Below are 144,179 nucleotides of genomic sequence, written 5' to 3' on the forward strand. Positions count from 1 at the left end.
AACTTAACCTCAGGTTAAGATTTGATGTTGACGCCGCCGCCGCCGCCGCCGTCGGAAAAGCGGCGCCTATAGTCTCACTTTGCTTCGCAGGTGAGACAAAAAGGAAAAGGAAAGGAAAGTAAATAAATGAAAGACAAAGAGAGGGATTTCAATTTTGAAGATATAGGGGAAAGAAGATTCATTTTCACCCACCTCTTTATACTTTCCCAATTTTGGTATTTCTTCTTATGCCGACATTTATATACCCCCGAATTCTCACCCTACTGTTACTCCTCTTTCATTTTTTTATGTGCACCCCCTGTGCGCGATTTACCTCTGGCGGATCCACTGAGGGGGGGAGCACATCCTACCGTGCCCCCCCATTCGAGAGGCATAATAAAAATTATAAAGTAGTGTAAATATGCCGCCGCTATAACACAAGTGCCCCCTCCCCCCCTTTGAAAGCGAGGACTATTTTTTCTTATCATTTTTTTATGTGGACGAAATGACCTTAATTTTGGGTCAAACCGGCCTTTTCTTTTTGCTTGTCAAATTTTTCCTCGGGAGAATGTGCCCCCCCCCCTTTGAAAATCCTGGATCCGCCCCTCGGACTGTTACCACATAATAATCAAGATGGAAAGTGCGCTTTATAAATCTCATGTTAAGCAATGGCAGAGGAACAGGGAGGGAGTAAATGGTTCCCTTACCAGACTGTGTACATAAACGTGTAAAAAAAAAATCCATCTGATTGTGATTTTTTTTGCCTTTGCATGGTCAGCCTCCCCCCCCCCTCAAAACCGTTCTCTGGCCCCTGTATATTTTAATGAAGAATTGCTAGACGACACCAGCATTCAACCAGTTCGTAGTTCCTTTCTGCGCATGATCAAAAGATTCTATGCATGATCAGAAGAAGGTCATTTGTACTAAAGTGACATGGTGCTTTAAAATCTAATAAGATAAGCACCAACTTTGATGTCTTGATTATTCATATATTCTTTTGAATTGTCGTTTTCATTTACATCCACAAAAAAAAATGCTTCCACGAACGACTGGTATTTCACAGTTGTCAAGTACATTGTGCAACATGCTATGATATGCACTCAAAGTAGGAATGCAACAAATACCTTCATAAAGTGTAAATCGGTGTGCCTAGTCACCTAGTCTATTCTCTTCATCCTGCTATGTAAGGCAAGCTTACGTAATATCTTGCTTTGAAATCTGCCTATCATGATGAAAGAAATGAAAGGTCATTTGACCAAAATTGCCCATGAAGTTGAGAACATTGATCTGAATACTATATAGTATTCAGATCTAGATAAAACTCCAGTGTAATCAGAATGATTAGGGCCCACTCCGCCCCCCCACCCCCCAAAAAAAATCGGAAAGTGAAAGAAAGAAAGAACGAACGAAAGAAAGAAATAGAAAGAAAGAAAATGAAAAAAAAAGGAGAAAAGGGAGGAACACCCAAAATGATCGTTCTTTGTCTGTCGAGAGATGGCAGTGTTGTCAAAATCGAGCTGACGTGCCCAAAACTAAAGAAAAGTCAGAGAACAGGAAAAATTAACCAGATTTTTATTTTTAGAATGACTAGTCCATCTGGAACCAAAATAATGGACAATCGTGATGCCATGGCCGCTGGTATAGCAGAGCTGTTGAGACCTGCAGTTCAAGAAGTTGACGAAAGGGTGAGAGTAGTGAGGTGAGTTAAGCCGAATAGCAAAGTAATTCGGGCCAAAGATTCAGCGATCAGTGTCGGGGAGCTCTCCGCTGTCTTGACGGGGTCTGTCACTCTCGGGGCGGCGGAACTATTATGCCTAAATTTTAGTTAGAATCACTCATTCAATGAACAAGGTTATAATATAACCTTGTTCTCAGTTATATCTCCATGTGTGGCAAAATAAGGGTGGCAATTTTTTGGCTTATTTTCTCTTTTTGTTTGGGGCAAATGCCTGATTTTTTTTACACTGACAGTTTCCATTATACCTATACCCAGTTGTTGTGTATCCGGACGGGTTGTGTGTCCGGACGATCAATTTTAGAAAGTCATTTGGAAAAATTTACCAGCGAAGTTTCATCAATTTTTAGTACAAAGTGTTAGGAAATATTACAAAGAACAAAATAGAAAATGATTACAAGAAATGAATTTATATTTTTAGTGTAATCCACAGACAAAAAAGAAGGCTTCAAAAAGATAAAGTGTCCGGACACCCGACCCCCCATCCTACAACTTGGCTCTTATTTAAATTTGACACTTTAAATATTTTTTTTTCTTAATTAAAAATAGAGATCAAAAAATGAAAAATTTCTTGCCATACTTTCCACCAATAGAGGTCGTACGCAAAAATATGCCCAAAATTCAAGTTTTTGGGCGCTCTAGTGAATACAAAAATTATTCCCAAGTTACTAATGTAAAATAAATTGCAACTGTATGGAAATTAGTAATTTTGGTCACAAAAGTGATATTTTAATAATTTTTTTAAAGTGTGTGCTCTGTACAACATTGGCATACCATAGTCCTACCTGAACTTTCCCCACAGGCAGGATGGTAGCAGTGAACAAGTGGTTAGAATAAGAATTGTCAGTGTCACATACACGCGCACAGCCATTGTTGTTTTTTGCAGTCAAACAGTTACAAACAATGGTAGATATTAAGTTTGGTGTTTGATAGATAGGACATGAATGCCTAACCTACTTCTATGGATTTACCATCCCTATTTCCCAATCCCTATCCCTGCGGCGCGTGGCGTTGGCCGTCAACTGTAAATTTAAAAAGAAAATAGATGTCTAACATTAGATACCTACAAAAAATATGCATTATTGCATTTAAAGGGATGGTCCAGGCTGAAAATATATCTAAATACAATATAAATAACTTATTCATCAATATCTCATGAAAACAATTATATGCACATTGTAGTGAATATTCATAAGTTGGGCTGATGTCTCGTCCCCACTTTCTTGGGTAATCCTCTGTTTTAGGGGTCCAAATTATTTTAGGTTGCTAACTTCAGGCAAAAGTCACAAATGCACTTACAATGAGAATAAGTCGTCCGCAAGCTACAAGGCCGTGAACGTACGAGCGCGCTCGATCGCCTATCGGCCTGGCTGGTCAATTGACTGCACTCCCGGGGAGTCAAGGCGAAAGGTGGGGGGTCCAATAGATACATATATATTGCTATATAACACCTCCTCTGTTTGAGGGGATTTTATTTAAGGGGTGCTGTACAAAGCAATACATATCTGCCAACCCAACCCCTTGTGCCCCCCTTGCACCCCCCTTTAATAATTCATCCCCTCTTGCCACCACCCCTTCTCCTTGCTACCAATGTCATCATTATGCCCTAAAAATAAATGTACCCCCCAATGCCACAATTAATAAAATCCCCTCAAACAGAGGAGGTGATATATAGCAATATATATGTATCTATTGGACCCCCCCACACCTTTCGCCTTGACTCCCCGGGAGAGCAGTCAATTGTCCAGCCAGGCCGATAGGCGATCGAGCGCGCTCGTACGTTCACGGCCTTGTAGCTTGCGGACGACTTATTCTCATTGTAAGTGCATTTGTGACTTTTGCCTGAAGTTAGCAACCTAAAATTATTTGGACCCCTAAAACAGAGGATTACCCTTTCTTTTTTCTTATGTTATTACATGAAATCATAAATGTTTTATTTTTTCATACATGTGTAAATGATGTGTCTTCATTATGATGAAATAAGTTGTTGCAATAAATAACTAATGCACTTCATCAGTTGTCAATCCAATTGTTTTAGTTCTTGATTTTTTAGGAAAATTCAATATTCTGAATGTACCTTCATGTACATGTAATCAAATACAAAAGAATTAGTGGAGATATGACATTATTAGCCCACCTAATAAATATTCATAAAGACATGCTTAGAACTGTTTCAGCGGAATAATGCAAATCTTTAGAAATTCAATAACTTGAATTTGTTATCTGATTTTTATTAAGTTTTCAGCATTTTGCTCTGTGAATTTTACTCTGTGAATTTTACTCTATTTATTGAGATATAAATATCTCCAGCCTGGACCATCCCTTTAAGATAGATCAAATGTTAGATCTAACTTACACATATCACAAGCAGTATTTTTGTTTAATTTTCTTTAAAAAGTTAGTACTTTGATCTAGGTCTAGAAAAAATAAATTATATAGAGAAAATATAATTTATTATAATGAGTTTGATATTTAATGTCTGATGTTTAAATTCAATTGAAACAATAAGTTTAATTACATCTAAATCATCTGAAAATAATTTGACTTAGAACAGTAAATAAATACTGTACATGTAGTAAAATATTTACCAATGTTCATGCCTCATAGGCTTCATGGTCCAGTTTGTTAATTGGCTTAGCTTAGGCTAATTTGTGTTTGTCATCCAAATTTAATGGCAGCTGTATGAAAATATTCAAAACTTGCCTGGTCAAGACCCCCCCTTGTCCATCGCGTCCGAGAGGTAGCATAGTCTATACAATGGAATAGTGCACTATTCTATTGAGTGACGTCACAGGAAAGCAAAATTTTCTTTTTGAAGTTTTCAACAACATAGCTAGACTATGATCACAATATATCCCCTATAATAAGATGTAATGCGCACTCTTAGATTGCTTTTCATGCCATGATTAAAAAAAACCAAATAATTAAAGTTCTAACTTAGCATCAAAGACCAATGCTATTTGACAGACGATATTCTTTAGAATTAAAAATAGGATTGTATATGAATGTAACATTTCTATTGCATCTAAGATTTACATTTTCTATTCTATAATAGGGAGAGTCAAGTTGAACTAAGACACAGGATTGAAGAGTTAGATGATGGTAAGTGTGATGGGAACCCGGACAGATATGGGAAAGATTATGTTTGAAAATATGCATGTAATGGGCAAGCGTGTTAGATCGCCGTCAGCAGTTTTTCAACTCACCTGTCAGTCACTCCCTGAAATCATTTGTAATGTTGAATGGTGTCTTGAGGTGCTGATTAAATCCATAGTAATTACCTGACATGTTGCAGCAATATGTCAAAAGATCCAGCAGAAGAAAAAGGAGTTACCGTAAATGTAAGTGCTGCCACATTTCAGAAATTTCAGGAGAAAAGTTTATGGAGGAAGTTTGTGATACTTTGATGTTGTTTAGCAAAATTGATGGTGGGAGACTGTTGACTATTGCCTATGGGTAACCAATTCACTTACATGTTTGAATTATGTTTTTTTTTGCAAGTTCATCTTGCCCTTTAAATCCTTTGGAGACTTGCTTAAAGAGAAATGCCAGTAGTTGCAGTAAACACTGATTTCATGAGAAAGTCTGTAAAACCAGGCTTAATTGTCAGTATATCATCGAGGATCTAGATCTGGTACAGTTACATAAACTGAACTTTGTGAAATCTTGAAATCTATGCTGAAAAACGTTCACATTGAAGATCACCAACACAGATAGGCACACGTGGGACTGTGTATTATTATTGCAGGAATAAAGACCCGACGGAAGTGACCGAATCCGCGCTTATTTTGCTTATTTCTCAGCAATTACACCATTTCTCCCAGAATCCTTTGGCACATATTTTTTATTCATACAAACAGACACTTGGGTGGTCATTATATTAGATTCTGTAAAAAGTCATTTTAAGATCGTTACCAAAACTGGAATTTATCTTTAATATGTATTTTGTATACACCAAAACATGCTGCATACATGACAGCTCAGTCTCCAACAGTTTTTTTTTTTATAGATGTCTTAGACCATCTGAGGTTTTGCCCCTGTATGTGTATGTCATAATAAATATGTTCATAAAGTAGATTTTTTCATAAATTTTAAATGTTTTTTTCAAAAGTTCTTAAATGGGCAATTATGGAGTAACCTTGAAAAAGAAATTGCAGAAGGGCTAACATGTATGTATTGCATGTAGGTGTGTATGTACGACAAGCCTACATGTGGAAGAATCGTATGGAACGACATGCAAGCACCAGTGGCCACTGACACTCTTTATGTTCTAATAAAATGGATACAGTGGGAAGACCAAAGGGTGTTCATTTTCTACCCTGATTGCTTGTACAAGTAGTTAGTTGTTTGTTACCATAATTAACAAGTACAGTACAAGTCCTGTAGCATAAACCTACATGCCAGATCAAATGGCTGATTCATGCTATTGCTTTGCATTTGTATTAGGTGCAATCAGTCTTTTAATGTATGATCATTGTCTTACGCTTTTTGTTACAGGCCCAGTCATTGTTTAGATTGCTGTGACACCTGTGATTTTGTTTTCTTGGGGGGGGGAGCAGGATGGGATGGGGGTTGCCTTATTTTCTCTTTTCGATTGGGGGAAAATATGAGCTTTCAATCAACCAAATATGAAGTGGTTTAATTATGTTCTTTCTTTGCTTTACATGTATCTGCATTATCACATAATACAGCTCTAAGAGAACTATGCAAAGAGAAGAGCGCCCCCATTGATTTGGATTTATATGTGAAGAAACTAGCCAACTGTAAACGGAGGATTGCTACAGTTAATAACATTGTGCAGAATGCTCAGGTAAATTCATTTCTCCAGTCAATTTACTACACTTTCTACTGTTTGACTTTAAGGATATTATTATGAAGGTTAGTTATTTCATTCAAAACAGATTTTTTCAGTCTAAAATGAAAAAGGGTTCGGTAATTAATATAGAAATTTCTTTTATTATTCTGAAGGGCTGTAAATCAAGGAAAGAAGTTGGTGTGTTCTGGTTCACTGATTCAACAATAAGTTAAGGTTCATTGTTCTGAAGGCTAGTTTTTCTGAAAATGAATTACATGTTAGATCTGTTAACTAATAACGAATGATTTGTTTGAACCTCACTTCATGTATGGGCTATCCAACCTTGTAATAACAATTCTTATTTTTTTTTAGTTTTTGTCTCACCCACCAGAGGTGAAGGCGAGACTTAGGAATCCAAATGTCGTCCGTCGTCTGTCCGTCACAAATCTAATGACACATAACTCCACAACCGTAAGTCGCTTTTCAACCAAACTTGGATGGTAGATGAACTTGGGGGACTGGCATATTATGCTGCAGTGGGAGGTCACATGGTAAGGTCAAAGGTCATTTTCAGGTCAACGTTAAAGTTTACATGCAAGACTCTCTTATGACACCTAACTCCACAACTGTAAGTCACTTTTCAACAAAACTTGGATGGTAGATGTACTTAGGCAACCTGCATGTTTTGCTGCAGTGGGAGGTCACATGGTAAGGTCAAAGGTCATTTTCAGGTCAGTATCATAGTTTACATGCAAGGCTCTTATGACAAGTGTTATTCCATCCCAGTCTTTTCTAAATGAAGTTTCGATACAATTCTGTTGCGTGCCCTCGCAAATCACAATATTTTTGTTTATTTTCATAAGTGGGCAAGACACAAAATCGCTTTTGCCTTGTCATATTGATTAATCCAACCTTTAGAATATTGAACCTTAATTTATTTGGGGATTAATGGACCTTCTGACTAATGAATCTTTTGAATATTCTACCCGTTGGAAAAAGGAACCTTTGTAATAGCAAGCAGTAACCCCAATATCGCTCTTTTTAGTTAGTATGTGTACTGGTCTTTTTTGTGCACAAGATAACTCACTTCTAGTTGATTATTTTAGGCCTTCTTATCAACTCTTTCTGACTTGCTTTATAATTACATGAGATCCAGTTTGGCTATTAAAGACTAGAGCACAATAAATCAGACCTAGATTTCATTATGAAGTGATCAAGAGTTACTTTCAAAGATATTGATGAAATAATAGATGTTATGCTGCAGAGTGAAAAAAAAGAAAGAAATTTGAAGAAAGCAAAACAGTGTTCTTAAGAGCTCTATACGTGTAATTTAAATATTTCAATCATAAATTCGTATGTAAAACTATATAATTTTAAGCACGTTTCTACATGTACATGTACACACTATTTTCTACTGTATCATGAAAGCCAAAATACAATGGATTATTTTTTTCACTTTCTATTATTTAAAGCTTCATTTCTTTGCATGCTTTTTTATTGATCTAATATATTCATGCACCATGCTTCTCACATGTTTCTGTAATAATTATTTTTAAGATTGCTTTTAATTTTCATTGTTCAATCTCTTTATTTATAAAGACTTGTTGAGACATGGAACGACAAACTTCAGCATCAATTTCATTGGGATATAAGGCATAAAAAATGGATTGCAGATGCAAGGAAGGCATCAAGAAATCTGCCCACCTAATTCTTTGAAAAAAAAGTTAGCACAAAATAATTTTCAAGAGTTGCATGGACAAACTTATGACATTTTAAACATGACTTGTGACACAATAACAAATCATGACATCAAACATGAGTCTTGACATCGTAATGATTTTGGCAATTTTAAAACTCTTTTTATAGACTTAAAGCAAGTGACGCACATAAGTGGTGCGAATGTTCACTTCATGTATATATGAACACTAGGGTAAATGTTGCTGAATTTCGTTGCATCATATCTCATCAAGGATTATGGGGATTATAATGTGTCAGTCAAGTACCATATCACTGCAATAAAAATAAGAACACAGATTTTTATTTTTCATTCATAAAGAAAATGATATCTGGTAATAAAAATATTAATCTTGGTTGTGATTATAAAAGGTAAGAAAACTTTTGTATTATATAGGTTTTCTGCATCTCACAATTTAATTATCACTTGTATTAAGTGCGTACATAATCATGTCAATCATGCTTCCGTGCATTGCATCCATCTTTCTTTCTCCCTTTCCTCTCTCTGCTCTTCCCCTTGTATCTTCACTCTCATGCATACATACATTGATCAACCAGGAGCGTCTTGGAAGACTTCATTTTCACATCTCCCGTGAGACTGCTAAACGGAAGGCTCTGATTGATCCACCCACTGCCGGTCCTCTTCCTTGAGGGATATCAAAGACACAGATTGTGGGCATGTTTGCCATCCTTTGGTAACTACATTAGTAGCCTAGATGTTTTAGTACCTGCATGAATTCTATGGTATTAGTCCTTTAAAAAATGCTTGGAGCAATTTGCCGTATCTTACGAAGTGTGAAAACCATAAAATCAAAGGATAAGACCAACAAACTTTTAAGTAAAATTGGACTAGTATTAAAAAAAGTTATAAGCATTTGAATTATGAAATTGGTATCGAGCTTGTGTGAAAACTGTAAAATCAGAGGAGCAACAAAATTTTTGGTAAAATTTGACTAGTATTAAAAAAGTTATGAGCATTTGAATTTTGAGATCATTAATGCTATTGAGATCCTCCTATTGGCAATGTGAACAAGATCTGTGATGTCACTCATTTACAAATCTCCCTTGGACGCTGAAAATATATCCCCAAACAAGCCTTATTTTTCCATGATATAATGTTTTGAATTCTTTATTACATGTCCTTTCATAAATGGACTAGATTAAAAAGAAAATTTAAGTGAAATGTTTACTAAAGTAGTAATGGGGAAGTGTACAGTATGACATCACAGATCTTGGGTGCATTGTCAGTGGGAGGATTTACATTTTACATAGCACTATTGATCTCAATATTCAAATGCTCATAATAGCGTTATGTTTTATTCAATCTTCCTCACACTTTCATTGGTCTGGTTCTTTGATTTTCTCTGTTTCCAAGGGTTTAATTCTTTAGATAAGGAAAGCTATCCTCAGTGTGTTCAGTTTATCATGTGGTCTAAAGCATTTGCATCTTTTCCATTGACTTTGCATGTTGTAAATGCATAGAATTGCTTGTTTCTCTAGCCTGATTATGCAAGTAAACAAGTGGAACTAGAATATGTACAATGAGAATGAGGAAGAACTCTAAGCTAAACTTGATTGATATTTGGTTCCATGACATTTGCTCCGGCGACAATCGCTCCGCTCTAGATTCAACACAGTAATGGAATGACCAACTTCAACCCTGGCTTTAACATTATACATGTACCCTATCCTAAACCTAACATAAAACCCTATTGCAACCCTAACCCTTTATCTTTGACTTGGACGAAATTAAGCCTGGAGCAATTGTCAGAGGAGCAATTGTCAGAGGAGCAAATGTCTTGTCACCTGATAATCATACATTTAATTGATGATAGATGATAGTAGATGATACATGGAAGCTTTAAATTTGTTTTTTTTTAGCAGCTTCATTAAATAAGTTACTGGTCTTGTCATGCCTTGTCTACTTTCTGCTTGGTCTCATCTCACATGGTGTTATCCTAGTTGGTTAACTACCAGCTCATGTACTAACAATTGAGTCTACATGTAATTGCCATGAAGCCCATTATACATATTGTCTATTTTACATGTAGAATGGGTATCATGCGTATGTAATTACTGTCGCAGGGCCACCCATGCATCCAGGATATTTGCCAGGTGCGGTATGCATAGCAAATTTACCGGATGCATGGCTAGCCATACATCGGTAAATTTACTTATGCATGATTGTAAAAAAAATTGTGTGTTTTTTGCAAAAAATGCCACCATTTTATAAAGCAAATAATACACAGGTTTGTTCCTGCATTAGTAGGACTACTGAGCATACGGTAACTATGGGAACTACTCCAAACCCACTCAACTTTGTCTCGTGGGGTTTAACAGTTCCATACATGTTACAGTCAGTCAGCAAGCCCCTGTGTTAATGAGCAAATGGGCAAGATTTATCCAAGTCCTCTCGTGGCTGAATTCATGTCCCTGCAAAATCTCGTGAATTGTGAATTTAACCACTTTCTCCTGGAGTAAAATTGATTATTTTTGTACCATTGGGAAGAGTAAATGTTACTCTTTCATATTGGTTATTTCTTTTGAATAAAAGATTTTTATAAATAAGTGAATTTTTTACCAGAAAAGATGCATCAAACAGAATTTTCTTCCTCTGTTTTCACTTGCAAATTGTGCAACATTTTGTGTTTTAGGTACCAACATTATTTATATCATCAGAAAGCTCAAACTCTATACTTTCTTACAATGTCACTCTTGATATGTGGCATCTTTTAGATGGGTCAGCAGCCAGCTTTTTCCATCAAGATGCAAGACGAGATTTCTAAAATTTCTGAGTAACATAAAATCCAGAGTTCTGATTGGCTGAATAATGTTTTCACAACAACAGGCGCGGGTTATTTGAAGAGATTACCACATGGTGAGTGTGACCTTGCAGAGGCCCAGTGTGGGGAACATTGGAATTTGCATGGGTGTGTGGTCTCTGTGACCAATCAGAGTGCAGTATTCTTGTTTTTGAACTGCTAAATGTACTTGGCCTATGAAAAGCTGGCTGCTGACCCATCTAAGATACATCTTATACAAATTATATCATATTAAAGCGTAGATCTTCAGTTTTATTATGATCTAAAAATCATTTGTGCTCAAACAGAAATCAAGTGTGAAAACAACAACATTTGTTGCATGAAAAAAATCATTTTGTTTCATGTTTTATATCAAAAGTCTTCCCTATATTACAACATTTTTTAAAAATTCCAAACACATGACCTGAAAGAATGATTCTTCTTTACAAAGATACCAAAAACATGAAATTTGGTTAATATTTAGAGCAGCAATGGCAGAATAAAAAGAGGTGTTTTGGTTCGCACCAAACTCATTAATAATGCAAAAACCCTATAGTCATGAATATCACTTGGATAAAAGAAGCTACTTTTTCAGGGCTTGCCGACTGACTGGTTATGCTCACAAAACCTACCGATGCACTCACATCTGTGCATCATTTGTATAATGTCCAGTCAGGCTATATTCATTTGGTGTATTATGCACTGGGTTTGACACCACTAAAACCCAGTCTATGAATGTACTGCATTATGAGCTTGATTTCATTTGACACAGTGCCCCCTCCCCCCATTATTGGGGATTAGATAGCGTGCAGGGTAGACAAAGCAGCAGCTAACCAAATTGATTATAGATCGAAATTAGATTGAGCCCATATGGTATTAGACTATCTGAGAAATAATCAAGTTGCTTGGGAACAAAGTGATAGTACAGGATGTACTCACAGACATACATGTACAGTACATGTATACGAAGGCATTGATTGGAATCACTTTTAACTGCAATCAGTTTACATTTCCATTAAAAAGTGCAACTTGGAGCTTTATTCGCTATTATTTTGTTACACATGCTCGTTGCTATGATTTGATCATACCTATTTGATCTCAGTTTATTTTGAATTACCAGTAATGATTATTTATTCTCTATGCAAAAAAAAGTTATTACTTGTAGTTATTTCGGTTTATTTCCATTTTGTCCACTCACCATTTTGTCTAACAACCAGTTGGTCCAATAGGCATTTAGTCCATATACCGTTTGGTCTAATTAGACTAAGTGTTAATTGGGCAAAATGAATTTTCAAAAAATGGATAATAGACCAACTGGTTATCAGACAAAATGGTCATAGACAAACATTAGTGATTAGAGGAATTGATGATCGGACCAAATGGTTATTTGACTAAATGGTTGTTAGACGAAATGTTGATGGATGGAATGGCATTAGACAAAACGAAGAGTGGACGAGTTGGCAGTGGACAAATCAGCAATTTACTATTAATTTTTGTTTGTCTCACAATATTTGAAAATCCTAGTGTACCATTATTGCATACATACATTTAGGAGAATTTTGTTTTCTTTTGATTCATCAAAGCTATATTTTAACCACAATTACTCATTATTCAAATGCACATCACCTTGCTAATTCAGGGTCATCTTTTTCTACTGTTCACTCAACTTCTTTTTATCAGCGATTAAAAAAATCCCTCTATTTTGTTGTTGTTAAGATCACTCCATATGTGTATAAACTATTAAGTGCAGTTTTGAAAATATCTGAAGTATAATCCCCCTTTTTGTCTCACCTGCGAAGCAGAGTGAGACTTTAGGCGCCGGTTTTCCGACGGCGGCGGCAGCGTCAACATCAAATCTTAACCTGAGGTTAAGTTTTTGAAATGACGTCATAACTTAGAAAGTATATGGACCTAGTTAATAAAACTTGGCCATAAGGTTAATCAAGTATTACTGATCATCCTATTAGAGTTTCATGTCACATGACCAAGGTCAAAGGTCATTTAGGGTCAGTGAACTTAGACCATATTGGAGGGATCAACATCGAAATCTTAACCTGAGGTTAAGTTTTTGAAATGACGTCATAACTTAGAAAGTATATGGACCTAGTTAATAAAACTTGGCCATAAGGTTAATCAAGTATTACTGATCATCCTATTAGAGTTTCATGTCACATGACCAAGGTCAAAGGTCATTTAGGGTCAGTGAACTTAGACCATATTGGAGGGATCAACATCGAAATCTTAACCTGAGGTTAAGTTTTTGAAATGTCATAATAACTTAGAAAATATATAGACCTAGTTCATGAAACTTGGACATAAGGTTAATCAAGTATCACTGAACATCCTGCACGAGTTTCACGTCACATGACCAAGGTCAAAGGTCATTTAGGGTCAATGAACTTTGGCCGAATTGGGGATATCTGTTGAATTCCCATCATAACTTTGAAAGTTATTGGATCTGATTCATGAAACTTGGACATAATAGTAATCAAGCATCACTGAACATTTTGTGCAAGTTTCAGGTCTCATGATTAAGGTCAAAGGTCATTTAGGATAAATGAACTTTGGCCGAATCGGGGGTATCTGTTGAATTACCATCATAACTTTGAATGTTTATTGGTCTAGTACATTAAACTTGGACATTAGAGTAATCAAGTATCTCTGAACATCCTGTGCATGTTTCAGGTCACATGACCAAGGTCAAAGGTCAATGAACTTTGGTCGAATTGGGTGTATCTGTTGAATTACCATCATAACTTTAAAAGTTTATGGATCTGATTCATGAAACTTGTACATAAGACTAAGAGTAATCAAGTATCACTGAACATCCTGTGCGAGTTTCAGGTCACATGATCAAGGTCAAAGGTCATGTAAGGTCATTGAACTTTGGCCATGTTGGGGTTTTTTGTTGAATAACCATCATATCTCTGTAAGTTTATTGGTCTAGTTCATAAAAAGTGGACATAAGAGTAACCATGTATCACTGAACATCTTGTGCGAGTTAGAGTAGTATTCAAAGTCAGCACTGCTGCTATATTGAACCGCGTGATGCAGGTGAGACGGCCAGAGGCATTCCACTTGTTTACTTTGACAAATCGCTTGTGCTAGAATTGCAGTGTACTTGCACATAGCTTTTTAAGGATAGGCTGACACAATTAGACATTACGATTAGCAACAAAATGTTTGGTTTGTGCTGTATGATTCAATTCTATTCTTCAAATATCAGTGAAAATATCAGTTCTTTTCATAGATTCTTTCATATGTTTTACATTAAGGTATAATGCATTTGTTAATTTTTTTTCTTTGACATATTTGAACTTCTTGTGCGATTCTTGGTTTTTAAACATCTTGAGGTAATGATTTACATATGTATATAGGGGAAAAATGTGTGCATTTAAGGACGTTCCACAGTTAAAGTGAAATCCATGTCATTTTCATCATACTTTGCACATTGTTACTTTAGGACCTAACTATTCCAAATATGCAAAAATTGATATGGGTTCATGTGCCTCTGAGCTTCAAAGTTCAACCAATTGCAAGTTTTTAAGAAATGCGTCATCGAAAGAATATGGCATTTTTAGACTTTACGAGATCACTATGTTTAACCTCTACTTCTTCTCAGTCAGAATCCAACAAAATTTCATCAAATTTGAATGCAATAGTTCACAATTGTATACTTCAGTAGGGGTATCCATTTATATTGCTATTTGTTTGCTCTTTGAAGTCGAGCAGCACTGTTAGTTCTTAGAAATGGTGGGAAAGATGACAAAAACAATCTAAAAAGATTGAAATTTCTCTAACGAACTTGAGAAGCAGGGGAGACCGAGGTTAGTTGGAACATGGGGTAAGTTGAAACATTGCACCTGTGAAATAAATTTATACTGCCCTCAATTTATAGCAATAATAATTCAACACTGAATAGCAATAAATTGAGGGCAGTATTGCATAAATTTATTTTACAGGCTTTAAAGAAAATTACAATGTTTCAACTTACCACATGTTACAAATAACCCCGGTCTCCCCTACAATAAATGCTGCCCTTTATTAAACCCATGTCATTTTCACCAAAATTTGCAAAGTTGTTGATGAAGGTACACTTAAGAAGAGTAAACATTAAAATATATGGGTTCATGTGCTTATTTTCAAACTATCAGTATCAGCACTTCTGTTATGTGCTATTTAAAACTCGAAAAATATGCTAAATGTTCTATGTGAGGAAAAATTCCAAACCACTCTTCCATTTATTCAAGTTCGAGGTCTAATTTGTCATATTTTCCAGCACTGTAGAGTAAAGTAATTTGAAATAGTTGGTATTTAAAAAAATTGGTACCGGGTAATTGGTTGATTTTGGGCTAATTATGGTTACATATGTAGGTTCATAAAGTAACAAATCGGATCTGCATTTGGAATGCAGATAATGGGAATGTCAGATGATACCCACAGCTGATTAATAACCTGTTCATCCATTGCGACATCAATGCGCATGGTGTAAAAATATGCGAAAATCATGATGCGCATAAACATAATTGTGGAACGTCCTTAAACTCTTTAAAACTCTTATCTAGAAAAAAAAGTTGGATCACGAAAAAAAAATCTTCAATAGGTTGAAATTTCCAAATGAGACAAAATGCATTATCCACTTTTTATCTATTGATCTGTATGAAAATACACAAATGGAACAGTTTTTAACAAAAAAAATACTCATAATGACAAGAGCATTTTATTATCTCGAATATATCCTGCATGTGCCTTAAGACTGCAAACAAGCTTGTTAATGGTGACCTATTATTAATAATTTGTTCTGGATGTTACTTAGTTTCCATGTTAATGTGAGCTGCTTTCAATATGATAGATTAAAGTAGTTGGTTTATGTTTCAACTCTTCTTTTAGTCACCTTGGTACAATTTACAGTCAATCCCTTTTATAAAAATCACCCCCTCCCAAGGATGAAAAGAAAAGGGGTCTTCAGGAGTACATATATCTTTATTGACGAGTTCCCTGTAATATAATCAAGAAAGTTATCTAAATGAATCCAAAATTGTTATACAGGGAGGTCTTTCTTTATAAGTGGTTACTAAAGCAGATAAATGACACATGCTCACCTAATATATATCTCATGATCTCTCTTATTTTTTGCATAGGACCGTGTGATGAAGCTGGACAATAGAGCGAGCACCGTGACAAGAAAACGCTATCGGCTGATGACAAGACTTCGGGATAAACTCTCTTTCGAGCCCAACCCAGAGCCCGGGGTCCCTGTCAATGAAGCCCATGACGAGCCTCTCAATGAAGGTCAAGATAATGACGATGGAGACCAAGAAGATAAAACCCAAGATGATTCCATTCTAGATGAAGAAAGGGCTGATACAGATCATATAAACAAGGAGGAAGTTAATTCCTTGTCTGAGAAGTGATGAGATTGGAAGGATTTATTTGTCCATCAGTTTCCATGGTGATTGTGCAACCATTTCAATGCCAATCATGCAGAGCGTGGAAGAGATTTATGACCAGCAGACAAATCGTCATGCCACTAGAGAACGCCTTGTTGTCCAGTCAATATCTCGCTTTCCTTACGCTGACAGTTTCCCAAGGCTAAGTCGAGCTTGGTCAAAGAACTTCTCATTGGGGTGTTTCTTTCCCCAAAGAAGTCTCAATTGGCAGTATTTTCAATGCTTCTAACTAAGTCTTAGGCAGCAAATAACAATCCACTCCCCATGGAAGCTAACGCCCATAGAGTACTGAAGTGTGACGTTAGTTGCCATGGTGTCATGGCGGGCGCGTTCTAAACAGAGTCATAGCTGACGATCATCTGTACACATTTGTATTTGAAAATTGGCTCGTCTGAAAAATAGGTTGCAAGTGATCAAATTCCGATTGCAGCCATTTTCTCTTATGAGAAACACACACTTTCATTCGGATGGTTCATTTGTTTAGAACCAGGCCGCCATGATACCATGACAACTGATGTCATTGCTTCGGTACTCTGTATTATATTGGTGTATATGATACAGTTTAAACTATAAACACCGTGTGTGGTTTCCCATTGACTGTGTGTTTAAAAAACTAGTCCTTTCGAGATGATAATACAGTGTATAAAATATACTATTAAATTGCCTATAATTTTATTCGTACATGTACATGGCAATTAAAATGTTTTCAGGCGGAGAGTACTTGCTTTGCTCCCTGGTAACATAATAATTGGAATATAGTATGAATGTGTATGTACAGTGAATAAGTGTGTTATTCAAGTGGTCCTTAATCATAAGACTACACTGTTATTACATGTACTATTGCATAATGGGTTAGGAACCGGGCTAGATTTGAGCAGTTAAGGACTTAAGATGATGCTTTATGCAGGATTGCTGGTTCATATTGGCTTTAAAAAAATCTTTGTTTTTATCCTATCCTAATGGAAGTGTTGAATGGTGTTGAGTATGAAGTTTTACTGTTGAGTTATGTACAGCTTTGTTTAAAGAAACTTCTGAAGACCTCTGAATTTCTTACTTCCAATGGAGTTTCCTTGATAGTGTGTCCCATGAAAAAAAATCTCTTATTTTTATAGAAAGGCCAAATCATCTCAGTTTTGTTCTCATGAAATTCTCTTTTTTCTTGATGGGAAGGGAAAAGTTTATGTATTGATAAGCAGTAGTATTGTATTGTTTGTTGTTTCTTTTACCAAATCTTGACACGCACTGGCGTAAATCCAAGGAGTGAACCTATTGTTTGGGTGGGGGGGGGGGGTGGCGTGAACAATTGTTTCACCCCCCCCCCCACTTGGAATAGTTTGACATGCATGGATTTATGCCCATGTTGAAACAAGAGTACAGATTCATTTGGGAGTTTGGTCAAATTTTTACTGACAGGCCTCATTATTTGACCTTAATTGTATTGTCTATATTCTGCCATGTGTGAATGATTCACTAAATGTCTCAAATCAATAGAATTAATATTACTCTTGCTGTATTGTCAAAATTGTTCACAGAACATTTTCATGACACATTTTCTTGGTCACACTGTAAATCAGAGCTAGTTCACAGAAGTCCCTTTATTTGTCGAGGTGGGGGGGGGGGGGTGGTTATGCATCCCTAAAAGCAATGTTTGGGTCATGTACATTACACCCCTTACTCCTCTATTTTTGATACACCTTTGGAAATAAGCGCATTGTTAGGGTAGATTGCATCATCACTGTTTTAATCAATGGAAATGACACCATGAAATGGTATGTAATAGAAAATATATGGGGGCGGGGGGCATAGTGGTCTAGTGGTTGTGCCTCTTTATTTTGAAATCAGAGGGTCATGGATTTGATTCCTAGCCATGGCATGTTTCTCCTTCAGCAAGAAATTTACCCACATCGTGCTGCATTCAACCCTTGTGAGGTGAATGGTTATCCGGCAGGTTTAATTCTTTGAATGGCACCTTGAGCTAAATCTGGGGTAATAATATAATAAGAGTGCACCTCAGAGATTATTATATCTCTTGCACTATAAAAATATCAATTATTATTTTGTATATAGAAATTATATGTAATAACTAATAAAGTATACTATACCATTCCATTTTCAATGATTGATGTTGTAATGCTTTGTTTTACTCTCAATACCAAGGGCATTTCCATATTTTTACAAATTCTTTGAAATATTGAAATAAAGCTATTTTCATTGCATCAACACCATAATGGTTTGTCATCCTCTCTCTTATGAATGACACAAATATTTGTTATATACAGATCAAAATTAAATAAGAAATGGTAACAAGAAACATAGACTGGTATACCCTACTTTACCATGAATATTGCAATATCATAAAACTTGCTCCCAAAATGCATACTATTTGATTTTATTCATGTTTGTATGAGAAGTTTAATGAATTATAACATTAGTTTTAAAGGGGAAGTTCACCCTGACAAAAAGTTAATTGTAAGAATAAAAAAAATAATAAGAAATATTGCCGAAGGTTTGAGAAAAATTCATCAAATAATTAAAAAGTTATTAGAAATTCCATTATTTCATTTGTGACGTTATATGCGAGCAGCATTACATAGCGAATGGTAAAAAATCAATGAAATGTCATTTTCTCAGAAAATTGAAAAATGTTTTCACTGTACATTTTGTATATCAATAAACAAATCATTTCACACCCGATCATGAATAGAAAACAAAAGTAAGTCATCAGGAACCATTCAAAATTTGAAATTCATGCATTTTTATATTACATAACACATGGGGCAGCTGCTCGTTTATGACGTCAATCCATAACTTTGAATTCTAATAACTTTCTTACTCTTTAACGGATTTTTCTCAAACCTTCACCAATATTGTTTTACTATTTTTGCAACAAAGTTTTCTTCAGGGTGAACTTCCCCTTTAAGAGATGTAGATATTGTCCAAATTACATTTTTAAAGGCTTTGTTAAGGCAAAAGCACATTCATAAAACAATTATTAAAACGGCTGATTTACAAAGTGATGAAGTTATATCCTTAAGGGGGAGGAAGTCCTCATAATCAGAGGTCATTTGATGTAGAACTTTGGGGATGAAACCCAAAGTCTTTACTAAGGACCAATCAATAATCAGACTGGCTTTCTTCTTTAACCCACACCCTTTTAATGATCTCTGTTGTACAAGTACCTACCAACTGAATCGTGTTTTTAATGGAGGCATGTTCTGTGGATGCCTTTTAAACGCTTTGGGTTGATTTTTTTTTTTACAGAAGTTCATTTAAGAAAGGTTTCCTTAACTTGGGTTTGTTCTACTCATGGCATATCTGAAAGGTGGCAATTATATTACATGTATTTGGTAACATACATAGACCATAATACTTCAAGAGTGCGGTCTTCCAGGATGTTGGAGATTGTTAAGTCTGTCTGAAGACTGATTAGTCCTTAAGGGTATAACTTTTGTTTCGTCTCCCATAGTCAATAACATCTGAGCCGAGACTTTTAATTGCCCTTGCTCTTCTGTATAATGGTTATAAGCACAAGTGTCCTCCCTGAAAATATAGAAAAGCCCTTGTTGTAAACTATTTAATAAACAGGGCACTTAACCCTAAATAGACTGGGCTATTTCGACGCCTAAGAAGACTGGGGGGGGGGCTGATTCAGCGCCCCCTTATGATCTCGGCCGTCGATCACGACGAAAATTGGCACACGCGTTACCCAGGGCATTATCTACAAAACTAACATCAAATTCTGCAAAAAATCTCATGTCTCATTAATTATGCTAATTTATGCGTAAAATCATAAGTTTGCTCTAATTAATAAAATAATGCCCCTGAAATGCTAATTTTTGTTTCACATACTCTAGATAGGCATCTGATCAAATTTATTTTTAAAAATTTCAACATCACATTAATTTTCCTATGCTATTGTTTTCTAAATTTCTTATGTATTTCTTTGTTTTTCGACTTTTTGTTTTTTCAATGGAAATTGTTGGGGACTTTATTTTGACCATAAAAAAAGATAAAATTAGTTGATTTTAAGCAGTAAAAGGAAAAATAATGATACATTTATGAATTTTGGCTAAAAACACTATTTGCATTGGATTTGTACACAAATTCACGTTTTTGAGTAATTTTGGGTCTGCATGCACTTACGAAATATTGCATAATTTAGGAACCGCGTACCCGGGGGTCACGATTTTGGTCTCAAAAGTTGCGCAAGACTTGAAAGTAAATAGTGACGCGGTAAAAAAAATTCGCGTGGTGGATTTATCGCGAAAAATGTTGAGGGGGGCTGAATCAGCCCCCCCAGTCTTTAGGGTTAACTGAGGGTCCAGTTAGTCAAATCTGCAAAAAGAAAATACTGAATAATTTCATACAATAAAATGGAAAAGAAATAAGGACATTGACTTCTCATTTGCATAACCCTGTTGTGTATATAAATCTATTGTGTGAAATATATGAAAGCAGAATTTTAAAACTTTATTACTTTCCTATCTTGGATCTGATTGTCATGGAGGGGGTGGAACTTATCCCTTGGGTACATGCTTACCAAGTAATAAACATTTAAGAAAAGAGACATTTTTTAATGCTTTCTATTTTTATCAAATAACAGTATAATGTGGTTGCATAATAGAAATGATAAATGCTTCGATTTGTTCATTATATGGCCTATCCCTTCTCCTTGAGGCTGTGTTCTATCCATTGCACTCAGCCTAATAGCTTTGTACAATTATTTGATCAGAGCCTCAATTTGAGAACAAATAGATTTGCATGCACCATTTGTATATTTTACCTTAGCCTATGATATTTTTACATTGAAAGAAAATATTCAGAAATTACAACCTGTACAAAAGGATGAAGGGATACAAAAATGTTTATTCGAATCATAATTGTTTTACATGATTAGACAGTAATGAATGTTGAGTAATTCTCAATATAAATTATACTGTATATATGTCAATTCCTTGATTTATAGAGGCGACCGCACACTTCACGATTGGTCTGCGACCCAATTTCAGAATAAAATGTAGTAGAATTTGATGCTATTATTGAGACTTGGAGTAACTTATTGTGTAATGTTCAAAATCATCGTACGAATACCTATGTTCAATTCTGTGACTATACTATGATCCTTCTTAGAATAAAAGCGAATTTAACATCTAGATGTAACAACGTTATAGCAGTCGTACAATTGGCTACAATTTGAACCTAATTTGGCCATTACTCCAAAATAAAGGCTTGCAATCTTTCAAAATGGTTATATTGGTATTCTTTCAATTAATTTAAACTTTAACCCTATCTAGGCCGGGGTATTTTGGGAGTTCCTATGGCCGGGGGGGGGGCCTCCCAGGCCCCCCCTAAGATCTCGGCCGTCGACTGCGCGATCGCGCCGAAAATTGGCACGCGGGTTGTCTGGGACATAATCTACAAGATTGTATAGTAATTTATTTCATGCGAATCGCTATTAAGTGATTATGCTAATTTATGCGTCATTAGTATACGAAATCATACTTTTTCCTCTAACTCCCTAAATAAAGCTCCAAATTTACTAATTTTTGGTATAGAAACTCTTTGTGGTGTCCTTAGCAAGAATACATGAAAAAAATTGTGATATCAAATCATTTTCTTATGTATTTTATTGTTTTTTGCAATTTCTTATGTATTTCTTTGTTTTTTGACCTTTTGTTTTTCATTGTTTTTTCAATGAAATTTGTTGGGGACTCTTCTGTGATCATAAAAATCATAACATGAATAAATTTAGACTATAATCATACATTTATGAAGTTTGGTTGAAAACACAATTTGCATTGACTTTGTACACGAAATCACATTTTTGAGCAATTTTCGGTCTGACATGCACTTACATAATGTTGCGTAATTTCGGAACCACGTACCCGGGTGATGCAAAATTGGTCTCAAAAGTTGCGCAAGACTTGAAAGTAAAAACTCAGCGAGCGGCGCGGTCAAAAAATTTCGCACAGCGAAAATATCGCGCAATTTGTTGAGGGGGGGCCTCCGAGGCCCCCCCCCGGCCTAGATAGGGTTAAATAAAATGATATGTTCCATTCACATTTTCAGAAAATGAGCAAAATGCGATTTGTTCCAAAATTGGACCACAGACAGTCGTAAGGTGTGTGGTGGCCTTAAAATGTACATGTACTAGTGCTAAAGGTGGAAAATTGATCGTTCTATCATACACCTAGAAATACCTTTATGTTAAAATAAAACCAAATATCTGTCATTTAAGAAATATCTCAACTGTATTTCATCTCTCGTTTAACCACATCTTCAACAGCGATTCCAGAAAGTTTGGTGTTCAATTTCAACTCCACATATAAAGGATGAATGGAATACAATACACAAGATTCCTGTATGACACACACTTGCAAATCTTGCAGACCTGCCCACCAGTACGTTTTTGGCGTATTTAGTACGTTTTTGCAACCAAAATATGGCAGTACATTTTTTCTTTGAAAAAAGTATTTTTTTCATCTGCAAGAGCAGTGCGCATTCTAGCTTGCATGCAGCTTGAGCGCCGCGATGAGTGAGTGCGCCATGCATTTTATTATGAAATGCACTTTTTTGGGGAAAAATACACTTTTTTTATCACAGAATACAATATTTCATTCCCAGAGGTTGGCAGGTCTGATCTTGTCTTACCATTCATCTATATACTATAGTGTTGCTGAATATTTGATTTTCTCCCATGCAGGGGATCTAAAATAAACATCTTTCAACATCTATACACTTTTGTGAAACTGAAAAAAAAATGTAAAAAGCCAGGAATATGTGCCAATTTCGTCACACAATATGACTCCATGGAAGTATGTATGTAACCTTACGAAAGGTTAAGACTATATTGGCATCGATTCCACAGATGCAGACCCAGTATATTCTCATTAGGCTTTATTTAGTCAGACTATGCCTCATGAATATTCATGGCCAAACTATAAGGCGTAATATCCAACCTTCCGATCAGCTTGTCGAGTGTGGCATATTGGTAAAATGAAGTACCATATAAGTTTACTCCGTTCCGCTGACGGAGGTTCAAATCTCGCCTCGAGCGATCTTACCAAGATCAGTTTTTTTTTTCAATTTAAAATGTAGGCAAGATTTGGAAAAAATACAAGTCCAAGATTTGTAGTCTGATTTAAAGCCTCCAAAACAGAGTAAACCCTTATTGTATGGCTAGAGTCTGCCGAATCGACACCAATATAGTCATTACCCTTACAAAATCTACAATTTATAATAAGTACATATAAAATAATCTACAGTGCTGGATGAAACTTTTCACAGCATAAGTAAATCATTTTACATCTAAATCAGGAATTGAATACATTTCAATGACCACTATCCCTTCAGTTAGCGTAATAAATGACAATGAATGTGCCTTTTGAAGGCAAGACATTTCACAAATTGTATCAATATATAGATTATCAGATTATATTCTACACTGAAAGAATTTGATTCTCTTCTTTATAAAAAGTGAAGCCCAACCAGACCAAATATATTAAAAGAAGACAAATATTAGAGGGTGGTAATCAGTTAAGTATGAGGAAAAAATAGGAAATAAATTTAAAATCTTTTAGAACCGATTGATGTTAGGTTGGATATAATTGGACACAAGGACAGTGGTATTTCTTTACTGGTTAATCCAAAAAAAATCTGATATGGTTCTTTACTTATCGTGTGAAAATTTATTGAATTTACCTTCACAAAATAGCATTTCCATTTTAGATTAGGTTTTAAATGGAATTAAAGGATTTCAAAAAAAGGAAACGGCCATTTTTTAAACGGAAGATCACTGTTTCTACAGATAAACATCTCCAAATACAAAATAATTTCATTTTGTTTACTGCAAGAATGTTTGACATCTACACTCTTTATATCCAACAATTGACAAGATAAAGATTTCATGCGACTACATGATTAGATGAACTGATGAGGACCAACATGGAACAGTTCTGGGAATTACTACATTCAGATTCAACCTCTTTAACTGAATTCTATGGCCCGAATTTACAAAGGTGGTTTTAAATCCATCGGCTAAACCCATATTTTATGCATATTTCCTGTATAGATTACGCTCGCCATGATTAAGTATGCTTTTTTACTCACGAGTCAACTGTTTTGAATCGATAAGTCCGTTGTTAAACAGCCGACTCATGAATAAAGAAGTGTCCTTAACCATGGCAACAGGCATAAATTTAGCTCACTGTGACAAAGGTGAGCATCAGCATTGGACATTTTCTAATATACACGGAAAGTAAGCGTAATTTATACAGGAAATCTGCATAAACCGTGGGTTCAACTGATAGTTAAAAAAAAAAAACATTGTGAATTTGGTCCAATAATTTTCACTGATATGAACAGGGTCCCCCAGTTCCCATAAACAGATACCCAATATGTAAACCTCTTGTTCTTTGGTAGAAACATGGTAAAAATATTCGTCTTATTCACACATATTTACAATTTGTATAATTTTTGCAAATAGCCTATATTTTGCAAGGCATTTTATATCACATTTTCCACTTGCCATCCAGCATGTACCCGGTGAGAAAAAAACTCCTTGAATGCTCCGTGCCTAGGAAGAGTAGCTGTACTAAAGTGCTATGTTTCTATTATTATACATTTGTACTTGGAAACCTATAAAATCCAAACATTACAAGCCGAAGTTAAACACAGCATGAATCTCAATACAAGAAATCTAAAGTGTTTATTTATAATTATCTTTCATATATAATGTCACAAACAGTGGTGTTTTCTTCTTTCTTTTTTTTTGCTATGTGCAATTTGATTTGCAATTGCTGTAGATTGGAGTGTTTGTTTATTCATTTTTTTAATCCAACTGTTGGAGGTGGCAATAATGCTTCTTGTGTGCAATTTAAGAAATTTAAGTAAACAGAATATACTTTACTCATTCAATGACATCACCCCGCATGCTTATAAAATATTACTATAGTACTTTAATATCACTTTACAGGGATAATTCTGGGTGACTTAACATTGTATTTTCCTTACAAAGCAGGTCAACTCATACAATATTACATTAATTGTAGGAATTTATCGTACATTGATTCTTGCTTTCATATTACCGAATATATGTTCAATTTGGCGCTGGAACGGTCAAAATTAAAGTTAATCAAAGTTATCCCAAATTCAATTCAAGGTACATGTATTTACATTTTCTAAGGCAAAATTTTCATTTCATTTGCCATTAATTCCATGGGAACCTTGATTGTGACTCACTACTGACCCTATGGTAGTTTGCCATAATGGCAAAGTTAAAACAGTCGTAACTATTGTTAAACATGCCCAGAGTCCGAGAGATTTAATTACTGGAACCACCATGAAAATAATCAGACTGCAGTCAGATCAATAAGCTTATAAAAGCTTGAGGTAGCCTTCCCTATTCCAAGAAACTCGAGTTTTATCAGGCTGATTTTGGTTTGGTTTCTTCACAGCTTTGATGTTGATGAACGTTTTACAGAAGCTCTTATTAATCCATACGGTTTATCCACAGGCATTAGAACCTAGATGAAATAAAGAAACATTCACAAACACACTGTAAATAATGTCAAGTTCAATTCAATTTATTAATTAATTTCATAAAATATAAAGCAATGATAGAATACTTTTGATTAGCAGTGAATCCCCTTGATATCCAAGAGTTCATAAACACATTATCCAAGTATAAATTCTATAGGGCAAGGTCAATGAAAACAGGCTCACAAAAACAATAACATCAAAGAAAAAGAAATTGAAGTTTTGAGGTCATATGCAAATAAAGAGAGATATTCACATAAATTAGGATTTAAAAAGATGGTTTGATTATCTAACCTTCACCCTAACTTACCTGGGCTATTTCACAAGCTCAATTAAGTCCTGGGGATAGGGCCTACAGCCCCCCCCCCCAAGATCTCTGTCGTGGATCTCGCAATAGCCATAATTTGCAAGGTAGATGACATAATGCATGCCATTGCATAGGTAAATTGCACAAAATTCCTATGTTTTTCAATATGAATTAATTATGCTAATTTATTCTCCAAGAAAGCTTATTTTTGGTAAAAATATTCTACATGTATGTGGCATTCCTAACAACTACAATTGCCAAACTTCAATTTGTTATGTATTTTATTGTTTTTAAAATTTCTAATGTATTTCTCTAGATTTTAATATTTTCATTTTGTTTTTTCAACAAAATTCATCTCAATCAAATGACTGTTCTCAATAAAAATGAGAATCATTCACTTACAAATTTTAGATGAAACAGATTTTGTATTGACTTGTACATGATAATGATATACAGTATACATATTTGAGCAATTTTGGTTAGACATGCACTTTCATAATGTTGCGTAATTTCATATCCACATGCCGGGCATCACAAATTTGGTCTCAAAATTTGAAGGTAAGTCAGCGAGCAGCATGGTAAAAAAATATCTTGTTTAAATGTGACACTAACATTTGAAGTCTACAATCGCTGATTTATTAAGCAGATTAAATCTTGCTTTTCTCATAATCCCTGATTTGACTAAGGCCTTCTGTTTGTCAAGGCTCACTATCTTTATAGAACATCTGCTAGATATGAAATCAAAGTCCAATACTTATAATATTATATTAGCTCAATTATTGAACAAATAAGAACAAAGAAAAATGTACATAAATGCAAATATAAAGGATTTTTACAAGGAAATGCATAAATCTCGAAGTCCATGATAATGATAATATAGGATTTGTCTGGCGCACGTATCCACCTTGCTAGGTACTCAAGGTGCTCCTATATTACCCCAGCTAAGCTAGTATACCGATTCCGGTGCACACGGCTTTTTGAGGAATTACTTCCTGCCGGTTGGAATCAAATCCACGTCCTTTAGATTGTAAGACGAGAGTCTTAACCACTGGACCATGACACTGATACTGTATATTAGATGACCTTCTAATTCAAATTCACTAAAATATATACGTACAATGTACCCCTACATTACAGTAGAGTTATGAAAAGTTTAGCACGTAGTATCCAATTTTAATCTATTGAAGTAAAGCAAAATTACCTCGTTATTGTTTTCCATGTTGATCTTCTTGAGGTCCGCTAAAAAGTAGTGAGAATTGGGCATCTCCATGGTAACCTCACTGATCTGTAAAATAAACAAATCTAAATGAGAACCTAAGTCAAATGCCCTCTCACACAATAGGCTAGTCTGTAGTAAGATTTTAGTAGTTCTGATGACTTTGATATTCATAATATTGAGCTGAAAAAAGATACATTTTCAAATTACTAAGGGAAAAGAGGAATATTTTGAAAAATAAACATGAAAAAAGGTGACTTGCACATCTTCACTACAAGGCCAATGTGGACGTCAAGTATCATGAGCATTGGCTGGAAACTGAGGAAGTGGTTTGATCCACAAGATTTGCAATGGACCAACCTTCTACCTGACTGTACGACCTTCAAACCTTGTTTGGTTTGGTATAAGAACACCATCAATCTCTAAAAAAAATTTCTCTTCTTACCTGTGGAATGAGTTGAAGCATTTTTTCCTGAGTCTGATAGAGAGTGTGTTGAACCGAGGCAGAGTAAACACCAGTTGCTGGCGGGCCAGCAAACACATCTAGGATTGCCTCCTTCGCCATTTGCCTGGTACACAAAAAAATGACTAAATAGGTTATCTCAAATAACACACTCCCTACTATGACAAACATTTGTTTTATTTACTTTTGATTTCTCATGTTTTGATATAAGAGATAAGGAATGCAATATGATTTTACCATCAAGAAAAGAAAATCCTGTGGGGGCTTTTCATGATTGAGTTCATTCCCAGAGCTGCCAACTTTTGGAAATCAGAATTAGGGAGGATTTGCAACCGCCACCAAATTATGTGCGCGTAGCGCACATCTCGAGCGCGGAGCGCTCGACCCTTGCGGCCGGGGTCCAGCTCTGGGTTTCTAGATGCTCTCTGGTGCAATCTGACCCTTATTTTGGGGCATTTCACATGTTTTGAAATAAACATTGTTCCCACTTTTTTAACATAAAAAATATCAAATATGCATTTTTACATGTAAAAAAAATGAGGGGACAAAAGTCAAAAGAAGTACCTGTTCAACAATAATAATGAGGAATTATCACTATCGGCTATAGGCAGGTTATGTTCCACTATAAATCCAGTAAAGAAAAGCTCAGCGCTGGTCCCTTGCTTGGTGAAATAAAGACAACAGGGTACTAGTGTAGCTCGAAGATCTTGTCTTTGCAATGTCTGTAGGCCTATGCCGTTTGCTCCCTAACGTTTCGTGCTTCCGAATTATCATCACGACCTCCCTGCTCAACTGAAATGTCCACACTGCAAATTGCGCAAAATGCATGGTAAATTCCTCTTTCCGACTTCCGAACATACAGGTACTGGAGACTGCATTCAGTCTTATACTTCTGAGGCCATTTCTTGGTCTTCTTTTGTTGATTTTCCACCATTTCGTGTCAATATCAACCCATCAATACGCCGAAATCACACACCGATATTCCACCGCACGACTCGACAAATCCAGTGGCCGCGAGCGCACACGCCTCGCAAAGCTAGCCGGGCCTACCGGCCTGGTGCACAGTGGATTCCCGTTGGGCATATCACATGCACCAGCTTTTCGCTGCTCCTTATTTGTCTACCCTTCACACATAATTTAGTAGCAGCGAACGTAATGGAGTTAATACATGCTAAAGTTAGCAGACGATACATGTACTTCCAATCCAATTTGATCAATGCAAAAAAATTGTAATTTCGGGAGGATAAGGATGGTAATCGTAAGGGCGGGAGTTGGGATGAATTTTCGGGAGCCTCCCGATGAAATCCGGAGGGTTGGCATCTCTGAGTTCATTCCCAATGCCCTTGTGAAGTGAACATAATGGCAATTCCATGAGGGGGGGGGTGCAAATTTCAAAGGCAATATCAATATTTTGGAGGCTAAGTTCTTCTCAGCCTTTATAAAGTAATGACACGATACAGCATGTTCTAAGTGAGCTGTGTTTAAGCCCAATTACTAACAGATTCAATGTAATATCAATACAAAACCACTCAGTACAATCTACCCACCATCTCTGTTTTCTTTTCTATAATTTTGATCAAATACCCTAACATAGATAATTTCACATGTCGTTTTCACATCATCTTCTGATGCTATATTCATTGGTACTGGAGATTGCTTTATTGCTAATAACAACACACTTACATCAAAATACATGTACACTATGACTGATTTACATTTTAGTTTACATATATGCAATAACCACTCTGTAGAGCCTCTTGACAGATTTACAAATTCTTTTAGCAAATAAGGTGATCCCCATGCAGGATATAAACATAATATCAATAGGTAAGATATTACTTTTATTCAGTTCATTTATGTATCAATTGTGTACTTTCTTTTTTACCTTGCATGGGCATACAATATTGAGATGTATATTCAAACTTTAACTAGCACAGAAAAAATGATGAAGACTATGGTCAACACACACTTAACTCTTTACCCGCTCTGTTCAACTAGAGTCACATACAGCAGACTGCCAAGTTCGACTCAAATCACATTCTATTCACAATAGACCCACAGTGCATTAAGCCTATTGCTCATACAAACATTGTGCATTCATTGCACTATATACACAAAAAGCTTTCTTCACAAATAACCAATCGAAAGCTATTGTTAGCGGAATTAGCATAGTCCATGCAAAACTCTCCTAAGGTTGCATCTTAAATTAATGTGGCGCAGGAGTGATTCTGTCCGTGGCGGGCAAAGTGTTAACAAGTCTTGAAGAAATATTGAAGAAAAATTCAATCTAAAAGAAGCATATAACTGGATAGAATATTGAACCTACCATGCCTTATCTTCATCTAACCCATACAGCGTCGCATACCGCCATCTAGCATAGACACTGGTTGAGAAGAGACGATCGGTAACCTCAGGAAGTGAAGTGTATTTGTCCTTGATGAAACCAACAAATCCAGACTGGGTTGTTTTTAGAACCTTGAGGTCTTTCAAACCAGACCAAACCTGCACAAGACCTAAAAAGGAAGAAAGTTTTACCACAAATTAGTATAATAGAGATGCTAACTGATAGCTCAAAAAAATCCTGAAAACCCAGGCCGGGGTCCAGGGGCCCGACCAGGGCCCCTGGCGGGGTCAAGGGCGAAGCCCCCTGAAGCTGGAACGTTTTCTTATTCTTTAGAGGGCTGAAATCATTAATCTACAGTAGTACATAACAAATAATTAATGACATAATAAACTTCATATCATAGGCAAGAAAGGTGCTCAAAAACAAAAAAAATCATGTAACCCGTACTCATTACGGTACGGGTTAACCTGCTGCGGGTTAATATGCTGCGGCCAATGGGTGCGACTCGGGACGGGTGTATGTAGCAGCTGGGGTGCCCTTTTTCACTCACTGTACTCATCAACAAGACAATCCTATACTATTGAAAATCCATAAATCACAATTTCTATCAAAATGATGGATAGTTCACACATATGAATTGATGAATACGCACCAGAGAACACATATTTCATGGTAGCAAATAGGTTTTCAGCTGAAATCCCGCGGCAGACAACCAATCACTCACGCAGCAGCAGGCAATTGCAGCCACACCGGGCCGTGCTTCGAGCGGTTCTACCGGGCGATCGCCCGACTGGGATAGCGCTGACACCCGTATCCCTGCAGGGTATAGAGCGGCGTTTGCAACTGCTACAAAGTATTGCTCGCGCGTACCGTCCAAGTACAGTATACAAATGATGCATGGGTTAGAGTGGGTCAGTAGGAACTGTGTGCACAAGGTAACTTTGGCATGGTTTAACCCACGAGGCGCAGCCGAGTGGGTTTAGACCATAATGCCAAAGTTACCGCGTGCACACAGTTCCACTGACCCACGAAAGAAACCCATGCATCATCTGTTTTATAGAATGGAAAAAATTTATTGAATAAAATACAAAAATTAATGATTTACCGGATGCATGATAATTTCATGCGTCCGGTAAATTCAATTTACCGGACGCATGAAAAAATTTACCGGACGCATGATTTATTTACCAGATGCATGAAGATTCCAAAATGTAATGCAGACACATTGATAACCCTGGACAACATAAATTTGGGCTTAACTGCATAATATGTTGGCACAAAGGCATTATTATACCCAAAATGCCAAATACAGCTTTGCATTGACAAGATCTTGAGGCAGCCTCCGACCTCCAATAGCTGTGTGTGTATGCCCGGGCCGCGCCGGGGGCCAGTGCTTGCAGCTGCCTGGGGCTGGGCCTGCAGTGCAGTGGAGAATTTGGCTGTTCACAGCTCAGGGCAGTAGATCTAACATTAGATCGTATGTCTGTACTTCTCAACTAACGAGTATGCGGGCAGTTTTAATCCCTAAGACAATTACGGTACCGTATTTGTACTTACAGATCATTTTGCATCCTTTATTTGATTCATTCTGCCTTGATCGAAAATTCAAAATTTTGACGTAAACAAGCGTAACAGTACATGCGCGATGACATCACAATGACCTTTTCGGGCGATAGCTTGTTTACAGTGGATATCGTTTTGATTATCGGGATATCGTTCGTGCAGCCCAGTAAAAATTCTTGCATAGCTCTCAACCAATCAGATTGCAGGGATTTTCTCATCCATTCTATAATACCAACTAAACTTCATGCTGCGCACAACGCTAATAATTTTCCGTCTGCGCAAATTGGCCATCCAAAATTGAAATTGCGCTCTCCGTAGCGAACTCCGTGACAAGATTTGGAGGGGAAATTTTTACGGATTTCACTTTGACAATCGATTTTTTTTTCCCGGAATATTTTTCAGCAAAGGAAAAAATCCGGAATTCCGGAAAAATCCGGAAAATTAGCAACTCTGGTATAATTATTTACGCATTTTAAAGAGGAATCTAACCTTGGTATTTACATGTATGTGTAAAAAATAAATAGCAAAGCAGAGGTGAATATTTGATGGGGTTTAGACAATGAATAAGACAGAACTGTAAAAAAAAACCCATGAGATCACCTACATACGCAACACCATAAATCTAAAACCTAAAAATTTATTATCAAAATTACAATCAGCAAGTCAACAAAAAATTCAGTATCTTTTCTCAGCACTCAAGAACAGGTTCCAGTTGTTTATGAATAGCTATATTAAACGCAACCCTAGGGACAGTGATTTTCCGCGATCGCGGAAAACGGACGGAATTCACGGAATCGGCTGTTTGAAACGGAAAGTGGCTTTTCAAACGGAAAATCACTGAAAACATGTTTTTTCTCAAAATGCACAAAAAAAGCAACAGAAATTAATCCCAAATCCTCAACAAAATACGAATATCAACCGAAAAAACACGATCTCACTTTGCAACAACAATCATGACAATCAACACATCGTAACTACACTTGAGCCTCTCCATCACTCGATCGTATCCAAATTTGTTTACACTTACGTCCGCATAGAAGGCAGAATCCGGCCGTGTGTTGCTGCCCTCTACGTTCGGTCATAATATAATGATCATGGTGATTCATCAAATCCAAAATGGCGGATATTCGGAAGTCGTCGACTGCTCAAAACGATGTCCGAAAAGTCCCCAAATCCGCGATAAAATCCCACTTAACAATAAAATAATGCTAATATTATGAAAGGTGAGAATATATTCATGTTGATTGTGTTTCCCTAATTATTTTATGAGCTCGAATCTCTTTGATTAATATGGATTTTAAAGCGATGTTAGTACATTGGTAGATGCATATTTTGAGCAGCGCTAGCATTTTGACATCGCTACTCGTTGCGTATTGGTTTTCTATGTAAACGGAATTGTCAATTTTTCTTGTACACAAAGTCTATGGGGAAACGGAATTTCCGTTTTCAGACATGCTGAAACGGAATTTGAGATTTTCTGAAACGGAAAAGGCAATTTTTAGAAACGGAAAATCACTGTCCCTACAACCCTGTGGCCCGTTTCATAAAGCTGTATGTAAGTTATGAATGACTTTACACACGACTGGTGACCCTTCCTTGTTCTAAATGATATCCCTATGTACCACCTAAGAAGAGGTTCCAGTCGTTTATGAATAGCTATATGAAACACAATCCTGGACTGAAACAAGAGTTGCTGATGAATCTATTACAATTTATAGGGAAGAAATTACATGGGGGCTAGGGGTTAGAGCCCTGGAAACTAAAAAAAGTAGCCCTGGAAATCCCCATTCATTGCAATATTTAAAATTATCCAAAATGCAGATTAAGGCAGCAAGTTATGAAAAGTGGCCCATGAGAAATTTATTTTAAAAAAGAGAGAATTTTTTGCCTGATCTATTTACCTCCTCGTTGTTGAAGTAGATCGCAAAACCTTATGCACTGTTTCTCCAGGACAAAGGCATGGACATGCTCCTGTCCTCCTTGTGTGATGCATTTCCATGGAGCCTCCTCTATGTGGACACGTACAGCCATGACATGATGAAATGACGATAGGAAATGACGACACAACGCCTGTCCAAACTGCTCAGGAGATCGCACCTAAGAGGTCATGGCAACAAGCAAGTTTATATCATCAATTAATCTGGGTTAATGAGAACTAATGGAGTTGTAGGCTGCAGCAAAGAATGATTTCATGAGAAAGTATAAAATCAAGGTCAATTGTCATAATATCATCGCAGACCTAGATCTGGTTATTCTGATACATTCACATTTGTAAACTAAGTCTCTAAAATCATAAAGCTGAAGACAAAATAAAATCAAACTTGTCACCAACAAAGATAGGCACATGTGGGGGTATATCATCAGCGCTTGAAACAAGACCCTCTAACTGACTTGAGCAGCTCTGTTATTTTACTATTTCACAGAATTAACAAAACCATTTGGCACATATCAACACAAACACTTGGGTGGCCAATTTATCGGATTCTATTTGATTTCATTTTGAGATTATCACCACAACTGGTATAGATTTAAAGATAAGACAAGAACTTTTACACCAAATAAGTGTGATAGTAACCCCAAATGTCACTAACATAATATTACAATATTCATGAATCAAAATACACATCTTAGAGATCACAATCCCCCCCCCTCCACTTTAAAATTCACCAAATAAAGGATTTCAAAACGAAAATAAGGACAATTAAACCAGCAATAAATCAAAGAGACTCAAGTGCAATATCGAATTTGACCATGCATCTCCTAATTACCACTTAGAGAATGAAAATTCTGCCTGTACAAACATGAATGTGAAAATAGGGGCTTCACAAAGTGCGATAAGGCATATCAGGTTTCTGGAAACACCCAATGACTAAACAATGTGAAATGAATGAATAAACTCACCCCAACTAATTTGGCAAGGGCATAAACAGTATTCTTCTGTGTATCAGTGGGAATGATATCTGAATTGTCGCCTCTTTCAAAATCTTTCTTGGAGCGGAGGGTAAGATGGACGTCAACCTCTATTTCCTTGATGTGATGAATTTTTCCTTCTGTCCGTAAACGAAGCAACTTCACTCCACTCTTACCATAGTATGTTTCCTCGGGGATAAACTCCATCTTCTGACAATGAAATAATAGGAAACTTTGAAAAACTCTGAAAAAATTGATTAAAGGGAATGATTAAACTTGCTGTGAAAGAGTCATATCATTCTTTCACAGCAAACTTTACTTATATTGGTCGTTCCGCTGAAATCCATTGGCTCCACTCACCAATTTATACAGAGACCAACAGAGTTCCAAATCGATTTGTACAGGGACTCAATTGCCATATATTTATGCATTAAGTTGGATAAAGCAGGGAAGTAGAAGTTGCCCGACAGTGACAGCCACTGTTTTTATTCCTTTTAAGTTCAATTTTTCCCCGTTTTGGTGCATTTCAGGCTAAAACAAAATAATAATCTCTATTTGGTAAAGTTCTTCTTATATATTTTTATGAAATCAAGACAAAAATCGATGAGCACCATCGAGGGGATTTTGCATTGTTAACCCCCTAATGGCGGCTGCAAGATCGCGAGCCATCTGTGTATGAGGAGAAATTAAAAAAAAATTACAAATGTTAAAAAACTTCTCGAAACAGACGGCTGCCAGCTGTCCAACTACCCTAAGCTCAACCTTGCAATGGAAAAATAAAAATTGCACTTTCGCCGTGCAATGGAAAAATTAAATTTGCACGCAGCACAAAATGGATAAAAACAATCATGGCTTTCATTTTCAACCAATCAAATTACAAAGAATCTTTGTAGTATTGTACGACTATGAGTTGCAAGTTAATATGATAGGCCTAGTTGATACCCTTCATGACTTCAGTTCAGATTATCCAAAAGAAAATTTTACAAAATATGAAATAGTTTTCTACTTACTTTTCCGTTATATTGAAAATAAGAAAAATATATATGCATATATGTAGGCTTAGATCTAGACTAGACCCATGTTATAGAATTTTTGTATGGTTTGGTCTTTGGATTCTCCTAGATCTAGGCTAGGCCTAGGCTAGTAATTATAAAAAAAGATCCCCAAAAAATGATTGTGTGGCCTGTGGCTGTGGCTAATTGTTTTGTATGAAATTCCATTATGATCAGTTTTGATAGAAAAAAATGATCCAATATGAAAAAGAGCCAATATAATACAATTTTGGACAATGTCCGCTTTTGCTTGGAGTTGGACTCTTGCCTTGCTTGGTCCTGGACCTGGGCTGGAGTTGGAAATCCCCCCGGCTGCAGCTTCCAGCAGTTTTCTTCGGCGCATCCTTCACTGACCATGCCCCCGACGTTGCGGGGACCGAGACGAATCTACTGACGGTAAAGTCTAATACCGATACCCGGTACAGTACGGTACCGTAGGCCTAATTGAATTTGATGAAACTGAAGTGAAAGCGAGCCGAAGCAAACTCGCGCCGAAATCTCAAAACCCCTGAACACTCACCATACATATATACGCAAATCTTGACCTGACACGCTTTTCAGATGCAATATGATATTTACCTTGTCTAAAAACGAAATCAGCAGAACGATTCACAACAAATTAATACTATTTCGACGTGATGCCTAAAGTCGATGTCCACAACATCTACATGCATCATGTGGATGTTGCGAAACAAACGCGCATGCGTAATGGATAGCTAGTAGCTGGATTTCGCACGTAGAAAACGAACAAGTAGTATAGTAGGATGAAGGGGGGGGGGGGGGGGGCGGAGGGGACTCTATAATATTTCCTAAGATTTGTACTAAAAATTGATGAAACTTTGCATGATAAATTTTTCAAATGACCTAATTTGATTGTCCGGATACACAACAACTTGGTGTAGGTTTGTGGCAAAAATTATATCAGAAAATTTAATTCAATTAGTGAGGGGGGGGGGGGGGGGTCATATGTCACAAAGGGATAGAGAGCGATAGGGTGGCACATTTTTCAAATACATATAACGCATGTAATTAGCGACTAGGATATAATGAAGGCACTTTTTCTCTTTTTTTTAAAGGTGAAATTGAAACTGATTTCGTGCACAATTTTAAAAATTCAAGAGTTAACATTCTCTCTTAATGGGGGGGGGGGGGGGGGGTAGGGTTAGACGACTAAAAGTATATAGGCCTATGACGAAATGGATGTTTTTCTCTTTTTCTTGCAATCTGACTTTACAGTCGTACTAAACTTCATTGTCGGGATTTTATTGTTTGAATTATACAATATTTTAATTTTTACGAATTTGACGATTAGGACCTCCTTGCCTGAAGCACAAAATGTTGAAATAATGGAATTCCACGTGTTCAGAGAGGAATGAAACTTCATTTCACATGACAATGACGAGAAAATAAAAATATTTCATATTTCGTATAATAAAATACAAAAGAAATAGTGAGTGATGTCATCAGTTCCTCATTTGCATACCGACCGAGACTGTTTTGTGAAATGAAGCGAAACTTTAAAATGCCATAACTTTCTTATTTTACATCCGATTTTGATGAAATTTTCAGTGTTATGCTTGTTGAAGTTCAGGGGCCGCGGAACGGTTTTCAAAGTGGGGGGGGCTGAGCCAAAAGTGGGGGGGCTGACCATGCTAAAAATCACAATCATATGGTCAATTTTACGTTTTTGTACACGATTTTGGAAAAAGTGGGGGGGGGGGCTGAAGCCCCCCAGCCCCCCCGGTTCCGCGGCCCCTGAAGTTTTCTCTATTTATTCAAATCAAGTTTTTGCTGGGGTGGACTTGTCCTTCAATAATTTGAAATAACAATTCGAGTATTATCTAACCTTTCAGTGTTGCTAAAGTGTAGCGTGGTCATTTGAAACTTTTTGCAATACCGCTGATTGTTTGTAAAAATTTGAAATTGGGTTTATTTACGGACTAGCCCTAGTTCTTAGTATTAAAGGCATGGTCCAAGCTGAGCAAAATGCCGAAAATTTCATCAAAATCGGATAACAAATGACAAAGTTATTGAATTTTAAAGTTTGGCAATATTTTGTGAAAACAGTCGTCATGAATGTTCATTAGGTAGGCTGATGATGTCACATCTCCACTTGTTGTTTTGTATTTTATGAAATGAAATTAGGTTTATTCAAATTTTTTCCTCCAAGAACTAGAAAAATTGGATTGGCAACTAATTTAATGCATTAGATATTTATTGCTGCAACTTATTTCATTATAAGGAGACATATTATTCACACAAGTATGTAATAATGAATAAAAAATTATGATTTTATGTAATTACATAAGAAAACGGAAAGTGGAGATATGACATCATCAGCCCACCTACTGAATATTCATGGCGACTGTCATTCGCAAAATATTGCTCAACTTTAAACTTCAACTATTTGTTATCCGATTTTGATGAAATTTTCAGCATTTTGCTCAGTGACTTCTAAATATTTTCAGCCCGGACCATCCATTTAAATGATTAAGTTTACACTTTAAACGCTTATCTTACATATTTAGTGATAAGATCAGAAAGCTACAGATAGTGATTTACCCAGAAAGAGCTATGTCAATGGGAAGCAGTTTAATTTCAAAAGAGGACAAATTTTATTTCAAAATTGTATGCAAATTCTGAGAATTTATATTCGTTTCATCTTCTTAAGGCCTACATCATAGCTGTTTTTTAATAGTAACATTCACATTTCATGGATTTTCAACTTTACCTGATTGTTTTGTTATAAGTATGATATTTCGATCATCTTTTAGATATCTAGCAATTATTTTCAAATTTAAGATAAAAATCATTACATCAGATTTTAATTCCCATAGAATTGGCTCCTTTTGAAATAAAAACTTAAAACAAATGTCTATGTTTGCAAGTCCACCTCAACATAAATTTGATTTGAGTAAATATATAGAGCAAAATCAAACAATGCTGAAAATGTCATCAAAAAGCAGATGTCAAAATAAGTCACTTTCACTCATTTTCTACAAAGATTTATATGCACAACGCAGTAATATGCAAATAAGAGAGCTATAATGATGCTCTATCTTTATGTTTTAATTACAATATTTCACTTTTTGCAGATTAGACAATAACACCCTTAAAAAGGTTACAGCAATGGCAATTCCGTTCAAGAAGAAATAAAAATCCCATATCAAACTTTGTTTCACATAGTAATGAGGAACAAATCAAATTCTTCCATACTTCTTAATACATTTATCTAATTGTTAAAGAAATAGCGAGTGGGTAACGTCATTGGTTACAGATTTGCAAAACCGTTTTGTAAAATAAGCAGAATTTCAAAGTGATATATTTTTTTTTATAGAAATATATCCGATCTTATTGAAATTCTCAGTGTTATGGTGGGCCTTTTCTCCTCTCTTTATTTAAACCAACTTTTTGCAGGAGTGGACTTGTTAGTATTCTAAAAAAAAATAATTTAGCACTAGAACATGTTCTAGTTGGAGTCATGAGTATAACTGTTCCCTACAAATTTTTATGCCCCCGATTGTTTTGATTTCTGAAAATAATATTCAGCATTGTAAGAGTTGTCCTTTTAACAAATTATTATACATGTGACACACAGGTGACAGTAATTTGTTTAAGCAACACTGATTGAGGAATGGTAAAAATAATTTAAGACACAAATCATTGAAACACTTAGGCATATATTATTATTTTGACAAAATTTTATTAATTAAAATATTCACATTTTAAAGGCATGATTTTGTACATTAGATTAACATTGTATTTCATTCTCATTCCTTTTAAATTTCATACAAGGCCTGACACAACATCTTATTGAAAATAATTTTCTTTCATCCATTGGATCTCTACACAAAACAATATTAACATCAGATTCATAATATAGCTTTCATGTTGGATCTCAATGAATATAACAATTGTTATAGTAGAAAATGAAACTCTTGAAACCAAATAAGTTGAAGGAAAATTGAATGAACAATAAGTTGAGAGCATTTGAATGTTGAGATCACTAATGTTATAGAAATCCTCAAATTGGCAATGTGACCAAGATGTGTGCATGTCACACTTCCCATCACTTGTACATATTTTATTTAAATTGCTGCTTTGTTCATGTCTACCTGTAGATCAGGTGTCCTGATCAGGTAGATCAGGACATGTAAAAAAAAAGGCAAATGCAATTTTGTGTCTTGCCCACTTATGAAAATAACCAGAAATATCGTGATTTGCGAGGGCACGCAAGAGAATTATATCGAAACTATATTGTGAAATGACTGGGATGGAATAACACTTGTCATAAGAGCCTTGCATGTAAACTTTAACGTTGACCTGAAAATTACCTTTGACCTTATCATGTGACCTCCTACTGCAGCATTACATGCAGGTCCCCCAAGTCCATCTACCATCCAAGTTTGGTTGAAAGGCGACTTACGGTTGTGGAGTTAGGTGTCATAAGAGAGTCTTGCATGTAAACTTTAACGTTGACCTGAAAACGACCTTTGACCTTACCATGTGACCTCCGACTGCAGCATAACATGCAGGTCCCCCAAGTCCATCTACCATCCAAGTTTGGTTGAAAAGCGACATACGGTTGCGGAGTTAGGTGCCATAAGAGAGTCTTGCATGTAAACTTTAACGTTGACCTGAAAATGACCTTTGACCTTACCATATGACCTCAGACTGCAGCATAACATGCAGGTCCCCCAAGTCCATCTACCATCCAAGTTTGGTTGAAAAGCGACTTACGGTTTGGGAGTTATGTGTCATTACAGGTTTGTAACGGACGGACGGACGACATTTGGATCCCTAAGTCTCGCCTTCACCTCTGGTGGGCGAGACAATGATATAAATAATAATAAAGGATTTGTATAGGGCACGTATCCACCTTGCTAGGTGCTCAAGGTGCTCCTACATGTACATTACCCCGGCTAAGCTAGCCTAGCGATTCTGGTGCGCACAGCTATTTGAAGAATTACTTCCTGCCAGTACCCATTTACCTAACTTGGGTCGCGTGCAGCAGTGTGGATAAAATTGCTGAAGGAAAACACGCCATGGCTGGGATTCAAACCAACGACCCTCTGTTTGAAAGGCGAGAGTCAGAACCACTAGATCACAATGCACCAACATGAGGTTCCACAAAATACATCATAAACATGAGTTATCTTATTAGAATGAGCCCAAAATAAATGTTTGGGGGGTATATCTTCAGTGTTAGAACTGAAGAGTTTTTTTTTGTGACATCACAAATCTTAATCCCATTGTCAATATGAGGACCTTGATAGCATAAATGATCTCAACAATCAAATCCCATTAACTATCTCATTGGTTTACCAACTGTTCTCAAACTTTAACTGATCTTTATTATTATCTGATTTTTCTGTTTTTATCCAAGCTATTTTTCCAAGGGTTTCAAGTTCCTTTAATACCAATCGGGGGGGGGGGGGGGGGGCACTTTAGTTCGAAAAAATTGACAAACAAAAACACCCTCCTTAAAAAAGGTCCTAGGTCATCAATAAAGGTGAGCAAGTGCCCCCCCCCCAATCTGCTTTTGAGCACAGACCAAGAGGATGGATAGTGTTGGAAATGGGAAGGATATAAAAAAGGCAACTTTTTCTGAGTGAAGACCCTCCCACTTCAACTTTATTTCCAGTTTTTCTCAGAAGGGAATTTAAAGTAAATGAGTGTTGAGTATTTATTTGATGAGTATAATTGTTCAAATGGTTTTTTGCTTGTTGAAAAATCTTTGAAAAACAGAATTACTCATTTTTCTGCCCCCCCCCCCCCCCCCCGACTCATGTAATCCTAAGTCTGCCCCTGTCCATCTAAGATCCTTGGTACATCATTTATATTACAGAGCTAGAGCACTTCAGCTCAGCTTACAGTGAACAATGATCATTCATACATTAGTGGCCCTGTTGCAGAAATAATTGCAATTGATTACACCTAAAAACACAATGCAACTTGATTTTTAACAAACTATAAGCACCCATGTGGATTTTTTTTTAAAAGCTGCATTTTAATGCAATTGTTTCTGCAACAGGCCCAACTCTCAGGTTGAAATCAATGACTATGACCTAAGGTCAACTGAACAAGTCAGTAGTAACCATTACAAACCTACTTTTAATGACAAAAAAATAATATCAATAACATCAGGGAATGATTTCAACAGCAAACCCAGAAATGCAGTAAACTTTTTTGTCATATAAATATATATCAAACACAAAATCTGTAACAATTTATTGCTGTGAAGAATTGAATGCAATATTGCAAGAAATCTGAAGTTGTAATCACATTTATCTTTTAAGTTTTACTACATTCTTCTACTCTAAATACATAAGTAATCATTAACCTTCATACCACGCCCTTGGATAGGCAAGAAAGGGCAGGGCACAAGTATGGAAAATTTCTTTTTTTTTAATTGACTATATGAAAAAGATGCTAAATGTATTTTATCATTTTTACCATCGACTTTAAATACTACAATAATTTTGGTGTTATCATCCAGTATTAGACTTAGTTGTACATCAACTGATATTTGGATATCATCGATGCGAAATTGCCTTTAAAGTACCCGTGAGATATTTAGTTCAAACAATTTAAATAGCTACCTTAGTAAGTAAGAAGAAGAAACTAACAATAAACAATAATCTACATCTGCTATATAACTGTATGCGAGCCTATGACTTCTTTGCTTTCTTGAAGAATGATACAAATGCAATGAAGTTACCTGAAAAGAAAAAGTAAAATAGCTTGTTAGAATCAGATAATTTAATAGTATGGTTTCCCCATCCAATCACTCTCTTTATAAATGAACTCGATTGGCACATTTGTAGGTACATATACGTACTAGGTGGTGACATTTGCTCCTGTGAAAATTGCTCCAAACGTAATTTTGTCTGAGATGTAGGGTTAGGGTTGCAATAGGGTTTTATATTAGGTTTAGGGTAGGTTATAGTGTTAAACCCAAGGCTGAAGTTGGTCATTCAATCAGTGTGCGGACTTTAGAGCAGAGCAATTGTCGCTGGAGCAAATGTCATGGAACCATACTAGGTACATTATAGAAGGCAAAGCAAAGCAAGATTTAAAAACTAGATATACTTTTCATATACACAAAGGGTGCTACATAAGCACTTGCCCGATTGCCCGGGGCAAGTAAAAGTTAGAGTCGGGCAAGTGTTTTGAAGTAAAGACCAAAACTACTTGCCCATTCTCATAGTAGAATGAACAAAATTAGGGTCGATATGATATTGACCCTAATTTTGGTCATGGCAGGAAAGATAAAATCACTTCGGAAAAAGAAATGCATTAAGAAGGTAGATTAGTTCATGTCAAAAGAGAGAAAAGGGTCAATGGTTTAATTATAAAACCGCAAAACTTTCTATTCAAGAGGTTAAACTTTTTTTTCAAGGATTTTTGGGGCAAGTACCGGTATATTCCAACTATTTGAAAATTTACTTGCCTGACTGGGCAAGTGCTTTTAAAAAGTTATGTAGCACCCTGACACATATCTAACTTTCATTGGAAAACCATAAAGATTAATTTTGTTAAAACAAATTATTTGAATAGTAAACATATAAAAGTATAAACACCACAGCCATATTGACTTATATTTATGTACCGGGATTCAATATAATCTCTGTTGACTGGTGTAAAGTTGTGGTTTAACTATGGATAGCCAATTGTGACACTTATCTCTGACATTGCAGGTTCAATAAGATATGGTAAACCACAATGTTGAGTTGTTGACATTTCCAGTTTCCCATAATGTCAGCACTTGAGTTTATATATCATGACTTAAAAGTTAAGGGAGCATTTCATAAACATTTTTTGGCCGACAAGTCGTCGGATCAGACAACTTTCCTTGATGTTGATTGGCTAAGAAGCACTCTTACTATGGCAACTGTCCGATAAAACTGGACTTCTCGGAAGTTTTGTCTGACAAGTCCTTTCATGAAATGCACCCCATAATACAGGCATTGTGTCCAGAAATTTTATCATGGCAGTTTTAACTATCCCCATAATAACTGTACAGTATTTGACCCACTTCTGCATGATCATTCTGCAAGAAAATCCAGATAATCACAAACCTGGAGGAATCAAAACATGGCTTCCGAGGGAGTGGGTTGGACTTTAATGTGTGAAGTTCCTTGGTTATTATTACTATTATTCTGAATAGGGAAAGCCTTTCTACTCACCAATACATAAAAGAGCAAAACCACCAACAGCAAATGGAATAATTACGGCATACTTTCTAGCAGGAAATAACTGATGAATTACTTGGTCCTCTTCAACAAATGGCTGTTTCAAGGAAAAATAAATGATAAGAATCATGATCACCATTACATCTTCCTTTGACTATAAACTAATCACATTTCACTCAGATGTCACCAAGAAGGTTGATGCTGTATCGGTATGTAAGAGATATAACAGAAGGCCTAATATCACACATATGGTGCTTTATATGGGCATTGATTTTAAATCATGCAGGTGGGCTGACTACTTAACCATGGTGTTATAATTTGAAACAAATAATACACAAACAAATTGAAATAAATAGAATACTGATGAAATAATGCTTACTAAAGCAATGATCCAAAATGTATAGTAGACAAACACCATTCCAGCAAAGGACAACAGTCCCATTCCAATCGCTTGATCAAGCCACGTTGCCTAATAAAGAAAAATAAAAGATAGGAAATGCTTAATTCAACTGTGACACAGTTTTGTAATAAATTTAATAATCTAATAGACCCAAAAAGTGGTAGGTATGTGCTGCAGGCGAGACAAAAATCAGGGGCTTTGGAGCAGGCTTATTGTAAAAAGGATCCCCCCGTCTTCACTACCGCTATGCTAGCCTATTTGCCCTTGTGGTCAGTTCCTTAGACCCTCATTTCAGATTCAGGGGCCTGTTGCATGAAATGGTCTTTCGTAGAACCATTCTACGTAAGAACGAGATATCGCTCAACTGTTTCACAAAGCCGATTTGGGCGATACGAAGAATGGTCCTTGGAAAGACACCTCCAGACATGTCCTATGTAGGCATGATCTTCTTTGCACACCGCCCGCCACCGTCGGCAGTGAGAGAAAATGCGTTTACGGCAAGCCACACTGACATATCACCTTTAAACATATTTTTTAGGGGGTTGATGATGCATTTTATCTAGGATGGCGCCAAGTTATTTTTTATATGAGGGCTAGTTGTCATCAATTTCAGGTCGACAAGACGACCAAAAACGGATGTCATTTTAACTTTTCCGGGGTTGATGAAGGCCCAAATATTTTTTTAAAATATGTTTTCTTTTATTCTCCCTCCGCCCTATCCCCACCACTTTTCTATTTAAAACAAAACAAACTTGATTTATCAAAATGGGCGGCACTCTCTCTGACCCATCATGCTTTCTCATTATAGATAGATAATTAAACAACATGAAAACGAATTTCTTTAAAGAAATTATGAAAGGAAAAAACGTGTTAATATAACGCTCAGCAAAAAAACACTTGATACAAAACTAAGAGGTTAAACATGCTAAATCATTTCATATTTTTATTTCATTTTCATTATTTTTTATGAGATTAATTTTAATCAATGAAAACCAATACTTGGATTTGGGATAACTTGAGATGTGAAGCAGTGAAACAAAACAAACTCCTGCAGTAACAAAATAGCTAATTGAATTTAAGATACAGACTAGGCCTAGCTTATATACGAATCCATCACAATCATTACAAATGAAGATAAGTTCATCAAAGAAAAGATTATGGAAGAGGCGCATTTTAAATGGTAGGGTAGGCCCCTTTCGGCTCCTATGTCATGTTAAAGAAATCGCGGTAGTCTCTACTCGTTACCGTTGAAATTTTGAACATATATATTCTTAAACCTTATATTCTTATATAAACTTCCATAAATTAAGTGATCAACTTTAAATATGACCAACGTTTTATATGATCGTTGTAATTTTTAGCATGATTTCTGACAGTATTTTTCCATTTCAGATTGCACAACCTTTTCTGTGTTTTAATTATTATTGCAAAGCACTACTTTATTCACTTGGCCATGTTTGCAGTAATGTTCATATTTTTCTTGTCATCGTTTACTCATCATGCAAATGGGGTATGTTTATACTCTAAACAGTCAAATTAGTATTTCTTGCGTTATATCTGGCAAATACAATAAATAAATTAGAAGTTTCACACGCAGCCTCTCATATTTTCCTTTTTAGTCTCACACAATCAGACACTGTTGATTTTGTTTACCCCTTTCAAACCATATTTTTACCTCAACAAATAACATATTAACGCATAATTTACAAAATTATCATTATATGAAAATAAGCATTCTATAAAAATGCAGAATATTGAACTAACAAAATGTCGAAATTACTTAGTTAAATCAATTTTTATATCGGACAAGGGTCTCTTTCGTTGAAATATCAATGAAAGGTGTCTCTAAAAGGACACCGTATTCTAAGTAAGGTAAACAATGAAAATTTCAATTTTATTCATTTATGTTTGTGAATCTTTAAAGTTTCTTCTCTTTTTACCTCATAAAGTAAGCTCCATACATCAATTCTACAATCAGTAATAAATAAAACATCATTTGATCTCCTTTTATTGAAATAAATGATTTTATAAAAAGTTGTCATTCCGAAATAAAAGGTTCAGGTGACGATGGAGACTAAATATTTTTCCGATACTATCGATATCAAAAGATGTCGCGGACTTGGAAGACAAAATTGCCTTCGTGAAACGGAAAGCGCTGATTTGTCGCCAATCTTCCTATCTCGGAAGAATGGTCCTAGGACGTTCCTACGTATCGCTCATCTCGTCATGCAACAGGCCCCAGGGCTTCCTGGGGCCCGTTTCTCAACACCTGGACAAGTTAGTCATATCTTTATCCACCAACCACGGAGTTAGTTCCAATCTTACTAAACCCGTTTCTCGAAAGGCTTCCTAACTAAAATACATTGATATCGATATTATCGGTAAAAAGAGCAGACGAGACGTAGCCTTAGTCACAAAATAGCAAAATTTTCACAAAGAAAAATTATAACAAAATTGCAAATATTGTGATGAATTGGGAATTTCATCTTTTAAGTATATTAATAGCACAGGTATATTATGCACCATACATACTTAGACCATGAAGTCTTGAGCATTCAATTGCTGAGAAAATGGAATTATGAATAATTGATCTCGTGAGTGACTAAAAATCACATGTGGACGTTGAGATGGGTACCCCCGGGATATCCAGTTTAATAGTTTACGAAAGCAAAACCATAACGGTTTTCGTTGTAAAATGATAATTATACAGTATTTTACGATTCCAAACATCATCAAAATATAGTTTAACAATTTTCTTTTAAATCTTAGATACTGAAACTTACTATTTGACAAATTCTATGTATAAATTAGAGATAGAATTTATCAAAATGTTAATAGGGGTCTGAAAACGACAAATACGAGTCCATTTATGGATGGCCTGATGTGGTAGAATCTTTATCAAATAAATTATTTTACTATTGCAAAATGAATGGTTTGGTGGGGTATTAGTATTACCAACAGTCTTCGTATTACAATGATCATAGAATGCATTATCCAACTTGTTTTTTGATGTAATTTCAACATCTTTGATTGATTACGTAAGATTATTTTGCATGTCATAGTCTACCCACTCATTCAATGAACAAGGTTATGATATAAAGGTTATGATATAAACCTTGTTCTCACTTATATCTCCATGTGTGGCAAAATAAGGGTGGCAATGTTTGGCTTATTTTCTTTTTCTTTGGGGAAAATGCTTGAATTTTTTACACTGGCAGTTTCTATTACACATATTATTCATACAACTTGACTCTTATTTAAATTTGATTCTTTAAATTATTTTTTTCTTAATTAAAAATAGAGATAAAAAAATGAAAATTTTCTTGCCATATTACTTATCACCTATAGAGGGCGTACTAAAAAATGTGCCCAAAATTCAAGTTTTTGAGCGCTCTGGTGAATACAAAAATTATTCCCAAGTTACTAATGAAAAATAAATTGCAACTGTATGGAAATTAGTAATTTTGGTCACAAAAGTGATATTTTAATGATTTTTTTAAAGTGTGTGCTCTGTACAACCTTGGCATACCATAATCCTACCTGTAGATTCTCCACAGGCCAGAGGGTAGCGGTGAACAAGTGAGTCTACCCACGTGATGCCACTACGTCATTAAAGGGGAAGTTCAACCTGACAAAAACTTTATTGTAAAAATAGCAGAAAAAATAATAAAAAATATCGCCGAAGCTTTGAGCAAAATTCATCAAATAATTAAAAAGTTATTAGAATTTCAATTATTTGATTTGTGACGTCATATGCGAGCAGCATTCCTACATAGCAAATGGTAAAAAATCAATGAAATGTCATTTTCTCAGAAAATTGATAATGGTTTTCGCTGTACCTTTTGTATATCAATAGAGAAATCATTTCACACCCGACCGTGAATAGAAAAGAAAATTAAGTCATCAGGAACCATGCAAAATTTGAAATTAATGCATTTTATATTACACAACACATGGGACAGCTGCTCGTTTATGACGTCACAAATGCAAAACTTTGAACTCTAATAACTTTCTTACTCTTTACCGGATTTTCCTCAAACCTTCACTAATATTTTTTATCATTTTTTCTGCTATTTTTGCAACAAAGTTTTCTTCAGGGTGAACTTCCCCTTTAAGAATGAAGTTGTGACAGGTTCCGAGATGTCATAAATATTTAGTGAGGTTGTTGTACCCGATCTTGGTAAAAAGGGCTTCGTGAAACGGTTAGCGGACAAGTAGCTCACTATCTCCGATTTAGTCAAGAAGTTAGACTTATGACGGTGTTGAGAAACGGGCCCCAGAGGCACTCCCCCGTTTTCGCTGGGTTCACGCAGCCCCGAGCGATGGCAGGCCTGGCCGGAGCTCCGCGCCTCCAGCGGTCTCGTACCGGTAGTTGAATGCCTAAGCGACCTGCGAGACGGGAGCTCAGTAGGCCGTCGAATCTCGAAGTCTCACCTTTAACGATACACACACATTCTCTCTTGATCTAAGATTGTAAAGACGTTAAGTAGAATTCAAATATAAAGGCAAATTTAAGTTACGTTCCAAACGTCTATGAACATAATAATAACTACATAATAATTACCATCCTTTTTTTGAGGCTCGAGGTCGAATTGATCGTTATATCATGGTAAACCTAACAAGACAAATCAAAAGGAAAATGAGCGGATCGCAGATGCAGAATACTAGTATAGAAATATAATTGTGATTCTTGATGATAAGAAAACAAATATGAATATGATTTTAAAAATCAACATGACACAGTCACAGGCCTATTGTAGATACATAAAAAGTTAATTGAATATGTGATCTGCTTCTCCGTAGGAAAACATTAGCCACATGCACCTGAAATGAGAAACACAGCCTCAATCTAGTAATTTCCGGGGTAATTTCTGATATTCTGTCTGATGTGGTCAAAGTTTCTTTTGTTTGCTAAAATGGATTACATATGTCTAAGTTTGGGGATCGTAGTTTCCCTCTATAATAAGTAAAAAAAAATGGCCATCAATTTTGTCTGGCATTCTCATGATCGGATGGAGGGAGGGGGGGGGGAGGAGGCCGGGGGAGGGAGGCAACCGCTTAGCCAGGATTTCATTTTGGAGGGGGCGGTAAATGCACGCAAAGCGTGCCAACACTTCAAACACAAAAAAAAACACTTACAGAGCGCGCTTCTCCATAATGGGGGTGGGTACAGACTGAGGGCTAGGGGGAGTTTCCCCTCCCGCGCGAAGCTTTTGGTGTTTCGTAAATTGAAATGAAGGAGCCGTCTCTCTTGTCTCTAGTACCTATATCAGCTTCAATTCAGTTGACTACATTGTGATTTTGAATCTTGTTTTCATGAACTTTTTTTTCAAAAGTGATTGGGAACGCACAAAAAAGGAATACAATGGAGGAAATTAAAATAATAATAACCCCGCGTGAAGCGCGGAAGCTAAAGCGTTTTATCAATTTTGCCATGAAAAGGGTCCCGAGAAAAGGGTATTCTAATTAGATATATTGAATACTTCCCTTTGAAAGATCAGATTTGATTACAAACAATTTAGCAACAGTGCATATCTTTAACTTGCAAAACACAGGAGAAGAAGTGTATGTCCTGGGAGGAAGATATTCTTCCCCGCGCAGAGCAATGAAACTCTGAAATTTCATAAGGGCGGGGTTTCATCAAATTCAGATACCTCATATGGAAAACTAGCGGACAGAAGGTCCTCGCTGCACGCTCGCACCCTTATAACACGCAGAATTCCCTTGCATCATACCCCTTTTTCACAAACTAATGTGTATCGAGTCAAGTACAAGCGTTGATTCAGATAGAATTTCCGCCCCCCTGAAATGAATGTTAATAACTTCTTCTATCAGATGACCGTAATTTTTTTTACATTCAATTGGTGGGAAATATGGCACTTTATTACATTAAAATCACTAAAAACCATCCATAGTCAGGAATATGTATTGGGATAATGGGTTAGGGGGACATTTTTATAGTAAGGGTGGTTAACATCCGTCGTCACATCGCGTTGGGTGATGGTATCAAGAATTTCCGCCTAGATTATAATAAAGGGCACATTGTAAGGCGAATACTCATGAAAGAACCATGGAGATTGGTTAATAAGAAAATAGTGCACTTTTATCATCAAATCAGAGGAGATTTTCTTTGTGATACTGATGTCCGAAGAGCAAAACTACACTCGACGTGCATTTAACACATAGGGCTAGACAGAGCTTTTGTGTACGTCGGTGTGTTGTTTGAGTCACAGCGGTTTTCTACCTCTTTCCATTGCAGTGCTGAACATTTTATTAGGAATATATAAATATATATACCTTGTCAGTCCGAACTATGGATGTAAATATATCAGATACCATAATTTTTGCCAACAAAAATCCATTTTATTCTCTGAAAGTTGGATATGTCTCTGAATGTTGTGACGGGTCCATTATGTATACGGGGTGCATCCTAGCTTATCACTGCATTGGTAAGTCTGAAATTTAAGTTTACTTATTCATTTCACTTTAAATGGTGTTAAATGTAAGGATAATTTATGAAATCGACATAACATATTGCGAATCAACGCTGAAACATTATTTGTGAAGACCTTTTATCCCTCTGTAATGCTATTTCCCCCATAAAGCCGCAATGGAACATTCTGCACCACTAGTCATACGATGATCGCGAGGTCTGCAAACGTCGTCTGCTATGTTTCTACATGTCCGGTACACTGTATGCAAGTTTTCGATATGCCCGGGGATACCTCTAATACCCCCATCGATCAAAACCCCATCGGCTCTAATTCGAATGATTTTCTAAGAATATTTAACTTCATTACAAGGTAAATAGTGCGCAAAAAGTTGAAACTTGTGATTTATTGAAATTATATAAAAAAGGATGCCTAATTTCGTTTACTTATTCTGAAGCGCTTCACTATGAATTATAAAGAAACTTAAGTTTCATTCAAAATTTCAAACTGCATGAGGGCGCAAAACAGGACAGGAGATAAATGTGCACGGAAATGATGAGTTTGATAGAATTTGATAAAAAAATATTGTACTTTTTTATGTAATACGACACAAATTTTTTATATACCTTCCTCTTTTTAAATCAGGAACCCGTTTTTTTTTTTTTTTTTTTTTTTTTGGGGGGGGCGACCGCCCCCACCACCCCCTGGCTACGCGCCTGGAGGGAGGAGGAGATCGAGAGCAATACCTGGTACTATTGATGATGACGCTGAGGATGACGATGATGATGATAATATATAACAAAAATATAATAATCATATAGATCATATTACTGCTTTGATCCCTTGATCTTTGCAAACAATTAGTCATGATCAATTAGAATTATAATTCGATGTGAACTTATTTCATATAGGAGATGAACGAAAGATGACAAACAAATAATTTCGAGGTGGGAAACGTAAGGTCCTAGGCCACATTTGTATTTTGCCATTTACAAATTACAATTACAAAAAAATTGTTTTGATAAAAAATAATCTCGATCTAGAGATGGATACCGGTATTTATGCACCAAGAGCGCCACTTCCGTCTTACCGTCGATATCCGGATATCCCGATTGCTGTGCACTGTCCACTGACAGAATTTCGCAATTTCGTCCTTTAAAGAAGATTTTATTTGAGTTCCTGAAAGGCTGAAACTGTATCACAGCATTGTGGGCATAAAAGCAGATTGTTGAAATTTGTCGACACATTTACCTCAGCCATAACTTTGTAAGTAGTAGAAAAATTACTGCCGCGGTGCACTGCACTGGCAGTTTTTCACGAGCAGCGCAAGCAGTGCATTTAACCCGGTACCGCCGGCGGCACTAAACCTGTGATTCGGTGGCCACGGCGTGGGCAGCCGTTTGTTGTTTTTTGCGCGGCTGCTTGTTGTCAGCCAAAGCAAAAGGGCCAAAATTAAAGAGAAATGCCAGTAGTTGCAGTAAACACTGATTTCATGAGAAAGTCTGTAAAACCAGGCTTAATTGTCAGAATATCATCAAGGATCTAGATCTGGTACAGTTACATAAACTGAAATCTTGAAATCTACGCTGAAAAATGTTCACACTGAAGATCACCAACACAGATAGGCACACGTGGGACAGTGTATTGATATTGCTGGAATAAAGACCCAGCGACGGAAGTGACCAAATCCGCGCTTATTTTGCTTATTTCTCGGCAATTACACAATTTCTTCCAGAATCCTTTGGCACATATTTTTAATTCATACAAACAGACACTTAGGTGGTCATTATATTAGTAGGCATAGCACACCATTTTTGAAACTTTGTTTTGTTTATTTTACTTTAAATTATTTCCAGAGGATCATAGGGGGGCAGAAAAGAAACACAGCACAGTTTTTTTTTTTTACGGATTTTTCGTTCAACTTCAAAAGTTATGCGAAAAACAAGATTCGTGAAAAGACCCTATTTTCAGCCATTTTGGGGAAAAAGGCATTTTGGGGACTTTTTGACCCATTTTTTCAATAAAATGTTCACGTTTAGAGGGCGCTGCTCAGTAGCGACCGGTTTACATGCAAATTTGTCTGTCATTTTTCATCAAAAATTTCACTTTTTGTGTCACTGTTAGTAGCTGTTTACATTTGGAGTGTTTCATCATGTTTCTTGGACATGTATCTTTCGCTTGGTTATTTGTCATCGTGTTGTATTTTTCGTCGTTTCGAGTAAGTCGATGTAATTATGAACCGAGTACACCTACAATTCGATATGATCACCAGTTTATGCTTCACCTTGCCAACAAGCCGCTATCCAGGGTTCGACCAGCGAATATACCCGACTGGGTCCCGACAAGAGATCAACCCAATCAGGCGTCTTCACATCGTAGAGGTAAACGGGGAGGCGTCAGACAAAGGGTACGGATGAGGGGCCATCGTCCACCTTTACCAACGATCACCCTCAGTAATGTGAGATCGATTGTAAATAAGATGGACGAACTTCGTGCTAACGTCAGATATGATCACGAATATAGAAACTCTAGCTTGATTTGTATAACAGAAACGTGGCTTAATAATGACATTCATTCCAACAATATTGATATAGCTGGTTTTGATGTAGAAAGGCTTGATCGTTCTTTTGAATTAACAAACAAAAAGAGAGGAGGTGGGATATGTGTATTTGTAAACAAACAGTGGTGCAACAACTATACTGTAAGATCGTCTACATGCTGTACTGATATTGAACTTTTGTCTCTCTCTTTTCGACCATTCTATCTCCCTCGAGAATTTCCACAAGTTCACGTTGTGTTGGTATATATTCCCCCTGATGCAAATAAAGTAACAGCTATTCAGATCATCGAAGATAAAGTGAGTGAACTTGAAACGCGATCCCCTGATTCCCCGGTTATTATTTTGGGAGACTTCAATCATTGTGAATTAGAGGATACCATGCCCCAATATCATCAGTTAGTTGATTTTGCTACACGGGGAAGAAATATTTTAGACAGATGTTACAGTTCGATACCAAATGCATACAAATCTCTTGTGAGACCGGGACTGGGAGCGTCCGATCATCACACCGTTCACATGTTACCAAAATACAAACAACGGATCAAGTCCAATCAGTGCGAAAAAAAGAAAGTTCAAGTTTGGAACAATACGTCAGTTGACTTACTGCAGACGGGATTTGATATTACGGATTGGGAACTGTTTTATGGTGCCTGCGACGACATACATGAACTCACAGATACAATTAACAATTATGTCATCTTCTGTGAGAATCTTCACATTCAGTCTAAATTGGTTACTATTTATCCGAACAATAAGCCTTGGTTCACGAAAGAAATGAAATTGATTTTGAAAGAAAGGAAAAGGGCATTTCATCTGAGGGACAGTGAACTTGTTAAAGACTTGACAAATAGGCTGAAACGGAAAATCAGTGAAGCAAAAAAAGATTATGGTGAAAAGCTCGAAGAGAACTTCCATACAAATAATCCCCGAGATGCGTGGAAATGTCTAGAGCACATGACAGATTATTCGAGTAGTCGGAAAGAAAACATGTTTGCAAATGAACCTAATCCACAACAAAGAGCTGACGAATTAAACGCATTCTTCGCCCGTTTCGAGAATGAATACTTCCGTCATATCGCTGATGAACAAGTTGAACGGTTGCGCGCGTCGGATGACAACCCAATTGTCATTGAAGAGCACGAAGTTCGGAGACGTTTAAAGTTGATCAACCCTGGAAAAGCGACTGGGCCCGATGGTGTTAGTGGGCGTGTCCTACGGACATGCGCATCTGAACTCACTGCTCCGTACTGTATGTTATTTCAAAGGTCAATAAATGAGCATATCGTACCAAAATGCTGGAAAGCATCAGTCATTACACCAGTGCCTAAAAATAATCGTCCTAGGTTGAATAATGATTTTAGACCAGTAGCATTAAGTCCTGTTGTCATGAAATGTTTTGAAAGAATTATTTTGGAAAAAGTACTTGTATCAATCCGTCACAAAATTGATCTAAACCAATTTGCATATCAGTCTAAGAGGTCTGTCATAGATGCAGTACTCATGTTAACCCATTCACTCTACCAGCATTTAGATTCTGTTAGTTCTTATGCAAGAGCTACATTTGTGGATTTTTCCTCCGCATTTAATACCATCCAGCCATATAAGTTAGTAGAAAAATTAAGCTTCTTGGATGTGAAACCGTCACTGGTTCTCTGGATCTATGACTTCTTACACGGTAGAACCCAGAGGGTTAAGGTTAATGATGTACTCTCCAACGTACTCACAACGAACACAGGGTCTCCTCAGGGGTGTGTTCTCTCACCTGTTCTCTATATATTATATACTAATGACTGTATTTCCAATATTCCGTCGGTTCGTATTTTGAAATATGCCGATGATACTGTCATTGTAGGCCTGATAAAAGAGAGTGAGTTAGAATATAGGGAGAGTATATCCTCTTTTGGTAGGTGGTGCACTGAAAACCATCTTGTGTTGAATTCTAACAAAACTAAAGAAATCATCTTTGACTTCAGGAAGAAGAAATCTTTTGATCCTGTAGAATTCCCTATTCACATCGATGGTCATCCAATTGAAATTGTCCATAGTTATAGGTATCTAGGCACTATTGTTGATGACAAACTTGATTGGTCCGAGCAGACTAAAGCTACCACACTCAAGTGCAACCACAGATTGTTTTTTCTTCGGAAGATGAAACAATTTCATGTAAACGAGAAAATATTGTATTTGTTTTATACATCAGTTATTCAGAGTATCATCACCCATGACTGTGTTGCCTGGTATCACAGTGCCAGACAGAAGGATAAGGATAAATTGTATAGAGTCGTGAAACGGGCTAGTAGGATTACGAAGTGTGTTGTAGATTTGGATAGGATATGTCAAGGAAAGGTAGTTGACAAAGCCCAAGCAATAGTCAGTGATCACTCCCATCCATTAAATAAGAAATACAAACTACTTCGTAGTGGAAGAAGGTGGGAATCAGTTAAGGCCAGAACGAGCCGTTACGGAAATTCTTTTATTCCTTTCTCAATTCGTCTTCTCAACCATTAAATAGAAAACAAGTCACCTTATTGCAGAATTACTCTTACCCTTCAATACTGCCATCTATGTCTCCTCTTTAATACAATACAAAACTGCCACAAATGTAAAGAGTAATGATAGTAGTACTAATAGTAATAATAGTAATGATAATAATGATAATAATAATAATAATAATAATAACTGCAACTATAATGATTACAATAATAGTACCGACATCATGGTCAATGTAGAGTTGTGGATTTTTTATATGTGAATTATGCTTCAAGTAATAAATAAATAAATAAAATAAAATGACCCGATACTTTTACTTATTTAACAGTTTTAGAATGATGGTAATGATAAGTACACAGAATATGCCTTCTTGTTGTTCGTATTTCAGCAATGATCTTGTTATACTCTTTTAATCGTCTTATGTATAAGAACGAATGTATTACGTGCATGCCAGTATTTTGTATTAATTTTGTCTCCTTGATTATGTATATTTGTAATTTGTATGTTTGCATGTAAACAAAATGAATTTCCATTAAGTTGGACAATAAAACATTATATATATCATGTTGTAATTATCCAAACACTGTTAAGTTGGTAGAAAGCTGAACATACTACATAGAAATGAAAAAAATTGGTGTTCAAATTATTTATTTTTCTCGTAATAAAGCACGAAAATAGCTCCATTTTACCATGAAATCATTGACGGTCCTGTCAAAATTGTTGAAAAATAAACTAAGTCCATCTAATTAATATGCGTAAATGCTGTAACTCTAGAAGGAATTATCATTTTGAAGTGTAAATTGCCTGATCTGTGATCCATCCAAAGTCTTTGACTTCTGTATATTTTTTAATTGAAATAGATATGGAATATTTGAAAAAAATCCATTAAATATGCATTTTTTATGCAAATTAGCCTCATTAAATATGCGTAAATGCTCTAATTTTCTATTGGATTACAATTTTGTGACAAAACTTGCCAAAATTCAACTTCTTATCATATGCTATCTTTTTTTTTCTTTACACCCCAGATTTTATAATTCTACTTGCATATTTTATGCAAATTAACCTAATTAATTATGCATAATTGATCTAATTTTGGAATGGATAAAAATTTTGTAATGAAAAGTACCAAAATTTAACTTATTGTCTACTACTATTATGATTTTTCAATAAACTAATTTTTATGCTTTTTTGCACTTGTGCTATGCAAATTAATATAATTATAACCTAATTAATATGCAAATATGTATTAAGTTAGGACAAATGCTACTAACAAGTGCTATGACAAAGAGAAAGTTTCCTAATCTTTTTCAGCTATTAAAAAAGACCCTACAGGTACATGTATCTGGCTGGAAGTGATCATTTCAAAAACATTTAGAGAAATGGTTGGATATCTCCCATTGACACATTCTTATGCAAATTAAACTTGAAATATTCATATCCAAGTAACACATTTTAGATGCACAGCAAGATGTCATGTAGTGTTTTGTTTGTAACAAATATGGTGAGTTATATTACCTGTATTTGTCGTCATTGTGAATACTGCTAATTAAAACTTATTGAAATCATAACAAGATTCCGAGTGTCGTCTGATTATTCTTAGTCAAATTAAATTTTGTTTATAAGCAGAAGAGAAACTACATAATTGACAAGTCCAATAAGACAGGTACGTTCCGGAATGACAGAAATATTACACACATATCTGAAAATAGTGTTTTGGCAAATGAAAATAAAGCTCATATAATGTCAAACTATGATGTATAGTTCACTCAAGGAAAAGTCAAACAAGCTTTCAAGTATTGATGACACTACTTTCATCTGAACCATGAAGATATCAAATTCAGAATGTGACAGTGATATTGAACTTGTCAATTACATAAAACAAGAACAGAAAAAAAACCGAATTGATTTGGTGCCTACCTTACATTAATTCCAGCGTACCCTCTTCCCATTCTTTTTGTAAGGGGTAACAATTTGTTTCCTCATATGGTGGGTCATACAGGATTGTATAGAAGTTATATGTGTCTTTAAGTTTTCTGTCATAAGATTCTAGCAGGCTTTCCATGTCCTCATCTGTTGCTTGGCGCAAAACAGTTCCCTTGCATTCCAGAACACTACCGTCTCCAGCATCAACAAAAATGTGTCTAATTCTCTTGTGTATAATGCGATCTGGAAATGGTCCCCTGCGTTTCTTCTTGGTGGGGGATATCTTACTCAGGAACTTTTCTTTGAGGGCATGTCTTCGTTCTTTGTTCTCAGGAGAAGATGAGTCTGACTTTGCTGGGGACCCTGGATCACATTCCATAATATGAGAAATGATCGCCCTAAGATTTTTCTCAAGTTCCTCAACTGCTAATTTTTTCCCTTTGTTAGGTGAAACAGCTCCATCTTTACACCACCTGTGCTGGTTGATTTCAGGTACTTAATTTGAGCAATAAGAAACTTTTCCAGTTGTCGAAAGTCTTTCGCTCTTTGCTTCAGTTCATCAACATCATCGTTTGAGGTGCACAGCATCCCACACAACTGCAAGGCTTCTGAGGTCATCTGAACACGCTGCTTTGCGATTTCCTTCAGTTTGTCCTCTTTTCTGCGCTTATTCAGAAGCAACTTCTCAGCAATCTTTTCTTTAATTGCTTTACTTCTTCCTTGGTAAAGCTGGAGAAATGACTTCCTTTGCCTCACAGCTTCAGATAAGTACTGATCTTTCTTCTCATCTGACATTTCATCCAAATAGTCTCTGGTCTTGTTAAGGCTCCAAAGTAGTATGCCTTCCAGGGCAACTGTATTTGCGTTCGGCATTTTACGTTTGAGATAGTCCAAACCAGCGAACATTCTCTCTGCGCACAGGTTGTCTTTAGGACATGATGCAGTTTGTTTCCGTATGTTCTCTGGAGCACTGTGAAATCGTCCTCCTGGCAAATGATCTGACAGCTGGCGTGTGATACAAACAAGACAATTGTGAAGTATTATCATTAGTGCTTGCTTGGTAAGATGTTCAATGTTTGCGCTGCAAGGGTCATAGAGAGATTTGTGGATTGAATCTTTGACTGGGGGAAATGCTGGAAAGAGAATGCTACTATCCGTTAACAGTGGTGATGGATCTACCATCCACTCCTGAACTTTATCATGCAGTCTTGTATAGTGTTGATCGGTGTCCATGACATGCGAATGACTTTCCAACATCCTCATTAATGGGGCAGAAATGTGCTGATTTATGATGCCCATTGCTCTGATTCCTGATACAACTATGTCATCATCAAAGTCAGCTTTCAATGATTTGACATACATATTTCCTTCACGTTTTGAATCTAATGATGCACAGAGGGTGTGAAAGTCTGAAATGTGGTGATATACTGCCGCAGAGTTGTGGAACGGTACATTAAATCTGTTTCCCCTGTATGCAACTAAGGATGATTTTTGCACAATTGTCTTAAACTCTTCAGTCAAACCAGACTGTTCGTCGCAGTCAGGACCAAGTAAGTTGCAAAAAGAACGAACGGCAAGTAGACTAGCTGACTCTGTCTTGCTTCTGTTCCAAAGGACTTGCTTCTCTCTCCCCAATTTTCCTTCATTCGCTTCTACTTTTTCCCACTCACAAAGGGCACTTGCAGAATATTCTTGCAGATTCAATACCAGATGCTTTCCACAATATAAATCATTAATGGTAGCTATCTCCTGCTTGACCCCATCATCCAAGCTCTCCCAGTTTTCTATTACCTGCGGAAGTATGTTGGATCTCCACAGCTCTAGTTTATTTATGTAGAGCTTATTGACAATAGAACGATCAGTCATTGTTGTCTTGAATTTAGCCAAGAGGCGGTGGACTTCATTTACATCATCACACAGATTAAGACGAACTAATTCTTCTAGAGTTTCCCTGGTATCTGTTAAGAGTGATTCTCCTGTTTCAACCTCAATGTCATGAAGACTCATTCCAACAGTTTGGTCTTTTGTTGAAGCCAAGAATGTGACATAGCCTTTCCTTTTTTTGGTTGTGCCATCTGTGTGAAGAGTGACAGGAGTCTCAGATTGATGTATCTTTGCACGTGCACATTCCTTATTGAGCAAGGCTTGCTCAACAGCAAGATACCTTATTAGAGTTGGTTTAGGCAGTCTGCCAATCTTCATCTTGCAAATGTCCTTGAGAACAATCCGGATGATGTCCGAGACATGCTTGCTGCCTACGCCTCGTGCAATGAGCTCATAGCAGACGAGTCTAATATCATTTGAATACCTCCCATTTTCAAAGGCCCTCACTTCCTTATCTGCCATTATTCCATCAAGTTCAGATTTCAAATGATCATTTTCCTGTTCAAGTACAAGGATCTTTTTACTCAATTCTTTTTTCACTGCTGAGAAATTTTTCGTATTGAGCCTGAAATGTCTCCTTGAATCAAGCATGTTTTTCTTTGATTTCTGCAGGTTCTTCAATCGCACTTCCAACTGTTCAATCTTTCTGTGTAGCTTTTGGATGGTCTCATTTTTTTCTTCCAGTTCTTCTCTTCGATGAAGTCTGCGGACTATATTTTTTCTTTTCAGGATGCTGAGACATTGTTTAAGATCATCGTTAGCTGCAATCAGATCATCATATGCACTCTGTAACATTTTTTCCCTCTTTTTGCATTCAGCCAATTCTCGCTTAGTACATTCATGATCTTCACCACTATCTTCGTAGAAGTTGGCCAGGAGTTGCATACAGTTTACAATACTGTCAATGGTATGGTCTGAAACTCTATCAGGAAAGCAATCAAGATCTACCTCACTGCAATCATCCAGAATATCATCTTGGTGGTCTTCTTTTCCATCACACTGAACTCCATCAGCCTGAGCAGTGCATCTTGCTGGTTTAGGTGGTGGAATTGTGTATGTCTTGGCTTCAAAATCTGTTTGTTCTTCTTTGGGCAATTGCCGATGCTTTTTAAGTACCTGGCACCAACTATTATAAATTGTTCCCAATGGTCTATGACAGTCAAACAGATTGGGCCACCATTTATTTGCAACTGTCTCCCATGTGGTTCCACTCCTTTCTCTGTACTTGAATAGCTCAATGATCATAGCATTTGTAACACTGATTACACCTGAATCAGAAGGCTTTGGTGACATGAGATGGTCTTTGGTAATGCCACTCTCCTGACAAAGTGGACCAACTTCGGGGTGTATGTGAGCGCTGTGCGGTGATCCAGGAAACTCGCTGAGCAACAGGTGAATGTTATGAGATTTTGCTTTTTGAACCATACGTCTCAATCTTGATAAGAACGTGCAGAGGGAACTCTTGGGTTTCCAGTTCAGAGTCTCAAATACTACTGGAAACAGTGTGGTGCAGCTCTGATCACATTTTGCATAGATTGTATAACTGATAGCTTCCATCAGGGCGAAACAAGGTGTGCCTTTCCAATGACCTGGAATTAAAAAAAAAAAAATTGATATAAAATATGAAATAGGAGCAATCACTTCATGTCTGGGGTGGGCCCAGTGGGGGGGGTGTCTATATTGGCCAAATAGAATTTTAATTTGATACGAGCATAAAAATGTTTGCCAACACACTTAACAGAAAACAAAAGTCTATGACTGAGTATTAAAGGGGAAGGTACAATTCAAATTGATTTAAAAAATATAAATGAAGATGTAAGTCAGTTTTCATATGAATATTGCAACCCCAACTCCCCCTACCCCCATCTTGTCTCTAACTGGCAGTGACAGGTGACATGTTAAACACAATCTTTGTATTACTCAACTTCAAAATTCCAATCAAATGTGGAGTTCGAAGAAAATATAATCAGAATATGTTTCCATACAGCTGCATCCCCACCCTCTCTATGATTTAAAAAAATAGACCATTATGAATCATGATACAGCACCCCCAGTCATAAACTCTCTTTATTATATTTTTAAGGGGGTGCCTGCATATTTCTTGGGGGTGGGGGCAAGTTAATCTTATGAGTTTACTCATAATAATAGTTCATTCATGAATGTTGGAAAATGTAGGTCTACAATTAATGCAATGTCAATAATTTCATTAATGAATTTTTCTTGGGAGTAGGCCCTGTAAGCTGTAAAAATTGGTAGCTGCAAAAATATAGGCCTATATATTTTTTTAAATGTAAAAGAAAAATACACAGCATCTCAATCTCAATCCAATTCATTAAAAAAAAGATGCACAGGTTCTCTCTTGATCTTTATTTCATTAATATATTTTTATGGGGGCCAGGGCATGCATTCTTCGGGGCAAATTCAATCATGAGAGTTTATTCAATATTCATAATATAAATATTGAAAAATGTAGGCCTATAATGCTACATGTAGATAAAGCCCAAGCACCTAAAACTAGACAGGCCAAGCCCCCCCCCCAAAAAAAAAAATCAAGGGCAAGGCAAGTTAATGCAATGCCGATGCAATACCAATAATCTTATTCATTTTTTTGAGGGGGGGGTAGTGATTAGTATGCACAGAAATAAAAAAAAATGATAGTAACATTTAAAAAAACATAAAGGATCCCATCCAATTCATGGAAAAGAAATGCCTAATGTGGCCCCCCACCCCAGTCACGGACTAGAGAAAAGAATCTGGATTTTTTTTTTTTTTTTGGGGGGGGTTGGAGGGCATGCAAACTTCTTGGTTGGGGCAAGTTGAATCGTGATTTATTAAATTCATATTTCATTCATGAATTTTTGAAATTGTAAGCTACCACACCCCCCCCCTCAATTCCCCCCCCCCCAAAAAAAAACAAACAAATGCAATGCCAATTTCATTAATTTTCTGGGGGAGTAAAATTGCATCCTCCATCTGTTAAGCACACACGTACGCAACGCAACACATACCACACTCACGCTGTTGTAGTTATTATACTTCCTCCATATGAAAATTAAAAATTGTCTAAATCAGTCAAAAAGGTATTAACCCCATCCATAGCAACTTCATCCTTAAAAATCATTATTTTTTCATTCTAAAATAATTACATATTTAATATTCAGGGTTCTTACATACCTGGAACAACCCGTTTGGTCACTAGGTCAGTCAAATCGTGGTCACTCCATCCTGACAACTGCTGCACCAGCGCTTCAAATTCACTCTCAGACTCGTGGTTCGCAGGCACGGGTGTTTCTGCGAAAGAGAGGGAAGGTGGATTTCAAGTTATCGTTGCGAATGACACAAAAATAATCACGTAATGAATCATATATCAAATGAAAGAATATTTCTTCAAAATTACTAATCTGATATGGAAATTTTGAAATCGGAACAAATTCAGGTGAAAAAATACATGTTCTTACCTTCGAACGTTTTTCCCGACCGCGTCGCCATTTTGGAAAATTTCAGATGTTGTGTCACGTGACCGAAGTGTATCCCTACATCGTTGATAGTCTCATTTACAGAATTTTTACGAGTGTCATCGGGAAAAGATGTTCAAAAAGACCCATGAACCCCCAAAACGGTTCCAAAATTGCGTGGCGCGGAGACTACTAGAGCGAATGCGCCGATAAAGCTACACAGACCGAAACGGTAAGGTTCTTTTCAAGTCTTATTTTTCGCATTTATCATGAAAGACAGACAAACAAGAAAGCATATACAAGTAGAGAAACATTTTTTTTTCATAATAATGGTGATTTTATTTCAGAACATTCAAAACATTTGATGAAAAATCATGATTTTAGACCCAAGAACTCTCACTCACTTCACAACAATTGTCAACATACACTCACAAGATAACTCGCATTGTTTCAAACATTTGAAATTTGCGTGCGCGGTAGTGACCTGCCTAATATTAGATTCTGTCAAAAGTCATTTTGGGATCGTTACCAAAACTGAAATTTATCTTTAACAATCTCAAAAATAAAGGAACAAGGTTATATCATAACCTTGTTCATTGAATGAGTGCGGTATGTCAGTGTTTCAGAAACATAACATCCATAAATGAATACAGTTCTTCGGACGAATAAGACATTTTAGTCAGAAATAAAGAGTATTCAAACAACCAGAAATGGATATAGTAAGGTTGATCGCTAATCAAAACCACAATGCGATATGGGATCGAAAAGAGGAAAGGGGGCAAACAAGCTAGCTCTGTATCATGCACTGTGGACAGTGCACCTGAGCTGAGCTAGCTTGCTTGCCCCCTTTCCCGTTTTCGATCCTATAACAAATTGCGGTTCTGATTAGCGATAAAACTTACTGAGAAATAAAAGACACATCAGAAATAAACCTTGTCAGTCATAGATGAAAGATTTTTTGAAATACCGTATGTGTTATTACAAAAATAAACAAAATGACTGAAAGTAGAGTCTTTGGCGAAATTAATGTTCGTTCTCAGTAATAAAAGTTGGAACATGCAAATAAATGTTCATTCTCAAAAATAAAAGTTGGAACTTGCATTTACATTGACAATTTGAATGCAATAGGGAGCGTATACTTTGCGAACAATAAATAACATTATTTTTCCAGCTACGCCCTGTGCCCTCAATTGCATTTGAATTGTCAATGTAAATGAAAGTTCCGACTTTTTTGGCTGCCCATAGCTGCTTACTATGGCAATAACTTTTTAATACATCTGTAGCTGGGTTTCTGATATATCCAGGGCCGGTGTAGCCTCCGCGAATCCGGTGCCTGGCAGATACATACCGTACCGGGCCGCACGCGATATCTCAAACTAAATCAACCCCCCACACCGATATTGCCAGCGCCGCAAATGCGGTGACTAAAGATAGGAACAGGATGAAGCCATGATAAATACACATAGATGTAGTCAATCTGAACCAAATTCGCCGAAGAACCAAATCTGCAAACGTCCATCAATCCGGGGATTAAAGGTCGCAGGTCAGAGGACACATGGGTCATTCATACATGAAAATGGCTTGTTTTCACAATAATTATTTTGTATTCAATATGATGGATAATTTTTGAAACTTGGCCCATGATGTATGGGTGAGTTGGGAGTAATCATCTGATTTTTTTTTATATGATTTAAAGAGAAATTCCAGTAGTTGCAGTAAACACTGATTTCATGAGAAAGTCTGTAAAACAAGGCTTAATTGTCAGTATATCATCGAGGATCTATATCTGGTACAGTTACATTAACTGAACTTTGTGAAATCTTGAAATCTACGCTGAAAAATGTTCACACCGAAGAACCCCAACACAGATAAGCGCACGTGGGACAATGTATAATTATTGCTTAGGGCGTCGGGCCCGACGCCCTACCCGAATCCTGTGCTTATTTGCTGATTTCTCAGCAATTACACAATTTCTTCCAGAATCCTTTGGCACATGCGTTTTATTTATACAAACAGACACTTTGGTGGTCATTTCATTGGATTCTGTACGAACTCATTTTGATATCGTTACCAAAACCAGCATTTACCTTTAAGAGCAGTTATCAAAGAAATTGCTTAGCCATACTTCTTGCATTCTTGTAGTCTACTAAAACCAGATGTTTCAGTATTTTATTTGCATGCAGTGTAATAATGTACTCCTGTTCAGTAGTTTGTTAAAGCATGGACCTCCCACTCTGTCAGAGTAGTAGATCCATGGTAATAGCTCCATGGTTAAAGCCAACAGGAAGTTGATTTCCTGTAGTATGAACCAAGTGTGTTTAGTATACAATATCAAAATAATGCTACAATGTAGTGTATGATACAAACCTACATGTATGTTCAAATGCTATCTGAGTTTCTCTCCTACATGACTTGTAAGGGAGAATGAAACCAGTGGAACAAATTGGTTTGGAAAGTTTGTGAAAGAAGAAAAATCAAAGATAATATAAAAGTTTGAGAACAAATAGACAAAGATGTCACACATGCAATTTAAACATAATTCATTCTATTTTTCTTAGCTTATGATTGGTAGCAACTAGCACGTTTTTCACTAGTTCTCTTGCCTTTCCCAAAGTAAGAACTTGCTAGAAAATATTAATTTTATTGCCTACTATTCAACTTTGAGCTCTTTCCATCATCAAAAACCAAATAGAGAGGTCTATACCTGATGAATAATAGAACAATTCAACATGAAAATTCAGATTGTCTTACATGTATATTGTTCATCACTTTGAATATTCAATTCAATTCAATTCGTTTATTTTCAATTCCAATAAAAAATATATACAGATAAATGCATGTAAGCATAACAGATTGTAAAACAAACAAAAAAAAACATTATAAAGATATACATGTAAACATGCTTATGTTAAATAAAGTGATACAGAGATATCAAGAAAAGGATGGAATTGAGGAATACTGCAAAAAAAACATTAAGTTTTTGTCGAGGCAGTAATCCAACGAGAGAAAGTCATAGAATTGAAGAATCAAAACATGTTTTAGAAAGGAAAATGAGAAGAAAATTGAAATACATTAAAAGACATAAATAAATACATTCAAATACAAATACAATACAAAATACAATGCAAGGAATTTGGTCAAATTATCAATAATTCATATCATGAGATAAAAGATATAATTTGAGTCTTCGTTTGAATACATTTGGAGAAGGGGAAACAAGAATGGATGAGGGAAGGGAGTTCCAGAAAGATGGGCCTGAGTACCGTATGGATTGTAACATGAACTCTTTATTGACTTTACCAACATGGAATTTAGAAGAACTTCTTGTATTATAAGAGTGAATACTGCTATTAAGAGAAAACATGTTATTCAATGCACGTGGAAGGATTTGTTTATGATATTTAAACATTAAAATCATTGTGCAATATTTATTGAGTTGGTATATGTTCAAAACGTTTAGAGATATAAAAATGGGTTTTGATGGGGCTCTAAATTCTGCATGGGTACATATTCTTAAGACTCTCTTTTGTAATTTATAGATACCCTGTAGACGTGATTTATAAGTATTGCCCCAAACACTATTGCAATAAGTTAAGTGGGGGAGGATAAGAGTATTATATAATAATTTCATAATAGTTTGGGGTAAAATATGACGTAATTTACTAAGAATGCCAGTGATTTTAGAAATTTTACATGAGATAGATTGTATATGATGTATCCAAGTAACATGTTGGTCGATGGTGCAACCTAAAAACTGGACCACTTCAAGTCTGTTTAAAACTGATTGTTTTAATTTTACTGTAAAATTTTCATTCAATTCATTGGGAAAAGCTTTTTGTTTATTATGGAAATATATATAATTAGACTTCTCAACATTGATAACTAACCTGTTGTTGTCAAACCATTTACTAACATTATTGAGTTCAGTTGATATTATATTGGATAATTCAACAATATTTTTATGAGATATTAACAAAGTAGTATCGTCAGCAAATAATATGAACTTAAAAACATTAGAACAATAACAGAAATCATTTACATAGATAATATAGAGAAGCGGGCCAAGGATTGAGCCTTGAGGAATACCGCAACAAATGGGGAGTGGGTCAGAAAGTGTTTTATTGAAAGATACATATTGTAATCTATCTGAAAGATAATTTTTTAACCATAGTAAGGGAACACCACGGATCCCATACATATATAACTTTTTTATTAAAATATCGTGGTCTATTGAGTCAAAGGCTTTAGATAAGTCTACAAAGATTCCAATCGTATGTAATTTTTTATTTAAAGAAGAAATAATCGTATCATGTAAGTCAATTAGAGCCATTTCAGTTGAAATATTCTTTTGAAAACCATATTGACATGGACTGATAATATCGTTTATACACAAGTAATCATAAATACGGGTATAAACAACTTTTTCTAATATCTTGGAGAAAAAGGGCAATATTGAAATAGGACGGTAGTTTGAGATATCATGTTTGTCATTTTTTTTATGAATCGGAACAACTTTAGCAACTTTTAATTTAGATGGAACTATTCCCGATGTAATAGATAAATTTAAAATATAAGTGATAGGAGTTACAATAGTATAAATAATAGCTTTAATGACTTTGCCATTTAAATCATCAATACCAGATGAACTCGAGGATTTGAGAGATTTAACAATGTTTAACACTTCATTTTCATCAACAGGTTTTAAAAAGAGTGATCTCTCAGGTATTTTGTGCAACATGTATTGTTCAAAATCAAAAGAATTATCCTCAATCGATATATGTAATTTTTTACCAAGGTTCACAAATAAATCATTAAAGGAATTTGCAATAGCTCTATTATCTTCAATTTTGTCACCATTTACAATCATATACGTTGGTAAAGTTGTATTCTTATTTCCTATCAAGTCTTTTATAATGTTCCAGGTATTCTTAAGGTTATTTTTGTTAACTTGAAATTTGTTATAATAATAATCTTTTCGAGCCTTCCGCAATAATTTGTTTACTATATTGCGTGTATTTCTATGTGATTTTTTGTTTGCTATAGTAGGATTTTTGCAATATTTTTTGTATAACCTATGTTTTTTACGTATTAGTTTGACTAATTCCATCGTTAACCAAGGCTTTTTACACCTATTGTGAGTTTTTTTTACTGTCATTATCAAATTTTTGTCATAAATAGTTTTGAGAGTGTCACTGAAAATATTATAAGCGTCATCAACATGATCATTTTGTAAGATATTACTCCAATTTGTATTTACTAGATCAACCTTTAAAGCTTGTAATGTGTCATCATTTATTTTGCGATAAGTAAAAGAATCAAGCTTTGGAAAATTTTTGTGATATGTTACTTGAAATATTGGAAAGTGATCAGTAGCATCACAATAAAGAATCCCAGGAGTTATAGATGCACATATATTATTGGTATAAATATTATCAATTAATGATGCAGAGTTTTTGGTAACCCTTGTAGGTTGATCAATAAGGGGTAAAAAAGAATGAGAAAATATCATGTTTGTGAAATCACTAACATTATTTTGGAGTATTTTCAAATGATCAATATTGAAGTCACCCATGATATAAGTCAATTTATTTTCGTTTAAAAGCCTTGAGAGTGAATCATCCAATATATCAGTAAACGATTTAATATTAGATGTTGGTTTTCTATAAACTACAATGGTTTGTGTTTGTTATGATTTATTTCAATGAAAATTGATTCATAATCATTCGATTTGGGCATGATGTCATATCTGACTTTATAATGAATAGAGTTCAATATTAACATGCCAACACCACCACCTCTTCCAGATTGACGATCAGAATGAATGAATGTATAACCACATTTAGTAAATAGAATGGGGGTATTAATATTAATCCATGTTTCTGAAAAACCATATATTGTAAATGTGAAATCAAGATTATCTAAATATGCACTAATGTAATCAAAGTTTTTACTAAGGCTCCTTGAATTAAAGTGGATAAAGCTAAAGCAGTTATTTACATTTGACTTTCCGATTTTGTTAATAAATTCATCCTCTAAATAATATTCACATTTGTTAACTGAATCAGTAATAAATTCATTATCATTTGTATGGCAAGAATTGGCAATATTTGAGTCACTTTCACTATTTACAACCTGTACATGTACATTATTACTTAAAGAAGTTAATGCATTAAATTGTTCACTGTTTCTTGGTTCTTGAGAGGAAAAAAATACATCAATAAACTCATTATCAGAAATATCATGAAATGGAAGTATGTCAGATATACATTTGTTACATGTTTGTAAGGTACACAGACATGTTCTGGAGGTTCTATCACTATGATTAACCGTTTCCATACATCAATATAATCATTGTTTTGTAAGTAATAATAAATAGACTACTACGTAATAAGATCAAAATCCTCCTGAGATAAATTACAAGTTTAGAAAGATACATTATGAAAAATATGATTTGTGTTACATCAAGAATGAAAATACAATGAAAAAAAGTCCAGCAATATGCAAAGTACGAGAAAAGACATATACTAACCAGGTGAGAAATATCCATAGTCTATATCAATTCATCCTGGTAGGCGGTCAAGGTCTTGTTTACATGTAATAAGTTTCTTAATGTCTGTGTTGTTATCACCAGAAATGAGTGCTATGACTCGACCGTCGCTTGTCCATGCAGTGATTGTTTTGGGGCAACTTCTTGTGAGGGAAAGCAAAGTCGCATTTTCTCTTGTTAAGTCTTCTTGAATGGATTTCCTTTTCCCTGCAAGTTTTCTTCTTTTACTGAGAATCTCACTGCGCTTTCTGTAGGAGTTGAATTTCGCTATAATTGGACGAGGTTTGGGCGTCAAGTCATCTGGGCTTCGCTTCGGCTTAGGACCAACTCGATGGCTCCTCTCCAATTCATTCTTAGATAGGGGTATTCCTAGTGTGTCGTTGACCACTTTAAGGATCACGTCATCAGTATTTTCATGGGTATGTTCTTCAAATCCAAAAAAACGAAGACATGTTCTACGTGAATATTGCTCCTGCTTGTTGGCTTGGAGGACCAAGTTCTTGATTGACGCGTCTCTCTCATCTAGGGCAGTCTGCAATCTGGTGATTTGTTGGGCTCTCCTGTCTTCCTGGATTTCAAGTTCCAGTATTCTTGCTTCTTGTTTTTCAAGCTCAGTCTCAAGTTTAATAATGAAGTCTTACTAGATAGAGAGTCCTTCTGGTCACTGCATAGATTACGGGACAAGTTTTCTGTTTTTCAGTGTTTTATCTTCAACCTGGTGCACTATTTCTGTTATAATCTGCTGATAAACACTTCATAGTAAAGACTGGTCACGAAATATCTGCAGAAAAGTAAGCTAAAATTGTGATTTTCAATGAGATTTATGAAGTGAATTTGTGTTATCTGTACTACGATATACGTAAGCCCATATGCAACACGTTGTACGGTACGTTGCATTCACGGCTTAGTACAGCTCATGCCCGTTATAGCAACATGAGTGCATTTGCATATGAATGGTAAACATTTCGAACAAGTATGATGATGGTGTCTTGGAAGCGTCCATGGCCGTGGAGCTTACATATTGCATGTTTCATGCTCTACATTGGCTTGTCAATATCTTTTTGCAATAATTCAGATGGATTTCTTGCTCCAAAACCTAAAGCTCGATACTCCAATCTCTACATCCAGAAAGGATACTTGAAATCTCGTATCCCATATTATAGTAACGCTATCGCTAGTCTCAACATTAGGATCATCTGCTGTGGTGACGTGAATCCTAATCCAGGCCCATGTGTTAGATCACGTCTCTCTGATAAAACCCAAACTCGATCAACTAGTAAGCAATTGAGTTGCATTCTGCTAAATGCCAGAAGTCTACGTCAGAAAGTACCCGAGTTCGAATCATATATTTGCACTTCCCGACCAGACATCATATGTATTAATGAAACATGGTTGAATGATGATGTTTACGATGCCTCCTTGGGTATTCCACAAGATTACCTTATATTTCGTCGTGATCGCCCTGATAATCGGCGTGGAGGTGGCGTCTTGATTGCTATAAAGCAATACCTGATACCGGAACGGAAGGTAAACAACAGCTGTCTTGAAATCATCTGGGCCTCCTTCAAGAATGGTTCTGACTCATGGCTGATTGGTGTATTATATAGACCTCCTAATAGCAACACATCTTATTGGGATAGGTTGCAAGCTGAATTAGATTTGATCAAACCTGATGATTATGATGGATGTCTCCTTCTAGGTGACTTCAATGTTGATATGTCGCCAAATGTTCATTCTTCAAATCGGATTCACTTGTCATCAATGATGAATGAGCTTGATCTGATTCAGATGGTATCCTCTCCAACTAGATTGTCGAATGGATCTTCCACTGAGGGATCAATCATCGATCTTGTCTTCACCAACCGTCAATACGCTCTTCTGGATGTTAATACCATGGCTAATCCTGTGGAGTCTGACCACCTAGCAGTAAGTGTTCGCCTGCGATCACCGAAGCCTGCTCCGACGCCTTCAGTTCTCCGATCGTTTCTTCATTTGAAACAGGCAGACTTTGGTCATCTTCGGCATTCTCTACACCTATTACCATGGAATTCTCTATTGGATCCGGCTGACATTGAGGAAAGCTACGAACTATTTCTTGACCTGTTTCATGCTGCCGTCAATGATGCTATCCCACGTACCTTGAAGAAGAAGTCTAAATGTTCACCTTGGATCTCAACAGAACTAAAGAAACTTGTCTTGCAGAAACATTCTTTGTTTAGAAACTCTAGACGGTCTAAAAGACCTGACGATTGGACTGCTTACAAAGCTCTTAGAAATAAGGTAAAGAAAGAAACTAGGAAATCTTACTGGACTTATGTGAACTCTCTCTTTACTTGTAAAGATAACAGGCGTAAATTCTGGTCATTTATACGTAATAAAAAGCATGCAGCTGTACCACCTCCTAAATTCAAGTTAAATGATATTATCATGTGTAAACCTTGCGACATTGCTAATGCTTTCAGCACTTATTTTTCCTCCGTTTTTGGTCCTTCTTTACCTCTTCCTAAGGCTCCTTCTTTATGTACTTTGCCTATCCCTTCTCTCTCTGACCTGTCCGTCTCCACCTCTGATATTCATTCTGCTCTTCTTCGCCTATCCAAGAATAAACCACCGGGACCTGACGGCTTGTTACCTAGTGTACTCAGTAACATTGCCCTTGAAATTTCACATCCTCTATCTATTTTGTTTAATGCTTCTCTCCACAGTGGAACTGTGCCTTCTTCTTGGAAACGAGCTCATATTACCCCTGTTTTTAAGAAAGGTGAAACATCCGACATTACTAATTACCGGCCTGTTGCCCTAACATCTGTGTTGTGCAGAATGCTTGAGAAGATGATCGTGAAGGCTATTGATAATCATGTCGAATCGTTTGGTCTCCTTAATAGAAACCAGCATGGTTTTACGAGAGGGAAGAGTTGTGTTACTCAGCTGGTGAATGTGCTCCATAGATGGGCGACTGTCTTGGATAAGAGATCCCCACCACGAATCGACGCAGTTTTTCTAGACATGTCGAAAGCTTTCGACAAAATGCCTCACAATGCTCTTCTTGCCAAGCTATCCTCTCAATTCAACATTCAGGGTAACCTGTGGAGATGGATTTGTTCTTTCCTTTCTAACCGCTATCAGTCTGTTCTCTTGTTCTCTGTTCTCTCTCGGGTTTATGTGACTGTGAATCTCTTCTTGAAAACATACTCATTAACCCCCGTCATATGGAAGTTCTTTCCTTTCGACATCTTTCTTCTAGGACACAATCCCTCTTCTGCACCCCCTCCAGAAGACTACCTCGACTGTGGGACACACTACCCAACGACATCAAGGATGTTGCTGTTCTTTCTCCTTCTACTTTCCTCAGTTCTGTAAAGCAAGCAATTCTATTTCCTGATTAAGACTTTTATGCTTTTCTACTTTTCCTGCTTAATACAATGATTCTGGTTCTGCCTTGGAGACATTTTCTTTTCATTATCTCTGCCTCTCTCTCTCTCTTCTCCTTTTTACTTTGTATAAATTATATCTTTCTCTCCTATCAAAATTATGCAATTATACATTATGCACTTAATTGCATGCTTTTCTCCAGATTTTATCTTGTATTTTATCTTGTAAATTACCTTAATTATTTTAAGGCTAGTACAGTGATATTCTTATTTTTTCTCTTTATCTCCTCGATTCGTTAATCCAATGCTTTCTCATCCCAATTTCCTCTCCTGATGAGTTTTATCATGTTATCATGTTTTTTCACTGTACATGTATCGTTATGATAAATCAAGTGATTATATCCTGAAAAAGTTTTCGATATTAATTACATTTTATTTTGGACTTTTACCCCCCCCCCCCTTATTTTTTTCAGAACTCCAGTTACACCAGATCTGATAATCACATATATTTGGATTTCCAATTTCTATTGCAAGTTTATTTAAAAATACCCCTTTCATTACTGTTCAGCACCGAGGTGTTATTTTTTACTATGTTATATTTTTCCAATTTTGCAGTGGTATTTTTTTTATGCATCTCAATACTATCTAATTAATTATTTTGGCACCCTTTTCAGTATTCCCTTTTTAAACGTGCAATATTTTGTGTAATAGTATTTATATATTTTTATTTATGTCTTGGGAGCGGCATGTGTGGGGGCTCATGCCTTCGGGCAACAGTGATGAATTTCGCTTTTGTGCCCCCTGACCCACATGCCGTTCCCGCATTCTTTGCATGTTAATGTACTGTAAATTTTCTAATGTAATGTGTATGTACTTTTTATATTGGTCAAATAAATAATAATAATAATAATAAGTTTACTCAGACGTTTTTTAATATGACCCTCAATCAATTCTTGGAACCTCTTGTCAACAAGTACATCCTTTATTACAGCGGATACAAGTGACGATGAAGAATCTTTCCTATCTTTGGATGATCGAGTGTTTACACCATCTGCCATATTGAATATTTCAAATGAGGAAGACTATTCTCACACTGAAGATTCACTGACAAGCAGTAACAGTAGTTCCAAATACTGACAATGGGTAATCCAATGGGTTGATGAAAGGTGCTCCAATGAGATTAGATAGCTTTAATCCAGTGCAATCAGATGATAACATTCTTTGAGGATTAATCCCAGCATTAAGTGGAGAGTGTATACAATAGGTCAATGTACTTTACAGCAGTTTGGAGAGAAAAATAGCAAGTACATGTAGTTTCTGCCACAGAATATGCATCATGTGGGACTGTAGATTTACTTCTCATGGAGAGGAGGGATCATCAAGTTGTCAAAATATCAAATTTCAGCACCAATATTCCTCAGAAAACGACACCTGGTTAGTCTATGCAGAGGCACAAGCAGCTCTACATGATAATGATACAATGTGATGCTGAAAAAAGAAATGCTATCACGAAAACTGGGAGACGAACAAGAGCTGATGAGCTGATGATGTCAACTTTAATTTTAATTGTGAAGGGTATATGAATCTTGTATTGCAGTTTTTGTCATAATTTGAGCCACATAGGCCTTTGCCCTTAAGTTTAAACATATTTGCTGCAGTATACCAGCATGGTGATAACCATGATGATAATACTATCAAAGATAATAATACTATCAAAGATTCCCCAAGCCTTAATTCTTTTAAATTTAAGTTGAAAAAGTTTCTCCAGGATACTACTAGTAGTTAGTTTTATGTAACTCTTCATCACTACTTTTTTTTTTCATATATACTCAGCACTATGAACTGGGAAATGTGATATTTTTTTTGTTTTCCTGTTGATCTGTAATATTCGCTGTAAGTGTCGGGGCAAGAATCTGGAGACCATTGATCTTGCTTTTTTCTCTCATTTTCTATTTCTTTCTTTCTTTTTTCTTTTAAACTATTCATTCAGATAGATTTAAGTTCAAATTTTTACCATGTTGTATTTGTGTTTTGTTTACATTGTTCCTACGAATATGTTATAGGAGGCTGCATCCTACAAGCTTCGCTTCTTAGCAGCTTCCTCCGTTTCCGACCTGTTATCTTGATTATTATACATAATAATTTTTTTTGTTTTATTGATTATAATTATATTAAGATATATGTAACAAAACTTATTGTAAATGTAATGATTGTTGGAAATGGAAAATAAATCAAATGAAATAATAACACGGTTGTTCATATGTCGTGCATTATACCTTTCAAAAGAGTCTCAATGCACATTACTCCCCCCCCCTTCCATTAAAAAAAATAAAAATGAGTGAATAATCAATAAGGAAAGAAAGGGGAAATCTCATTTGTTATATACCATACTGAAAAAGGACCCATATTCATAAACCCTTCATTATTATTTTTTCTGTACATTGAGGCCCTTTTGAAATGTATAATGCACTACGTACATGTAAGAACAGTCCTGTAGTGTAGTAGTAGTATGCAAAGAGACCTTGTCTTTAATATAGAGTCCATGGTGGACTCTATCAACTCTTTTATAACAAATCTCAAATAGTGGATTTTCTTCCTCTTTTTTCTTCCTCCAACAGCATGGTTTAAGATGGACAGGCAAAGATCATCGTGGATGATAATGAACTTCTTTACTCCTTTCCAACATGGTTCTTTGAGGAATCTACATTACACCTCTTGCCACATTAAGGCAGCCATTTTGATTCTCCTCTCTGTATCAACCAAGATTATCAATGCTGCTGAAATAACCTGTACCAAAGAGACCAACTGCCGCTGCACTTTAAGTGACAATTCTCTGTACTATGATCTGGAGCCGATGGTGACAGGTGTGCCCCCGCCGTTCTTCAAGGTAGATGGAACAAATGTTACATATCTTTACGATCCTTGTCGGTCGTTCTCTGAGACTGGTGAGTGCACCGATGCTGCGTTGTGTAGCGAGACAATGGATGAGATCTATCAGAACCTTGGCATTCATTCTACGTCAGAGTTTCGTTATACACCCAATGGAGGTTCGGTCAAGCTAAAGCTTGTCTATCATAACGGTAGGTATTTTAAGGCTATAGGAACAATGTGGGAACATTTGCAAAAAAAGTATTGCATGTACTGATGTACATCTCTCAGCTGAAAACATGGGGCTAAGATCATCACTAGAGAGGGCAAGAGTATAGGCCTACATCACAGTTACATTGTGCACAAGTGCAAACAACATTTCTATGTAACTGAATATAAATATAGTTTTGCCAACTTTCCAGGGGCTACTCAGACTTACAGTTCTTGTTACCCAGGTTTATTCTATTGCCATTCCCTGTTCATTATGTCATACTAAAATATAATTATGAGACAAAAGAGGTAAAAAATATTTTCAATTGATTCTATGAGGCAATTATTCATACAACATTGTTTAATATGGTTCATTTGAAGCAGTTTGCAGTAGGATTTATGATTTTCATTATTTCCCTTCTGTCTACAGGAAAGAGTGGTGCATATCAGATCAATTCCACTGTCTGGCTAACGTGTAGAACTAACGGCATATCATCTTTGGAGCTCAAATCATATTCTCCCACTTACTACTTATTCGAGTTATTTTCACCCTTCGCTTGCCCAAAACCCGTCCCACCATCTCCGCTCTCCGCTGGAGGCATTCTATGCATCCTATTTGTTGTCTTTGTAACAATCTACTTTGTAGGTGGTAAGTAGGAATTTCTGATTTTCTTTGCTGTTGGCCTCCCTTTTGTCTAATTTCTTGGAGATTCATCTTTCTCTGACACTGTGCCTATACTTCAACAATTACACGACAGCCCCCCCCCCTTTCTCTCTCAGCCCTATTTCCTCTATCACATGCAATGCCTGCAGGAAGAAAAAAGATTTTGTTTCCCTTTGTCTTACATTGAACTGTATTGGAGTTTCAGGGGCTCTTTAGGAGTTTTCAAGGGCTCTGTAGGGCTTGGAGAGGGGGGGGGGGGGAGAGGAGGGGGATTTACCCCTTAGTTTTCATGAAATCTTTCTCCTTATTTACCAGACACCTCCCAAGCTATGATCTAGGCAGTGGCGGCTGCTGTATTTCTGCTGTTACACTATAAAACGTAAACGATACGCATGTACGTCCGGACTATACTGGGTGCTATGCAATTCCTGCCTCTGTGTAGTCTTACTGCATCAGACGTACATGTATCACACACATTTTCACAGCAACATTAGACTAAATAAAGCAAAAACAATAGTTGCAGCTTCTGACTAGATCATAGGCCTCCCCCCCTCTCTTCCACTACTAGATTACTTATCCTCTTGTTGTTATGTTCAGATTTCATTATTTGGATTTCTGCATAGCGAGAGTCTCATGTCTATCACATGAAAACCAACTGCCGATGATATTTCTGATGATACAATCAATGCTTCTGTCAGTTACCGGTATACACAGTAGCGGACCGTGACCCGGGGTAGACAAAGCATTGGGGGGGGGGGGAACTGTATTTTTTATGAACAATGCTGTGCCCCCCCAATGCTTTGTCTCCTCCGGGTCACGGTCCGCCACTGGGTATACATGTAGAAAAACAACCAACAAACAACTAATTCAAAGTGTTATCTAATTAGTTTATTTTATTTATTGTGTCTGACATCATTTTCCTTATATTGAGCAAGGCCCAGTACATAAATGATTTGCAATTAATCACAAAGACATAAAAGCCAATCAAGATCACAATTCATTGTTCACTTGGTTCATCGACCCACTACGAACCAATCAAAATCATTTCAAATTATCTATTAAAGAGAAATTCCAGTAGTTGCAGTTAACACTGATTTCATGAGAAAGCCTGTAAAACAAGGCTTAATTGCCAGTATATCATCGAGGATCTAGATCTGGTACAGTTACATTAACCGGACTTTGTGAAATCTTGAAATCTACGCTTAAAAATGTTCACACCGAAAATCCCCAACACAGATAAGCGCACGTGGGACAATGTATAATTATTGCTTAGGGCGTCGGGCCCGACGCCCTACCCGAATCCCGTGCTTATTTGCTGATTTCTCAGCAAGAACACAATTTCTTCCAGAATCCTTTGGCACATGCGTTTTATTTATACCAACAGACACTTTAGTGGTCATTTCATTGGATTCTGTACGAACTCATTTTGATATCGTTACCAAAACTAGCATTTACCTTTAAAAGCATAACTTTCTGGAGAGCTCAAAATACATACCAAGTATTAGATTATAGCAAAAACCTACAGCAGCATCAACAAGTAAAATTCCCTGAACTTAGATATCTACCTAAAAATGAATTTATTCAAGTTTGTTATTAATTTTCTTGCTAGCCTTAAAAACAAGAAAATACTATCTTTGCAAGTGGATGAGATGAGATATCGCCAATGCTTTCTCTTTGTTTGAAAACATAATATTGGACTTCAATTTTGGATGGTAAAATGGTTATAACTATATTATGATATATTATCAATTAAATATATTAGAAATGGTTAGTTTGAAATGTAAGTCAGAACAAAATCAATTTTTTTAGAAATGTAATTAAGCATGAAATTATACACCCCTATAGAGATTTTATTTAGCATAAAAATGCAACTAGTTTATTCTTACAGTTTGATTATTAGATTGATTGCATACTGATTTCCTATAATAGATGGCTAAACATAGTTTAAACCATTTTGCAATATTCTATTCAATGTCCCACTCCTGTAACAGTAAGGCTCAAAATATGAAGAAAAAACCATGATACTATTTTTTTTTTTAAATGGTGCTGTCTTCTCATTTTCTGCAGGGTTTATATATCTGTTCTTCTTCAAGTATGAGAGTGGAACAAATGCAATACCTCATCATGAGTTTTGGTCTTCTTTACCTGGCCTCATCAAAGATGGGTTTCTTTTCTTGATCTCATGTGGACACTCAAATAAAATGCAATCATCTGGACCTCAATATGATCAGATATAGACACATATATCTTTGGAAACTAAAATGCCATCATCTGGACCTCGATATGGTCAGATCTAGACATCTCATGTATCTGTTGATAGTCCAATAAAATGCAATCATCTGGACCTTAACATGATCAGATCAATATAGAATGCCATCATCTGGACATCAATTATCAGATCATGACGTGTCCTGTATCTGTCCATATAATATTCCAATAAAATGCAATCATCTGGACCTCAATGCGATCTGATCAAAATATATCTGTATACGCAAATAAAATGCCATCATCTGGACATCGATATGAGCAGAACTAGACACATCTCCTGAATCCGTTGATCTTCCAGTAAAATGCAATCATCTGGACATCAGAATGATCAGATCTACATTACATCTTGACTTCAAAGTTCAGTCTACTTAAGTTTAAGAAATGTACTTCCTCTACCTTTGTCTTCCTCTACCTATGTATCATATAACACCGTGCAAGCCTAAACAGGAGTTAGGCAGTCTTCATGACATAGAAATGACATTTCCAACATTTCCCCCCCTTTTTCATGCAATGTCTGAAGAGTTTTCATTTAAGTGAGGTATTCATGCCTTCAGATTGATTTGATTGCTGTAAAACCCAGCAAATGCTAATATTTTATCAATTAAGATCCATGCTTTACATATAGCATTGATACTGGTTAAAAGTATTGAGTATTTGGACTACCAAGGTTTTCTAGAGCTATTGTCTTGTCTTGGTACAATATTCTTCACAATGAAACAGGGAAAGTATGATTAAGGCTAATTATTAACAGGCAAGTCATAGGATCTTTCTTAAGGCCTGGTTACACCACCCGAGCGTTGTTGGAGCGGTCGTGGAGCGGAGAGAGAAAAATCATCACCGTTCGCTACCGTTCACCATTTTCGATTTCGATTGGTTTTATTTTGTTTTTTATTTTTGTTTTCGATTTTTTCCCCAATTTTGTGAGCGAAATTTGACCCTCTCCCTACCGCTCGGGCGATGTGACCAGGCCTTTATTATATTGTCATAGAAGCTCTTTACACCTTCTTACATGTTATGTACATTATTAATTATGGTTCATCATTCTTTTTACCATTAACTTATTACTCAGTCACAATAACAATGATATAACATTTAAGGTCATAAATGTATATAAACAGATTCATGGGATCTGTTTATATACATTTATGACCTTAAATGTATATAAACAGATTCATGGGATCTTGTGCATAGTCAAAATGTATGCCTCCATCAATACTAAATCTGAAATATTTTGCTCAGGTAACATCCAAAGTTTTCATAATAGACATCCTTCATCTAGTCCCGAACCAGGTAATTATTTGATTCATAAGGTATGGTCAAAGCAAGCCATGATCTCTGTGACCTGCAATAAAGGTTACGAATCACATCAGATCACCATCTGCATCCATAAGCTATATTCAGAGTTTATTTAAATCAAATCAAATCAAATCATTTATTTCCACAATAATATGAAAAAAAAAACATTACAAATATGTACAGATTAGGAAACAAACATAATTGAAAAAGGAAAGTGAACCAAGTTGATCAAAAGTAATACAAAGAAATGTACATTACTGTGGGGGAGCCAAAGAAGACAAAATAAGTCTTAAAATCAGGAACCCAACATAAAATAAACAGATAAGTGCTATCAAAATAGACATTTCTTAACAATATATAACATGTGAATATGGCTCTCATTTATAACATAAAAAAAATAGTTAAGAAAAATCAACACATACATGTACATAAAAAAAAAATGAAATAGCGTTACGTATGGGAAATAGAATTTAGAACGATAACTTAAGTAATGACATAAACAATACAAAAAAAGAAAAGATAAGTTTGGTTTTTAAGCTCTACTGTTATTTGTTAAATTTGTATCAATCAGGTTCCTCTTTGAAATTACGTTTAAAGGAATGGAGTGATACTGAGTTTTTAATTTCTTTTGGTAAGGAACTCCACAGTTTAGGGCCAGTGAATAAAAGAGTTTATTTAACACAAGAACAGGCAACTTCAAAGGATATGACAAACATCAAGAGATTAATCAGATTGGTGTTATGTTATAACAAATCAAATATTTTCAGATTTCCACAATCAATTTGTTGTTACCTTGTTAGACCTTGCCTATTGGACTGTTATAATAATAATAATGTGAACATTTGTAATGTGCCGGTATCCATCATAAAAAGATGCTCATGGCGCAATATAGAAAAGAAAAGAAGAAGAAATTAAAACTTACTAAAGGGGGGGGGGGGGTTATAGTTACTTAAAAGCTTGTGTGAATAACCAGGTTTTTAGACTGTTGCACTGTCGATACTCCTAATCTGAATAAGCCTTCTAAAAACTTTGGCTAAAGCTATGAAGGTAGTTTTTGTGAAAAAATGAAAATTTGTGTTTATTTAATAGAATATGACCTCTTACCTTTGACCTCATTAACCCCAAATCTGGTCAGATCATTGTCACTCCTATATGCATACATGAGCAAGGTTTGAAATCAATTCATGAAAATCCTGTTCCTTTAAGAAAAGAAAACTGATATTTTTGTTTTGAAACAACTTTAATTTTGATATTTATTCTGTGACCCTAAACTTGAATCTAGAATAGATCATGTTTGCTCATACATGGGCCAAGTTTCAAGTTGACCTCTCAAATGGTTCTTTAGTTATTTCAAGAACAAGTTATTTTCATGTATTTGTATATGGTGGGTTATGGTGGGCTGATACATAAAAAGTACTATTATTTTTTGAAAATCATTTTTTTTCAAAATCCTTATCACAGTGTGAATGTTCAATTGCAGAAACTTCATAAAAACAGCAATATTTCACTTTGCATATTTTAATGTTTCTTTCACAGAAAATGTACATGTGTCTGACAAAATTGTTAGTAGCGAAATTGATCTTTTTGCTTGATTCTTATTGTCTTCCATTTTACAATAAATTATAAGAGAGATTTATATAACATTACATTGCATCTTTAACTTTTATTGAAGTGTGGAATAGTTTAATAAATTATTAAGGGGCTTTTTTTTATTTCCATAGGCTAAGAATTAGTCACATCAAAGGGGAATTAAACTTTTGGAACAAGTGGGCTTGTTTGGAAACAGACTGAAATCAAAGAATAAGATCAAAGAAAGTTTTAGAAAAATCAGACAAATAAGGAGAAAGTTATGAGTATTTAAATATTACGATCACTTATGCTATGGAGACACTCCTATTGGCAATGCGACAAAAATGTGCGATGTCACATGTGAACAACTTTCCCTTTGATGGACTATAAAATGCACCCAAAATGTCTCTTTGTCTATAGTAAGACTAAAAATAGGTAACAATTTTTTTTAATCATAAAAAAAGGATGTATCATGTCATTCATTTTGATCAGGTTAAATGATCTCGTTACAATAAGTCTTCCAGCACAACTTAACTTACAAGGAGAATATAGAAATATTGGTATACCTTGATCGTCGTATATTGATTATATATTGTCTTCTTAATAACAAGATACAATATGCAATATAATTGTTATTGTTCCATAATTCGGGCTTCCAGAGTAATTTAGCTTACAATGGCTTTCTTCATATCACCATGTCCGTCGTATTCATACACATGAAACTATTTCAGTGACAACTAGGTTTGAAGAACAGTTCTTCAATACCTTTCCTTCACAATCGTTTATATTTTTACGACAGTCTGTATCCTTTTCATCAGATTGTTTAATCTCTTCATACCGTAGAGGGCGTGAATGATTTTTGCAAAGGAAGAACCGTTCCCTCGCGAAGAATCTTTGATGAACGATACAAAGGATGAAACAGAATGTGGACAAGAAAGACATTCCGATTGTAGAGTAAAATGCTGTTTGGTATGTTCCAGTCCTGTCAACACTCTCTCCTGTAAATGATTTAAAAAAAAGAAAGTTAATCGGATCGGCTGATTACGAATCCCAAGCAGGACTCATCCCTGGCCCTAGACATACACCCTTAATCGAGAAACAATATCACTAAGCTTTCAAAATGTTATCTCATTTCAGAATTCAGTGTGTTAATGATAAAAGCATAATCCCCCCACTTGAACTGACAAGTGGATACCATGCGTGACCCACTGATCTGAATACTACAGTATACAGATCAGTGCAGTGGCGTACCTAGGATTTTTCACAGGGGGGGGGGGGGCAAATTCGGATTCGGATAGTGGATCAGTGGCATGACCGTGACCAACAAAACACGTAATATGGATTTCTTTTTCAAGATAGGGCACGTTACGTACATAGCATAATAAGGGTGTCAAAAACACTAAAATAATGAAAAAAGGTATATATTTTGCTATAGGAAAACTCTATGTATTCTGTCCAATTTGCGAGGGTATAAAAAGATGTACTTTTTGCCACAACACTGCGTGTTTAGGGTCCGATTTGAGCGAGTTGTGTGGGGATGGTACTAAACCCAGGCCCGTATTCTGAAGTCAGGTTTAAATTAGACCATGGTCTAAGTCTGCTAAAATTACGTGGAGCCAAAAATTAAAAAAATCTGTTTCCATTGTATATTTCTTATGTTTACTATTTTGCTTTTATAATGAAGAAAAAATACTTCAAAATCCTTCATTTATCATTCCCAGACAATAATTATGAATAATAATTAGTGTGTCAAATAAGTTAATCAGTATTGGATGTGTACTGTTAAGGATTTGAACATAAAATTGGCTCTCCATACTTAAACCACAAATTTAAACCATATTCCTTTTATTTCCGTGCTTTAAACCGGGGTTTAATTTAAACCCGAGTTCAGAATACGGTCCAATGAAAGTAAAGATACAGCCGACGTCCATGGTACTTGTAAAGGGGTCAATTCAGTGAATACTTGTCAAGGGTATCGTTTTGTTTCCAATACTTGTTAAGGGTAGGGTTTCACACGCCAATACTTGAAAAGGGGTGCATTTTCAGAATATGGAAAATACTTGTGCTTTTTGAAACCCAATGGTCACGCATGGTATCCACTCGTCAACGAAAGTGGGGAGTCTAACGTAGAGCGTAAAACCAAGACTTACGGATGTGGTACACTCATTTTAAAAAAAATCCTGCAAACTAAATTTGGCAAAGACGATAAAAAAAAATGTCGGCATGTCCGATGTTTTGGAATAGTGTGGTATGGTGTGTCATCCCGTAGGACTAGCGTGCCAAAATTGATTTTTTGGTTGTTTTAGCTTAAATGGGGTCCCCTTAGACCAAAAACGATGGGGGTTAAAATTTCAGACCCCTTCTTCCCTTTGTGGGGGGTCCTTTTTGGCGCCATATTGGCCTGTACAAAGCCCAATAGGATAATACATTGTTTTCAACCTTATTTCTCAATTTTCTTCGCCAATTTTTTTTAAAAGTTGTCTGAGGTGTACAAGAATGAATATTTGATGATGTTGTGAAGTCAATATTTTTTCACTTTTGCCATACGGGGGCGGATTTTGCGAAAAATGCCCCAAAATTGTAAAATATTACCCCAAAAATGTAATTTTCCCCCTTTTTGGCACTAGAATTAGGACAAAAAGATTACAAAATGAAGTGCATATGTCTTGTTGTACAGTCCAATAACAGAGGAATACATCACATGTAATTTATATGATTATTATTGGTAAATTAATGTAAAAGTCACCCCCATTTCAGGATTTTATGCAGTGAAAACCTTACTACAACACTAGAGGGCGCCATAAATTATCATGATGATATTAGTGTGGTACTGTAAATTATGACACAGTTCCTGCAGGATTTTTGTGCCAAAATTTTTTTTTTTTTATTCACTTGGGTCCAATCTATCACGAAATGATAGGGTTCCAATTTTCCCCACCCTCACCCACTGCCTGAGGGGGGGGGGTCACCTATATCGAGACCCACTAAAATCAGGAGTATTAGTAATTTTGCGCCCGGTTAAACAATGAATTATTTTATGGTATTTTATCATCCCTAGACAGCTAAAATGCCTATATCTGAAGGCTTCAAGTTGGACGAGCATCCTACCAACCATATCCCCTACTCCCCCCCCCCCCCCCATCTGACTGGCATACAACTTTCACCATTAGGCCACTCGATCTAGAGTACAATTTACGATTAAAGGACTTCTATTCGAATTGTCAATTATGTACTTCTCGGCTAATTTCCAATTACTTATAGACAGAAAAAACACATAAAATATAATTTTAGCCCCCCCCACACACACGCACATATGCACATATTCATTTTTGAAATAACATGTGATGTTTAGAGAACTTCCGAACTTAAATTGTTTTTCAACAGTTGTTAGTACTAATTGACCTCAGGAATAATATACTAAAAATCTACCAAAATCTCCATCAGGGAAAGTGGTTATTTTCAAGATAGTATCCAGATGGCCACCATTCACTTAAAATTAATGAATACGACTCACTCATTATCCACCCTAGAATCCTAATTAGTTTCATACTCCATGGTCTAGGAGTTAAAATAGTTTGTTGACACAGGGTAGAGTGAATATAAGGACCCCAGGGGTGGTATTCTGTAACTCTGTCATAACTTTTGTCATAAATTTTGTCATTTCTCTCCGAGATGTGACACCGCTATGATTGTCACAAATCGGTATTCTGAACATTGTCTTTTCCCTGTCATATCTCTCAAAGTTCCCGCCCATCTTTTCGGAAGCAATCCAATCAAAATCATCGTTAGTTCCCAGTGTGAGCCCTTCTAGCCAATAGGAATGCCCCGTGACAGGTAGGGGGTATTCCCAATTCTGTTGGTGGCATCGCGCAACTACGCGAATATTGATGCGCTTAATTACAAAGAGAGACAGGGAGCTGTGAAGGATTTTAGAGGAGAAGTAGAAAAATAAGGAAAACAGAGAAAAAAAAAGAGAAATTAATATGTAGGGCCTAACTAATTGTAGCATGAAAAAATAATTTTAAAAATTGTCGTGGATGATGAGTGAAACTAATACCACAATCTAATCTAAATGATATCGTTATATGCTTGACATTCAGTCGGCAGGGTATCGGGATATTTGGTACTAAAAGATATGACAAAATTTATGACTGCTACCCCCTGTCATAACTTTTGTCATATCTTTTGCTTGTATAAAAGGATTACGCGCATCAAAGCCGCGTATTTTTGGTGCGCGCCAAAGAGATAAGACAAAATTTATGACAATTTTTGTGACAAAAGTTATGACATCCACCAGAATACCGATTTTGTCATATCTCTGAGATAAGATAAAATATGGAGATAAGACAATGTTCAGAATACCGCCCCAGGATACCTGGAAAATATAAGATGGCATCAAAAAAGCCTGCCGTGTGCTAAAAATCCGCAATTTGGTTTTGATTCAATGATTTTAAGGGTGAAGTAGTAAATTGGAAAAAAGTTACAAGGACAGTGAGTGGTCTGGTGGGTCCAAAAATTCATGATGGCTTCAAAAAAATTATTCTGAAATGGCTGCTAAAATTAAAGCAGACATAGCTGATTTCATATCGTCCATGGAAATGTGATTTCGATGTTTAATTTTAAACCACTGGTTTGGGTTAAGTAATATATAAGGATAAGTTACAAGGACAGTCAGTGGTCTGGTATGTCCAAAAATCAAAGATGAATTCCAAAAAATGATCTTAAAATGGCTGCTGATACTTAAAGCGGACAAAGTTCATTTCATATCGGCCTGGGAGATATCAGGTGGGTGTTTCATAAAGCTGTTCGTAAGATAAGACGACTTTAAGAACGACTGGTGATCCTTTCTTTTGGTTAATGGTATACACCATGGGGGATGGTTTAGCGCGTAAGAAAGGATACCAGTCGTTCTTAACTTACGAACAGCTTTATGAAACGGCCCCCAGTTTGGTGTCTAAACCAATGGTTTCAAGGGTCAAATAAGACATTTGGATAAGTAAATAAGGGCTGTCAGTGGTCTGCTATATCAAAAAATGCGATATGGCCTCCAAAATGCAGGGTCTAAATTGACTGTGGTTCTTAAAAGTAGACATAGTTCATTAGAAATGCACATTGTGGATTTGATTTTGGTGTCTACACTAGAGTTTAAAGGATCAAGTATTGTTTCAAGTTGAAAGAACAGTCGGATGTCAAGTTTATCAAAAATCCAAGATTGCTTAAATGACTGCTATTACTTTAAAAGTGGATATAGAACATTAAACATACACCTGGGGATATTATTTTGGTGTCTACACTAGTATTTCAAGAGTTGAAATTAAAAATACACATTAAGGACTGGCTACAATGACTATGCAGTTATCCATTTTGCCTTAAAATCCAAGTGGGCTTTAAAAAATGGGTTCCAAAATGACTACTGTTACTTAAAAGTGGAGACATTATTCAAACAATACCAACCTGTGAGAATTATTTTGGTGCCTACACTTATATGTATGGGATAAGTTATTACATTGATTCATGAGTTTGTAATAGCACCCACTTGATGAATTTTTTTAATCTACCATGGATTTTAGACAAAATGGAAAACTAAATATCCTTGTTATTTGTTGAATGTATTATCTAACCCTTTATACCACCAAGTAGACATCCAAATTATTCCTCACATATAAATATTGTATAAACTCTGACCATTATTAATGAGTTTTAGGAATCATTTTAGATGCCATTTTGAAAACTTTCTTGGATTTTTAGGCAAAATGGACAAGTGCATATTTTTGTAACTAATCGAAAGTATTATTATAATCATGAAACCATTGAGTGGACACCAAAATCATATGTCCTTGGTGAATTTTAAATGAACGATGTCCATTTTTAAGTAACATCATTCACTTTAGACTCAGATTTCTTCACGACATCTTGGATTTTCCGACATAGACCAATGACTGCCTTGTTATGATATGGTAATATTAATAATATAGGTATATTTACCTAGGGAAGCCACTTCAGTTCTCCCAGCGGGCCTCGCCATTATCATTACCCCTGCCTTAGATGGGCTGCCTAGGCGCTTTAGCATTCAAGGAATTCCTTCGCGCATTCAGGGAATTTCTACCGGGTACCCATTTACCTCACCTGGGTTGAGTGCATCACAATGTTGATAAATTTCTTGCAGAATGAAACTATGCCATGGCTGGGATTCGAACCCACGACCCTTTCAAAGTCAAAAGACCAATCCACTGGGCCACAACACTCGAACGGTTGTAACTAATTTTCTGACTTTAAAAATCATGGTTTAAACATGAAACCATATTCTTGATGGATATTACATGTCCACTTGTAAATAACAATGGCTATTTTATACTCTATTGTTTAACATACTCGACCAACGACTCCCTGTAACTTATTCTAATGTATTATTAGACTCACTTTTCCATGGTAGTCACACATATTCATATTCCCGGATATTGAACAAACTATATCGCTTTTTCAAGCAGCAACAGCAATTTCAAACTCCATTTTTGGAAGCCATCTTGGATTTTTTAACATACCGGACCACCGACTGTCCCGGTATGTTGAGTCCAAGATGGCCTCCAAAAGTTAAATAAATAAAGGAAACGCTATTCTTGTCCCAATTATGATCGTTGAAACCATGGTCTAGACACCGATTCCATCTATCTCAGGTATATAAAATTTGCTATGTCCATTTAAAGTATCAACAGCCATTTTAAACTCCATTTTTGGAAGCCATCTTGGATTTCTGGGTCCTTGTAACTTTTCCCGATATACTTCTTCACCCTTAAAAATCTTTGAATAGAAACCAAATTAAGGTCACTTAAGAAACAAAAAAAAATCCAGGATTTTTTATTTTAGCCCAAGGCAGCCATTTTGCCCCCCCCCCCCAGCTGACACATTTCAAGAGAAATTATTTCCAATGCCGATTCATAGTATGGGCATCTAATTTGTCTTGATTCTCGCCCCCCCCCCCCTACAATGCCTAGAATTTGATTTTTATAGGGAAGTGCTTATCACAAGTTATGGCGCCCTCTAGTGTTGTAGTAAGGTTTTCACTGCATAAAATCCTGAAATGGGGATGATTTTTACATCAATTGACCAAAAATAATGATATACATTACATGTGATATATTCCTCTGTTGTTGGATTATATAACAAGACATATTCATTTCATTTTGTAATCCTTTTGTCCTAATTTTAGTGCCAAAAAAGGGAAAAATAATATTTTGGGGGCAATATTTTACAATTTTGGGGCATTTTTCATAAAGTCCGCCCCCGTATGGTAAAAGTTAAAAAACATTGACATCACAACATCATCAAATATTCATTCTCATACACCTCAGACAACTATAAAATATGATTGGCAAAGAAAAGTGAGAAATAAGGTTGAAAACAATGGATTATCCTATTGGGCTTTGTACAGGCCAATATGGCGCCAAAAAGGACCCCCCACAAAGGGAAGGAGGGGTCTGAAAATTTGACCCCCATCGTTTTTGGTCTAAGGGGACCCTATTGAAGCCAAAACAACCAAAAAATCAATTTTGGCACGCTAGTCCTACGGGAGCTGTGTCAGTGACATACCGTACCACACTAGAAAGCCAATGATGCTGATGGCAGTGAAAATTGACGAAAAGCGCTTCCTCAAAACATCGAACTATTTGAACATCAAAGTTTGACAGAATTAATTTTACGCCGGTACGCCATATCGAGCCCCCTCGCATTTTTTTTGCTCATTACACCACTGCCACGCACAATGAATAGTGTCATAAATCCCCAGTGATATTTGATAGTAACATGTCATTCAATCACGATGGATAGCGCTATCAATAAGCCAGTTCGTATAGTTCCACTCTGCGCATAATCAGAGGAAGGTCATTGGTACTAAAGTGACATGGTGGTTACAACTTTAATGAGATAAGCACCAACTTTGATTATTCATATATTTTGCATTGTGTGTTTAATTTTATATCCACAAAAAACAACAATGCGTCCACGAACGACTGGTGTTTCACAGTTTGCAAAGGACGTTGTACAACATACTATAAAATGCACTCAAAGGAGAAATGTAATGATAGAGTGTTCATTGGTGTGCTATTCTTCATTTTCTTCAAACTGCTATGTAAGGCATGCTTACGTAATATCTGGCTTTGAAATCTGCCTATCATAATGAAAGAAATGAAAGGTAATTTGACCAAAATTGTCCATGAAGTAACTACGAACTGGTCTGTTGAGTCTAGTGAGTCAGTCCTATATTGGAGGCCTTTGGGAAAGAGTTTCCATACATCAACGTCAAATCTGGACTAGGCTTAGCATAGTCCAGATTAGGCTTGCATATTTACCAAACATTGCTCCAAAAATTCCTCCTACACCCATGAAGACCATGGTTGCTGACCACATCTGAACCGCGAACTCCGGAGCATAGAGCTGATTTGCAACTGAATGACATAGCGAATCAATAGCCGCTAAAACGATGAACCCTTGAACTGAAAGAAATAAATGTGGTCATCAATAGCATTATGAAAACTGAGAATTTCTATAATCATGCTGCCTTAATTTGGCGCAAATCAAAATTTAGATCACTGCAAAGAATACCTACTGATTATCCAAGTGTGAAGACGTAACATATAAATGTGGTATCAAATTATTTCCAGCCTTAATGAAGTGTTCGTGACACCCCCCCCCCCTTAAATTGGGGATAAGATCATAAGTGTGGTGTCAAGATTTTTTACTCACGCGGTATATATAATATATTTAAAAATCCAGCTACATGTATTATTATTATAAAAGAGAAGCTACGACTTCTTTCAAAGTATTCCTTCATCAGTTATGTTTGACCGCCAGTCATGGGTGTCGATCGGTATTCTTGATTGGGGGGATGATTGACACAAATGTTCTTGTGAAAGGGGATCTTTCAACATTAGCCCCACTAAAATCACAAGTTAGGACATTTGGGAGTGGTTGATATGCGTGGTGTTCTTGGAAATTCCTTAATTGTTGTAGTGTACTGTACTTATATAATTTTTTTTGAAAATTCAATTTGTGTTACAAGTAAGCCTATTCTAAACTTATACGAAAGAAAAAATGAAAAAAATTGTGTGGACCACTACATATTGATCTGTTTATTGAACATGATGTATACACAGGGGCGTCGATCCATTTTTTAGATGGGGGGGGGCAAAATCATGAATCAACGTTCCAAAGGCGCTCGATCACACAAAACAAACTCACCCACCCAACCCCACACACACATATACCTTTATTTATATATATACATATATATGACTCGACCATGAGAAAGAGACTAATATCTCACCCTCACCAACAATGCGAGCGCGAAGCGCGAGCTGAAATTTTTTGTATGACATGAAAACAGGAAAAATGTACCTGTTTAGGTTTGTTTGTAGTAACTCATGAGGAGGATAGATACATGCATCTCACTAGATAGCGAGCTGAAATGTCTTTATATTCTGACCTGAAAGCTTGATATTCTAAGCATTTTTGGTACCAATGATTAAGATGGGTATCTAGAAGAACAATATGCGAGCGCAAAGCGCGAGCATTTTGATATTTCGATCTGGAAAAAAAGACAGTTTAATGGTCGCTTTTAATAAAGAACAAGATATATATATCCAACAAAGGATTATTGCAAATCGAAGCGGGAGTTCTTTTGAGGTTTAGAACTGAAAACGGGACATTCTATACACCGATTTAATCATGAAATGTATGGGGTTTTGGTAATGATGCGAGCGCGAAGCGCGAGCTGAAAATTTGTATATTCCAATCTGAAAAGCAGACATTTTGAGCACGATTTAAAATCAAAATCGAGTTGATATCTCAATCTCGCTTGCTGATTTTAGTGTAGCATTACAATCTTATTTTACTTTTTAGTTGCACATGCGGAATTATTGGGAGGGGGCAAAACGATATGTTTGCCCCCAATATTTTCATTGGTGGGGTGATCGCCCTCCTGCCCCCAGGATCGACGCCTCTGTGTATACAACTTCTTTTAAATCTAAACCGCCCGACTGGCAATATTTTTTTCTTCTTCTTAATGCATGATTATAAAATGCAGATTCGGACCAATTAAGACTAGCACAAATCACAAACTGTGTGGCTTCTTGTGCGCCATCGGGTTTACCGTCATTCCTTAGACGATTTATCTTGCCACCATTTTACTCCCGTTTATTTTTCCACCCTTTTGAATTAATTAATTTATTCACCACTGGTAGGATGGAACACCCTATCAACAAACGTTGTTTTTCGTTGGGGTCCTATTATGTCATGTGTTAAAAATATCATATACATAAACATTTCATTCTTTTTCATCTTGAACCTCCACCGATCTGTTTAATAGTCCTGAAAAGGAATGTTTTTATTTGATAACAATATACACAAATTGCGAGAGAAACAAACTGATTGATGGCATACTATAATCATCACTATAATCATCATGATCAAACTTTTCATTTTTTTCATCATTTTAATTTTTTACCCTAAATTATTGGGGGGGGTGATAATACAGGCCATCCCCCCACTTGAAATATTGGGGGGGATATATCCCCCCATCCCCCCCGTGATCGACACCCATGCCGCCAGTGTTTAAAGCACTACTTCGACAATTTCCTCCACAACACTCCCTCCCCATTTTCCCCATATATTATGACTGCGCGGTCATGCCGAAAATGGTACGCATATTGTCAATGGTTTAATGACTGTAGTTACTATAATAATAATAATAATACCCAACGCGCTTTTCCCAAATGGTCTAAAGTGCTCACAATTTCATCATTGTCTGACATGCATTCAAGAAATGTTCGGTAACTTTGGAACCTCCTACCCGGGCATCGCAAATTTGGTCCCAAAAGTTGAGCGAGACCTCAAATAAAAAGTCAGTAAATTTTTTTTTTATCTTAGATTTAGACTTTCCTTGGATCCCAGTATAGTTATGGTTCATGTATATAAGCATACGGGTGAGATTGAGTCCACCGATGCATTTGTTATCTAAGTTAAATTTATATTTTCTTTCACATATAAGGTTGCTATATGACTTGCCGAAGGATGTCAGGATAAGTATTGTTAATTTGTTATATCATCAAAAAGCCATCCGATAACACGCCCTACAGTTTCGATTGCAGATTGCCAATCACGTAATCGGTTCAGGGAGGTCGTTATGCACATGGCATATTGCAGCAATTCTTTTTTTTTGGGGGGGGGGCGGGACGCATAAAAAATCCCGAAAGGGAGATGGAAAAGCGGCCGAGTATGTCATTGGGGAGTTTTTGCATTTCATATAGTGAAATTTTAGGATTTTGTGCATACTTTTGGTGAATTTCTTTATTTGTGAAACATTTTCAGTAAAAGTTTAAGTTTTTAAAAATTTCAGGGGAGTGGGGGGGGGGGGCAAATGCATACCCCTGCTGCGCACTACCAAGGTTATGCATGTTACAGAAAAAAGACATCTTGTATGATACCTTTCGGTTATCTTATTCTATTAATTGTCTGTAAAAAATCACCTTCCATCAAAACTTCTGGCAAGGATGAACTTACCAGTTGCATGAGCGAAGAGATAAGGTTCTGACACTGTGATCAGTGACAACACTAGCATGAGCAAGGACTGCACACTGTTAGCTATCATCAAGATGATGATCTTTGGTATGGGGAAACGATCCGCTATGAGACCTACGAAGATCTTGCCAAAGAACTCGGAGAGGCCCATAAAAGCCACCACAAGACTAGCCGTCTTCTTCGAGATCCCGGCGGTCACAGCCACATTAGCCTTGATTAGATTAAAGAACAGAATATGGATAAAATCATGTCATTGCGTTAAAGGGGTGCTCCGGGCTGAGAATATGTATATCTAAATAAACAGAGTAAAACGCAAAGAGCAAAGTGCTAAAATTTCATCATATTCGGATGAAAAATAACGAAGTTATTGAATTTTAAAGTTTAGCAATATTTTGTGAACACAGCTATATGCACGTCGTCATTAATATTCATTAGTTGAGCTGATGATGTCACATTCCCACATTCCTTACAAAAGAACAAGTGGGGGATATGACATCATCAACCCACATAATATGACTATTCATGAAATTATGCCCATAACTGTTTTACCGGAATAATGCAATCCTTAAAATAAACAACTTCGATATTCGTTATCCGATTTTGATCAAATTTTCAGCCTTTTGCTCTGTGAATTTTACTCTGTGGCCGTATCTCTTTAAATATCTACCAATGACTGCACCTACGTCTAGTTCTGATGACCGATTGTGGTTCTGAGATTAAGATGGTTTATCAAATAACCATGACCCACATCACTATCAAGTAGCTTTGCCTGGTATTAGAATATAAACCACATTTTGTTCAAGGTACTGGTTAACGACTTTAGAGTTTGCTGGTTTTTATTTTGTCAAGCAAAAAAAAGAAGGTAATCACAAAATGATGAGGGTTTATGTTACATGTCAAGTCTTTAGCATATAGATTTCCAACCCAGGGGGTGCTGCCTTTAACGAATAAAACACGCAGCACCCCTCTTGGGGGTGCGTTTTCCAGGGCCATGATTTTGTTATCTAACAAGAGTGTCGGTACAGGGGGGGGGGCACGCAATACAGTACACCCCTGTAACGCGGAAAATGGACTTAATGGTCAAGCAAGAAAAGTGAAAGGTGGCGACTTTACATTTTGACCTAAAAATCAATAGGCTTCTTGGGATCCATGCAAGTATCATACCAGTTTTATGGGCCTAGGCCAAGTTATACTGAAGTTATCGCGTTTACAAGGACTTCAGAAGGGACAGATAAAAACACGTCACTGTGAATTGACCTTTGACCATTTGACCTCAAAATCAACAGGCTTCTTGAGATCCATGTCAGTATCATACCAAATTATATGAACCTCGATTAAAGTAAGGTTATCGTGTTTACAATGACTTAAGAAGGGAAAGATGAAAACACGTCACTGTGATCTTGGCCATTGTCCACAAAATCAATACACTTATTCCTGGGATCCATTCTAGTGTCATACACACCAAATTATATGAGCCTATAGGATACGGACTTCAGGAGGTAAGATGAAAACACATCGCTGTTACCTTGACATTCGAACTTAAAAAATCAATAGGCTTCCTGGGATCCATGCTTGTACCATACACACCAAATTAGATGAGCCTAGGTTAATCAATAGGCTTCCTGACAGGGCGTGTAAAAAAATCCACACGCACTCGGCTATGCCTCGGGCATGTATAAGATCTGTTTCAAAATTTCCCATGGGATCCTGTGCTTACGACTGACCTCTGTAATGTGCATTTGTAATTATGGTCATGTACATGACTATATGTGTTGCCTTCGATCTATCACTGATTTCTTTTTAACTACTAATATAATGCAACAGTATACCTCACGGACACACTCATTAGTCAGGAATGAATTATCTAATATTACTTGATCTACAATTAAATTTAATTGAACCTCCTGAATATGATTTGCTTTTGTTTTGCCAGTTGATTTCATTGTGCATTCTTCCTGTCTATTCATGCAAAATTTGATTCAATGCGATTTATTCACCTACACTCGCAACTCCTTTATGTAATTCATTTTGTTATAATGAAAATCTGTGTAATTTGATCTACCATTATAATGAATACATTTGTGTAATCCTTTTTTTTTTGTAATTCATGTATTGAATGCTTATCATCTCTTTGCATAATATCTTTGTATGTCCTTATACTGTTATACTGTAAACATGTATATTTCAGCCCTGACTGCCAATCATGTATTGCCAATAAACCATTACTATTCTATTCTATAGATAATGGGCAAGTTAGACAAAATACTAGGTAAGGAATAATAATTTACCGTGCTGAACAAAGCAAATGACAAAGAAACACTCTCTGCCATCATCCCGAACTCTAGGAGCCAAACATCTGGCATTCGAAGCAAGGTAGTCACTCTACCCCAGTAGGTGTTCGCCCGGGCAACTGGGACCTCTTCGGACTGATCATCTTTTGGCGTCACTAAGTCATACTCTTTCAAACAAGGTTCCACGTATTGAGGGTTCGTGTCGTTTAGATGGGAACGCACATCGCTACCACGAGTACTGTTTTGATTTAAGGAGACGTCAGTGCCGATGTCTTTTTCATGGTAGAGACCATCTTCTACCCTATCCGGAACAAGCGATTTGGACTGTCGATCATTCTTCAAATTATTTCTAAAACTATTCCCGTTCAGGCATGTCCTATGGCTTCCTATAGATTCCACATTATAGTTAAGTATAGTCATATCCTTATCATATGCAGGTGTTGATCCACTTATTCTCTCTCCATGAAGTGTTCTTTGGAAAAGCTTCCGGCCGCTCGTTCCCGCTTCTTGGTCTTGATCGGACGCGTCCTTACGAATCACCGGAGGTTTCTCGTCCAACTCTTCACCCTCGAGCTTTTCTGCCATTTTTGGGAGGGGCACAGGTTTGAATGTAAGGATGGCTGGGATGAGAAATAGAAGAAGTACACCAGATATCACCCTAAACATGATTCGCCAACCAAACCGGTCAGATAGCATGTACACGAGTGGGGTCATGATGAGAGCACCTAAAAGAAAGGAGAAAACAGCATTTAAAGGACAAGTCCACCCTAACAAAAAGTACATTTGAATAAAAAGAGAAAAATCCAACAAGCATAACACTGAAAATTTCATCAAAATCGGATGTAAAACAAGAAAGTTATGACATTTTAAAGTTTCTCTTTAATTCACATAACAGTTATGTACACAGGCGCGGCGGAACACTTTCAGTTTTTGGGGGGCAAAATCCCGAAGGGGGCACAATATTTTTGACAGCGTGAGATACCGAAGCGATAGAGCGGGACAGGGCGTTGGACCCCCCCCCCACGGTAAGGACTTTGTGTAAAAATGGAGTTTAAAAGTTACGTTTCTAAGAGAATTCAAAAATAAATTTCTTAAAAATTAAACATACAATTCACTACGAAAGACTATAATCAGTGTTTATGAGAAATCTACGCGCAAAACGAACGCTTAATTCGGAATGTGGTTTTCGTGTCTGATCAATTAAATTATGTAATACGCTTATATTGACTCAAAATACCAGAAATTACATTTTTCATGCAATATCCTTTCAGAAATATTTATTTATGTACATTTACACACACGGACGACGCGAGAGAGCACAATTATCATAAGTTTCAAGGAGTGTATTAAGCAGAAGAAGCGTAACAACAGAAACAAAACACATTCTAATGAATGTCTTTTTAGATTCAGAATGTCATACTGTTCTGACGTGGCAGACGACGATAAGCGCTTAAATCCCCATTCTATTTCAAAAATTTCTGACCTCACCATTGGAGAGAGTCCCTGATTATCCATGCATAGGCAATAAACTGGAGGAAAAAGAAATATGACCTGCTTAATTATTGTCTAACAATTTAAAACTTTTCTGAAAATTTAAAACAGTACTCGATTTATGTGTTTCCTTTGGCATGTTTTGTATGGCTGGGAAGCACTTTTGGATGACCCCTTCAAAACCTTCTTTTTTCTTTACATATTTTCTGGGGAAAATGTGACCATAACTAGGAAATGATGAATATCGAATTCCAGGAAATATTCATTTGTAAATAATCATGAACTAACAAACTACGGCAGTTCATAATGTACATTATGTAACATTATTTAGAAGAAAACAATTACATTCCAACAGCGGATGTGGTTGACGGTACACCATGTGGAGTTTTCGGAAAAAAAGTGGATAGAGGAAGAAGTGAAATCTATAGGAGGAAGTAGACAGTTGATAGTCGAGTAATTTTTTGTTCAAACGAGCGTAGTCCTGATAAAGACAGTAAACCAGAAAAGGTTGAAGAAGAGGCTTGATTAGTTGATAGATGGGTACTGCTGCTCTGCACTCCATTCGCCGACTCAAGCTAGCATTTTCCCATTTATCCAATAAGCAACTACTCAATCCTCTATTACCCTTTTTAGACAGGCTAAAATTTCCTTAACCCGTACTATTGGTGGGGCTAAATGGCAATTTAGCCCCACCTATAGTACGGGGTTAAGCTTAGCCCACTTTCGTTTTACACAGCGTTTTTGCAAAGTGGGCTAACCCCACCTATAGTATGGGATTATTTGGCCCTGCAAAAAAGCAGGGTTATCCCACCAATTGCGGTGCTAAGAGCAATAGTACGGGGTTAAGATCGCATGTGTAAAACGAAAGTGGGCTAAGCTTAAATAGTACGGGGTTAAGGAAATTGCGAGTGAAGCACTTGTACTACGAATGATCGACAAAAACCACTAGTCCGGGGTTAGCGAGTTTCGTGTGTAAAAAGCAAGCATTCCTTATCCGGGGTTAGCAATAACAATTTGGCATGTGTGAAAAGGAAAAAAAATAGTACGGGGTTAAGGATAGTACGGGGTTAGCGATAGTCCGGGGTTAAGAAAATCCTGTGTAAAAAGGGCATATAAGTCTTTAAACTTTTCGGTTTTACAGCTATTTTCAGATTCCATATGTTGCTCGAGTAACTAGCGTTCACGCGCCTTGGTGATATCGGGTCCGGGGAACGTTTCATGAAAGGACTTGTAGGACGTTTTATCCGACAAGTCCTGTTTTATCCGACAGTTACTATGGTAACAATGCTTCTCAACCAATCAGAATACAGGAAAGTTGTCAGATCTTTCAACTTGTCGGACGAAAATATTGATGAAACACCACCCCGTTCTGAGCGTTTCTGGGCGACCGCGCGTTTGTTAGCCGACACGGCCAGCATGCAAATTTTTTAGTCTGAAATGTATTCATTAATAGGCCCCCATTCCACAGAAAGGAGACAATTGAAAGACCACTGAAAGACTTAAAATTGGTGAGGTCTTACAGCGGTTTTCAAGATCAATGAAATTTGTCATCTCTGTGGAATGGCTCAGAAAGACCCCTCAAAGAACTCTGAAAGACTGATGGATATTTCTTGTCGTACTGGTCTTAGACTAGTCCTCTCGAGATCTTTCAATGGTCTTTCAGAGATCTCTTATATATGCAATAAGTGATCTTTCAGAATTCTTTCCATGGACTTTGCCTGGTCTTTCAATGATCTTTCAATAATCTCTCATGAGTCTATGATCTCCGCAAAATCTTGAGAGACTGCCGAAAGATCAATGAAAGACTATATATGAAGACCTTTGAAAGTTCATCGAAAGACCGCTGAAAGACTGCTGAAAGACCACTGAAAGACAATTTTCCTGTAAGACCGTTGTAAGACTGTTTTGAACCGTTTCAAAAAGTTTTGGAGCCCATGAAGACCACGAAGACCACTGAAAGATTGGTAAGGACTCGTGTAAGACCTCAAAGACCATTGTAGGTTCATTGAGAGACCTCTGAAAGATCAACCAAAATTCATGGTCTTTCAAAGGTCTTCCAGCGGTCTTGTTCTCTGTGGAATGGGGGTTTAAAAGTTAAACGTTATCACACTGTAATAAGATAGAAAAGGGGCTTATCAAAGGTATGTTTCACAGAGGGACATGTTCGTCAAAAGACGCAAGGCTTAAGATGTGTAATTGCCCCGTCAGGGGCGAAATTTTTTCATTTTTGACAAAAGAAATGACAATTTTTAGGCAGAAAAGTGCCTTCATCGTTTACCTTTAAAAAAAGGTAAGTACTTAAAAATATCATTTTTCTTCTTTTAGGGGGGCACATTGGGGGGGGGGGCAAAATCTCGTTTTGCCCCCCAAAATTTTCTTTGGGGGGGGGGGCAAGTGCCCCCCTGCCCCCCCCCCCGCTTCCGGCGCCCTTTTATGTACATCCTGATCGGTATGCAAATAAGGAGACTGATGATGTCATCCACTCACTATTTCTTTTGTATTTTATTATATGAAATGTGAAATATTCGAATTTTCTCCTCAATGTCAACCGAGACAATTATTTCCTCATGAACATGTGGAATAAGCATTTACCATATGGTTCAGTCAAGTTGGTAATTATTGTCAAATCTGTAGAAAATGAAATATTGTATAATTCAAACAATAAAAAACAAAAGAAATAGTGAGTGACATCATCGACTATCTCATTTGCATGTCACTGAGTTGTGCGTATCACTGTTTTGTGAAAAATAAGCGAAACTTTGAATTGGCATAACTTTCTTATTATACATCCGACTTTGATAAAATTTTCAGCATTATGCTCGTTGGATTTTTTTCTATTTATTGAAAATAACTTTTTTTCTGGGGTGGACTTGACTTACGGAAAAAAATTCTTCTTAGACCAACCTAATATCTTACTTTGTGATAGATACTGAAAAACACTTTGACAAGTCATTGTGCTGAAATCATTTTACTGATATGCCACTATAAAGCGAGAGGAAGAATTGTGTGCATTGTTTGTATACATTTTGTTTACATGAAAAAGGATCTATACCTTTGACTCGTATACTATCATTAATTTTATGATTTTATGAAAAAAAAGGAGATAAGGCCAGGGTGATGTTGATAACACTGGTTCCCACCTCGCACTAACCTAAATTAGCCCCGGAAGATGCGATAGCAACTGCTAGTGATGAGTTCCGTCTACCAATGAAGTACCCCTGAGTAATGTTAATACTGCCCGCCTGAAGAATGCTCGCACCGAATCCATACAGGCCACTGTGTGAGAAGTACATCAGGGGAAGACCGGGAGCGAATGACGTCACGATACAACCGATAACGCAAAACATCAATCCAACCATGGAAGCCGGCCTGTAGCCAAATTTGACGGATAGAGGAACGGTTGCGAGGCACCACACAGAGCCCATTCCGTAAGCAATCGTTCCGATGTAACCTGCAATGATTAAATCAATAACTTTATTATTCATTTATCAAACAACACCATCAGTGGCGTAACTACGGAGCAGGGGGGGGGGCATCGGCTGGCCAAAAAAATAAACAAAGGGAGAAAGAAAGAGAAACGTAGTGGGGAAATAAGAAATTATTTCATATTATACGTTATCATGTTTACTTATTATACATAAGATATAATTTTCATAACTTAAATGAAACATATGAAACATAATATTTGCTTAGGGCCTATGTGTTCATCACTCTTGTTGCTCACATTGTCTGTTTTAATGAGATAAATAATCCTGTTCAATGGGATTAAATAGTACTAAAACATCCCATTTTAAAGTCAATATTCACCAAATATATTTCATCGCACTTTGAACTTTTATCATTTTATGTAATGACATTTTAAGGTCTGAATATAAAAAAAAAATCAGTTCGTGCTACGTTTGTATTAGCGGATTGGTGAGATATGTCTGCTCTTCATGGATTCCTAAAAATAGTCCTTAAATCTGGTCGGAATATCGAAAATTTTCAGCTCGCGCTTCGCGCTTGCATCATTTTGGTTAGCGAAATATGTATGGTCTTGATGAATTCCTACAATCAACCCTTAGAATGCACCTCTTGAGGTCTAAATATTAAAAAAATTGAGCTCGTTTCGCGCTCGCAATATTTGATGAGACACGTATCATGTTCATGATTATGGCAGTGTATCCTATATTGCCGGACACCTTTATTTCAGTGCATTAAAAATGACAGCTAGAGGAAATACAATCAAGAAAATTTGCACTTGCTATTCCAAATATTATGAAAATTATGAATATGATAAAAGAATTTTACATTCACTAACCGTTTTCTTTGCATCGTACTTGCCGCATACCCCTCTACAAAAAACAATTATTTTCGTGCAAGACCAATTACATCATGATTCCGGACGCGCACCGGACAGGTAAAGATATTCTTGATTATGATGATCTAAGAAAGAATTTGTGTGATTTTTTTCTTCATATATCGTATCATGAGTCAATTCTAATTTCTTGTTTGCTTTTTTTTATATCGAATCTAAGCAGAAGTTGGTAATAAATTTGTGTTTGCTAACTAATTTTAATTTTTGTTCTTGTTTTATGTTCCATGGCACTTATCAATACGCTCGTTCGTATCGTGACGCTCATCAAGTTCTATCGATGCGCTGTTGATCGTCGACGGCTCTAATCACGGTAAAACTTGCGCACGGGTACCGGTACCTTGATAACGAGTCCTCGACGATAACCAACAATACAATACACCCAGTGTCGTTACTACGGGGGGGGGGGGGCACGTGCCCCCCCCCCATCGGTTGGCCAAAAAAAACGGAGAAAAAGAAGAAGAAAGAAACATAGCGGGAAAGAAGAAATTATTGTACATTATAATGTTATATTATATATGTTATGTTATATTAAGTAATGAATATTTTTTTTCATAACTTTATGAAACAATTTGCTCATGGCCTATTTGTTCATTATTCCTGGTACTCGCATTGTCTGTTTAACGAGATATATAAGGTGCGATAGCTCAGTCGGCAGAGCGGGGGATTCGTATTCCGGTGACCCGGGTTCGATTCCCACTTGGTGCGCTAGTGCCCTTTGGTAAGGCATTAATCCTCAGTACCAGGTCCTTCGGAGAGGACCTTAAGCCGTCGGTCCTCTGGTTGCTTGCTTACAAGCATTCATGCTTTCTTAGCAATCAGGTAAAAGAATCACCACCAAACATGAGATAATCATGTACTAAAACGTCCTGTTTTCAAGTCAGTGCACTTCGAGTTATTGTAGTGACATATGCCTCTTTTTCATGACTACTTAAAGTGATTTCCCCATTTTAAAGTCAGCACAAAAAATATTTTGTCCTTGCTTACGTTCGAATTAGTGGATTGATGAGATATGTGTGCTCTTCATGAAGTCCTTATCAGTCTTTTTCTAATCTAAATATAAAAAATTTTCAGCTCGCGATTGCGCTCGCACCATGTGGTAAGTGAAATACATAGGATCTTGGTAGATTCCTACAAACAAGCCTTAGAATGCCCCTCTTCAGTTTCGAATTTCCTATATTTTCAGCTCGCACTTTGCACTAGTGAGGTGCGTATGATAATCATGATTACTATGACTTCAAAAAGCTCTTCATGTGTTTGGATGTGATTCTTACAAAATCAGCAATCGCCTGGCACTCGCATTTGATGACTATGGTGAGATATTTATACTCTTAATGGATTCCCCAAAAAGAAATAGTCCTAAAAATGTCCCTGTTTGGGGTCAATATATAAAAAAATTTCAGCTCGCACTTCGTGCTCGCATCATTTTGTTGGTGAAATACGTATATAGTCTTCGTAAATTCTTACAAACAAGCCTTAGATTGCTTCTCTTCAGGTCTAAATTTCCTTAATTTTCAGCTCGCGCTCGCAATATTTGATTAGTGAGATGCGTATTTTAATCATGATTACAATGACTACAAAAAGTGTTTCATGTTTTCTAACAAAATCAGCAAGCGCTTGGCACTCAAATTAGATGAGTATGGTGAGATATGTATTCTCTTATATTTGATTCCTAAAAAGTCCTTAAACTATCTCTGTTTGGGGACAATAAAAACAAAAAGCCAACTCGCGCTTCGCGCTCGCATTGTTTGTTTAGAGAGATAGATACGCATTTTCATTTTTTTTTAATTTGCTTATTATGTCCCTTTTAGGTTTGAATTTAAAAAAATTTCAGCTCGCCCTTCGCACTCGCATCATTTGATCAGTGAGATACATTACATATCCGTTTAATGGCACAGTCTTTAAAATGTCTCTGTAAGGTCAATAGGCTCATACCTGGCAATTGAGCGCGCTTTTCGCGCTCACCGAGTGAATCAAAATTTTTGCTGGTGCCCCCCCCCCCAATGCCGTGACCCACGTTACGCCACTGACCACACCTCAATATTCGATCGAAGGAGAGGACGAGGGGGGGGGGGGCGAGAATGAAATTCGGCAAATCATTCAGGACCATATTTCCGTCAGAAAAAATATCAATTGTTAATACCAAACTAATTATCTTAAGCATTACTGTCATTTAAATGATAATTGAGGTAGAAGTTGGATTTTATCGCCTTGTTTGTGCAATCTTGTTCTTTTTCTACCTCCATGCTCTGTGAAATTGAACTGCGGAAGTCTTAAATTGTTTTCCTACGCAGTGACATGCGCGTCCGGAATCACAATAGTGTCGTGTGGGTCGTGTGGTCCAGTGGGTCGTGTGGTCCAGTGGTTAGAGCATTGGACTCATAATCGCAAGGTTGTGAGTTCGAATCCCAACTCTGCCATTGTCTCCACTTTGATAAAAAGGCCCAAGAGTGATATCTGTCGTCTATTACGTCAGCCACTATGACTGATTAACCTAGACGTAAAATGTTTTCAAGGTAATTTGTTATATACCAGCTTGGCGTTTACCAGCGAAAAATGCTGTCCTGCCGAGTTCCTACGGGAGTTACCACAAACAGAAACAGAAACAGTGTCCGGTAATACAATACGTGACTGTACGTAATACGTGACTATATAGTGCTTCATGTATTTGGATGTAAGTCTTAAAAAAAATCAGCACGCGCTTGGCGCTCGCATTATATTGCTAAGGTGAGATTTAGTCTTCATGAATTCCTGAAAAATAGTCTTTAAAATGTCCCTGTTTTGGGTCAATATATACAAAAACTTCAGCTCGCGCTCCGCGCTCGCATTGTTTGTTTAGTGAGACTGGTACGTAGTATCATTATTACAAAAGTTTGTTCATAATGTCCCTTTTTTAGGTCTGAATATCAAAACCCAATGCCGTGACCAACGCCGGTACGCTCTAGTACAATTTGAATTAGCTGGACTCGAATACACCAATCGAAAATTAAAATAGGCACTCGACAAAATAAAAAAAAATCTAATCTGGATTTCAGGGGCGTCGATCCATTTTTCAGATTGGGGGGGGGGGCAAAATCATGAATCAATTTTCCAAAAGCGCTCGATCACACAAAACAAACTCACTCACACACACATGCCTATATATATGTGTACATATATATATATATATATATATATATATATATATATATATACACACACAAACATATATATATATATATATATATATATATATATACATATCTCACCAGCAGATTAATGCGAGCGCGAAGCGCGAGCTGAAAATTTTGATATTTCGATCTGAAAAAAAATGAGTTTAATGGACGTTTTTAATAAAGAACAAGATATATATATCCAATAAAAGATTATTGCAAGTCGAAGTGGAGTTCTTTTGAGGTTTAGAACTGAAAACGGGACCATATTCACCTATTTAATTATGGAGAGTATAGGTTTTTGATACAGAAATGATGCGAGCGCGAAGCGCGAGCTGAAATTTTTTGATATTCCAATCTGAAAAGTGGAATATCAATCTGAAAAGTGGACATTTTTGATCACGATTTTAGACGAAGAACGAGTTGTGTATCTCAATCTCGCTTGCTGATTTCTGTGTAACATTACAATCTTTTTTTATTTTTAGCACATGCGGAATTATTGGGGGGGCAAAACGATATGTTTGCCCTCCAATATTTTCATTGGTGGGGCGATCGCCCCCCCCCTGCCCCCCCATAATCGACGCCTCTGCTGGATTTAATCATGATTTAATGCTCTCTAATGAGCACATCGAGAGTGAAGACATGATTTGAAAACCTTAGTGCAGTGGCGTATACTATACGCCTGGCAAAAAAAAGAGGTAGTGGGAAAAAGAAACGTAGTGGGGCAAGAAGAAGAAAGTATATATAGTATACAATATCATTATGTTATATTACGTAAGATGTGTTTTTCATAACTTTATGAATAATAATTTGCTTAGGACCTATGTGTTCGTCACTCATGGTGCTCGCATTGTCTGTTTAAATGAGATAAATAATCATGTTTAAGGGCATTTTAAAAATGGTATTAAAACATCCCGTTTTCAAGTCGATATACACCAATTATATTTTATCGTACACCGAGCTTTTATTATATTTATATATAGTGACATATGCTTCTGTTTCATGACTACTTGAAGTGTTTGCCCCCTGTATGGTCTGAATATAAAACATTGTCAGTCCGTGCTTAGGTTAGCAGTAGCGGATTGGAGAGATGTCTGCTCTTAATAAATTCCAAAACACGGTCCTCACAAATGTCACTTTTTTGTGGTCTGAATATCAAAATTTTTGCGAGCTTCGCGCTCGCATCATTTTAGGCAGGGGCGTCGATCCATTTTTCAGATTGAGGGGGGGGGGCAAAATCATGAATCAACGTTCCGAAGGCGCTCGATCTCACAAAACACCCACACACACAGAGACATATATGGATATATATATGTATGAGTCATGAGATACAGACACGTATCTTACCAACAAATTAATGCGAGCGCGAAGCGCGAGCTGAATTTTTTAGTATACTGACCTTAAAACAGGAAAAGCGTACCTGTTTAGGACTGTTAGTAGTAACTCATGAGGATACATAATTATGTCTCGCTAAACAGATAATGCGAGTGCCGAGAACGAGCTGAAATTTCTTTATATTCTGACCTGAAAGCTTGAGCATTTTTGGTACCAATGATTATGATAAGTATCTAAAAGAACAATAGATTATATACAATATTCCAATCTGAAAAGCGGACATTTTTAGCATGATTTGAAATAAAGCGCTTGCTGAACATTACAATCTTGTTTTATTTTTGCACATCCGGAATTATTGGGGGGGGGGGGAACGATATGTTTGCCCCCCAATATTTTCATCGCCCCTGCCCCCCCCCCCCAGGATCGACGCCTCTGATTTCTGATTTTAGGTTAGCGAAATACGTATGGTCTTAATGAATTCCTACAAACAAGTCTTACTTAAAATGCCCCTCTTCAGGTCTGAATTATAAAAAAAATCAGCTCGTGCTTTGCATTTGATTAGTGAGACATGTATAATGTTCATGATTACAATGTACCAAAATTTTTATTAGACTTACCAGTTGCAGTTGCTGAGCTGTCAAATTGGTTCATCAGATCAACCATAATGATACCAAATGAATATAAGAACCCAAAAGAGAGACCGAATGTGATTGAGGCAGTGACAGAGACAATCCACCCCCAATAAATCCTATTTCGAACACTCCTACAAGTCTGGAAAATGTAGTCCATCTTGGTAAATATCGTCTGCTCCGTCGTCAATGTTGGCTGAGGAGATATCAAAGATATATAGACTAACACGGTAAAACGCAGTTTAACATTAACGCAATTTCTAGTTGATCAGTAGTTGCTCAGAAGTTGTTCAGAATTAAATATTAACCCCCCCAAAAAAAAAATCCCACTTGTTTAAACAACTACTGTACAGGTTCATATAATAAACGACGTTAATAAGAATTTTAAACAGCCTTTATTTGTACTGTGTAAAAAAATATAGTCACATAATAACATTTAAACATGTTTTCACAACTCTTGTAAAACAAATAAGCATAATAAGAATATAAAGACAAAGAACACCACGCTCTCGGAATGGAGTTTAAAAAATTCAAGAGGATGAGAACAATATTTAGTTAACAAACGAGGTTACAAAAAAACTACAAATACTTCGGTTACATTTTCTGTACGGCCGTCTTAACGTTTTTTTTTTGTACCAGCTGCATGTAAGTGGTTTGAATAAAAATAAATAAAACGGCTGTTTTCGACTCGCCGTACGGCCGCCGTAGAGCAAATGTGACAGAGGTAAATCGTGTTGCCATGTCGCCCTTCACACTGAAGAGTAGGTGTTGAGCATACGTTGAACATAATATTTGTTTGAGGTATGTTCTATTTTTCCGACTATTTTTGTTTGAAATATGTTTGATGAAAATCAGATCTGTATATTTATGGTCATAAAATTGTATCTGTCTTCCACAATAATTTAATTACTCACAACTTATCATGCCGGGGCCCGCGCCCGCAGTTTTACAAGCTTGATTTTATAATGTTCCCAATCTATTTTTGAATAATTGTATATCATTGTGTAATGTTATACTTTTCAGTTTTCTATGATTAGTATATTTATTATCCCAGCTTATTCATGTGAATCAAATGTCAGATGAGAGTATGAAAATAAATGAAATGAAAAGTTTTGGTAAAAAATCAGGCAAACTGCTTGTACAATGGGTACATTCCAAACATAGCACAGAATGAACATTCTTTTATATCCTTTTTACACAGGATTTTCTTAACCCCGGACTATCGCTAACCCCGTACTATCCTTAACCCCGTACTATTTTTTGTCTCACCTGCGAAGCAAAGTGAGACTATAGGCGCCGTTTTTCCGACGGCGGCGTCAACATCAAATCTTAACCTGAGGTTAAGTTTTTGAAATGACGTCATAACTTAGAAAGTATATGGACCTGGGGGCCGTTTCATAAAGCTGTTCGTAAGTTAAGAGTGACTTTAAGAACGACTGGTGATCCTTTCTTACGCGCTAAACCATCGCCTATGGTGTATACCATTTACCAAGAGAAAGGGTCACCAGTCGTTCTTTAAGTCACTCTTAACTTACGAAAAGCTTTATGAAACACCCACCTGGTTAATAAAACTTGGCCATAAGGTTAATCAAGTATTACTGAACATCCTATTAGAGTTTCATGTCACATGACCAAGGTCAAAGGTCATTTAGGGTCAATGAACTTAGACCATGTTGGAGGAATCAACATCGAAATCTTAACCTGAGGTTAAGTTTTTGAAATGTCATCATAACTTAGAAAATATATGGACCTAGTTCATGAAACTTGGACATAAGGTTAATCAAGTATCACTGAACATCCTACATGAGGTTCACGTCACATGATCAAGGTCAAAGGTCATAGGGTCAATGAACTTTGGCCGAATTGGGGATATCTGTTGATTTCCCATCATAACTTTGAAAGTTTATGGATCTGATTCATGAAACTTGGACATAATAGTAATCATGCATCACTGAAAATTTTGTGCAAGTTTGAGGTCTCATGATTAAGGTCAAAGGTCATTTAGGGTCAATGAACTTTGGCCGAATCGGGGGTCTCTGTTGAATTACCATCATAACTTTGAAAGTTTATTGGTCTAGTTCATTAAACTTGGACATTAGAGTAATCAAGTATCACTGAACATCCTGTGCGCGTTTCAGGTCACATGACCAAGGTCAAAGGTCAATGAACTTTGGCCGAATGGGGTGTATCTGTTGAATTACCATCATAACTTTGAAAGTTTATGGATCTGATTCATGAAACTTGGACATAATAGTAATCAAGCATCACTGAAAATTTTGTGCAAGTTTGAGGTCTCATGATTAAGGTCAAAGGTCATTTAGGGACAATGAACTTTGGCCGAATCGGGGGTATCTGTTGAATTACCATCATAACTTTGAAAGTTTATTGGTCTAGTTCATTAAACTTGGACATAAGAGTAATCAAGTATCACTGAACATCCTGTTCGAGTTTCAGGTCACATGATCAAGGTCAAAGGTCATGTAAGGTCAATGAACTTTGGCCATGTTGGGTTTTTTTTGTTGAATAACCATCATATCTCTGTAAGTTTATTGGTCTAGTTCATAAAAAGTGGACATAAGAGTAACCATGTATCATTGAACATCCTGTGCGCGTTTCAGGTCACATGACCAAGGTCAAAGGTCAATGAACTTTGGCCGAATGGGGTGTATCTGTTGAATTACCATCATAACTTTGAATGTTTATGGATCTGATTCATGAAACTTGGACATAATAGTAATCAAGCATCACTGAAAATTTTGTGCAAGTTTGAGGTCTCATGATTAAGGTCAAAGGTCATTTAGGGTCAATGAACTTTGGCCGAATCGGTATCTGTTGAATTACCATCATAACTTTGAAAGTTTATTGGTCTAGTTCATCAAACTTGGACATAAGAGTAATCAAGTATCACTGAACATCCTGTTCGAGTTTCAGGTCACATGATCAAGGTCAAAGGTCATGTAAGGTCAATGAACTTTGGCCATGTTGGGTTTTTTTTGTTGAATAACCATCATATCTCTGTAAGTTTATTGGTCTAGTTCATAAAAAGTGGACATAAGAGTAACCATGTATCACTGAACATCTTGTGCGAGTTAGAGTAGTATTCAAAGTCAGCACTGCTGCTATATTGGACCGCGTGATGCAGGTGAGATGGCCAGAGGCATTCCACTTGTTTTCATTTTCACACATGCCAAATTGTTATTGCTAACCCCGGATAAGGAATGCTTGCTTTTTACACACGAAACTCGCTAACCCCGGACTAGTGGTTTTTGTCGATCATTCGTTGTACAAGTACTTCACTCGTACACTTTTTACACACGGTAAAATTTCCTTAACCCCGTACTATAGGTGGGGCTAAATTGCCATTTAGCCCCACCTATAGTACGGGGTTAAGCTTTGCCCACTTTCGTTTTACACTAGCGATCTTAACCCCGTACTATCGCTCTTAGCACCGCAATTGCTGGGATAACCCTGCTTTTTTGCAGGGCCAAATAATCCCGTACTATAGGTGGGGTTAGCCCACTTTGAAAAAATGCTGTGTAAAAAGAAAGTGGGCTAAGCTTAACCCCGTACTGTAGGTGGGGCTAAATGGCAATTCAGCCCCACCTATAGTACGGGGTTAAGGAAATTTTAGCCTGTGTAAAAAGGGTATTAGAGTGTGTATACCCAAATAGAGTTATGAGCACATAATCATTATTGTCGCCAAGGTTCTAAAAAACGTCATTATAGCAGGAATAATAGCATCCTATATCAAGACGATCCAGACGACTATCCGACAGCTTGTATACCGAGGTTCGAGCCCTGCATGGTCAAGTCTTTTGGATGGTGACGAATTAGGGTCGGTCCCCAGACGTTATCATCCATATCTGATTGACATACGCCGAGGAGTTCCCTGGTCTTGCCATGGACCTACAGTGTTGTATGTGCCTTGATGCTCGGCCTTGGCCTTAAGACGCCTTAATGCCTACCTTTTTTTCAAAGCCTTGGCCTTGAACATTCAAGCCTTGGCCTTGAGGATTTTGAGCCTTGAAATTTGAAGGCATTTTCAAGGCTTTTTGTATTTTTCACTTTCATTTGTTTATATAAGTAATTATAAATGTTTCAATTGTTCTGTATATGTACCAGTCAGCAGTAGCAGTAGATGATTATCAAGAACAAAACAGCAGTGATGAAAAATAACATTATTTACTGGTAATATGTTGTAATCATGACAATTATGTGACAATATTAATAATAATGATAATGATGGTAAAATATAAAAAAAGATTGTAGTGATTTGATGACATGAATAATTCTGAAAGACGTGACTGCCATTTTGATACCAATTTTTATACTTTAAAGATAGCTATCTGTAAGGAATGATAACAAGGTTGATTTCTATTCCATTAGGATTTTAATTCTATTATTTTCTTTGGCCAACAAGAATTTTTTAAGTCTTAATGATATTCTGAAAAGATTTGATAAACTTGAACACAAATGTAAATTTTGTCATAAATGAATGGACTATATCAATGTCATGATGAGCCAAGCATGGCATATACACTGTAGAGCAAAATTTTAGCAAAAAAAGTTGAAAGCGATTGAAGCGAGCGAGCAAAATTTTTCACCCTCTTATAAGAAAAGTTATTTTGTGATAGATTGTGGCAAGAAGCTTAGAAAATAATTACACATTTACTGCCTTTCCTTTCCTTTTCTAAGTTTATTCTTGGTGGAAATTCTTCTTCATCTCTCTTTTTTTTTTTGGGGGGGAGGGTCTGAAAACCTCTGAGATTTTTTTAAACAGGCGAGAAAGAGGAATGGGAAGAGAGAGAGGAGAAGGGGAGAAACATGTGAGGGCGTAGGCAGAATATACTGCAAAATCAGTTAATATGTCGATTGGCAATACATCTTTTCTATTGTATTATATTTTGGGTCTAGTGTGCAGAGTGTAAAAAAAATGTTTACTTCTTCTTAATCATATGGTTCGACAGTGAATTTCATTTCACTACAGTTTCAAGGAAATAAACATCGTATTTGTTTTTGTGTCAATATGGTTAAATAGAAAACTATAGTACTGAACATTTCAAGAAATAATTAAGATTTTCCCGCCCCCAACTAATAGTATGGGGTCCAATCCGGTTATTTATACCCTTTTGAATATAAATTCATTTTTTTAGTATTCTTTAATTCGGTTTTCGAGCCTGATGTATTTTAAGTGTCAGTGGCGTACCGTGGGTCATGGCATGGGGGGGGGGGGCACCAGCAAAAATTTTGAGTCACTAAGTGAGCGCGCGAAGCGCGCCCAGTTGCTGGGTATACTGACCTATTAGAGACATTTTAAGGACAGTGCCATCAAACGGATATGTCTCTCACTGGTCAAATAATGCGAGCGCGAAGCGCGAGCTTAAAATCTTTTATATTCAGACCTAAAAAAGGACATTGTTATCAATCTTTTGTAATCATGATACGTACTTGTCTCGCTAAATAATGCGAGCGCGAAGCGCGAGCTGAAATATTTTGTAAATATTGACCCCCAAATAGGAGGATTTTCAGGACTTTATTTTAGGAATCCATTAAGATTATACACATCTCACCGTAGTGATCTAATGCGAGTGCCAATAAGCGCTTGCTTATTTTGTTAGGATTGCATCTAAACATGCACATAAAGCACTTGTAATCATGATTAACATACCCATCTCACTAGTCAAATCTTGCGAGCGCGAAGCGTGAGCTGAAAATTTAGGAAATTCAGAACTGAAGAGGGGCATTTTAAGGCTTGTTTGTAGGAATCCACGAAGACCATACATAGTTTACTAACCAAATGATGCGAGCGCGAAGCGCTAGCTGAAAATTTTTGATATTCAGATTAGAAAAAGGGACATTCTAAGGACTGATTCTAGGAATTCATATCTCACCAATCCACTACTGCGAACGTGAGCACGGACAGGAAATGTTTTATATTAAGACCTTAAACGGGACAATCACTATAAGTAGTCATGAAAAAGAAGCATACTACACTGTTGGTCATAAAGGTGGAATATTTTTTTTCACCAAATTTTCACAGCGTAATTACTACAACATGATTTGAATATGGTATTTATGGTGCATGTTAACCACTTTACTTTATTATTCTGCCTTTTACACACGTTTGACAGTGATATTTTACAAGTTTATGTCCTAAGCGATGGATGTCATGAGCATAGAACAACAATGACGACAATATACAGTAAATTAAAGGATCATGAATATTTATTTTCAATCTCTCTCAGTTTTCCAGATGACTTCTTTTTTGTGATTTCATGGACAAATTTGCATCAAACTTGAGTCATTGTTCTTACTCAATCGCTAGTATCGGTTATGTCCACCCCTGGCACGAACCAGCGCATGCAGACGTCGTGGCATGCTGTCCACAAGCTTGTTGATGACGTCAACAGGCATAGTGTCCCATTCTTCCCTCAGACCATCTGCCAAATCCTGCAGATTTTGAGGAATGACCTCTCTGTCGTTGATGGCTCGGCCTAGGGCATCCCATGCATGCTCTATGGGGTTCAAATCTGGCGAACAAGCTGGCCATGGCAACTGTACGACGCCCTCTGCCTCCAGGAATTCCCTTACTGCAGCGGCCCTGTGCGGTCTAGCGTTGTCATCCTGCAGTCGGAAATTGTGCCCATACGCTCGTCTTGCATATGGAAGACAGTGGAACTCCAAGATATCCCTGTAGGCGGCGGCGTTGACGTTTCCGTCCGGAACCACCAGTGGCGTTTTCCCTCCATAATGGATGCCGGCCCATATCATCACTGAGCCGCCTCCGCCTTGAGTCGTCTCGTGGATACATTCATCGCGAAGGTTTTCCCGGCTAATCGACGAACTCGTTGTCTCCCATCCTTTCGGTCAAGGATGAACCGGCTCTCGTCCGAGAAGACCACATGTTGCCAATGTCCTGGATGAAGCCTTCTGTGTTCCCTAGCCCAAGCTACTCTGTGGCGAACAGACAAGCGTGGACATTGGGTCAACCGTCGTGCGATTAACGGTTGACCGGGAAAACGTTGATCCCATGATATCTCCTCCACAATCGACGAAGACGGCTCGTGGGCAATTTCCGGTTTCTGCGGCTGAAATACAACAGTTGGCGATCATCTCTTCTTGTGGTCAATCTGGGACGTCCTGGAGATTGCCGTGGCCGCACATTCCCCTCCTTACGTTGACGTTTCAGGATCTTAGAGACTGCACTCTGTGATATCCCTAGGACTTCTGCGATATCAGTCTGCTTGTAGCCCTCCTGTCGCAGTGCTACCACTCTCTCGCGTGCTGCTGTTGCCGTTGGACCAGGCATAGTCCAGGGAACGTCTCTACCGATTTTTATTTCAAACGGTACAAGGAACTCGAAAAAATGCAACCTTCTTATTCACAGTGCCAAATCAGGGAAAGGGAAAGAATAGGCTTTTATAGTCAACAACAAAAGAATTTATTACGTAATCCAAATTTATCATGTTATAATGTCACCTGTGTAATGGGGAAACATTATGTAATCAATCAATTACCATGTTGTCTACGCGTAGCCTTTCAAATACCAACAGAACTGTCGACTTTTATCCAAAAATATTGTATTTCACCTTTATGACCAACAGTGTATTTAACATAAAACAATATTAAACTCGAAGTGCGAGGAAATATATTTGGCAGTTTGGTGTATGTTGACTTGCAAACGGGAGGTTTTAGTAAAGCATGATTATATTTCTCGGTAAACAGAGAATGCGAGCACCAGGAACAATGAAGACATAGGCCCTGAGCAAATTATGTCTCATAAAGTTATGAAAAAAATATTTCTTATGTAATATAACATAACATAATTATGATATAATATAACATTATGATGAACAATGTCTTCTTTCCCACTACGTTTCTCTTCCTTTCTCCTTCTTTTCTCCTTTTCCATAGGCGGCGGAAGCGGGGGGGGGGCGGGGGGGACGTGTCCCCCCTAAATTTGAGGAGGGGGGGACGGTCCCCCCTAAATTTGTTGTTGACCTTTTTTTTTTTTTTTGCTTGTCAATTTATTTTCCTATGTCCCCCCTAAAATTTTTGGGTTGAGAACTGTTTTTTTTTTGCTTGTCCAAAAATTTTTTGTTGTCCCCTCCTAAAATTTTGGGCTTCCGCCGCCAATGTCCTTTTCCCCGTTTTTGTCTCACCTGCGAAGCAAAGTGAGACTATAGGCGCCGCTTTCCGACGGCGGCGGCGGCGTCAACATCAAATCTTAACCTGAGGTCAAGTTTTTGAAATGATGTCATAACTTAGAAAGTATATGGACCTAGTTAATAAAACTTGGCCATAAGGTTAATCAAGTATTACTGAACATCCTATTAGAGTTTCATGTCACATGACCAATGTCAAAGGTCATTTAGGGTCAATGAACTTAGACCATGTTGGAGGAATCAACATCGAAATCTTAACCTGAGGTTAAGTTTTTGAAATGTCATCATAACTTAGAAAATATATGGACCTAGTTCATGAAACTTGGACATAAGGTTAATCAAGTATCACTGAACATCCTGCATGAGTTTCACATCACATGACCAAGGTCAAAGGTCATTTAGGGTCAATGAACTTTGGCCGAATTGGGGATATCTGTTGAATTCCCATCATAACTTTGAAAGTTTATGGATCTGATTCATGAAACTTGGACATAATAGTAATCAAGCATCACTGAAAATTTTGTGCAAGTTTCAGGTCTCATGATTAAGGTCAAAGGTCATTTAGGGTCAATGAACTTTGGCCGAATCGGGGGTATCTGTTGAATTACCATCATAACTTTGAAAGTTTATTGGTCTAGTTCATTAAACTTGGACATTAGAGTAATCAAGTATCACTGAACATCCTGTGCGCGTTTCAGGTCACATGACCAAGGTCAAAGGTCAATGAACTTTGGCCGAATTGGGTGTATCTGTTGAATTACCATCATAACTTTGAAAGTTTATGGATCTGATTCATGAAACTTGTACATAAGAGTAATCAAGTATCACTGAACATCCTGTTCGAGCTTCAGGTCACATGATCAAGGTCAAAGGTCATGTAAGGTCAATGAACTTTGGCCATGTTGGGTTTTTTGTTGAATAACCATCATATCTCTGTAAGTTTATTGGTCTAGTTCATAAAAAGTGGACATAAGAGTAACCATGTATCATTGAACATCTTGTGCGAGTTAGAGTAGTATTCAAAGTCAGCACTGCTGCTATATTGAACCGCGTGATGCAGGTGAGACGGCCAGAGGCATTCCACTTGTTTTTTTTTTGTCAGCCGATTGGGGGGGGCACGTGCCCCCCATGCCCCCCGTAGTTACGCCACTGTTAAGTGTAGAAGATATAAAAAATCAAAATTTAAATTTGAAATTTGTTGTAAGCAGTAAAAACCTTGAAAACTGAGACGAATCCTTAAAATGACTCATTAGCAGGTCAGCATTTCTAAATTTCAACTTGTGCTTTATGCTCTCTTGTTCCTCCCCCCAAAAAAAATCCCTGTAGGAAAAAATGCCCCTTTTCCAAAATAGATAATGCCCTTTTTTCAAAATGAAATATGCCCTTTTTCAAAAAGAAATACCTTTTTTATATAATAGTAAAACATAATACATTTAGGTTAAAAAATCACCAAATGTTTGATCTCGCTCGCATCCTGTTCATGGTTACAAAAATGCTTTGCATGTCCAGTTTTCAGGTGGGAATATCACCAAATATTTTTGGCACGCTTTCTGCACTTGCATCAATTATTGTTAAGTAAGGTACTCATTCTGTTCCCGTTTAAAAAAAAAATGCTTAGAATGTCCCGTTTTCAGGCTGGAATATCACATATTTTGAGCTTGCACTTTGCGCTCGTATTGTTTGATTGGTAAGTTATATGCATCATATTTATGAGTCACTAAATCCAGTCCTTTTCTGGTCAGTATATTAAAAAAAATTTCAGCTCGGAATATTTAATTTTCATTTTTATTTAACACGAAATGTCCAGAAGTTTGAGCTCCAGATTCGCGCTGGCAACATCTTGCAAGGATACCATTTAAAAGTGATTAGCGCCATAATTGACCAAAAATATGGTTTCACAATTTTAAACTTTATCTTTTACATTTCTTTTTTTTTTCGCTGCGCTTTCTCGCGGCAAAGTAATGCCTAAATCAAAATATCTATCGTATCAGTTGGAAATTACTTAAAGAAGGCTTTGCTCAACTAAATATCTATAAAACACACACTATACTTCACGCAGATTATAATCTCATTTTGAAAATATCTGTTTGCACCAAAAAGCCCATTTTGACATATAACTGGCCTTTTTGGCTTTGACCCCCATGAAACAAAAATATGTTCTGCCGCCCCTGTCCCAGGGAGTGGGGAAAGACATACGTTGAGAATGGGCATGCCAGGATCAGATGACCGTAGTTATATTAAATATTGCAATGTAAATCACCTAGAAAAATAAAAAAAAGTATTATTACTTCAATATCATGTCTAAATCTATTAGGAAATTATTTTTGTTTTACATATTTATATGTACAAAATTTATGGGTCAAAATTTTTGCTCGCTCAGTTCGCTCGCTCGCTCCAACCTTTTATACATTTGCCATGTCTGCCACCTTGTTGTTGGCTCTTTGTTCCATATATTGAAAGTTTTCATGCCTTGGCCTTGAGGTTTTCAGGCCTTGGCCTTAGCCGTGGGTTTTCATGCCTTGGCCTTGGGGTCGACTGAAGCCTTGGCCTTGGGCACCTTGCCTTGGAGGTTTGAGCCTTGACTACAACACTGGGACCTACTATGGTCAATGGAGCTCCATGGTCTGACCATTACCAGCACAAAACTCAAGTACACACACACACACACATGCAACGCTCAAATAGATTTAGTATTTAAAATCTGTAGTCTTACATCTACTCATTGAGAGTCGAGGCACTCATGATGTGATGCGGCCGACGTCTTTCCGGGTTTGGGCCGCTCCGGGGGCCGCTGCACGGTTTCTTCTACTCGTATATCATGTATATGTTTGTTAAAATGCAATCAACCCAGAGTCATCCATATACAATAAAATGCAATCATCTTAGTTCAGTCATGTAGCCGTAGAGTCTGCTCAGTTTCATCGCCAGCTTGTTCGGAACGTTTAGCAGACCCGACTTGTCCGTTTCCCCATGAAACTTTATCTCAGGTTTACGCCCGGGTTCATAATCTTTTCATTTACCGCTATTACATAACCGTGTTTGACCAATCGGGAAACCCTGATCAATATTTATGTGCAGGTATCTTTGCATGGAGGAGAGTGGGTGTCTGTCACTGCAGGCACAGAACTGTGGTTTCCATAATTCGCATGCAGACTCTGAATTAGTGACACTAGATTCACGATGTATTGTGACTGGCCTCTAATTTGGAATCTAGTCTTTACTCTAGAGCTGCTATTGGTTGAAGTGTCAAATATGAGTATGTGGGGTCTGTGCTTGCAGACTTTTCAGTGGGACTGTGTAAAGAAAATGGTCGAGCAGTTATGATACTTGAGATCGCATTCGATTGAATATTGAAAATAAATGTTGTAAACCCTTTTCCAGTTCAACCTCTAATATTCACTTTTCCCCGCATTTTCTCATTTTGTACATCACACCTCTTCAATATCTCCTCGTTCATTTCGCGGTCAGGGCCTGGCCAGGCCTGCGTGCAGTAGACATTACCCATATGTCCGCTTTTCGTTTAAAGGAAATATTCACCACAACAATAAGTTGACTTGAATGAAAAAAAAGAAAAATCCAACGAGTATAGCACTGAAAATTTCGTCAAATCGGTTGTAAAGTAAGCAAGTTATGATATTTCGAATTTTCACTTAATTTCACAAAACAGTTATAAAAAATTATGCACATCGTGCTCGGTATGCAGATGAGGAGACTGATGACATCACTCACTCACTATTTCTTTTGTATTTCATTATATGAAATATGACTTATTCCCATTTTCTCGTCGTTGCCCTTGAAACAAAGTTTCATTCCTCCCTGAACACATGGATACCATTGCCTTCACATTTTACGGTTCAGTCAAGTTGGTCCTTATTGTCAAATCTGTAAAAATTGAAATATTCTATATATATTTTAAACAACAAAAAACAAAAGAAATAGTGAGTGAGTGAGGGACATCATCGACTCTCTGATTTGCATGTCATTGAGCTGTGCATTTAACTCTTTTGTGAAAAATAAGCGAAACTTTGAAATATCATAATTTTCTTATTTTACATCCGATTTTGATGATGTTTTCAGCGTTATGCTTGTTTGATTTTCTCTATTGATTCAAATCAACATTTTTATAGGGTGGACTTAACCTTTAAAATGAGAACAATGAGCGTACCCCATGCAGATAACAGATGAAGTAAAGGAGGACGACAGATCTAACGGAAGGTTTAGTTCAGTTTTGAAACAGTGAAAACTCCTGATACTATAAAACGAGTGTATTGCATTCTTGGTATATCAATTTATCATTGATCTCAATCCATCGACCACATATAGAGAAAGTTTATTTTTAATCTTAAATTTCGCATAATTCATATCATGCACGACCTCGTTATGCGGGTCGTTTAATACCGCAAAGGAGAAAACCGATGATGTCATCCGCTCCCTTTAAGTTCGGGCACGGCGCTACACCCTAATTATTATATCCCCGGATTAAATCGCTCTTCGCATCGTTTAATTTACGAGCGCTTAATGATTTGCATAAGATAAACAAGTGAATCTTACCAATAGAGATGTATTACTAGTATGTATTAATACGGTTTTAAATAAAACGAATAATGATAGTCATGATTTTAACGACATCCAGTTTGAAGGCGCATGCATTGACGATCAGACTAGCATTGACAACGAATTCAATTCATTTTTTGTTAACATAGGACCTAATCTTGCAGAAAACATACCTACTCCCGATCCCCCTTTCATTCTATCATTTCCTTTGTCATTCATGAAATAAATGATGTATCGTGAAATTCATAATGACCCCATGGGCCCTTACAGTATTATCTATAATGTAAATGGGGACAAATAATTTTGTAAGAATTGGGAATTGCCTGACTATGAAATCCATATGAGGAAAATATTGTTTGAAAACGTAATATTTTATTCATGAAATTTAGCATTTCCTCTGCCATGTAGGTAAAAAATACTGTATTTTACCTTCAAAATGGCCGCTACAAGCCCTAACTAAAATGCGTATAGGGAAACTAATTTTCATCAGAATGAGAACCAAAAAAAGCACGTGTAACTATGTGATGTATGAGTAAAATATTGTCTTGAACATGATTTCGAACTAAATACATCACATATTGGTTGAGAAGGTGATAAATGCCTTAATTTGAAATTCAAAATGGCTTCCTTAGGACCCCAAGTAGTATGTACATTGTAACTGGGGACAGATAATTTGACAGAAATTTTACTATACAAATTGCTTAATTTTGATGAGGGGTAAAGTATTGTCTGAACCAAATGATGTCAAACGAAATATATCCCAGCTTGTGTCAGGTTGAAAATGCATTTGGAAACTACAAATGGCCGCCATAGTCCCTTATCTTAATATGTAAAATGTGAATGGGGAAAGATGATTTCCACAAGAAAAACATATTGCAGCCATTTTGAATTTTAAAATATAGCTTTTATCACCTAAATAACATAAGAAATATCTATTTCATTAGAAATCATATTTTTAGACAATATTTCACTCATACATGCAATACCATTAAGTCAGGTAAAGCCAAATTCTGTCGAAATTATATGTTCCCATTCACTTATAGACCTACCGTTAGGGCCTGTAGAGGCCATTTTGACTTTAAAGGTCAATTCCACCTCAGAATAATGTTGATTTGAATCAATAGAGAAAAATCAGACAAGAACAATGCTGAAGATTTCATCAAAATCGGATGTAAAATAAGAAAGTTACGACATTTCAAAGTTTCGCTTATTTTTAACAAAATAGTTATATGAACAAGCCAGTTACATCCAAATGAGAGAGTTGATGATGTCACTCACTCACTATTTCTTTTGTTTTTTATTGTTTGAATTATACAATATTTCAATTTTTACGAATTTGACGATTAGGACCTCCTTGCCTGAAGCACAAAATGATAAAATAATGGAATTCCACGTGTTCAGGGAGGAATGAAACTTCATTTCACAGCATGACAATGACGAGAAAATAAAAAAAATTTCATATTTCAAACAATAAAAAACAAAAGAAATAGTGAGTGAATGACATCATCGACTCTCATTTGGTTGTAGCTGGCTCGTTCATATAACTGTTTTTGTGAAATGAAGCGGTATTTTGAAATGTCATAACTTTCTTATTTTACATCCGATTTTTATGAAATTGTCAGTGTTATGCTTGTTGAATTTTTCTCTTTTTATTCAATCAAGTTTTTGTTGGGGTGGACTTGTCCTTTAAAAATGCATTATTATATCACCTACCTAGCAGAATAAATAATATATCTTGTTAGAAATTATGTTTTAAGAAAATATTTTACTCTTAGATCACAATAATATGCATTTTATTGTGCTGACTCCTGTGAAAATTGGTTTCTAAGATCATAATACGATCAAAGTCTTTGGCGGCCATTTTGAAAGTCAAAATACAATATGTAACACAAATATGAAACCCAAATAATATATTTCGTTGAAAATTATATTTTAAGGGTGTATTCCACTAATTTACCACAAAAACGTGCGTTTTTTAGCGATGGCTTGTGATTGTTTTTGTCCTCTCTAACATCGTATATTATAATTTTAGGGCCTTTGGCGGGCATTTTAAATATCAATATACAGGCTTTATCATACATGACATGTTAAATAATAAATTTCGTTAACAGTATGTTTTGAGCCAGTATTCCTCTCGTTGATCTTAACAAAATGCTTTGAGTGCTCACTCTTGTGGATTTTTTGTCCCCATTCACATTGTACATAATAGTGTTAGGGCTTTTGGTGGCCATTTTTAATATCAAAATGCAGGATTTTATCACATACATGACAGAACAAATTATATATATCGTTATCAACCATGTTTGTAGACATTACTTCACTCATAGATCATTATTACTTGCATTTTAGTGCTCACTTTTGTTAAAATTAATTTTCCCCATTAATATTGTACAGGGGTCAAGGGCGGCCATTTTGAATATCAAGAAAGTAAATATTGTGCCAAAATCATTTTTCAGAGAGTATTTCACTCCGGCAGCACAATTGCATGTACTTTTTAGCCAATGTGGGCACAATTATGATTTTCATGGGTAATTTTGGCGGCCATTTTGGATTTTACCAATTTGCAGAAGATGCTCAAGGTTACACGAGTGGCATCATTCAGATTCGGAATCAGTACCCTCGAATTGAAAAGAAACCATAAAAAATATTCATATCTAAAAAAGCAAGGTTCGACCCCTTCTATTCTTGACTATCTTTTTGAAAGATCGTTTCAAATTACCTAAAGTAACATCGTAGAGAGTTGATGAAGCCAAACTATTGGGTGCATGCAATTTAAGACAGTTTTTCTAAATATGACTGTGTGTCTGTGTATAGGTGTTTCTTTTTTTAAAGTTTAATGATTATGATTTCTTACTTTAGATGTTTTGAAATACTTTTAAGTATGATGTTTATCCAATGTAAATATATAAATTATATCAATCTTTGTAAGATGTGAAATTCATAATTGTCAACCATTTTTATTTGTACATAATCTATCCTTGTATATACGGTTGCAATAAAGATTGAATTTAATTTATTCAAGAAACATTTTATGCCTGATAAGCGCATGTGGCCTTCACCTTACAGTGTCTACCGTGCATGTGTATTCACTTTGTAAATATTACACCATAGGGCTATTAGCTCTGTGATTAAACAAACACACCCGAGACCCACGGTAGATAACACAACACTAATTCAGAAGAATTTCCTATGACCCATGTCAGCAAATAAAACTGAAGAAGGCCAGGGCCGAAAGCTTTACAACATACTTTGCTTCATCCTTGATTCTACTCTACTCTCACACATATATTATAAACAATGATCAAAGCGATTGCTACATAATTATATTCACACCTGTCTCGTTATATATATATATATATATATATACATATACATTGAACATTCTGAGCAATGTTTGTGATCCTGAACAAGATGCGTATGTAACTAGACAATTACTGCGACCGCGAAGCGCGAGAAATGATTTTTTTAAATATACGTTCTGGGCCTGATAAGGGACATGCTAAGGACTGTTTGCAGTTACCCAAGAAGACAAAACATAATTCAACAGGAAACTTTTGTTATTCCGACCTGAAAGCTGGAAATTCTAAGCACTTTTTGTAATCATGAACAATATAGGCAGGGGGAGAGCGCGGCAAGTCCGATCCCTTTTTCACGCTCTTCGAGAATCGTCATTTCTTTTGCAGGAAGATCGTGCTTTAGGATGTATAGAGGTCTAGGTAATATCTACCTAATACATTTTTTTCCGGGGAGGACATGCATACGGTTTTGGCAAACAAGGGCTGTAAAGAAAATTTTCGCTGCAGGGCGAACCTGCCTCACCCTGAGGCAAGTTCGTCGATAGGGAAAACAGTGATATCGGGAGTGATGTATGAAACAAAATTATGTGTTAAAAGACACCAAACATTTTTTTATCATATTGGAACAACAACCAGTGGCGTAACAGGCGGGGGGGGGGGCAGGGGCAAGCTGTCCCTCTGTTAGATTTAACGGGAAAATTTAAAAAAAAAGAAAAGAGAAAAGGGAGGGAGAAAGAAAGGGAAAGGGAAGGAAAGGGGAACAGGAAAGGAGGAAAAGGAAAGAGAAAAGTTAAAAGGAAACGAAGAAAAAAATATTGTTTTTAATTGAAAAAGGAAGGAATTAAGGGGGAAAAGGAACGAAAGAAGAACATTTCAGAAACAACAAATTATTCCGAAATAGGCCTATGTAATACAATAGCATGATGGGAAATAAATAAAAGATGACGAAGTGGAAAATAATAGCGGGAAACGAAGGAAAAATGGAATTGGAAAACAAAGAAATGGGGCAAGAAAAAAATCTTGATAAGACGTCTTTATGTCAGTATAGATGCGTCTTTTACAGTGCGCTTCCTCCATCTTCAGCGCATTGATTTCTTTGAAAAGTGAGTTTCACAATCCGAATGCCCATGAACAGACGTGTTTTTCACGACTGTTTCAGAAACGGATTTTGAATTCTCTTTACTTTCGTCACATCATGGGCACTGACGAAGAGTGTGACTTTACATTTTATTTTTGAGAGCTATGCTCCTTGTAAAATCTACGATTTTATTTCTTCGGCATTTTCTAAACTATATAAAAATTTATATAATTATATGGGCCTAGAATCTCGGCGAAAGCCCAAGTGATGGCTTTTTACCGCGGTCAATGAATAATTACCTTCAAAGTGATGAATTCCTCGGTCCCATCGAGATAAATCAGTAAAAGGCTATTGAAAGGGCAATGAACAAAGAAACTGCCAAGTTCTTGCATTAGCTTACTCGAGCTAATTGAGAAGTCGATCCGAAAACACCACCGTGACCACTGAACGACTTTATGACAGGGATAGAATGGAAATATAGATAGACCTTGGAACTGAGCAGAGCGAAATCAAATAACCTTAACCATGGTCATATACACAGCAGAGGGCCGGGGCAGCTGCTCCCCATATTTTTTTTAAACATTTTTTTTCTGAACTTTTTCAAAAAAATCGCCCAGTGTGAACGAATTCTGGACACGGATATGATTATAACACTATTAAGAATGGGCCGTTTTGACGGCTAAAAATGTATTTTTAAAGACTAGGTACTTAAAACACACGTTCAATGTTGCGCGTTGATAATTGGTTCCCTCCCCCTTTAAAGTAATCGCTTCATAATTCCACATTACGCATAGGCTCATGTAACCTTTTATCACTGAATAAACATGACCAATATTATTAATACTACCAATCAGTCGTGTTGTTCATCCATGTGCAAATAAATCCAAATGTTTTCCCTGTAAAGAGCTCCGAGGCTGGGTCAATGTTTATGAAAAACATCACCACAGACATTTTTTTAATCAATGTTAATGAAAGAACGAGAGAATGGGATACTTTTCCCTTATAATTTAAAAACCCTATCCACACTCTCTAGTTTTAAAAAAGAACTGAAATCATATATAATGTCCAGCAAATGTTAAAATGTCAATGATTCTTGTACCACAAATATTTTAGTGATTTAATTTTTCATGCCTTTCTGTCTTCTAATAATTATGTATGATTTATATGTTTTTACCTTGTTTTACATTGTATGTTTTACCACTTGTATATACATGTACTGTTTTTATGCTTTTAGGGCCCCTTTTGATACCAGCTTTTGCTGAAAGGGCACCCTATTGAAATATTGTTTAATAAATAAATAAATAAATAATGCACATAAAAGCACACCTCACCCCGCACCTCACCCACCCAAACGAATACAAATACCCCTTTTAAATGTTTCATTTCTTCTTCATGAAAAATAAGAAATAATAACAATGACTGTATATACACCAATCAATGAAAAAAAATCAATCCATACATGGATGCTTTTTTTTTGTATGATCACAAAAGTGATGACATGACAAAAAAGTGAAAATAAGTTTTCAAGACCTGGTGGGTGTTTCATAAAGCTGTTCGTAAGATACGAATGACTTTACGCACGACTGGTGATCCTTTCTTGTGCTATGTGATATCCCTATGTAATTGATTTATGACCTAAGAACAGGTTCCAGTCGTGCGTAAAGTCGTTCGTAACCATAGAGTTATATAAACCTTAACTTTTCGTAACTTTACGAACAGCTTTATGAAACACCCACCTGGGAAGCGTTTCATCAACATTTTCGTCCGACAAGTTGTCAGATCTGACATCTTTTCTTAATTTTGATTGGCTGAGAGTCACTGTTTCTATGGTAACTGTCGTATAAAAGGGAACTTGTCGGATAAAACGTCCGAAAAGTCCTTTTATAAAACGCGTCAGTATATCAACGTTCCAGTATGTTTGTGCGCATCATGATCTGCGCATATTTCACACTCTGCGCGCTGACGTCACAATGGATGAACGGGTGATTTAAAGGGGAAGTTCACCCTGAAGAAAACTTTGTTGTAAAAATAGCAGAAAAAATAATAAAAAATATTGGTGAAGGTTTGAGGAAAATCTGTTAAAGGGTAAGAAAGTTATTAGAGTTCAAAATTTGGGATTTGTGACGTCATAAACGAGCAGCTGCCCCATGTGTTATGTAATATAAAATGTATGAATTTCAAATTTTGTATGGTTCCTGATGACTTAATTTTGTTTTCTTTTCATGATCGGGTGTGAAATGATTTGTCTATTGATATACAAAAGTTACAGTGAAAACCATTTTCAATTTTCTGAGAAAATGACATTTTATTGATTTTTTACCATTCGCTATGTAGGAATGCTGCTCGCATATGACGTCACAAATCAAATAATTGAAATTCTAATAACTTTTTAATTATTTGATGAATTTTTCTCAAACCTTCGGCAATATTTTTTATTATTTTTCTGCTTTTTTTACAATAAACTTTTTGTCAGGGTGAACTTCCCCTTTAATCAGCTGTAGGTAATGTGAGCTGATTTTTCTCCTTATATATTTGAACTAACTGCAGATCTGATGTGTTGTTTTATGAAGCTAATAAACTGGAATTATTACATGGACCATTTTTTTTATTCCTCTACAATTTCAAAATAGTTTCTCTGTAGTGCTGCAAAGTATGATGAATATGACCCCGAGTAAAGTGGTTCGGAATTTTTCCTCACATAGATACTGCTTTTGGCGCGTTTTCGGGTGTTTTAAGAAGCAAATTTGCTCTAATAAGAGTGCTGATAGTTTGAAAACACCTCTTATAGGTATACCTTCCTCTACAACTTTGCAAAGTTTAGTGAAAATGACATAAAGTGCAGCATTTCTTTTACTTTTCAAGTTTGTTATTGAAATTTGAATTTTTTGAGGTTGAGTATCTTTCCCGCAATTTCTAAGAACTGAGAGTGTTGTTTGACTTAAATGAGCAAACAATTGACATCAATATAGATAGATTATCCATCTTACAGATACAATTATTGATCATAATAAATTGCAAAATTTGAAGAAATTTTTATGGATTTTGACTGAGTAATAGCGCTTTAAACTCAGCCCGTATTCTGAAGTCGGGTTTAACTTAAACTCAGGTTTAAACTTGTGGTTTAACTATGGACAGATAATTGTTACAGTCATAATCACTAACAGTATAGAGATATAATACTTCAGCTCATTCTGCTCTCAAATCATTCATAATGGTGTAGGAAGTATTAATTGATGATTATCTTCACCATCGATGAATCAGGAAAGAGCACAGTAAACATAAGAAACATACAACTTCATAAAAAAATTGATACTTTTTGGCCTCCAATACTTAAACCACAACTTTAAACCTGAGTTTAAGTTAACCCGACTTCAGAATACTGGCCAATTGTTGCGATCTCGTGAGGTCTAAAAATGCCAAATTCTTTTGGATGCGCAATTCTTAAGAACATTATCCATTTGGGTAAACTTTGAAGCTCTATAGCAAAAAATCAAGCACATGGACCCATCTTAATTTTTGCATATTTGGAATATTCAGGTGCTAAAGTAGCTATGTCATGTGCAAAGTATGATGAAAATGACATGGATTTTCAATGTTGGGAGCAAGATCACGGAAACATTCGCATTTTCAGAGGTATAAACATACTTTTGCTTGATTTCGACGTATTTTGGGCTGTTTCAAGCCAACTCGCAATAGTTTGGACACTGATAATTTGAAAACGAGCACATGGACCCTATAGTTAAATTTCTTAAATTCTTCAGAATATATTCCTCTACAAATCTAGAGAGATGATGAAAATGACATGGATTTTGTTTGGGAGCAGCTAGGACTAAGGAAATTTAACCATTCGTATTTTAGACATTTTGGACGGTATTAGACTTTTATCCGTTTTAGGCGCATTATAGACTGTTTCAAGCCATCTTGCAACCGTTAGTTTTAACAAGGCAATAGCAATTTTGTGTCTCGCCCACTTATGAAAATAACCAGAAATATCGTGATTTGCGAGGGCATGCAAGAGAATTAAATCGAAACTTCATTGTGAAACGACTGGGATGGAATAACACTTAATTGTCATAAGAGCCTTACACGTAAACTTTAATGTTGACCTGAAAATGACCTTTGACCTTATCATGTAACCTCCAATTGCAGCATAACATGCAGGTCCCTCAAGTTCATCTACCATCCAAGTTTGGTTGAAAAGTGACTTACGGTTGCGGAGTTAGGTGTCATAAGAGCTAGAGTCTTGCATGAAAACTTGAACATTGAACTGAAAATGACCTTTGACCTTATCATGTGACCTCCGACTGCAGCATCACATGCAGGTCCCCCAAGTCCATCTACCATCCAAGTTTGGTTGAAAAGCGACTTACAGTTGCGGAGTTAAGGGTCTTGCATGTAAACTTTAACGTTGACCTAAAAATGACCTTTGACCTTACCATGTGACCTCCGACTGCAGCATAGCATGCACGTCCCCCAAGTCCATCTACCATCCAAGTTTGGTTGAGAAGTGACTTACGGTTGCGGAGTTAAGAGTCTTACATGTAAACTTTAATGTTGACCTAAAAATGACCTTTGACCTTACCATGTGACCTCCGACTGCAGCATAGCATGCACGTCCCCCAAGTCCATCTACCATCCAAGTTTGGTTGAAAAGTGACTTATGGATGCTGAGTTAGGTGTCATAAGAGAGTCTTGCATGTAAATTTTAATGTTGACCTGAAATGACCTTTGACCTTATCATGTGACCTCCAACTGCAGCATAACATGCAGGTCCCCCAAGTCCATCTACCGTCCAAGTTTGGTTGAAAAGCGACTTACAGTTGCGGAGTTAAGAGTCTTGCATGTAAACTTTAACGTTGACCTGAAAATGACCTTTGACCTTACCATGTGACCTCCGACTGCAGCATAACATGCAGGTCCCCCAAGTCCATCTACCATCCAAGTTTGGTTGAAAAGCGACTTACAGTTGTGGAGTTAGAAGTCATAAGAGAGTCTTGCATGTAAACTTTAACGTTGACCTGAAAATGACCTTTGACCTTACCATGTGACCTCAGAAAGTAACTCTCTGCAAATTTTGGTGAAAATGACATGGACATCATTTTAAATGTGGAACGTCCTTAACAAGGAAAAGGCTAATCTAATATATTTTTGTATTGGGCTAAAACTGTTGGTAGAATAAAGAAGAAATATTTTATAGTTGTGTTTTTTTTTGTCTTCTCTGATGCATCCATGTAACGTTCGATAAAAAGCATGACTTGAAATGATTTTGAAGATTTTTTGTTTGCACAGTGCTAGACTCCTCTCATTACGAGTTGATTAATTACATACTTGACATGCATCAATTTATGAGATGTAACTATAACCCAAATAATCTAACATACTCTATCGTATTTTTGTTGCCATTGTCACTTTGCCCTGCTGTAAGACTAGTCTATGGAACACTGGAGCACAATGTTTTTTTATGATGTGCATAGTTTCATTACAATATCATTCAAATGTTAATTAAATTTTCAAATTTCATTAGCATATATACTGTGCCTTTTACCCTCTTTTTACTAAGTCATTAAATCCATTGAAAATCAGATTGCATAATTACTCCCAGAATTTTGGTAGCATGTTGCATCATAAAAGAGAGTTATTGATGGACAGATCTTTAAAAAAAATTAATCCGCAGACTTACACACGCACATCCACCTACCTCACCCACATATCTACAAAAACCTATGAACAAATAAAAACAGACAAATATCAATAAACATACACACATTTCATAGAATTTTCATATAAAATTATTTTTCATTATAAATAAGAAATCAATTATAGAGCAAATAAAGTATATTTCATTATTGAGTATAATTGTCAATTTTATATACATCAATATAGGTCTCTATCAATCTTCAGTATATATCAGTCATTAGTATCTTAAGTATAATTATACCAATATTCAGTATATATAGATTAACCTTCAGTACATACCAATCTTCATTCAATTTTTATATTAACCTTCTGCATATACAGTGGCAAATCCGGGGAAGGGGGGCATTTCCGGTCCATGCCCTCTTTTGAGAGTCACAACAAATACTTTTACTGGGTATATGCTGTCCATACACAAGTGAGTACTTTTTTTTTGGCTTGTCAAAATTTTCATATGGGACAAAATGACCTTCATTTTTCAGTGGCAACACTTTTCTTTTCCTTGTCGATTGTTCCATGGGAAAATGTGCCCCCCCCCCTTTTAAAAATCCCTGATCTGTCCATAAGTATACATACATACATACATATATATGTGTGTCTGTGTGTGTGTATAGGCGAAAAAATGACAAGACGATTTAACGATGCTGAATTATTCACTAAAACCGAGGAGGGATTATCAATCAAAGTCAAATTTCATAACTTTTTTTGAGGGTTTATGTGTATATGTATGTGTGTGTGTATGTATATATAGGCCTATATATATATATATATATATATATATGTGCATAGGTGTGGTGTGTATGTACGTTTATGTGCATATGTAATAAACGACATTGTTGTTACATCTGTTATATCTGTACATGTATATGCCTATATGTCCATCTGTTGCTCCCTCTATACTATTGATATGTTTTGTTTGTTTGAAAAAGCTAGCTTAAGGCCGAAAGCTTGGATTTAATTGTGGTCTATCAGCAAAGTCAAATCGTCTTGTCATTTTCTTGCCTAAGTATTTGGTACAAGACACAGAGTCATGTTAAGGAGCAGTTGCCTGTTTACAATTATATATATAATATAAACATATATATTTATATAAATTTAAATCTTCACCATCTATCAATCCTCAGTATACATCAATCTTCAGTATATACTAATCTTCAGTATATTCTTATCTTCAGTATATACTAATCTTCAGTATATACCAATCTTCAGTATATATCAATCATCAGTATATACCAATCTTCAGTATATACTAATCATCAGTATGTATTAACTATCAGTATATACCTATCTCTAGTATACATCAATCTTCAGTATATACTAAACTTCAGCATTTACCAATCTTTAGTATACACCAATCTTTAGTATATACCAATTATCAGTATACACCAATCTCTAGTATATATATATCAATCTTTAGTATATACTAACCTTCAATATTTACCAATCTCTAGTATACACCAATCATTAGTATATAACAATCTTCAGTATATATCAATCTTCAGTATACTAGTACATGTATATCAATCATCAGTATATATGAATCATCAGTATATACCAATCTTCAGTATGTAACAATTATCAGTATATACAAATCTTCAGTATATACCCATCATAAGTACATGTATATATCAATCATCCAATCATCAGTATGTAACAATCTTCAGTATATATCAATCTTCAGTATATACTAATCTTTAGTATATATAAATTATCAGTATATACCAATCATCAGTATGTATCAATCTTCAGTATATACCAGTGCTTCTCAAGCTTTTTTTACTCGAGGACCACTTTGACCCATCTACCAAAAGTAAAAAAAAAAACATCAATTTTGATGAAAAAATGCATCATGAATGAAAATGAGAAAGCTCTGAATCACATTTGAAACAAACATATTGAGAGCTAATCTGCATTCACAAATGTCTGATAAACAACAATTGCATTAAGACCATCATAGTGTAAAAGTGCATGCTTTGCAACATGCATGATTACCTAAGCGTGCTTCAGTTTTGCTTGACCAGCCATAGACTAATCGGACATACCATATTCGGACAGGTCAATATACAACAGTTTTTCTACTATTTTTTTTCTCACCCTTGAGCTTTTCGCGGCCCACCTTAGAGGGCTCCAAGGCCCACTAGTGGGTCGCGGCCCACCGTTCGAGAAGCGCTGGTATATACTAATCTTCAGTATTTACCAATCTTTGGTATACAACAATCTTTAGTACTGTATATATCTATCTTCAGTATATACCAATATTTAGTATATACCAATCTTCAGTATTTCTCAATCTTCAGTATATACTAATCTATATCAATCATCATATTAATCTTCAGTATGTAACTATCTTCAGTATCAATCTTCGGTATATATACTAATCTTCAGTATATACCAATCTTCAGTATACACCCATCATCATCATATACCAATCTTCAGTACAATATATCAATCATCAGTATATACCAATCATCAGTATGTAACAATCTTCAGTACATACTAATCTTTAGTATATATATCAGTTATCAGTATACACCAGTCAACAGTATACATCAATCATCAGTATATAGGGGAAGGCGTGGTAAGTTGTGACACTTTTTGCATTTTGCATGTTAGAATTGATATGACTAGTAATATTGTAGAAATAAGTACCTTGCCTTTAAATTTGATTCTTGGGAAATCTTTTTCACCTATAGATAACTTTCTACCCCCACACTGAAAGTCATCGTGACCTTTGAAAAAAACGATGTCAAATGGCTCAACTTGCCCCATCTGTGGGGTAAGTTGTGCCACCGTCTGGGGTAAGTTGAGCCACAAAAACTATGTACAAAATGTATGCAGGAAGAACCAGGATGTCAATTTTTCATTTAAAGTCTTTTCACTTGCTAATTCTCGATAAATACGAACATCTTCTAAAAGTAAAAGAACTTTCATGTGAATTTGCTCCTTTCTGCCTGCATATCAATGGCTTTTTACATTTTTAACATTTTTTATTAAACATCACCATAAGAATTACCATGGCTCAACTTGCCCCATGTTGATTTGGCTTAAATTACCCCCAGTCCAAACTTATTGCGGTATTTTCATATCCACACATTTCTCATGCATTTATCATGTAAAAGACTATGACAAAAATGAGAATCCATACCTGGACTAACAACATTGGTCTTATTTCTATAATATATTTGAAGACGTGTGTGAGTAAAAAGCACTTATCTATTTTACACCCTTTTTTTACTTTTTTGGCTAAAATTTGTATTTTTCCCTCTAAAAAAGCACTTTTTGTTTCAAAGTTGGAAACAAAGTGGTGGGGTTAAGGGTTATGCTATGGGTCATCAACACATGACACCACCATGTCTGACTCATTCATTATTGGCCTGGGGGTGGTGGCTCAACTTGCCCCTATGCTCAACTTACCCCGCCTTCCCCTATCCATCTCCAGTATATAACAATCATCAGTAGGGGAAGGCGGGGTAAGTTGTGACAGTTTTTGCTTTTTGCATGTTAGAATTGATATGATTAATAATCTTGCCTTGAAATTTAATTCTTCTGAAATATTTTCCACCTATATATAACTTTCTATCCCCACACTGAAAGTCATTGTGACCTTTGAAAAAAACGATGTCAAATGGCTCAACTTGCCCCATATATGGGGTAAGTTTGAGCCACCTTCTGGGGTAAGTTGAGCCACAAAAATTATGTACAACATGTATGAGGGGAGAACCACCATGTCAATTTTTTGTTTAAAGTCTTTTCACTTGCTAATTCTCTATAAATACTAACATCCTTTAAAAGGAAAAGAACAGTCATGTAAATTTGCTCCTTTCAGCCAGCATTTCAATCGATGTTTATGGTTTGTTTTTTAAGATACATTACCATAGGAATTACCATGGCTCAACTTGCCCCATGCTGTTTGGCTCAACTTACCCCAGTTCGAACTTAGTGCGATAATTTTGTATCCACACATTTATTATGCATCCATCATATAAAAGACTATGACAAGAATGAAGATCCATACCTGGACTAATAATGTTGTTATCACGTCTTTATTATATTCAAAGACTTGTGTGTTTATAAAGCACTTATCTATTTCACACTCTTTCTTACTTTTTTGGCTGAAATTCATGTTTTTCCCTCTGAAAAACTACTTTTTGTTTCAAAGTTGAAAACAATGTGGTGGGGTTAGGGGTTATGCTATGTATCATCAATAAATGACACCACCACGATGTCTGACTCATTCATTATTGGCCTGGGGCTGGTGGCTCAACTTGCCCCTATGCTCAACTTGCCCCTATGCTCAACTTACCCCGCCTTCCCCTATATATCAATCATCAGTATTTATCAATTATTAGTATATACCGATCATCAGTATATATATCAATCTTCAGTATATATCAATCTTCAGTATATATCAATCATCCGTGTACATCAATTTTCAGTATATATCAATCTTCAGTGTAAACCAATCTTCAGTATATACTAATCTTCAATACATATCAATCTTCAGTAGGCTATATACCAATCTTTAGTATATATCAATCTCAATCATCAGTTTATATAAATATTCAGTATATGGATCAGGGTTGGCGGATTTAAATCACGTTGATTTAAATCGTGATTTAAATCACGATTTAAATCACCATGATTTTTTTAAAAAAATCATTAATTTAAATCACTTCCATTGAAAAATGTACAAATCATGGACAAAGTATTTGTTCAATGCAGTTTTAATTCTTCAAGTCAACTGAAAAACTTTGAATTAACTTTATATCAACAAAAGATCAACAAAGTCTTCATATCTACTTAAAACAAATTAAAATCAAATTAATAAAATCAGGTAATTCCTTAAAAACTACAGATGTATGTTGTCGATAGGTACTCATTTTTTGTAAATTATGTCGAGTTTTTCTTCTGAAATTTTACATTCTTTGTCAGTTATTATTAGTCAATTTCTTTCTTAACATAAAGTTGTCACATAATCCAAAGACTTTCAGAGAGCAGTTTGTAAAAAAAAATATAATATATAAAAGTCAATGAGAAAAGGTTGTTGGCAGTTTTCCAGTTTTGATCCTTCGCCTACACATAACTACTTCTGTCATGTAAAATAAAAAATGATACCTGCATGTAATCAACATATTTAAATGCCTCTTATTTTCGTATTGTTACATTTATCATACATTTGATGTTTTAAATAACATAATTATAAAAATCGCATTAACATAATGTAGTACAGTCATAATTTGACTGTTGAGAAAAGCTTTCTCTTATAAACCTTTTAAGTCACTGCAGCCCATTTTATGTTCAGTGCTACAAATAATGGAAGTTTTGTATCTGCATCTAATAATGGAAAGAGCTCTATATAACAACAATTTGCAAAACTCAGAATAAACATTTAACACTGCATTTAAATGTTAAGATGCAGGTACTTCAGTTACAATCATTGGCAGTTGTAAGCTGTGTCTCATTTAAAATAAAATACTTCTTTTTTGTAATACATATGTTTAAGCAGTTTTGCGGTTTTTATCCTTTAAGTTAAAAGTAGATTTTTTTTCATACTTCATGGATCAAACAGATTTTTTTGTAGAGAATATGGGAATAAAAATTGTAGATTAATGTAAACAATCACAGTAACATAATGTAGTATAGTCACCCTTTGACTAAGCTATCTCTTATATTGTTCTCCAAAACTGAGAGTTTTGCATCTATATCTGTAGCAAGAGAAGAGCTTTTTAGTTTTTATCAAACTAAAAAGATCCTAAACATATACAGTTGTAGTCTCTCCTTGACTATTGTAAAGCTGTGACTAATTGAAAAAAAAATCATTGATTTGAATTATTTCTCTTACAATATACATGAATACTAGTAATTGGCAAAGGGTTTGTTGGCAGTTTTGATAAGGGATTTTTTTTCTCTTGGATTTTTTAAAATATTTGAATGAAAAATCCCAGACGGGAATTTTCTGTACTCACTGGGAATTCACTATGGAATATTCCTTCATAGGCCTATGTATGAAAGAATTCAGTTCAGATACATGATTCCTCAAATTTATTTTTAATTGTCCATTTTTACTGGATTTTAATTACAAAATATGTGGTTAAGAAAAATATTAGGGGTGAAATGTATAACATCAATATTTATGTCATTGTAAGAGTAAGGGGGGGGGGGGATAATTACCATTTTTTTCGAAGGAACTTTTAAAAAATCAAAAAAATAAAAAAAAATCTGATTTAAATAAAAAAAAATCGAAAAAATCGCCAACCCTGATATGGATCTGTGACCCTTCACCCCATAATATTCACGCATGAGCCAACTTTTTAAGGGGAAAGAGGACAGATCACAGACGGTCAACTTGATAATTGGAAGTCACTTGGGGGTAGAGAAATCACATTTCTAAAAGGTTCAAATTCTACCCTGATGTCATAATAACCTTGAAATATTAAAGCAGTGCTGACTTTGATAAAATAAACATTTACAAAAACATCATTCATATAATAACATAATACTTTGTTCACTGACCCTTAATGACACTTTACCTTGATCAATTGGCTTAAGACTTGTGCAAGATGAGCAATGATACTTGATTACCCCTATGTCCACATTTCATTAACTATATCCATACACTTTCACAGTTATGATGGCAATTCAACAATTACCTGGAACATGGCCAAAGTTTATTGACCTTAAATGACCTATGACCTGGGTCATGTGACCTGAAATTCACACGGATGTTCAGTGATACTTGATTATTCTTATCTCCAAGGTTTATGAACTAGCTCCAAAACATTCAAAGTTACGCTGGTAATTCAACAAATACGCCCAACATGGCCAAAGTTAATTGACCTTGTGGTAAATGAGCTTTGACCTTGGTCATGAAACCTGAAACTCAGGCAGGATGTTAAGTAATATACCTACCATTTCATGTCCACGTTTCACGAACTAGGTCAATATATTTTTTATAACTTATGATGACATTCCAAAAACTTAACCTTTGATTAAGATTTTGATGTTGATTCCTGCAACATGGTCTCAGTTCATTGACCCTAAATGACCTTTGACCTTGGTCATGTAACCTGAAAGTCAGGCAAGATGTAGCATATTCATGAAACTTGGACAAAATGTTACTTGATTAACATTATGTCCAAGTTTCATGAATATGCTTTCTAAGTTATGATGTCATTTCAAAAACTTAAGGTTAAGATTTTAATGTTGACAGCACCGCCCACTGTCGGAAAAGCGGCGCCTTTTGTCTTACTCTGCTAAGCGTGTGAAACAAAAATCTTCTTAAAAAAAGAATTTAAGACATTCAATCAATCTTTTTCAATAATTTACACAAACTGTTTAATATAGATCACCTTAGAACACCTTGAGGGTAGCTGAACTAGTATCAAACTTACCAGTTCACTTTTGGCACTAAATGCATGTCAAAATTCTTCGGTATTGAATAGAGAGAAACTTCAGGTGTGTGTGTCATGAAAGATGTCAGCACTGACTTAATTGTCAGTGCTGACAATTTTAGTGAAATTCCTGACTTTGATTTCTGGAGAATCACTGGCCTCTGACTGTTACTATGGTAACTGTCGGAGAAACGGTCCCCTGGTAGACTAACATGATCTGGAAATATCCAGGAGACACAATCTCCTGACAATTTAGCAGGAAACTACTACTACCATGGAGCTGATAGCTCCTTGCTACTGCGAACAATTGAGTAAGCACCTGAAAGTATACTTGATGCCCAATAAATCTCAATTCCTAAACAGTACTTTGTATCTTCTGGAAAAGGCACTATAATTTCACAATAATTTATTACAACAAAATTCAAATACCTGTATATTGCACTGTTATAGAGGTACCTGTCCAAGTCACCAGATAAACAAATTAATGCCACAACAGTAAAATAGTACTGTAAATATTCACGTTGATAGATACAAAAATAATTTTACATATTTCCTGTTTTCTCATTCTTTGTTCTCTAGACCATGAGCCCCTCTGTGCTGAACTATTTTCAGGGAGGGAAACAATGTATTGTTTGCTTGAGCCTGAAATGCAAAGTTCACACGGCGCCCTGGGGCGAAGTAAGCGTGGAAAGGGTTGATGAACAAGGGGATCTTTGCTTTTAGTACATATAGATCTCTCTCTAATTCATCACCCATGCACACCTTATGGCTTTTAGGAGTTTGTGCTTAATCAAACATGCAGAAATTGATAGTATAGCCAACAGTCATGGCCCAATGGTATATCCAACTAACTACACACCTTCTACAAAATGGTTTTTCTTATGATATACCAATCAACTCACTTTCATTTCATTTCACATTGCATAGAAAGAAAAATACATGTACATACAGCAGCATAATAGGAATAAAATACCTAAAGATGACACATGCCACAAATATAGAGAAATAAATTGTGTGAAATCTGACAAAGGCCAGAGATCTATCCAAGGGAAATCCCTTTGAAGAATGGCCTTTAAGAAATCACCCATGATGCTCAGGATGATGTCATTAGGGTTTTCCCCAATTTTCCTCTGGACAGCCAAAGAGTCTCCTCAATCATGTTACAAGTGTATAAAAAAATAATAATAAAAATGCAGAAATCTTACAGACAATTGCACTTTAAAAGGGAAGTTTACTCTGATAATACTTTGGTCTAAGAGAAAGCGAAAAAAAAAAAGAAACAAACAAAAAGAGAATCTTATATTCATGAAGGATTGACAATCAGTCAACAAGTTTAGCAATTAATTAAGCAATTGTGGAGCGTTGTGGCCCAGTGGATTAGTCTGCGTACTTTGAAACAGAGGGTCGTGGGTTCGAATCCCAGCCATGGCGTAATTTCCTTCAGCAAGAAATTCGTCCACGTTGTGCTGCACTCGACCCAGGTGAGGTAAGTGGGTACCTGGCAGGAATTTATTCCTTGAAATGCCACCGCGCTGTAAAAGGCTGCGGGGCTAAAGCCAGGGTAATAATATCCAATGGAGCGCATAGGGACGCATTTGGCAGTGATATGCGCTATATAAGCATGTTGGTATTATTATTATTATTATTAATTGCAAATCCACACTTGATTGCTGGGCCCCGTCTTACAAAGAGTTATGATTGATTCAATCAATTGTAACTCTATGGAAATCCATCATTGTCATACATGTAATTGTTTCTACAGGAAATTTGCAAAATGTCCTTTTTAAACAAAGGAGAACACACCAAATTGTCAAGAATTCAATGAATTTATGGATATCCATTCATATCTAGAAGTTTTTTCAAACAAACATGCATTTCATATGTTGAATTTGCTGGCTTTCCATAGTCGCGATTGATCTGATCAATCGCAACTCTTTGTAAGACAGGCCCCTGGTCTGCTACTTGCAACTAGTATCAAAAGTAACTTTGGTATATTTAAGGTTAGCAGCAGAAATTTGTAATTGATTGCTACTAACACTTTCTTGTAACACCCCCTAAGAATGACAGGGTATGAATTATGAACATGTTAGCACCGATCCAATACATGTATGTCATGTAATGTACATTGCATAGCTTGCTGAGAAAAACAGTAACTGTTGTTATGGTATATTATGGCTAGTACTAATTATGGCTATTAGGGGACTATCATCGAAGGCCATCATTTTCATTGCAACTTGTCGTTAGAACCACATAATGTTGTGCGGTCTAGTGGATAGAGCATTGGACTCATGATTGTGAGGATGTGAGTTCAAATCTTCACCAAAACGGCCCGAGAGTAATTGACCGAGGGGGGGGGGCCACTTAAGTGGATACCATGCACGACCAAAAAAACACATAAAAAGGATGTCTGATATCTAACTATAAAACTTGAAATTTTGAAAGCATAAAGTAGATGAATTATTCTTTCAAATAATTCAAATTCAAAGTTTCACCCATTGAAGATCACATTACTATTTAGACTTTTCACACAGAACCTTTCTTGGCGACTTATTGGGTGATTTCAAGTTCAGTGCTGACCTTTTGGTGTTGGTGTTAGGTCAATATTTACATGATTATAACACCAAACATAACAAGAAGATGGTCCCGAAAAGTCACTCGCTAGTTATTGAGATGTCAATAATGTGATCTGGATCAGTTTTACAAACTCTGAATAGATTTGGGAGCTAGGGGAAGCAATCCAGATTTCAACACCAACACCAAGGCCAACAACGGACTTGAAATCATCCATTGTTAATTGTTAAGTGGCTGGTCACGTATGTGTCCCAGAATTGTAGCAATTATTTATTTTATGAAAAAAAGGCCACGGACATGGATATTAGAACGGAAAAAAAAATCATGAAGCCAAATTTACACTGCTGACTCCTCTTGTGATTCGTGCGACTTCAAACCTTGATACCTCTGCCTACATCGTCTGAGAGGATGTTCAAGTAAGAGAATGCAGGATGACACAGTAAGAAGCGAACCAGCTACGTAGAAAGGTAGGTCATATGTTTCCTTAGCGTCGTAAAGAGCACCTGAAAAGTAAAATAATGAGTCCATAATACTACTCATAAATGCTAGGTTACATGATGTTAATACATGTATGATTATCCTAGACTGAATTCATGAATGATCATTCAGAATGCTGTAAAAAAATTGAGGCATATTTCATTTCAGCGCAAATTAGCCAAGGAGATTTTAAAATATTTTTAATCCTTGCTAAAACTTCTCCTTGCCCTAACTGCCTATGAATAAATATACTTAAGGCAAAATATATAAAAGGCAAAAACATAATCTAAGAAGGGCTTTTGATTTTGAGGTAGGAGGTTCGAGGAGGGGACGGCCAAAAAAGACAAGAGGCAAGTGGAGGAGAGTACGAGGGTTGGGTTGAGGATGTAGGATGCACTAAATCATGTTGGCGGTGTCCCAAGTTTCAGGCCAATGTAGGACCCAGAATTTTGTTTTGCTAAACCTTCCGGTCCGGGCTCAAGCCAGAATTTCCTTCCGAGCCCCAACGTTACAGTGATCCCCAAAACTTAATTCAAAATTAATGACCCCCTATTCCTGTGGAGCATTCCATCCAAGAAAGCTGGTCCTTGTGGAGTTAAAAATAAATGAAATGACTTGGGATAAGCAATAATGTTTACCTGCAAAGATGGGTCCAATGAAGTCCCCTATTCCAGTAAAGATGGTGAATATTCCCATACCAGGTGCTAGATTCTCAACTCCTACAAACTTCTTAAGAACCACAGGAACAAGAGCTTTCAGTAGACCAGTTGAAGCTCCAAACAAAAATGCTATGAAGATATACCTTATGAGTCAAATTTAAAAAAGTACTATAACAGAAAAAATTCAAAACTTCTTTGTAAATTGAGAGAGGTACTCCATGCTGAAAATTTCATCAAAGTATGACAGAAACATCATGAAATTATGGAATTTTAAAGTTCAGCAATATCATTATAAACAATTATATACATGCCCAGCTATCATGAATAAATGTGCTGTAAGACAAGTCTTGTTTCATGTAACTTTTTTGATGTGAACTCTCATACAAACTTGCATATTCACTTTCAGGCAGAAATAAAAGGCATAATAAGCTAAAATAAAAATAGATGAAATGTTGTGCAATGTTTAGGCAGACATTATTAATGCACCCAAGTGTTAATAATTGCTAACATGTAGTGTTTTATTGAAATAAATTCAATTCTTTTGTAACTTGAATATTCTGAATAATGAAAATAGCAATCATCAAAAAAAAAGAGAGTGTAGGTACTGATTATAGGTACAGTAGGTACTGAATAGAATATTTCTAGATAGATGGCGCTATATAAATAACTATTATTATTATGGTACATGAACTTACCAGCCATAGACCTGTGATGCTCGGCTGAGGATTGTACTAATGCCAAGGATAGCCATAGCGATGGAGTAAAGGTGCTCTGGAGATATAAGCTTTAGATCAATGACCCATCCATTACAGAGACGGGCAATCAGACTCCCTATGCCGAGAGCAGAAAGAAGAAACGATGCCAGCTGTTCTTCAATACCAGAGTACACTGCACTGGCAACAAAGTGTGTCATGATGGCAGTATAGCACACACCAATAGTCACTTGACATATCTGGAAGAGTGTAAACCCAATGCTCTCTCCAAAGAGGGGCCATCCAGACGATCTGAAAAACCGCCTGACCCATGAACATTTACTAGTTCTGTTTTCCTGAACGTTTGTCTCGGCTGAACGTTCCCCTGAGTTGTTGATGTCTCCATTGTCCACTTGATCAGGCTTTGAGTTGGGTTCAAACTTGCTTGAATCAGACAGTGACTCAGTCGCGCCAGAAGCAGTGTATGTCTGTTTTGATGTAGAATCTGAATCTTCAACAGTCCTTTCACCCAATGACTCAACTGCAGTTGAATCACTCTTAATACATTCTGCAGACTGTCCATCCTCAATCTGGTTTCCATGTAAAGAATGATCTTTGGTCCTCAAACTCTCATTAAGTGGTTCCAACTCTGCTGCGTCACCTTCAGTTTCCACTTCAAGCTTTGTCTTTGCCGGAACTCCAGATTTCTTTCTGGGACGTGGTCTAGCTACCAAAGCAGCAGGAATGACCTGAGCCTGTATGCCAGCTGAGATGAGAAGAGCACCCCTCCAACTGTATTGATCAATACATAATTGCATAAGAGGAGGGACAGTCATGATTCCTAAGGCCACACCAGCACTGACAAAGCCATTGGCACGAGAATAACCCTTTTTGAAGTGGTGGGCCACTACCACCTGACCTGCATTCTTGATGAGCCCCACTCCAAAACCTTGTGTAAAGATAAAAAAACAAAGAGATGATTACAAGGGAAGAAGGGGAGTGTCCTTTCAGATTTTAGTGATCAAGCTTGTACACCTTAAGTAGGGAGTGTATTTGGTCGTCATTAACACAGCACATGAGTATTTGTTTTTAATTTGTAAATGACTTTGGTTTGTGAAACGTTTGATCTACAACGGGTTAAAATGCATTTTTCTTTCATAGACTGTATTCTTTATTATAATTCCAATGAAGAATATCAAAACAAACATATTTGACAACATGAAATAATTCTTATGCATCTTTTATCAAAGGTTTCACCCCTTATACAATTAAAAGAGAATTCTGTGCAGCGGTGACAAGACATTTGCTCCTTCAACAATTGCTCTGGGCTTAATATCTCAGAAGGCATAGGATTGGAGTTAGGATTGTGATAGAGATTTTGGTTCAGAATATTATTATGACTACGATTAGGGTTTATTTAGTTTTGGAAGTTAGGTTTTATGGTTTGCTTAATGTGTAGATTTTCCATCGGAGCAATTGTCGCCGGAGCAGATGTCATGGAACCGATGCAGCAAGGGTCAAAATGAAAGACTTCTCCTAAATGATCACAAGTTTAGAGCCTGTAAAGGGTACTGTCCCCCCAAAAAACTTGCATTTAAAACTAACACAATATCAAATGCAAGTCCTTAATAGACATTTTTGATTGGTTGAAGATCAAGATTTGTAGAGAACTTTATGTTTGATCGCCTGTCTACCTGCAACAAGCCCTATGTCATCAGCTGACAGGAATCACTTCTTGTATACCAACAGACTGACTGTAGTGAAATTAATAATGAACTGTTCCTCAATTAATCTTTCAGTGATTATTAGATTAATGGACACAAAATAGTAGTTCTGAATCGTGACCATGGTGCTGAAACATAACTCTCCCACTTCTTTTTTTCTTTACTCTTTAAATCTATTTGTACATTTTTTTGAATTTCTTTATTTGTAATTATTGTTAATACTATCATTATCATTATCATTTTTTACTTTAAAACAGGTATTTACTTTTTATGCTATTTTTATTTTATTTTATTCATTAATTTATTATTATTATTATTTTTTTTTTTATTATTATTATTATTTTTTTTTTTTGGGGGGGGCAGTATTACCTGGAAGAAACCCTGATGTAAAGCACAAGATGATAGGTGAATCAGCAAAGACACTACATATAGTACCAGTGATAGAAAAGGCTGCACCAATGAGAAGAGTGTTGTGACAGCCCCATCTCATCATGAATGGGCCAGCAAAGAAACCTGATGGTATAGGAAACAATAAACAAAATAATTCATTTCTATTACGATTATGCTTAATGACTGCGATGGGTGCTCCGATCTAAAGGATTTGTTTGGTTTATATATTAATTTTGAAACTAATACAGCACATCGTGCTTACTTAACATCATCAAATATAAAGAAAATTTACTTTCATGACATTTCATCTGCTAATATACCATTCCCTTGAGAAATGATATGGATTCTTGAGAAAATCTATGAATTCCAATATTACGGTATATTCAACTCCGCAGCATGTGTGGTGACATGACTGAACAGATTCTTCCCTCAGCCGCAAAATGAGGTAAACATGAGTATGCTGCATACCTGTAAAGACTTCAAGGACCTGTGCTCAAATCCCATTACTGGAAAGGGACACAAAACAGTAGTTCTGAATTGTGGTAAAGATGTAAAAAGAAATCAGGAATAGAGTAAAAATATTGTCAATAAATCTTATTGTAATTATGGAAATGACTTATTTTCATTGCCAGATATCAGGAAATG

General features: G+C 36.3%; 6 protein-coding genes across 8 annotated transcripts in view; 2 read left to right on the forward strand and 4 right to left on the reverse strand.

Moving 5' to 3' along the window:
* Window positions 1-1,447: 1,447 nt before the first annotated feature.
* Window positions 1,448-18,603, forward strand: LOC121428885 (SNARE-associated protein Snapin-like). Of its 2 annotated transcripts, XM_041625760.1 has the most exons (5): window positions 1,455-1,678; window positions 4,770-4,816; window positions 6,406-6,524; window positions 8,802-8,938; window positions 16,186-16,228. In XM_041625760.1, exons 1-4 carry the CDS (start codon window positions 1,563-1,565, stop codon window positions 8,892-8,894), a joined length of 375 nt encoding a protein of 124 aa, XP_041481694.1. In that variant the 5' UTR covers window positions 1,455-1,562; the 3' UTR covers window positions 8,895-8,938; window positions 16,186-16,228. The 2 variants fall into 2 exon arrangements, with proteins under 2 accessions (XP_041481693.1, XP_041481694.1); XM_041625759.1 differs by lacking the exon at window positions 8,802-8,938 and having other exon boundaries at window positions 1,448-1,678; window positions 16,186-18,603.
* A 5,746-nt stretch (window positions 18,604-24,349) lies between these two features.
* Window positions 24,350-36,579, reverse strand: LOC121428678 (uricase-like). The gene is made up of 7 exons (XM_041625477.1): window positions 36,466-36,579; window positions 34,826-35,044; window positions 33,826-34,021; window positions 30,344-30,530; window positions 28,000-28,123; window positions 27,540-27,623; window positions 24,350-26,018 (listed from the first exon to the last, which is right to left on the reverse strand). Exons 2-7 carry the CDS (start codon window positions 35,039-35,041, stop codon window positions 25,944-25,946), a joined length of 882 nt encoding a protein of 293 aa, XP_041481411.1. The 5' UTR covers window positions 35,042-35,044; window positions 36,466-36,579; the 3' UTR covers window positions 24,350-25,943.
* Window positions 36,580-52,004: 15,425 nt separating this feature from the next.
* On the forward strand, window positions 52,005-80,031 carry LOC121429181 (cation-dependent mannose-6-phosphate receptor-like). 2 transcript variants are annotated; one of them, XM_041626118.1, is made up of 4 exons: window positions 52,005-52,178; window positions 75,764-76,225; window positions 76,654-76,872; window positions 78,955-80,030. In XM_041626118.1, the coding sequence occupies exons 2-4, from the start codon at window positions 75,775-75,777 to the stop codon at window positions 79,122-79,124; spliced, it is 840 nt and encodes a 279-aa protein (XP_041482052.1). In that variant the 5' UTR covers window positions 52,005-52,178; window positions 75,764-75,774; the 3' UTR covers window positions 79,125-80,030. The 2 variants fall into 2 exon arrangements, with proteins under 2 accessions (XP_041482052.1, XP_041482051.1); XM_041626117.1 differs by lacking the exon at window positions 52,005-52,178 and adding an exon at window positions 73,802-74,720 and having other exon boundaries at window positions 78,955-80,031.
* Window positions 58,315-61,197, reverse strand: LOC121428993. The gene has a single exon (XM_041625890.1). It carries the CDS (start codon window positions 61,195-61,197, stop codon window positions 58,315-58,317), a length of 2,883 nt encoding a protein of 960 aa, XP_041481824.1.
* A 1,871-nt stretch (window positions 80,032-81,902) lies between the features above and the next one.
* On the reverse strand, window positions 81,903-118,011 carry LOC121429180. The gene is made up of 7 exons (XM_041626116.1): window positions 117,722-118,011; window positions 106,832-107,039; window positions 100,525-100,824; window positions 95,880-96,607; window positions 93,574-93,802; window positions 90,366-90,509; window positions 81,903-83,018 (listed from the first exon to the last, which is right to left on the reverse strand). The coding sequence occupies exons 2-7, from the start codon at window positions 107,001-107,003 to the stop codon at window positions 82,729-82,731; spliced, it is 1,863 nt and encodes a 620-aa protein (XP_041482050.1). The 5' UTR covers window positions 107,004-107,039; window positions 117,722-118,011; the 3' UTR covers window positions 81,903-82,728.
* A 21,706-nt stretch (window positions 118,012-139,717) lies between these two features.
* The window catches only part of LOC121429229 (monocarboxylate transporter 12-like), a 10,253-nt gene continuing 5,791 nt past the window's right edge, over window positions 139,718-144,179 (reverse strand). The window contains exons 3-6 of the mRNA XM_041626191.1: window positions 143,514-143,657; window positions 141,424-142,369; window positions 140,708-140,871; window positions 139,718-140,095 (exon numbers count right to left, since the gene is read on the reverse strand). Coding sequence (XP_041482125.1) covers window positions 139,929-140,095; window positions 140,708-140,871; window positions 141,424-142,369; window positions 143,514-143,657 — 1,421 coding nt within the window. The 3' untranslated portion in view covers window positions 139,718-139,928. The remainder of the gene's footprint in view (window positions 140,096-140,707; window positions 140,872-141,423; window positions 142,370-143,513; window positions 143,658-144,179) is intronic.

This window comes from Lytechinus variegatus, chromosome 15, assembly GCF_018143015.1.
Source record: "Lytechinus variegatus isolate NC3 chromosome 15, Lvar_3.0, whole genome shotgun sequence".
Classification (NCBI taxonomy): Eukaryota; Metazoa; Echinodermata; class Echinoidea; order Temnopleuroida; family Toxopneustidae; genus Lytechinus; species Lytechinus variegatus.

Coding starts and splice junctions, on each gene's coding strand:
- LOC121428885 (XM_041625759.1), top strand. CDS start 1,449: ATGATCGTTCTTTGTCTGTCGAGAGATGGCAGTGTTGTCAAAATCGAG. Junction 1,679..4,769: donor GAAAGGGTGAGAGTAGTGAG/GTGAGTTAAGCC, acceptor ATTCTATAATAG/GGAGAGTCAAGTTGAACTAA. Junction 4,817..6,405: donor GATTGAAGAGTTAGATGATG/GTAAGTGTGATG, acceptor CACATAATACAG/CTCTAAGAGAACTATGCAAA.
- LOC121428678 (XM_041625477.1), bottom strand. CDS start 35,041: ATGGAGTTTATCCCCGAGGAAACATACTATGGTAAGAGTGGAGTGAAG. Junction 34,022..34,825: donor CCCTTGCCAAATTAGTTGGG/GTGAGTTTATTC, acceptor ATGACCTCTTAG/GTGCGATCTCCTGAGCAGTT. Junction 30,531..33,825: donor TCTACTTCAACAACGAGGAG/GTAAATAGATCA, acceptor CTTCCTTTTTAG/GTCTTGTGCAGGTTTGGTCT.
- LOC121428993 (XM_041625890.1), bottom strand. CDS start 61,197: ATGGTTCAAAAAGCAAAATCTCATAACATTCACCTGTTGCTCAGCGAG.
- LOC121429181 (XM_041626117.1), top strand. CDS start 74,588: ATGCAGAGGCACAAGCAGCTCTACATGATAATGATACAATGTGATGCT. Junction 76,226..76,653: donor AAAGCTTGTCTATCATAACG/GTAGGTATTTTA, acceptor TTCTGTCTACAG/GAAAGAGTGGTGCATATCAG. Junction 76,873..78,954: donor AACAATCTACTTTGTAGGTG/GTAAGTAGGAAT, acceptor CATTTTCTGCAG/GGTTTATATATCTGTTCTTC.
- LOC121429180 (XM_041626116.1), bottom strand. CDS start 107,003: ATGGACTACATTTTCCAGACTTGTAGGAGTGTTCGAAATAGGATTTAT. Junction 100,825..106,831: donor CAGCTCAGCAACTGCAACTG/GTAAGTCTAATA, acceptor TAATCATTGCAG/GTTACATCGGAACGATTGCT. Junction 93,803..95,879: donor CATTTGCTTTGTTCAGCACG/GTAAATTATTAT, acceptor AATCTAATCAAG/GCTAATGTGGCTGTGACCGC.